Source organism: Adiantum capillus-veneris, chromosome 13 (assembly GCF_014529385.1).
Source record: "Adiantum capillus-veneris isolate H3 chromosome 13, ASM1452938v2, whole genome shotgun sequence".
NCBI classification, from domain to species: Eukaryota; Viridiplantae; Streptophyta; class Polypodiopsida; order Polypodiales; family Pteridaceae; genus Adiantum; species Adiantum capillus-veneris.
This window is the reverse complement of record NC_140943.1, coordinates 60,797,439-60,941,617: the sequence shown is the minus strand read 5'-3', so window position 1 is coordinate 60,941,617 and position 144,179 is coordinate 60,797,439. Positions and strand designations below refer to the sequence as shown.

At 42.1% G+C, this 144,179-nt stretch overlaps 1 protein-coding gene and 1 long non-coding RNA gene across 3 annotated transcripts; one reads left to right on the top strand and one right to left on the bottom strand.

The window, feature by feature from the left end:
• Positions 1 to 67,518: 67,518 nt before the first annotated feature.
• On the top strand, positions 67,519 to 110,039 carry LOC147444109 (uncharacterized). Its single transcript, XM_086526840.1, has 7 exons — positions 67,519 to 68,148; positions 107,303 to 108,168; positions 108,385 to 108,480; positions 109,100 to 109,200; positions 109,291 to 109,337; positions 109,409 to 109,485; positions 109,695 to 110,039. Exons 1-7 carry the CDS (start codon positions 67,644 to 67,646, stop codon positions 109,722 to 109,724), a joined length of 1,722 nt encoding a protein of 573 aa, XP_086382966.1. The 5' UTR covers positions 67,519 to 67,643; the 3' UTR covers positions 109,725 to 110,039.
• LOC147444108 (uncharacterized) lies at positions 73,894 to 135,143 on the bottom strand. 2 transcript variants are annotated; one of them, XR_015190024.1, is made up of 3 exons: positions 134,879 to 135,143; positions 134,646 to 134,751; positions 73,894 to 75,111 (listed from the first exon to the last, which is right to left on the bottom strand). It is a non-coding gene; the product is annotated as an uncharacterized LOC147444108 (long non-coding RNA). The 2 variants fall into 2 exon arrangements; XR_015190025.1 differs by lacking the exon at positions 73,894 to 75,111 and adding an exon at positions 110,350 to 110,726.
• Positions 135,144 to 144,179: the final 9,036 nt, after the last annotated feature.

Here is a 144,179-nt window from a genome sequence, read left to right as displayed (position 1 = left end):
AAGACCGAGTAGAACTGCTCCTTATATGTTGTTTTTGCTAGGCTAGAGTGTGCCCCAAGCTAACAGATGGTGCCTCCTTTCTTGCTAGAATTAGATCTTGGTTTTGGAAAAAGACTCTAGTCTTTTCTAAAAACAAGGATTTTGTTTTTAGAAGTCAACTCTGGCCACGCCCTTCAATTTTTGCTGCAAATTGATTGAAAAAATAGTATCTTGGAAAAACTAATGTGATTGTAAATAAAGTAAGCTGCACCGTGATACTCTTTGCATGATTATGAGATTTGTATACTACCCCGTTGTATTGACAGTGCCGCTTTTTTATGTTTTTTAATATTATTTTTAGGTTTAGGTTTTAGGAAATTTTTTATATTATTTTTAAGTTTTGACATTTTCAAATGTTAGTCGTAGGTTTAGGTTTTAGGAATTTCTAAATAACTATGACTAAAATATTAGGTTTTAGGTTTTGGCATTTTTATTTTTAGGTTTAGGTCATTTTGAAAAACACATTGCTTTTTGAAATGTCAAAAAGCACAAAAAGCTAAAAATAGCATAATAAGGAAAAAAAGAAAAAACTTTTAAAATTGAACCACGGCGAACCACGGCTTTTCCTCATCCATCCGAACAAGGGAACGGACTTGCTTTTCATTGAAAAGCAACAAAAAATATGAGAAGCTAAAAATAACATGAAAAGCACTCAAAAAGAAGATCTTTTTCAAAATTGAACCACAGCATCCTCATGACTCGTAGATTTAGAATCTGGCTCTATTTTTCACATATAGGGGTGAAACTTATACAATTGTTCTAGTGACTTATCTAAGTGACTTATATAAGCCTATTGGTGAAATTCTAGTGACTTATCTAAGCCTATTGGTGAAATTCAATGCAGATTTAGATCCAAAGAACATAAGTTAGCTCTTATATTTTTTGTATGACAATATCTTTGTACGCTTGGCTTTGGCTCCTATTGCTTTACAATGTATTTTCTATAAGTAAATTGGGGCATTTGTGATTCTTGACCTTGTTGACACGTAGTCTTCTTGGGTAGATGACTCTATGACATAGTCAATAGTTTGACTTTACTACAATTTTGACTTCATTTGCTAGTGCTTCTAGCTCTCTAACTTTTTCACCAACTTGAAATTTGTAAGAAGTCTATGTATCTTCAAAATCTCTTAAATGCACTCATAGACTTGAAGTTAGCCTTATTTTCCATTCATCTAGGTCCCATTCTCTTTGATGGAGCATTGTTATTAACTTTGCAGATGAGTGCTACTGTTATGTCCCCGCTCTAATTCTTTGGCCATTAAGCATCGATGGTAAGCTCCTTATTATTGATGTAATATGTAGAGGTAATATGTAAAATCTCTATGCAAGAGGATGGTGATGAGCATTTTTAGACTAGGGTTTAAAGCCTAGATGAGCAAAGGAAAAAAATGTGGTGGGACAAAAGTGCCTTTGGTATGCACTCTTATTTGAGTTGAGCAATTTTCATTTGAGTCTTGTTCATGCAAGATGGGTGCTTGAGAAAAACAAAGGAAGAGTGTCTAATGCAAGTACCAATTATGGGACACTCTAGATGCATGCAAGAATATTATCAAGAAAAGCATAAAGTGCAAGAATGAAGTTGATGGGTGCTTCAAAGAACAAATGTAGCACATGTGACATCAAAAGAAGTCTTGATAGCTTTCACTTTTTCAAGAGTTGTTTTTGATGCAGGAGTTTCTCCAATTATATCTCACTATGCTCAATGCGTGAGTGTCTTTTGTACTTTTTTCTGTTACTTCTCTAGACTTAAATTACATAAATTTTAAGTCTTACGCTCATCTACACTAGCATGCATGACACGACATAGATATGCCCAACTCTCTAGCTTCAATAGTACCTAGAACTCCTAAGATTGTTAGATCACAAAAAGTATTACTTGAAGATTTGGGACTGATGCCTTGCTCATTTATTGGCTTAGATGCCCTACTATGACTGTTATGCCATGTGTTTTTAATGGCAACTTGAACGTACCTGTTCAATTTCAAAAACCCATTTTCAGAGGTTCTTTAGATTTAGGCTTCTATCATTGTTTTAAGCTTTGGACCCACCATTTTTCTAGTTGGTTGACATAGGTTTTCTCCTCTTGATCCTTTCATTGTACATTGGTAACGCTTTGTGAAATAGGTTCTAAAGTTGCAGGAGTGGTTGATGAAGCCGTTTGAAACATGTTAAGGCCCTTAATGATTTCTCCTTATTGTACCTTTTCTTTATCTCTTTTGAGAAGAGGCTGTAGATGTGGGTTGGTTCTCTGTAGATGAGTTTCCATTAGTGGTTTGGGAACCCCATATTGCGTGGTTACAAGGGTTAGAGAGCTTTGGCTTGAGGAATTTGCAAATGCTTGCCTTTCATTGACAGATCCGTAAGAGTCATATTGTGGAATCTATTCCGCAAGATGCACTCACGGGTTGCTATTGACTAGAGGTGATAATTGTAGAGAAATTAGTTGTGTTTGATGGTGTTTTTCGTTGTTGTGGCGATGTTAATGGAGCTATTGGGCATGGATGTGAACACGCATACAAGGCACTAGCGGTAGGTGATGTAGGCAGTGATGAGCATAGCAAGACGGACCCAATGAAAGAAGTAAGATGCAATTGAACGGAGGCTTGAGATTTGCCAAGGAAGAGGCTTCAGGGCACACTAAAAAATAACATAGTGGTTGAGCACACAACCTTTCTCCACTTGACCCTCATAAAGTTCCTTGGACTACTGCACCATGCAGCTTTCCACATGAGCATAGATTGCATAAAGATAGATAAAAGTTACTTGTTAGAGTCAACCCAAGTACACATACAAACCTAACTTTAGCCGAGTTATTAGAGTGGCCTAATGAGGCTCTAATTTGGAGAGTAAGAGTTAAAAATGGATACCTTTTTTGATAGCTCAATACAGTAGCAAAATGATGTGCAATTTTAATGATTTAAATCTCTACAAAATGGTGTTTAGAAGACCTTTGCACCCACAAAAAATGCAGAAGGCAATGAGGCCTACAATGAGTACTATGACATGATGAAGTAGGCTGAAATGAACACGATAAAAAAATGGGAAATTGCACACACACTTACAATTATTGAACTTCACTAATCAAAATGTCACCAATCAAGAATGGTAGTGGCTCATTAGTATTTCCAAGAGTGTACCCAAACTTATTCAGTCATTGTAGTGATTAGGGAGTGGATTATTAGGCATACAAATAGTGATTAATTGGTAGAGAGGCCTAGGTATGGAACCATCGGCTCTAATACCACTTGTTAGAATTGGGGAGTGGAAGCATTCTCTACCCTAAGCATCATTAGTGAACTGGGCTATGGTGGATGAAGCCTTACGCTCATCATGATGCTATGGCTAGGGTTAGAACAATGAAAATTAGGATTAGGCTATAGCTTAGGGCAAAACCATAAAGGTAGAGTGTTTACACAATGATGATAGCTCAAAGTACAAAGACACAAGAACATGTTGCATCATGTAGGCCAACATTGGGTAATTATCCCCATTTAGTTTATCCTCAGCAATAAACATCTTGAAAACATATGTGTTGTTGTCAGCGATGGCGAGTGACTGCACCTGATGTGAAAACTACCCAAAAAAGAGGAAAAACAAAGTAGGATCAGCACATGTTGTATAGCACAACCCAAAAAATACTATAAAGGACCTGTTCTATAGAAAATTGCACTAAAAGAAATTTTGTTGAAAGAAAAAAATTGCCCGTGCAGTACTATCTGTAGTGGAAATGGAGGCCGAAATGAGCCCGACTCAAAATTTTGAGTAGACCAAAATTTACAAGCTAACTTGAAGTATTTTTCAACCTCTACAGATGCTCACCAAAAGCTCACCCAAATTGGAGAAAGTGAGCACGTAGGTGATGGAGACACTGGTGAATATGCCCGAGAGGATGCAACTTGCTCTCATACCAATTATTGGAAATAGGGTTTCACAGAAACACACACATCTTGGAGAATATGAAGAAGTTCAAGACACACAACAGAAAGTATAATTCTTAGTGCACAATGGAAAGATAAGTTAGCCCTAGAAATGATGGGCAATGCACGGGGGAAAAAACCTCCTAGTGAGGGAAAAAATACCCCGGTGGTCCTAAGTGTGTTCACACACAACACTACCACATATATATATGGTAATAGTCAAGATCCCTTGCCAAAAACTTGCCCTTATATGCTCAAATTTTTTAATAGGAGGCTTGTTCCTATTTGAATCTCCGTTGGTTCTTTCCATTTCTCCATTGGGAGTGGAGTGCTCTTCATTCTCTTACAAAGGTGGATTCAGTGGGATGTTGTCTTCTCTGTTGGATTCACTGCTATAACTCTTGTGTGATGCAAAAATAAGGATCAAATCCTTTGTAGGAACTGAAACAACCAAACTTGAATAGAGAGAGAAGAGTGGACACAAAGCACCATAGTTCCACTTCCATATGCACTGGCCCCAAAGACTAGTGCCCCTTTTGGTATTTCCTTCTTGTTGATAATCACAAAGGTACAACAGCGAGGTGTGCAATTCTGCAATCACTATCATAGTTGATCCACCATAAAAAGCCTCAAAGTCACACTTATATGTGTTACAAGGGCCCCTAATCTAGACATCCCTACTATTGCTCTTCATGCCCAAAAGCTACATGCAAAAAATTACCCAGTTGAGCCGTACAGCTGTGCCATGTCAGCAACAAGATTTGTAGCACCTTTTATGGTAGCCAAGTTAGCTCTCTTTGCTTAAGCCCTTTCAACATCAGTTTTGTTTGGCCTCCTCTTTACTTCAGTGGGGGGCCCATTAGCAATGTAGTTTTTTTTTGGCTATATATCGCTAATTTGGCTAAAAACACAATTTGAACCCTAGGGTTTTGGCTATAACTAGGAGTAAAATTTTACATTTTATCACCAAAATCATGAGCATTAGGTAAGATGTACAAACATTAATAGCCAAATTTGTAATTTTTTATCTAGAAAATATATTGTAAATTAGAAAAAATATGTTGAAATTTAGAAAATTACCTATTCTAAATGAAAATCATACTACAACTTATCAGTTATTTTGTCTTAAATAGTGTTTGAGAAGCTAATTTTGTTTCTAATACTACTATAGACCTTAACAATTTTTCTCAAATATTATAGTTTATCGCCAAAAAGTTGAGCAAAAAGCTAGGTTTTGTGTAAAAAAGAATACACTGCCCATTAGGTCATGCCATGCCGTCTCACTTGTGACATAAGCCCCCTTCCCACTCAATCTTGGAAAAAGAGAATAAGTATCATCATAAATAAATCTGAGACAACCTGGTGTAAAATTGCTTCCTTTGTAGCTGAGTAGCAAAGCTTGAGTCTCATAAAACTCAAGACCCATAGAGGATCACACCACTGGTAAAACTCAATCTTCTAAGAAATGAAAGAAAACAAAGTCATCACTTGAGGATCATGTTTGCCAAAGTTATCTCTCACTTGAGGATCATAGTCCCGCAAGATCTAGCTACTCAATCAAACTCCATGAGATCAAACCTAATGTCCACCACTCCTTGGCATCTATCAAGATCAAACCTATGGGGACAATCCAATACAATATATCAAACTCCATATAGACTTGAAAGAGCACATATACTCCCACTATCATAACTTGCTTCCATAGAATCTTCATCAAAATTTTGTGCTTTTGACTTGTGCTTCAGAGTATACCCACTCAACTATGCAATCAATATTGAATAAACAACATAATATGAGTGTTCAATCTGGAGCTCTCCAAAGGGATGTTTGGGAGGGACCTCCATACATTGCTGACTACGGAAATAAGAACTAGAGGTCCCCCATTAGGAAAATTTTGAACTCATTTTTGGGCCTTTTAAGAGTGCCACATCATCAAAGTTGTACAAAAGAAAGCAACCTTGTAGACCCCTCTAAATATTGCTTAGAACCCCATGATATGACCTATCATTCGAAAGTTCTTGAAAAATGGATTCTAAAGAGCCAAGGTCCGAAAAGTTTGGATGACTTCTATAAAAGTTATGCCATATTTTTTCAATCAGCCAGGTTTTGTTACTGTTACTGTAATCTAAAATCACCTTTTTCTAGATCTACATGAAGGCAATGTCCGATACATGCATGCTATATATCAATAGATAGCATTTGAAGAGTAGATTCTAAATATCCAACCTCCGACAAGTTTGGATCTTATTTGCAAAAAAATTACCGATCCCCACTTTTTGAAAGCTATGCCACATCAACAATTCTTACAAGACCCATTTTTGAGTCCAAACTTTTCCTAATGCACTCGCTATGGACATGCATGCAAACCTATCATCCAAAGGATCTCAACAAATATGTTGTCGATCATCCAAGAATTCTTCCATTAAAAAATTGCTAAACTTTCCTTCAATTGTTACTGACAAGCTCTCAAAAGGGCATAGAAGTGACCAAATTTGTAGGGCCGGTTAGGTGAAAAGAGAACACAAAAATAAGAGTAATCCGCACTCCAACAAAACCTCCTCAAATTGTTGTCATAGTCGGCAAAGTTACTAGCACCACATGCGCTACCTCTAGGCCTCATCCTCTGAAGTCGGATGATCTTATAAGAAGTGATACTAGAGATAGAATAATTTCCCTTTGCTTATCAAAGCCAACTCCAACATATGCATGTGAACATACACGTGGTCTATTGCATACAGGAGAAACAAGAGTCAACCTAAGCCAAAACTAAATCTTTCATCCTTAGATGGAAAAGAAAAAATCAAAGTACATCCCCTACCTCTAGGAAGAAAGCAATCCCCCTTTTGTTATCCAAAATCTACAACCTCGTACAAAGGTGCAGCTTAGTCATCAACCTGCTACCCCTCTTTGAAGACAAGTCAAAATTCTCCATCTCCTTGTGCAAAAAAAGGCTAGAACTCCATTTCAATTGACATTAGTTCCTTTGAGAAATAACTTTGTTGATAACTCCATGATAAAAGTGCAATTTCAGAAGACACAATTGATCAACCAATCCATCTCCTCAACGAAAATACAACCAATGATCGTAGGCTGCTTCAAAGGTGTTGAAGAAAATCTCACTATTGTCCAAACATCTCATCCTCAAGAAGAAAGCATAAAAAGTTATCCCCCGATCTGGAATCAAAAGCTATAACCTTGCTCCCCGTGTCGTGGAAGCTAAGGCAACAAAAAACCAAAGCAATCCATCACTGCTCCACATCCAGAATTCACCATTGTGCCATGCCCTTTTGCACGCATGGTGAGAAAAACAAACTTGGAGCAATAAACTTGCAATTTTGCAGTTTTGGTACAGTTCAGTGCTTGGTATCTCCTTGCAAGGCATTCCAATGTTGCGTATATCAGGTGTTGTGATGGTTGATGAAGATGCTCAAGAAAAATTGAGAAAGAAGAGATCTAAAAGGAAGAAAATCATTTTGCTATTCTAATTGAAGTGTGCGAGCAATAGCATGTGTGAGTGTGTGCAGCAATGGAGAAGAGAGGAGAAGAGGAGACTTTGTGTTTTCAGGGGCTAAAACTCACTCTCTACATGTGAGCCCCCTTATTCTATTATGTACATAATGAATAACTATAGTGGGTGGGCACCTAGCTTGACCGGCCACATTGGGCTTTACCCCAACAACCTCCCATGTAAAGGCCAATGTGGCCATGAGAGAGAAAAGAAAACCGTACAAAACTTGTACAAGGCCATCACAAGTATGACCTCAGCCAATGCCCACTGGCTCACTGAATCTATGTGCATCCAGCTCTAATCATAGAGAAAGTATAGAGAGATCGACACCATATTCCTCACCGCACACATTCTGCAGGTATCTCACCATATGCTGCAAAGTGCCCCTATGCTCAAGGCCAACGTCAGTCATAGCATGACTAACTGCTCACACTGCAAATGCACCTACTACAAATGCAATCTCAGGTCTCGAGATCAGTATCTCGTACATGAGACTCCCAAATGATGATGCAATCCTAGAAATATCTGCCAATCTGACCATCTCAGTCAAATCTGGCTCAGAACTCCACTCATGGAAATCACCCTGATACCCAAACTCCGATCTCTGGAATCCATCCTCGTGTCCATCGCATGTCACATGCACACCAAGAGCATCTGTCTATCTTGAACCCTATGTGGTAAAAGCAAAGCCTCGCTCTAACTCACACACATCAGTGTCTAGCCTAAGCATATCCGTGAATGGATGAATCACGGATGAATCCTTAGCACTCAAGTAATCCATATATGTCATCATATATCCACAAATGACATGCTCTGTTGCACAACTGGCTCAACTTGCTCACAAACTAGAGCATCATGCAACCTATCCACAAAGGAGACATGCCTCGTCTCTCTGCATGACTGCGTACTCACAAAGACTGTGACGTCTTGTATGGGATGTACTCGCATCGCATGAATCATGCCAATACTAGCACCTCTTGATATGACTAGCTGTCCATGATGCAATCTAAAAATGTGCTCATCCAGCACTACCTGGCATCCGCTATCTCGTAATTGGCTCACGGAGATCAAGCTCTGCGTCAAACCCGGCACATGGCCTACATCTTGCAACACGTACGATGCACCACTCGGCAACAATAGTCTGACATCTCCTGCACCAACTATGTCATGCACTGAACCATCAGCTAGACACACATGTCCAAGCATACCACTAACATATGTGCTAAACCACTCACGACTCGACGTGACATGAAATCTAGCACTTACAAGAGTATCCAATGCGAAGGTAATGTGTCGTCAAAAACCGACATAAGAAAGTCAAGAGTAAACATGGAAGCAAAGTCAACATCTTTGTCATGTGTAGCCATATACGGTACATCTACTCCCACATCATCCAAAGTGATAGCATCCCTCTTGTGTTGTCTCCTGCGCTGTCTCATTCGCCAAAAACAGCACCTATGTACATGCCCTATATGACCACAATGCCAACACACAACATCTCTATGTCTGCAAGATCGTCCTTTGACTGTAGGTATCTCTCTAGACTCATTTGTGCCAAAATCATTGCACAATCTTTGCCATAACTCTTTAGCTATACATGCATCCAAACCAATGCGATAGAGAGACTCACCAAGGTGTAACATGATCATTGAATGTGCAAGCTCATCCAAGTCCTCCCACTCATCGTCAGTCATAGACTCTGGCCTAGCATCCATGCCCTGTAGTGGCAACAATTGGCCCAACCGAGTCAATGCATCATGCATACCTACTTTCCAATGCTCAAAGTTTGAACCATCAAAATTTGTATGGAAAAGCACAAACCCTGACAATGATGTACATGCCAAATCCATGGCGATAACCTGTGACAACACCAAGCACAAATTGATCAAGTGACAATAGCCAAAGCCTGGCTAAGTCATACACCAAGTACTGTCAAAATACAACATAAGCTGGCATAAGTTGTCTAAGAGAAGTATCAACAAATATGGCGATCACTGTCACGAAACAAAATGAGCAAAACTTCTCAAATGATGCCAAAAAACGAGCAAAACCCCTCAAATGATGCCAAAAAACCTGCTCTAATCCAAGAGCACTATGCGATAATTGATGAAACTATCATCAACAATCTCCCTCCTGAAGAGATTACCACATATATATCAAATGACATAATCTGGTGAGCAAACACTCTCACAATGCGATACCAAAACTCTATGGCAAAGCAACCACTGAGTGCCAAATGCAATCAGAACACGATTGCAAACCATGCTCATAAACAAATAAACTCGCAAAAAAGTCCCGGCAAAGTTTCAGCAGTATTTGGCTATCTAACCATAGTAACCATACATACCATAAACATGCTCAAAACCATGAGCAAATCATGCGCAAAATCTGCACTTAAGCATACATGAGCTACCCCAAAGTCTCAACTGTCTAAACTTTGAAAACAATCCTATAATCCAAAACACAAAGTGCATGAACCACACTCTACAAGTGAGGCATATACTAGCATAAACTTGGATGCAAACCAACCGAAATATGGCACAAATTGATGCTCAACATAGCTGAAAATCATCCCACATATGCCATTGCAAGGCGAAGAGTATCATCCATCGAAAAGTGTACACCATGTGCATCCACATGGCAATGTAAACAAGCATCAAGCATGTACCAAATGTGTATGAAATGAGCATCCGAATCATTTGAAAATTCAGCTCTCAGTCATGCTAAAAATGCTTGCAAAACTCTCTATAAATTCATGCATCACACTCTTGAAATCTGCTTAATCGCACAACTCAATGTACATAACCTGGGACAAATCCACTCTTGAATCCTGAGAGTCCACAAGAATGCATACATCCACAAACTGTTCTCAACGTATGCGCATAAATTTGTTGAAAATCTCAACCCACACTCTCTTCACTGAGAGAAAAGAATCAATGCACAAAACAAGAGAATGACAAAGCTCAATCCGAGCTCTCCGAATGTAGCAAATCACTACAATAGGCATACATAATCTTCAACTTTCCGAATACCCTGTAGTCGATCAGCCCATATCTCCCAAACCGTTCAGAATTTGCAGAAACTTCCTTTTGCAAAGTTGTAGACCATGCACAAACGGTTGGGATTAGAGGGAATGAACCTGAAATGTGTTGTTTTTACAGGTCAAAACAGATTTTCAAAAATCTATAGCCGTGTACCCTAACGTGTAGGCAGTCTGAGTGATATATCTCAAAATTGGTGAAGATTTTGAGAAAACTTTCTTCTACAAAGTTGAAGAGGACAAAAAACTAGTCAAGAGTAGAGGGAATTGGCTTGAATGAAGATGTTTTGATGGATCAAAATAGATCTGCAAAAACGTGCTGCAGTTTTGTTGCTTCTTTGCATGTTTCCCAGTTGAGCTCCATGGTGCTCCCAATCCCTATGCTTTGATACCAGTTGAGGTGCACAAGCAAGAGCGTGTGTGAGTGTGTGCAGCAATGTAGAAGAGAGGAGACCTTGTGTTTGCAGGGGCTAAAATTCACTCTCTACATGTGAGCCCCTTTATTCTATTATGTACATAATGAATAAGTATAGTGGGTGGGCACCTGGCCTAACTGGCTACATGGGGCTTTACCCCAACACTAATGAAGGAGATTAACTCGAGTTCCAACAAAAGAAATAAGAAGAGTGGGTATCTTTTTTCATAAGAGCACAGGGATTTCTCATGCAAAAAATATGCTAATTAGGATCTTTTTTGTATATAGTGTTTATGGAAAAATTGTCCATGGTGAGGGAGGAAAATGGCATTTTTAATGCTTTATCCTCTCACGCACATAATGAGATTCTACATTGTTTAAGAGATATTTCAGTTTTTGGTTTTGATTTTTTTATACATCATTATAAAAAAAAGGCGGAGGAAGAAGAAGATTGGTGTACTCTCTTGGAGCTCTTCTTAGAGGATTAAAGAAAGAAAGAAGAAAAAAGGTAGCTTGATTTTGATAAGGTCTGCTAACACTAGGACACTTGAGAGAGAGAGAGAGAGAGAGAGAGAGAGAGAGAGAGAGAGAGAGAGAGAGAGAGAGAGAGAGAGAGAGAGAGGCTTTGCATCCTCATACAAAGCTGCATATACAAGTGACCAAGGGTACCAACTCTAACATGATCTGAGAGCATAAATCTGGTGCATCCTAGTAAGGGAATAGATTTCCAAGGAGAGATACATGACTCAAGGCCATCACAGAATGAGGCATCCCTCAAAAAGTCAAAGGATCTCTCCATTCCATGGTCAATACCTCAATTGAGAATCTCTGGCATAGCATGATTGCATAGCCTAGGAAAGGCTTCCCTGAGGAGTGAAATGCAAGCAAGCAAGCCCTACTACCCACCATCTCAAAGTGTATGCACCGTAGAGTGGATTGCCCCAACTTCCCTTGTTGCCCATTAAAAAATGCTAGCAAGATGACCAATAATGCAAGAGAGAGCTGTCCAAAAACACTAGGGTTTCCCTCATCATTTCTTGCCAACGAGACTCTTTAGACCCCTAAAGGCTGTTGTAACAGGACGGCACCATGTGCCAGCCAAAAAGAATAGACTGAACAAACTTTAGATGCTTCAAAACAACTGACCTTAGAGAGAGAAACCTCATACAAGACACGAAGTGGCATAATTCCGCCCTTAGAGAGCACTGGCCCCAAACTATGATACCTCTTTTGGTATTTCTTTATATTGCTTCAACATGGTATGACATTGGTGGCACTACTATGCATCTCTTACAGGAAGGATGGTAGAGAGTGAGCCTTGAGTACATATTTAAAGAACTTTGGCCATCCAAAATCATTTTACATGGAAAGCATCAACTCTAAAAACATATGATCCCAAAAGCATCCACCCCAAGGGCTATCCATACAATGTGCCATGTCAGCACCTATCAATGCAATTTGTAGAAGCATCCATATAGCCTGCCACATCAACATACATTGCAAAAATCCATATTTTAGGCCACGCCATTAGCTTTTATGTAGGTTATTATCGTGTGTGTGTGTGTGTGTGTGTGTGTGTGTGTGTGTGTGTGTGTGTGTGTGTGTGTGTGTGTGTGTGTGTGTGTGTGTGTGTGTGTGTGTGTGTGTGTGTGTGTGTGTGTGTGTGTGTGTGTGTGTGTGCGCGCGCTCTACTTTTAGGCCCCATCGGACAGGGTTCCCCTAAGTTTTTGGGAATTAGGATTTTAATCCTAGCCCATGGGCCACTCAATGAGGCTTTGTAAGTTGGTGAGAACTTCTTCTTCTGCTTTTGTTAGGTTTTAGGCTGCTTGACTGAGATCTGTAGGATAGATAGGGTCTTTAGTAGCTTGACACTTCAGGAGTTTGTGACATTTGAAGGTTCCGAGAGTAAATACTACTTACACATTCTTCTCATTACTCCCTTGACAAATAACCAAATAGGTCTAGGCCATGGATATAAACACCACTTTTCAATCATTGAATACCCCCACAAATAACCAACAAGGTCTGGGCCATGAGTATATTCAGACACTATCAAACATCAATTCTTCAGTACTCCTTTTGGGAAGCCCGAGCCATGAGTATGTAATAGTTGTCCAAGAATATTGAATCCAACATCAAAACTAGAATCAAGCAATTTCAAATCGGCACCAATACAAGTTCAAAATAGAGAAAATCCATTTCAAAAAATTCCAAATAGTATTTTCAAACAAAGCTAAAAAAGTATCTAATTACATAGTAACTAAAAATTCATTCAGGGTTTTCTTTGGCAAGAATATTGAATCCAACATCAAAACTAGAATCAAGCAATTTCAAATCGGCACCAATACAAGTTCAAAATAGAGAAAATCCATTTCAAAAAATTCCAAATAGTATTTTGAAACAAAGTTAAAAAAGTATCTAATTACATAGTAATTAAAAATTCATTCAGGGTTTTCTTTGCCGAGAATTTTAAGGATTATTGGCTTGCCTTTTTGCGTCAAAGTGATGGTACGATTGTGGATTTGGAGTGTCACATCATTCTTGTCGTGCAAAGGCATCCCCAAGAGAGCGTCACAATTGCCTAACTTCATGATGTGGAAGTCCGCCTTTCCATGGTATCCTTGGATAGTGATTGGCAGAGCACCAAGGAGAGGTGCCACTTTTTGATTTTGCCTAGTTGTGGATCGTAGTCAAAGTCCTCTACTTGAGGACGTCTAGATGGATGAAATTCTCGGTGGTAGTTGGGTCAAAGAAGATAAATGCTTCAAAGTAGTTGATGCCATAAATGTTAGGAATAAGTTCAATTGCAGGTCTAGCTTGCTTAGTTGGAGGTGGTCTTGAGGATCTATCCATTGCCAAAGCAAGGGCAGGCTATGTAGATCTATGTGAACATTGTGGGCAATTATAAAAATTATGCCCTAATCAAAAGCATCCAAAGCATCAGCCTTCTTGTAATAATGTGTCTCGTTGTTGTAGCACCAAGTGAGGCCTTTGTGGTTGACTTTCACGAGGTTCTTGGGAGATTGTAGGCCAAGGATTATAAGTAATTGTTGGGGGCTCTTCTATAGTAAACTCAAGCTCCTTTCATAAGCATGTATTTGACCACATCATGGACCATAAGTTGTTGCATTGCTGATACTTGTGTAAAGAGACATTTTTTTTAATGGTGATGTCAATCCAATTGTATATCACTTGCATTGGTCCTACAAGGGAATCAACTTGAAGAAAGACACAAGAAGGTAAACATTGAGGAACTGCTGATTGTAGTTGTCCATGGTTCCCGTGGCAAGCATTTTCAAGTTTCCCTGTTCAGACAAAATGTGGACTTTGAACAGAGAGGTCATGTAGCTAGGTGCAAAAATAATCTTGAAAGCCTACCTAGTCCTTGGAGCATGCGGTTGGGTGGAGATTAAACTTCACCACTGCATAGCATTATCCTTAAGAAATCCCATAGTTCAAGAGATCTTTGATTCTTCTTTGTAGCTCCCCAATGCATAGATGTTGTCAAATTGTTAAAGGAAGTGCAAGGCTTTGTTTTGATCTTTCACTCCAAAAAAGTGAGAAGTTTTATTGTGATTCCTCCATCCTTGAAATCTTTCAGCTGGTTTGGTGCAAAACTTGGATGTGGATAGTAGGGATATCCATATTGTCTCCAGCTGTTATGCCCAGGAGGTGGCAGTGGTGGGCGAGGTGGTGGCGATGATAGTGGCAGAGTTAGTTGCATTAGATCAAGGTTAGATGGTTGTACCAGGGCAATTTGAAACTCGAGAACTATTGAAAACTTTGTAGCTTCAAGAGATTTTGATGGGGATGCCACATAAGTATATTGCAGAGCTTGTCCGAGTAGAAATTATAGGTACTTTGTAGAGTCCAAAAGTGCTATCTTGCTTTGTTTGTTCTTGGAAGGACAAGTATGCTTTCAAAAAAGCACACGATTGGACTTTTGATACCACTATAACAGGGGAGCACCATGTGCCAACCAAAAAGAACAAATTAAAAAAACATAAGACGCTTTTAAACAATTAAATTGAGAGAGAGAGACACTTCACATGAGACACAAAGTGGCATAGTTCCACCCCCTAGAGAGCATTGTCCCTAAATTGTGGTGCTCCTTTTGAAATTTCTTTATATTGCTTCAATAGGGTACAACACTGGCAGCATTGCTCTCTATTTCCCATAGGAAGGATGCCAGAGGCTGAGCCTTGAGTACATATTTAAAGGCCCTTGGACATCCAAAAGTATTTTAAATGGAAAGCATCAACTCTAAAATCATATGGTCCCAAAAGCATGCACCCCATTGATTGTTTGTACAATGTTCCACACCAGCACCTATTAGCGCAATTCACAAAAACGTCCATATAGCCAGCCATGCTAGCACAACACAAAAATCCATATTGTGGGCCATGTCATCAAATTTTACGTAGGTTATTATTGAGGGTGTGTATGTGATTTACTTTGGCCCCACCATCGGTTAGGCCGCACCGGATGGGGGTCCCATAAGTTGTTGGGGATTAGGATTTTAATCCTAACCCATGGGCCACTTGGCAAGGCTTTGTAAGTTGGTGAGGATTTTTCTTCTTCTTATTCTTTTGCTTTTTCTAGGTTTAGGCCCCTCAACCAAGACCTGCAAATTGGTAGGGTCTTCAATGACGACCCGTCAGTAGTTTGTGACAACTACCCTATGAGGGCACCCCTCCATTGGGGCTATACAACACACACTGCATGGGTGACCCCCCTCCCCAATATATAATGCCTCATGTGGTTGCCTGATCCACACTCCCATCCGCACAACCTAGTAAAATATGGCAAGTAGAGGAAATGAAGGAAACACAGCCCTAGAGGCTCATGGGGTCCTAGCAAGGGGTCCAATGAAAAAAGTAGGTAAGGCTGAGAAAAAATACTATGAGCCTATAAGAGCCTATATGGTCATGGATAGAGCCAAAACCGCAATATATACATGGAAAAAATACATCCCAACATGAAAAAAACACCTCACTAGGGTAGCTACAAAATAGCCCTCACTCCTTATCACGTGTCCATGAGAGATGCCACGAACGACTAGCCAAATCCATAGAAATGTCAAACTATATCAAGAAGTGGCTTAGGGGATGGCATAGGTAGGGGTAGGGCAGCCTCCTCTCTATATGGCATGCCAAAAAATAGAGGGGATCAAGGGTGGAGGAGGGAAGAGAGAGTCAAATCAAGGCATGTGGGCCGTTGGTTTTTCCAAACGGCGATTAATAAATTTGAGAAAAATAGTAAATTTGGGGAAATTGGTAAATTCAAGTGAAAGGGGCCGGCGCTAATAAATGATGATGGAATAATATCAATTTTTGAACTAAAGAGCCTAAAAAGTGAGAAAATGTGGTCAGTAAATGCAAGAATATGCTTACAGCCTCACATTATGATCATTTTGGAGGTAGTGTAAAAAATCAAGAACAAGAAGAACTTACGTTCAAAAATGGTAAATTTGGGTTGCTTTGTAAATTCGGGTGGGATGCGGTGTGGTTTTTCCCTTCTCTCCTCCTACTTACACCTCAACTAAATACTTATTCCCTTTTTTCTTTCCCCCCTCCACTCTTCTCTATCATGGTCATGGAGTGGTATGTTGAAACGGATGATGCGGATGACAACTTTAGCATACAGGGAAGCTCCTATACTAGCTCAAGTGAAGAAGAAGGTGATGCACACAAACATACACAAAATTAATAGGACCTTGATAACTCCAATGTTGAGGATTCCATGTCAATGGTTGTGACTCAACTTATATCTTCCAGGTACTTCTCATTGGATAGAGATGCATATAGTTTAATGATCACATCACTCAAAGAGGATGTCTCCATGTCTTTGCATACACTCAAAATGATTGATCATAGAGGGATGCTTGATCTTAAGAAGTGGCACAAAATCAAAGAGACATTGTGCTAAGAGAAGAAGAAAATTGTTCACTTTGTATTTGTCTCAAACTCAACCCATCCATGAGAATCGCGTGTGTGGAGGATTGGCAAACCATTGTTGAGGGTGGGAATCACATAGATGGCTCATCTTTTCATAGAGATCTTGCCAACACACTTGATACATTGAAGTCCACATGGGGCATTGATGTGCATTGCTATGGGATTTCCATATCCTACGTCAAAGATTTTGTCAACTCTTGTGGATGTACCCATCAGAAGATGACTAACGTGGCATCTCAATGCAAGTTTGATCTTATCATGGCTCCATCATATGTATAAGTACATTCAAAACCAATTTTTATTTTCAACTAGAGAAACTAATGATTGAGCACAAAGTAAGACTAGTTATGGTGCGATTAGCAAGGAAGCATCATTCTACAACTTTTGTGATTCACTACAATTGTCATAGAGGTGGAAATCCAAAGCCTCACAGTTCAGAGAAGAAGAGAATTAGAACATTATAAAAATGGGGTTGTCCATTCAAAGTTCAAGTGCAAAGTAGTGATGATAAAGATGAGGTTACTATAGATATTTACCCTAATCATGATGGACATGTATCGTGTAGTAGAAGTGATCTCTATCATTTCCCAGTACACCCATCTATTGTGAAATATTGTGATGAGGATTTTTTTGACATCGGTAGCTCTCATCATGTTGCAAGAATGTCATTATCTAAGGAAAGGTATCAAAGGGAGAGAGCTACCATGCTTGATCAAATCATATTTTGGTTCTTTATGATTACGAAGGAGGTTCAAATGTTATCCTATCAAAAACATATTGAAGGTAGACTCAACCTTTTTTTTTTGCCATTATTGAGATGTATATCACTCTTTTTATTTATCAAGGTCGTGTGTACAGGTAGAATCCCTAATGATGATTGGGAAACCATGCATATTGAGGTTGCAGCCTTACAAAAACAAAAAAAGGTAGTTAATCTACCTCTTCTTCTCCATCAATATTGTGAGATCCCCAACCCACTAATACCAAGATCGGGATGGGATCCTTGATAGGTCTCTAGGCCTAATAAAAATCAGAGTCTCTGAACAAGAAAAATACAGGGAATAGACCTTTACCATTGACAATGGTTTGGATCTATAGCCCTAGACAAAGACGTAGTCCTGTCTCGCAGCGGAAACGGAACAACATATTAAAAGTTCAAAACTATTTTGGCCCTATAACTTCCGCAAGTTGGGCTAAGGTATCATCAACCAACGCTTTTTTCCCCCCAACAGATGTGAGGGCACAGCCACTTGTGGACTCCTCTTCCAAGTGAAGAAGTTTTCTAAACATTTTTAGTGCACAGGGATGGATAGTTAGCTTACTAATGAGATCCATCCGTCCATGATTGACAAACTTAGTCAATCCCCACTTACCACCCTGCACTCACACATGATTTCTTTGTTTTCTAATTACTATCACATTGTTTTCACATTTAAACTAACGTATTCCTTTCTAAACTTTCCGTCACAGTGATTCCTTTGATCAAGTATTAAGACAACATTGAAAAGAATTCTTTTAACAAACAGACATCTTTAAACTTAAAACAGGGTATTGTCAATCAAAACATTGTCCATAATAGCCATGATTAGTACTCTTTTTGTCTCAAGACCATGTAAGGGTGAAAAACGGCACCCATTCCTTGTTCACAATCCGGGGTGGATAAACCCTCACCCAAGGTTCGGGGTGCCCATACACCAAGCCAGTTGCCCATACAATCGGGCGGCTCCCCTAGGATAAAAATGGTATCATAACTTATGTAGAAACATCAAGACATGACATGGAGTAGAAACTCATTGTTCATGGAGCTAACCACCTTATTCATAGCTGAAAAGCCATCATTATCATCAATTTATACCAAGGAGTCGGAGGTGTCTTGAGACAATCTGTCTTAAGGATGATCAATCATATCTTTCCTAATTCAACCAAGCTAATCCAAATATTTCTTTCCTAATTTACAACCAATGCGCGTCGGTTTCTTGGAAGATGCCTTCCATTTTTAAGTCAGTTTTACCTTTCCTAATTCCTTACTCCTGTTTTTCGTATGCAATGTTAATACTTAAGAAAAACTTGAATTATTTAAACTTAATTATAGTGAAGACCCACTTGAGGTTGATCTGGCATTTGTGGTAGTACCGAGGCCTGTACACTCTCATTAGTAGGCCTACTACTAGGCCCGGCTTCGTCGTCGTGTGACGCTTTAGTTCTTTTTGGAGCTCCATCCTCATCATCAGATGTAGGATTTTCTCGGGTCCTTTTAGGTGCCATAACTTCTTATCCTTATAAAACAAGGACGCGTAATCATTAGGTAAATTATTCAAAAGCTAAACTTAACCTTTATATTCAATCTCACACAATCAAGGTTAAATTTGTAGTCATAATTGGTAGATTCTTGACTTAGTAATTTCTTATTTGCCTATATAGTATGATAACTTTTTCCAAAGCTTTCCTAAGGATTTTCTAATCTCTCCTAATTTTCTTATATTTTCTATATCTTTTCCCTAATTTCCCTATCGAATTTTAAGCTTGGAATCTGTTTATTTTGAGCTTAATATTTATTCTATTTATTTTCTCTTAAAGTTTTTATTTTTTTAACTTTATATGAATGGTTTACACTTATTGTAATTTTTTTAGAAACTTTTGATCACAAAGTCTATTTATTTTAATTAATCTTTAGCTAAAAATAGGACTTTTGATCAATATAATTTCTTAAACTGACTAATTAACTATGGTATAATTACCACAATTAGAAAATGATATTTCTAATCTCTCATCATTATCTTTTAATTTTTTGACTTAATTATCTAATTTTTTCCTTTCTTTTTCAGCTAGAATTATTCTAATTTGACTTAGATAAATAGCTATATTCTTTTCTTAATCTTAAGATAATTATCATGGCTTCATTATAATATAAAATAGCTTTCATAAATATCATTTAATTATCTAACATGATTTACTAATTCCCCCCTTTAATGTTTAGCTAGAATTAGTTTAATTTGACTTTGATAAATAGTTACATTAATTTTCTAATCTTAAGATAATTATCATGACTTTTGTATTCTGTAAACTAGCTCTAATAAATAGAACTAACATGATTTACTAATTTTGTTCTTTAATTTTTAGCTAAAATTAGTCTAATTTGACTTAAATAAATAGCTATTAATTTTCTAGCCTTAGGATAATTATCATGGCTTATTGATCATGTAAACTAACTCTCATAAATAACACCTAATTATCTAACATGATTTACTAATTTCTCTCTGTAATTTTAAGTTAAAAACATGTAATTTTAGCTTAATTAAATTCTTAGATTAGTTATCTATTAATGAGTAATTAATTTAAGAATTTTTGAGCTAATTAAGTAGGTTGCTCATCAGTTTTTTGATATAAAACAACTAATGTCTCTCTAAGTTATTACAAAAACTAATCAAAAAATTATAATAAAATTATGCTTGTTAAAAAGTTAATGCAGCTTTGATAATTTTTTTATACTAATTTAAGTTTAGTAGTATAATTACCCTTAATGAAGATCGAAAGGATTAATTTTAGTCTTAATATGGCTTAATAATTAATTAGATTAATATCCCTAATCTTAATCTAAGTAATCAACAAAATTTTAAGAGTTAAGAGAATAATTTAGATTGTAAATAAGTTTAATCTTCTTAATTAAATAAATTAATTAACAAAAAAGAGATAAATTATCATAATTTTACTAAATAAAAAGGGATTAGGCAAATTACCGTGGATAATCAGCTAGAGTTTTTTTTCTCTAGTGATTTTCGAGTAGAGTTCTCTCTAGGTGAGAGAGAAATGGCTAGGACTCCGAGTCTGAGTGAAATTGTGAAGCAAGGGGTCCTATTTATAGGTTTTTGGGTACTCACAGGCTGGAAATGACAGTAGCTTGCATCCCAAGGCATCCCTACAGCTCCCCTAGCATCCCCTACTGCTTTCCTATCCCTGGCACGTCAATGATGACCCCTCCCATGACTAGCCAGCTTGAAAATCAAATTCGCTAATTTTTTATCTATTTTTAGTTTAATTGGTAAATATTTGGTAAATATCCATAAGATATCTGAGAGGCCTTAGTAAAAGTCTATGCTTAAACGATTACTGCAACCATCCAATTTTTCTTATTAAAGTAATTGACATTGAATCTTCTGGAGGGACTAGCGGTGTCAGCTTTTGTCCGAACTTAATTCTGAAAATTTCTAGCCCTAGGTTTGTTGTGCTTAAGATTCTAAAAATACCATTTTTAACCGCTTTCAAGATAGTGTTTTACCTATTTGTATGACCCATGCTTTCTCCTGAAGCTTTGAGTTCATTTCTCTACAGCTGGAAAGATGGAGGCCTTACAATCACCCCAACTTAAGAATTTGAGATACCCTCATCTCACTCGAAATTGAGAAAATTTTTGAGAAAAGAGGTTTCATCTTCCCAAGTTTCATCTTCAGTGGGATAATCTTTTCGCTTCACCAAGTGTTCCTAATTACTTTATTCCTAAGAGTTCTCTCTCTAATTTCAAGGATACCATCTGGTTGGAGATTCAACAATTCCTTATTTTAGTATTACTAATTACTCATATTTTCCCAACAAACTCTCAGTGTCGAGCCTGTCTTAAAAACCTTTATGAACCATTGTATCATCTCAAAAACCAAGTTAAGTCCATTCCATAAAAGATCCATATATCCACCTTGTCAACATGAACGCCCTCGGTCTAACTGACCATTCAGAGCAATTAGCATTCGACAAGTATTGTGTATTCCAGCTTTGCCAATCTGAACGCGCTCAACGTGTTCTTGCCATTCTGAGCAATCTGCGTTCGGCACAAGCTTCCACCATTGCACCAGAGGTACCCCTCTATGCTCTAACATGGTTGACCAACCATAACTAAAGGGTTTAAAGAGGTATCATACCAAGAGTTCTTTTGGCTTCCTATTAGTCTCGTGCATTAATACTTTCATATCTAAGTCATTTTTCAAGGAAGGCTATCTTGTACTATTTCATTCGTAAGATTCGAATCTACCTTCCTATTGAGAACCTCTTTCCTAAATGCTAGATCTACCCTTTGATTTCTTGATTAAGTACTAACTTAACTTTGCATTACTTAAGTAAATTGGGAAAGAAAATAATGTATACCATTATAATATATAAGTAACTCAAAGTTTTACATTATTGATTTATTGTGGTTTATAAAACTACCTATTGTTGAGCTCTAGGATTACTAACTGTAGCCAAGCGAGTGGCTCTTTCATCTTCCTCGTTCATTAAGATTGGTTCTCCCATGATTGCATAGGCTTTGGCTCCTCTTGCTCTTCCTCTACCTCGTCCTCCATTTCTACATCCTCTTAGATTGTCTCCTTGATTTTGAGGAATGGCTCTAGGAATAATTTGAGGGTTTTACCCTTCTGGACAATTATTTCTATAGTGCCCCATTTGATTGCATCCATAGCACCTAACGTTTGGGAAGGTCTACTCCAAGTTCGCTGCTGCAGCTACTCCACGTTGTTGATATCCTTAGTTGAAAGCTCCCCTGGCTCTTTTTCTAAAGTTATTAAATTCATTATAGTTCCTTGTAGAGCTGGTTCCTTCAGCTGCAAGAGGCTTGGCCTTGAGAGGGGCATCCTGAACTGATGTAGGCCTCATGGCTTCAAGACGTGTACTCAAGGGTCTATTGAGGCCTTGACAGAAGCGAGCAATTTGCTACTCCATTGTCATCTAGGGAGCATAGCATCGTAAGGACACAAATTTTGTGTAGTACTCCTCCAGAGAGAGTCCTAGCTGGTGTAGACCAAAGAATTCGTTCATCTTGATAGCTTGATGTGCAGGAGGGAGATAGCGTTCTTTAATTTCCTGCTTCATTTTCTCCCAAGACGGACTACTCGTGGGATTATCTCTGCAGTGTTGCTTCCACCAAAGTTTGGCATCTACACTGAGACGGAACATACCCAACATTGTTTGGTCGTCCATAGCATCTAACCACGCTTCGGCATCTCGCTCTAAATTGGGTCCCTCTCCCTTGAAGGTAGGGAGTTGAACTTACTTTAATAGTGATTTTTTCTCTTGAGTAGCAGTGTAAAGGCTATTATGCCAGTATTTCCCTGATTTTGAATTAGTGGAATTTAGTACTAGATGAAATCTCTCTTACTTATACTTTTAACTTATCTCATACTCAAAACTTTTGCACACAGGATGAAGACAATTTCCAAACCATAAACAAAACTGCTTATAGCATACCCATGAGAACCATAGTATGCACAAGAGTTAATACAATCCATGAAGATCCTACTATGTACAAGGGTGACGACAATCCTGTACTAGAATCTTGTGGACTATGGGTGGATCAGATATAGGATCAAAATGCACAACATCTTTTGGTCCACTAAAACTAGGGCCTACACCTATGGGCCTAGTTCTACCTAGGTAGATTACTTTACACACTGATCAAACACCCACTGATTTTGTGATACTTGGACATCATCTATTACAAGGGTTTCCTCTCGATTCTCCATCCCAATGAAAAAGTATACTTCAATCACTTGAAGATCTTTGGCCCATTTGAGTCTCTTCATATTTAATTGTAAACCTTCTATCTCTCCCGCATCAATGAAGAAAATTCCACCAGATCCTGACCAGCTGATCCTCCAAGTGGAAGGAGAAAATCTCTTATCTAGCCATTTCATCACGCTTTTTTGCATTGAATAGTGTCGGGATAGGCAAGCCTTCATAAACCTAATGTTGAAATCCATGAATTTGTGGCAAGCCTAATGAAAATCTTCCTGCAAAGATGGAGATAATTCTCTCTCTTTCTTTCTCTCCCTCTTTTCAGTTAAATACCTCTTTAAATGAATTTGTCAAAGATCACTTATTTCAACCTAACACCTTAAAATTTTTCCTAGGTCCAAGACTTTAATTAACACATGCTCTGATACCACTTGTGAGATCCTCAACCCGGTAATACCAAGATCGGGATGGGATCCTTGATTGGTCTCCAGGCCTAATAAAAATCACAGTCTCTAAACAAGAAACATCCAAGGAATAGTCCTTTACCATTGACAATGGCTTGGGTCTATAGCCCTAGACGAAGACCTAGTCCTGTCTCGCAGCGGAAACAGAACAACATATTAAAAGTCCAAAAATAGTTTGTCCCTATTTACTTCCACAAGTTTGGGGAAGGTATCCTCAACCAACACTTTTTTCCCCTAACAGATGTGAAGGCACAGCTGCTGGTGAACTCCTCTTCCAAGTGAAGAAGTTTTCTAAACATTTTTAGTACGCAAGGATGGATTGTTACCTGACTAATCAGATCCACGCGTCGATGATTGACAACCTTAGTCAATCCCCACTTACCACTCCACACTCACACATGATTTCACTGTTTTCTAATTACTATCACATTGTTTTAACATTTAAATTATTGGATTCCTTTTTAAACTTTCCGTCACAGTGATTCCTTCGATCAAGTATTAAAGACAGCATTAAAAAGCATTCTTTTAGCAAACAGATATCTTTAAACTTAAGACAAGGTACTGTCAATCAAAACATTATCCATAACAACCATGACTAGTACTTTTTTTGTCACAATACCACCTAAGGGTGGAAAACAACACCCATTCCTTGTTCACAATCCGGGGTGGATAAACCCTCATCCAAGGTTTGGGGTGCCCATACACCAAACCAATTGCCCATACAACCAGGCGGCTCCCCTAGGATAAAAACGGTATCCTAACTTATGTAGAAACATCAAGACATGACGCGGAGTAGAAACTCATTGTTCATGGGGGTAACCGACTTGTCCATGGCTGGAAAGCCATCATTATCATCGATTTATACCAAGGAGTCGGAGGTGTCTTGAGACAAGCTCTCTTAAGGATGATCAATCATATCTTTCCTAATTCAATCATGCTAATCCAAACATTTCTTTCCTAATTTACATCAAATGCACGGCGGTTTCTTGGAAGATGCCTTCCATTTTTAAGCTAGTTTCACCTTTCTTAATTCCTTACTCCTCTTTTTTGTATGCAATGTTAATACTTAAAAAACACTTGAATTGTTTAAAGTTAATTATAATGAAGACCCACCCGGGACTAATTTGTCGTTTGTGTTAGTATCGGGGCCTATACACTCTCATCGATAGGCCTACTACTAGACCGGCTTCGTCATCGTGCGATGCTCTAGTTCTTTTTGGAGCTCCGTCCTCATCATCAGATGTAGGATTTTATCGGGTCCTTTTAAGTGCCATAACTTCTTATCCTTATAAAACACGACGTCTAATCATTAGGTAAATTATCCGAAAGCTAGACGTAACCTTTGTATTCAATACTAACCCAATCAAGGTTAAATTTGTAGTTTTAATTGGTAGATCCTTGACCTAGTAATTTCCCAACTACCTATATAGGTATGATAGCTTTTTCCAAAGCTTCCCTAAGGGTGTTCTAAGCTCTTTTAATTTTCTTATAATTTCCTATATCTTTTTTCTATTTTCCCTATTAAATTTTAAGCTTGGAATCTACTTATTATAAGCTTAATATTTATTCTATTTATTTTCTCTTAAGAATTTTCCTCAACTTTATATCACTGGTTTATATTTACTATAATTTTCTTAGAAACTTTTGATCGCAGTCTTTTTTTTAATTAATCTTTAGCTCAAAATAGGACTTTTGGTCAATTATAATTTCCTAAATTGACTAATTAACTATGGTATAATTATCACAAGTAGAAAATAATATTTCTAATCTCTGAACAAGGCCAGATTCTTCATCTACTATCCACGAGATCGATATGATTCAATTTTGTAAAAATATACTTTTTGGGTACTTTTTACACTTTTTAGTTTTTCATGATTTTTGGTGCTTTTTTGGTGAAGAGTGAGTTCGCTTTCTTGTTCGGGTGGAGAAGGGATACCGATGTTTCAATTTGAGATTTTATTTATTTTTTGCTTTGTATGCTAGTAACGTGCTTTATAGGACCTAATTATAAAGATAATATTTTTAGTCATCCTTGGATATAAAAACGACCATCCAATAAAGAGACGAAATTAAATGCAATTTTTATGAAAAAAAAATTACCACCATAAATATGATGTGAAAATATAGGAGAGTCATAATTATGGTTGGGCATCACGGTGCAACATAGTTTCGTCACGATCACCTTAGTTACCAGAATATTGTCCAATTAGTCAAGTTTTGCTATAAAAATTGAAGTAAAAGGGGTGAGAGTTAACCACCAAGAGTAGTGCCCTATTTTTAGAAAATTCTTCAAAAGCTCAAGAGCTATTTCAAGGAAAGAGGGGGCACTAGGAGCTGCTTGGGACACACTCTAAGCCGACAGAATTAGCATATAAGAAGCTCCTCTACTTAGTTTTCAGTGCCGACAGTTGGGTCTACTGTTGCACGGCTATATGTACGTATTATAAAGAGTGGTGCAAGCTCTCCATCACTATCTCTATAAGATATTCTCTCTCGTTCTTTGGGGGGGGGGGGGGGGGGGGGGGGGGAGAGAAACTCTCTCTGTCTACTTGCTTACTATTCTCTCTTTTCTTTCGCAATATACGCATTCTTCAACAACTTTATGGCGAAAACCTCTACATAGCTCTCATCACCTCTCTTAAAACAAATCAAGAAGCCTTTTGACAAGTGGAAATCACTTCTCAAGCATTGTAAGAAGCTCTAAACTCCATATCCATCATCTCTCTCTCACTACTTCATGTATAAGTAACTACCCTCTCAATGGTTTCTTTTTCATATAGGAGGGCATGTATTGGCTTGGTGGATGTGTACGAGCATGCTTCATGCTTGTTTCATCATGTTTAACATGCTGAATTATGCACACGGTGTGTTTTTGTTCACGAAGGTGCATAAAAAGTACTTTTTGTTTCATGTCATGTAGATGGTAGGGAAAATGTTTTGGTTGTATCTCTCAAACCGCTATGAATCAGGTAAACCCCTTTGTACCACAAATTAAACACATCATTTGGAACATTTTCTACTTTGTGTGTCACATGAAAATTCTGTACAAGTATAGAGTTATGGTCAAAATACAACTTACTGCCCATTGCCCTTAGTCAATATTTTGGAGCCAAGCTCCTTGGAGAACTAACACATAGACTCATTGGATGAACAAACCCACTTAACCAAATCAAAACCTTGATTAAACTTGTCAATAAATTTATTTAGATCATTGATATCACTTTGTGAGTGCGAGTTATTAATCGTTCCTTGTATGGGATTGCCTATGCGTGTAAAGGGGGAGTATCATATAGCGACATGAGTTTGATGAGTCGTTCGTGTATGATCTAAAATTTGTTTTGAAGAGTTGATTTCAACTATTTGATGTCCATATGGTCAATCAACCCGGGCTGTACATACATATATGAATAAGATGGATTTCTTATTGTGTTATGGTTGTTTGCATAAATCTCATATGGGCAAAGTGATGTGATAAGGTGTTTGTTCATGTTATGGGGCTAAGCTTGATGCATTGGTTTGAGGTCAAATACTTTTATTTGTATGTTATGCGTGTACTCAAAAATTAAAAAAAGAGTTGTTTTTCACATATATGTAATATTATGGCATATGTTTGGTCAACGGGGTTAGGTTGTTTTGTATCATCATTGAATTGATGGATTAATGTCGTATGGTGTATGGAACCTCATGGATGGATGTCGATGTCTCATGTGCACCCTTCTAGGTCAAAACTAGCTCTATATGATGGGGGGTGAGGTGCGGTCATAGTGTGTCACTTATGCGTGGTTAAATATTGTCAAAATGGTATTTTGAAGTAACATTTAGTCACTAGTTGGAGATATTTTATGCATAAAAAGTTCTTCGCTTGAGAGCCATGTGTGATGGCTCAATTTGATTATAGTGAATACGATCAAACTCCAAGTGTGGGAGTTGGTTCAATAAGAAATATGGTTTATGGTCAAGGGCTAAGATCCCTCATGGATTATGGTTATGATTTTGATTGTGGAAGCCAATATGACTCTTGGGTATTTATTTTGGGATATAATTGTGCTGCCAAAATACGTCAAATTTTTTGCAATCATGTTATGTGCTAAAGTGGTTTTGCAAGATTGGATGTACATCACCGGAGCTGGGTGGAGTGCTCACCCATGTATTGGGATTGGATTATGGTTTATGGTCTTGTATTGGATTCTAAAGTGGCTTTGATGACTTATAGAGCGTGTAAGGATAGAGTCCATGTACAATCTCACTGTTTGGAAAAGATTATTTGTGCATATCGGAGATGCTATTGTGATTAAACTCATGTTTTATGTTTCTCATAGAAATGTTACTACAAGATTAGGATCACTTACATCACTTAGCCTTAAATGAAAAATTCAATGACTTGGAGATTTGTTGTGTCGGGGGTGTTTCCTAGATCTTCTGTTTTATAGGCTCATCTACACAATTAGTGCATCAGGAGTTGAATGAACCACATGGCTAACACATTAGGAATATTGTTTTGGATTTGCCTAAACACTCGATGATGGACATCAAAGTGGTGTGGTGCCTGAACTGGTATGGTTGATTTTGATTTCGTACCACCTACTGAAATTTGGAATCCTTTCAAAGCTCAGGTTCATATAGGGAGGTGAAGCTGCCTCAGCTTATGTTTGGCTCAAGTAAGTTGGAGGTGTTTTAACTCGCTCCCTACAAAATAAAATCCTCTCTGTCCATAGTAGAGCAAAAGTAGATGGGTGGATCGGTTGATCCCTACACAAGGTTTGATGCTCTTTTAGTGATTTATATTTTGATGTTATGGTATACCCAGATTTTGTTAAAGCATTAATTCATGGTTGCTTGTTTCTTTTAAATGGGGCATTTAAAAATTCTATTATGCCATTGTCCTATGTCTTCGTGCACTCTATTTTACCCTCCACTCCTCCCTCCCTCTCTCTCTCTCTCTCTCTCTCTCTCTCTCTCTCTCTCTCTCTTACAATATGGTGTACACATATATACACCCTCCACTTGATCATTTCCTTGAGTACACTTTAATTCATACTACACATGCAGGGGTATCACTAGTCGCTAGGTGCATGTGGATGCAGTCCGGCTCATGGCTTAAACTCCATGCTAGGTCGGGCATTGAGAACTTGTCTCATATGCAAACGCTTCTACAACTCTCATATATATTGAGATTATATAAAAGTGTAAACTTATATAATTTTTTGCATAGACCCATACCCCTCACCTGGTTTCAGAGCTTAAGATTATGATACTACTCGGGTTAGTTATGTATCATGCACACATTCATGCATGCTATTTGAGAAAAAATAATGTATTCACAATGCATCTATGAGTGACATTGGTTGGTGACACATGCACAGCACGGTACAGATGATAAGGGAAAGACAAAGGTGTGACTGAGATTCCAACAAGTGATGAGCAACATTCATTACAACTTATCACGTTGAACAAGAGATTACGACATTAGCAGGCTCTTGTAACCAGGATGTTACTTGAATTGTTTTCTTGTGTGGATATATGTGGTATTGGGTTACAATAAGTTGGTTAATGTATCATACAAGTGTATCAAGGATTTCTTTGAATGTTTGTTTTGTAGTTAACAATGGCTCCTAAAAGATGACCTTTGAATGCTTTCGCAAGGGAAATAGGGTTTTGGTCATAGTGTTCCAATATGGCCACACCGTTACTGAGGGATGCAAGGAAACACTTTTATCTTGAGATAGGGACCAAAGTCTTTCCTTGACTTTTTGGAAGAGTGTTGCCTCACTCATAACCAAGAACCTTTTTGTCAATTCTTTATCTATATTAATTATAGCCCGAAGGATTGGTTTACCAACCTCAAGCTACTCCAACTTAGGATATGGCTAGGCCTAGGGAATATGTGTTATTACTTAGCAATGTGTTCACAAATGCTTAAAATTGCCAAACTATCCAAAAAATTTGAAACACATGGTGCCATTGTAGGGAAAGAAAGACTAGAAGATAACTATAGACCACACTGTCGTATGAGAAGTCTAAGATAATTCTTAGTAATGAGAGTTAAGAGGGTATTTAGAGAGTTATATCTACGACATGCATATTATTGTAGGAAATCATAAACATCAAATTTTAATGAATAAAGAGCATAGACTCATTTTTGATATCCATGTGTACTAAATCTCCTCTCTCTTTGTCTTATTTTTAGATGAATCTCCTTAACCGTCTAGATGAACTCCCAAGTGACTTTGCGAGAAATGTGTTTTTCAACTATATTGTTGGATTCAATGTTTGTTGGGACATTAAAGTGGTTTGAACTTCAAAGGGGACTAGAGATTATCTCATTCCAAACTCCTATGTAGCATGGGAATGGTATGTTGATGCTCAGCCTCAACATCGAACCTAAGGACCTGCTAGGTATATGACCCATAGCTTTGGGTCAACAAAAATCTTTTGAAGGGTGACGTCCAAGTGCAAGGATATGTTCTGTACCTTAACCTATGCTCACTTTTAAAAGTACCAAGCCGTGACATTATTCTTGGCAAGAAATCACTCATGCTTAATCAAAGATATGGCTTCTATAAAAAGGTCGTATTTAGGGTCTGGAAGAAGTCAAGTAAAAGGAATTGATTCTATTATGTACCTCCTAATTGGTTTAGTAAATCCTATGGTCCTATTCTTAAGTATAATCATCACCATGTCATTATCAACTTTGATGACTATGAGAAGCCAAGAAATGTTTGGGACTTTGCTCAAGTCTATCATATGGTGATGAACCAAAGCAAATATTTCTGTAGGGAGGATATCAATGAACGTCATGCTCATGTAAACTGCATTTGTGCCTTACCTCCAATTGATATCTCTCGTGAAGAAGAGTGGTATGGGGAAGATGATGTAAATTTAAGTGTCCAAGTAGAAGTTTTAAACTTTGAAACCCAAAGTATAAGTAAATACAAGGGTAGAACATCCATCATGAGAACCAGAATTGGTTTATTGGACATTTATGCACTCTCTCCAAAGTAGCATGTAATCTTCTATCATTTATAATTGGAAAGAATTCAATTTTGAGTTGATTTAAAATGTTTTAAGATATTATCTTTAAGTTCCAACTTATGTCTTGTCAATTCTTGAGTAATTTGAGTGATGGTGTGTGTGTGTGTGTGTAGATGACAGACATTTTACTTTGGGAAATACGGGTAAATATACTCCCGTGGTTGATAGTCGAAGAGAATCTTCAAATGGGAGTTAAGGTGCAATGGCTTGTTATGACCAAATGAGATGGGACGTAGAAGAAGCAACTACTATCCACAAATTGTGTTGCATCGTATACCTTTCAAGCATGGTATCACTACATTGCAAAGAAACCGGAGCTCAAGCCACTGGGACAAAAAGCTACACCTGTGGGAAGCATCTAGTGGATACAATCCAAGATAGGGAAGGAGATCATCATCACTAACCTCCTGCTATACATCGATGCCCATAAAAGCTTATCCTAGACCAATACAGCCAAGCGTTGGTATAGAGACTATTGTATTGAAAACAATGTTGATCCTAATATAGAAACTTGGGATTATCTTAATACTCAACTACACAAACCATTATACTGAAAACATTGTTGATCCTAATATAGAAACTTGGGATGGGGATGGGAATCGAGAGAGATTTTGAAGGGAGCTTTTGAGGAAGATTTTTCCTCTTGTTTTACTTGGGTAATGTTTTCAAGTTAAAAGCTCTCCACGTTGTGGCTGGAGAGAGATTTTTCGAGGGAGTTTTTTTTCATTATTTCTCAATCCCTTTGAACATTCAAACTACCATGGACTTCAAAATAATTTATGCTTCAAAGATAGTGGAAGGACAAGAAGGCACAATCCACCCTATTAGACCATGACATTTGCAATACAAAACAATAATTTTTACTCATGATTTAACATCCACTAACCAAAAAATATGTTGTGCACACAACAAACAAACTGTAAGACAGAAGACAACATCTCAAAGCATGAATTCTCACTAAAAGAATTACAATACCAAATCAACCAGCAATTACAATCCATGCTTCATACAAATTTGTATGTGCACAAGGGAACTTCATCAAAATAATTTAATAAAAATTATGTTTTATATCGTACGTCGACAATTGAATACACATAGCAGATCTTCATTTGTCAGCTTGCTCTGATGGACAAACATATTATGGTTCAAATCCAAGCCAAAATAGTGAAGGAATATGTTGTAAATATGCTTGCAAGCTATATTTGGTTTGCTTTACACCGCTCATTCTGCAAAGTCTCCACATGTACACATCGCACTACTGGAAACATGAACTTCATACCTCTCTCCTCCAACTTGAGAAGAAGATGTCTCCACCATGAATTTTTCATGCATGCATTCCTTCACGAGAGTGTGCTGAACAATTTGTGTGAAGGACAGGAGCCGGGAGCACAACGGAAGAGGAAGATGAATACGCACACACACTTACACACACACCACCATAGCCACACACACAGGTTGGAGGGGGTGAGCCGACACACACTGTGTGTCCCCTTTCTTTCTTCTCTATCTTCTGCACTTAGGCACAATACACAATCTTCCTTGTGTAAGTGGCTCACACAAGTGTATAGCTATACACTTAGGGTTAGTAGTAGTTAGTGATGGGTAGTCGGCCACATCGCCATTAAACCTAACATTCTCCCACTTGATGGCCAATGTGGGAGACCATAAGAATGTAAGAGAACCACGCTTTGCCCAATGCCCATCAACTCACGACAATGCTGAAACTGATGGCTGGAGAGACTTTTAGTGAGTGCATCCGTTGTGTTCTCTGACGTAAGAATATTTACTAAATCAAGGCTCTTGTTTGCCATGCATTCACGACTGAAGTGATAACGCAAATCAATGTGTTTTGTTCTAGAATGAAACACTGGATTGTTAGCCAAGGCAATAGCACTCTGACTGTCACTGTGAAGAACTGGTGTACACTACTTCAATCCAAGATCTTTCACTAGGCAAGCAAGCCAAATAGCTTCTTTGCATGCCTGACTCAATGCAACATACTCTGCCTCTATGCTAGAAATGGATGTACAATCTTGAAGAGCAGATCTCCAAGAAATAGCAGAACCAAGAAATGTGTAAATCCAACCTGTTGTTGATTTACGGCTGTCAACACAGCCTGCATAATCACTGCCTACAAATCCTTGAATGGATGACTCTCCACGACCATAGCATAACTGTCTATCTGCAGTGCCACTCAAGTATCTGAGAATCGACTTGACATCATCCTAATGCTTTTTACCAGGGTTAGACATAAATCTCCTAACAACTCCCACTGCATGTGCAATGTCAGGTCTTTTAGCCACCATGGCATACATGAGACTACCACAAGTTGAAGCATAAGGAACCTTAGCCATTGCAGCTTTTTCCTTAGTAGATTTGGGAAATTTGTTCTTGCTAAGTTTCAAATATGTAGACAATGGAGTACTCAAAGCCTTCCCCTTCTGCATTTTGAAACAATCAAGAACCTTGTGCACATACTCTTTTTGAAAAAGGTACGACAACCTCTTCTTACAGTCAAGAGTAATGTGCATACCCAAAATGTGATTGGCTTCACCCAAATCTTTCATGTCAAATTGAACTTTCGCTTGGTTTTCAAGTCAGCAATGTCCTTCTTCAAATGACCAGCAATAAGCATTTCATCTACATAAAGGATAATCATAAAAGATGTCCGTTGGGTTGCCTTTTCACGTAAAGAGATGGATCCTCATTACTGCGCTTATAGCCTAGGAAACGCATAACTGCATCAAACTTTTGATATAATTGTCTGGATGATTGCTTCAAGCCATAAAGACTTTTTAGAAGCTTATAGACCAAATGTTCCTTACCCTTTAGCACAAAGTTGCTGCATATAAATCTCTTCCTCGAGATTACCATGTAAGAAAGCTGTAATGACATTCATTTGATCAAGCTCCATATCTTCCATGGCAACCAAAGCAAGCAACATTCTCAGTGTGGTCATCTTGACCACTGGAGAAAATATTTTTTGGAAATGGACACCATATTCTTGCTTGAAACCTTTGGCCACTAAATGAGCTTTATAATTGTCAATCTTTTTCTTGTAAACCCATTTACAAAGCAATGTTTTCCTACCTTTTGGCAACGGAACAAGTTTTCATGTTTTGTTCTTCGCAATACAAGACAGCTCCCTCTTCATAGCATGTTCCCACTGAACCTTATCATTGGCTACCATAGCCTCTTTGTTGTAACAAGAAGGCTCACCACTATCTGTTAGCAAAACAAAATCCATGCCTGGAACAAAACGTTCTGGTGGATGTGAAACTCTTTGAGGTCTCCATGGCTGATCAAAACTCGTACTAGCATGTGTAGCAAATGGCTTGGGAGCTGTCTAGACAGGAGGTGATACATCGAAAAACGTCACTTTTCGAAATTCAACCTCTTTCATTGAGTGTCTATACATCTTAGTATCATTAAAGACAACATCACTGCTATGGATCACAAATCGACTTTTTGGATCCCATAGTTGATAGCCAAATTGACCATCTACACCATAGCCAATGAAGATGCATTTCTTGAACTTAGAATCTAGCTTAGCACGCAACTTCTTGGGTACATGTGCATAAGCTTCGCAGCCAAATGTGCAGAGTTTTTCATAAGACAATTTATGACTTGACCATAATTCCAAAGGTACACAAGCATGTGGTGATCTATCGATCAAGTACACAGCTATGTAAAATGCTTCAGCCCAAAACGCTTGCGGTAAATTAGCATGTGATAGCATAGACATAATCCACTCTTTGATGGTCCTATTCATTCGTTCCGCAACACCATTTTGTGCAGGGGTATAAGGAGCTGTAAACTCATGTTTAATTCCCCTACTTAAACAAAATTCTGTAAACTCTTTGGAGACATATTATCCACCATTGTATGAGCGCAAAGCTTTCAACTTATGTTCAGACTGAGTTTCAACACTAGATAAGAACTTCTTGAAGCAAGAAAAGGTCTGATCTTTAGAATTCATGACGTAGATCCAAACATGTCGTGTTGCACCGTTAATAAATGTAACATAATAGGACGCACCACCATGGGATTAAGAAGGCATAGGCCCACATAAATCACTCTGCACAAGCTCTAAGGGTTTTCTTTCTTTGTCAAAAGAATGTGTACGATGTGTCCGTGTTTGCTTTCCGTATTGACAGAAGAGAAAATCAAAAAATGACAAAGACGGTAAGTAGCCCAAACAAGAGAGTGTCTCCCTTCCCTTCTTTGACATACGTCCTGACCGACTATGGTCCTAACCGGCTATGCCACAAAGCAACAGTTAGCAGCTCGGTTACAGAAGGACACTATTTTTATCAAATACATAAAGAGGATAAAGTGAACCAACACCATGGGATATAATAAGATGACCCTTTGCAACATGCCAAGACTGCTGATGAAAAGTGACTTTGTAACCCAAGTCATCAAGATGTCCAATCAAAATCAGATTGCGTGTCAAGACTGGAACATGACGCAGATTATGGATGATAAAATTCACCCATTTTCCATAACCATGGTAATATCACCTACGCCAGCAATGTCACAAGAGTAATTGTCACCAAGTGTAACAGAGCCAATGGTTTTCTTGTATGTAGTAAACCAATGCCTATGAGGTGTGACATGCAACGAAGCACCCGAATCTGTATGGGATACTTCACCACTTACAAGGAGTTCAGCTGCCATAGAACTGTGCAAAGATAGAGTTTCATGTGCATCATAAAAGACGTCATTATTTTCAATCAACATAGTAATGTCTTGCGCATCACTGTAATCCTGAACTATGTTCAGTTCTTCAATCTTAATTGAACTCTTTTATTTCTCCTCTTTATCATCATGATCTTTGACTTTACCTTTGCCCTTCTCTTTGTCACGATTCCAAGCATAACAATCCTTTTTTATGTGACCAAACTTATCACAATAATGGCATTGAACATTGCGGTGACCACAAGACTTTGATCTACCCTTTGATGCATCTCTATTGCCCTCTTTCTTGGACTCACGTTGTGAAGAACGGCCCTTATGTTTCTTATCATCCCTTTACACATAATGAGCTTCGCCATAACGCGAGCTAGTCATGGTCTTTCGACGCATCTCCTCTGACAAAAGTGCTCTAGTAACATCATAAGAGAAGAGTTACTAACAACTGTGCAAAAGATATCCCAAGAGGGTAGCAACGAACAAATAAAAAATATTGCTTTCATCTCATCATCAATGGTCATGCGTTGTGCACAAATCTGGGCAAAAAGAGAATCAAAACCATTGATATGGCTAGCAACGCTAGCTGACTCTTTCATACAAAGGTTGAAAAGTTTTCGCATCATGAAAACCTTATTGCTAGCCGTATTCTTTTTGTAAGTGTCGCGTAATTTATGCCATAAAGCATGAGCAATCTCGCATCCTAACACTGAAAAGTACACCAACTCACCAAGGTGCAATCTAATCGTAGACCTACATAGCTCATCAAGCTCCTCCCACTGAAACTGAGTCATGTGCATATTTTCAATTCTAGCTGCATAGGCAATAGGAAACTTTTGCTTCTTCTGGACAAGCACATCATGCATTTGGTTCTTCCAAAGCTAAAAATTAGTGTCATTAAACTTCTTTATGTGATAAATGTCACGGTGGTTGGTAGTAGACATGGTGACAAAACTATCAAAAGATTCTGGGAAACTTTCGACGGAGTCTCCTTTATATTTGGGACTATGTCAACCAAAATACAAGACAAAATGACCAAGTATGTCGTCACACAAATCATGAAAGAGGGGAATGCCTCTCAAAAGCACATTGTATAGAGACCAACTAAGACGCATAAACTGTCAAAATAACCATATACCACTCTATATATGTCCTATGGTGAGGCCGCGTAATAAGGAATGCTCCAGCTATTTGTATCACTGAAGGTATCTCCACATTTGAGAATACCCCAGCTCAATGAAAACCTCACGCTATCAACGCTCAACAACGTAGGTTATGCAGCAAAACGTATAGCCAAGTCTCAAAAATGGCTATCATCTAGACCAAATCTCAAAAATGGTCGGGACTACCGTACTAGCCAAAAGATGGCTCCACAAAAGTGTACAATGGCAGTATCCACAAAGACGTACAAGTCTGTCACGATACTCAAACATGAGCCAAAAGATGATATGCATGCAAAGAAATATCCCTGTGTGGAGTCAAACTGCTCTCAAAAGAGCTCAAACACTGTCAAAAGTGCCAACATATGCATGTCTAGCATAAAAAACTACTCCCACTGGAACCACAATATTGCAAGCACTAAAACCTTTAGCCTATGAGTCGATGCCGATGCCATAACCAAAGCCGAAATCTTGGCCAAGAAGCACAGAGGAAGCTAACCAAGCCTCTCTATGTACTTGTATCTTTACCTGTAATCAAAGAAGACAATGCCGTCAAACTCCCACTCTATGTGTGTGTATGAGGCCACTCCGAAAGAGTCTACACACTCCCAAATGATCTGCGCTCTCGTAGATGGAAGAGACTGCAACAATGGTACCTGTAATGGCTATGAAAGCTTTATAGCACAAACTACCAAAAGAGAGCTGAAAAATGCACCTCCTAAACCGTAGCTAGAATAAGGTTTCTGATGGCACGAATGGCTCCGAAAGGGGCGTAAAACCCCAAGACGCCAAGACACTTGGTGAAAACGCTCTCACAATGCTGAATTTGTCGATGCTGAAGCCGGAACCCTGTTTGCACTCTTGAAAGTGCACGCGTGCGTGAAGCTATTTCAAGAATGAAATAGCTATGATACCAGATGAAGGAGAGGAGTCAAGAGCACAGCAAAAGAGGAAGATGAATACGCACACACACCACCACCATAGCCACACACATAGGTTGGAGGGGGAGAACCGACACACACTGTGTGCCCCCTTTCTTTCTTCTCTATCTTATGGACTTAGGCACAATACACACTCTACTTTGTGTTAATGGCTCACACAAGTGTATAGATGTACACTTAGGGTTAGTAGCAGTTAGTGATGGGTGATCGACCACATGGCCATTAAACCTAACACTATGCCTCCATGATTACGGTCGATTCAATTCTCTTTGAGGCTTGAATCGATACTCTTGGCTGGTAACATACATTGTTGGTTTCCTTTACTGCGATCTTATTTACCGTGAAGCCTCTTGTCTCCAATTCCAATAGCTTTGAGGCATTCATGTTTGCTCCCTTTTCCACTGGAGGACTCTTGTAGGACATTGAGTGATTGTGTTACAGATCCTTCATGTGTGATACACACTATCATTGCAAAACCACATGAATTGTGCCTCTGAAGTGTTACCTTGACCAATGTTATTCCCTCTTTACCATGTGCCAATACCCCAGAAGGATGGTGCAACTGCATCTATACCTGTGTTCTTTATGTTTTTCCTGCACTTACCAACTTTAGATCCCAACCACCCCTGACATTGAACCATGTTTCCCTTTGCAGGTAATATGACATATTTCCCACATTGTCTTATGAATATCCGTTTCCTCAACCACCATCCCACCCTCGTGTTCTTCGACTTCATGACTTGCCCCTGTGGAGTCCTCTACAATTTTGTGGAATGTTCTGTGTAATATATTCAGGTCGATGCAATGCATTCTCCTCCTCACAATTTACTATCTCAGCATGTTTTTGCTTTTTGGCTACGGTAATTTACAAGGCTCTTTTTGAGTGAATAATATATTTAATTCAATGCATTTACAAGATTCGTATATGTTACATACAGTGGATGTTTTGTCATACATTCCAACTGCAAACCTTACCAAGACAAAGCATGCAAGTTGGCTTGTTGGCGAGGAAAACAAAGAAATGTTGAGCTTGTACGATGCATATGTTTTCGATCTTTTGAATGCTTTGTTGCAAAGTGTGAAGATGCTAGCTTTTGTTGAGGGTAGATATCACAGAGTAGGACCTTTAGATGAAAAACTTGGTTGTCATGCGCAACAAGGCAGAGCATTGGTTCCAACACGTGTTGCTATAAAGAGATTGAAGATGGGTTGGACATACACCACTCTATCAAAGACCGGCACTCGAGAGTGCTTTTGCCAGTACCTGCCACCAATTGAGTCAACAATCCATTTGTAACAAATTAGTATCGAACACTTTTCTAGTAGCCCAACAAGCTTGAATAGTCATGTACAAACTTGTTGCCTCCTCCTCGCTCCTTGCACGTCTCCATAGTTCATACATACGCTTGTGCTCATCCTAGAAATTTTTATGCACGTATTGTATGGTGTGAATGTACAAGTTTGCTCCCAAAATGAAACAAACAAGAGAATTCTCTTCCTTTTATAATATTGTCAGGTCCTCCGTTGAATACAGTTCGAATAGCTTTCAAATTTTCCCTAGCCTCATCTTCCATGAATCCTCTAAAATAAGCTAGACGATACTCGCTTTCCAACATCACCGAATTCATCATTTTTGAAAACATGATCTACGCTTGTGTGTCTTCTTCACATCTTGCAGATGGCTATTGTTTGCATTTCTTGGATCCTACAAAGTGTAATGAGTAACCAATGTTATGAACGAATGAAAAAGAAGAGTGACGATATACCAGTAGGCCTTACGCATGGTCATAGACATGGGCTGACATTGTTGTCTACCCTACTACTCTACGAACGTGATCAAAGCAAACCCACCACTTTTGTCTTGTCGCATTCTATTCACAAGCTCAACATTAGATCCCGGGCCATTGACTGACATTTTGAACACATGACATCATTTGCTAGGATATGTGGATTGTCCTGGAAAAAGCACACCGTGGAAAAACAAAACCTTCTTGTTTCTCAACGGAGCTGTTAGACAACTCTACTATTGTCACATTTGATGTCGAGGACATTTCCACACTCTTGTGTGTGACCAACAAAAACTTTGAAGACAAGGTTGAATCCAATACAAATTGAAATTGCTGACCTAATTTCACACCATCTTTCATCTTAGTCTGAATACCGCTATCCAAAGTATAAATGATGGCAAACATCTTGTTGTTACCACAACCCCCACAGTCCCCAGGATTCACCATGGAAAATCTTGCTTGGCAATCAAGCAACAAAGGGACACACTCCTAACATTATTCAAGAACAAACTCACATTGCACAATGAAGATGAAGCCATGGCTCAACAAATCTAGTAGAGGCAACTGGATATCTATGTATGTTCTAGCTTTCACTTACCCTAGATGTATAGGCAATTGACTCACTCAAACACAAAATACAAAGCTCAATCTATGTTACTTTGTCACCAAACATATCCTGAATTAGGTATGGTAGTAGGAGGCCCAATTATTATTAATCCCTCCTACATACATATATGTCTATCTACCCCCACCTAATTTCTAACCTTTTCTCCCTCCCTCCCTCCCGCTCTCTTACCCTCCCTCTCCCAATTTCTATGTCACTCTCCAAGTCCATCTCTTCATTCATCCCCTTTTTCTCTCTGTCACCCCTTATATCCATTCTCTCTCTCCCTTTTCCCCTACCGCTAAATTTCTCTGTCTCTTTCTCGCTCTCAAGCCTTCTCTCTCTCTCTCTCTCTCTCTCTCTCTCTCTCTCTCTCTCTCTCTCTCTCTCTCTCTCTCTCTCTCTCTCTCTCTCTCTCTCTCTCTCTCTCTCTATGATATATGTCTCTATATCTAGCCTATCCCTTCATTGTTCTTTATCTCTCTTTCTATCACTTCACTTTCATTTCTCTCTCTGCCGCACTCATCCTTTACTCTCTCTATCTCTTACCCTCGTTTATCTCTCTCTTTCTCTTTGTATGTCAATCTCCCTCTTTCTCTCCCTCTGACCCTTCTTTTCCTTCTATCTCTTACCCTTATTCTCTCTATATATCTCTCCTTATCTCCCCCCCCCTCTCTCTCTCTCTCTCTCTCTCTCCCCTACCTTTTTTCTCTCCATCCCTCTCTCTCTTACCCTTTTTCTCTCTATCTCTCTCCCCCTCCACATATATTTTTTATTTTATCGCTCACCATTCTTCTCCCTGACTCTCTCTATCCTACACTTCTACTCCTCGTTCTCTCTCTATCTCTCTCTGACATATACTCTATCCTCTCTCTCTCTCTCTCTCTCTCTCTCTCTCTCTCTCTATATATATATATATATATATATATATATATATATTATATATATATATATATATATATATATATATATATATATCCTTCCCTATCTCTATATATATTGTCAGGACAAGGGTCCTGTACCCTAAGAACTAGGATAGTCATGGACTATGGCCAAGGGTCGGGCTAGGCAGTGTGGACACGGGATCCGTCTAGGGCAAGGGGCTAGGAGCCCACCTATATAGAGGGAGGTTGGGAGGAGGATCTCAAGGCCTAGCTCCCTAGTTCTTACACTTGTATCAGAGCTTAGGAGTCTCTCTTCCACTCTCTCTCTAGGCGTGGTCTCTTTAGGTCCCTAAAAGCAAGCTCTTTGGGTGAGAACCGTGGCTTTTTGGGGGGCTTTTCCAAAAATAGACAATTTTCTTGCCAAATCGGGTGGCCCTTCCGGTTTTGGAACTGTGTGTGCGGTGGGTGATTTCGCGAGGAGTTTGGCTTGGAAGGGGCGCCATGGGGAGGTAGGGAAGTTGCCAAGAGCCTGTGGCCATAGCCGGCCACACCTAGCCACACCATTCTCTCTTCGTACTCGCGCTGTGCAAAGCTCATTGCCTGCATTTTTTTTCCCTTCAAAAATTTGCTATTTTTACATTTGTGAGGCCTTTTGGCCATTAGCCTTAGGCCTTGGCCACTACTAGTGGCCCTTCCCACAGGCAAGGCAGCACCTTCGTGTGCCGGCAAGCCTCCCCAATGTTCGGGTGATCTGGTGGAAGGCAAACGACCACAAATACTTGTTGAGCAAGAATAACTTATCATTCCGAACCGGCTGCAAACCAGATTTGGCAGTTTCGCACACCACGAATTCCAACCGATTTGCCGTTTGCATAAGATGAAAATCCAGTTATCGGCTTCTACGCATTGATCCGTGTTTTCAAGTACATCCTCGGTTGCAAATCAATTGCTGATTTCACGGTTGCTTGGGATTTACAATCCGACTTCGAATTCGGCGTTCGGTTCAGTTGAAGACATAATTACCCACTTAATTATCGCAACCTGCTATGAGCCATTGCTAAAGTTCCTCGGTGATTTCACCTCTTCGCCAATTCTATCGGGACTTGAAATTCACCTTCTTTACGACCACCGGCGAGGTTAGCATGGCTAACTACCTCTGTGTTCGATACGGCTACGAGTTTTTGTTGCACTCCAAGGTACTGTTTTCTCTTTTTTTCGCACAACACAGATTCGCCATGAGTGCGGAAATTGATGATCAACACATGTTTGATTTTGAATACCTGGAATTGGCTACACCTGTGGATGTCATGGGGCCAGATACTCTCACGGAGAGTACCATCGTGGCAACAGGGACGGACGGTGCAAACCCAGGTGATCTATCTCTGTCTCCTCATTTATCAAACCCTCCTCCTCAGAGCGTGTTGGATATTCTAGAGGATGACAGTCAATTGCCAGATGCCAGGGAGTTTGTCACTCGACAGGACTGGCAAACTTTTGATGCACGATTTCGCAAGCTCGCTGTCAGGGTTCAAATCTTGGTTAAACAAGTAGAAAATCTTACCCAACTAATTTACAGAATGCTACCAGAATTAGCTCTCCACTTGCCAGCAACCCAAGGGGTTGCCAATTTACCAGTTATGACCAAAGAGGTCCAACATGTCCAATCTAATTCGGTTGTCGAAACAAATCGGGGCACGACCAACGTGGTCAAGAAGCGCCTATCACCATCCGACTTTCAACGTGCAAAAAGTCAAAAATTATTCTTTATTTGCTTAGGAACGCATCAAAAAAAAGCAGTGTCCACATGTCCGACAACTTAAGCATGATGCATGAGTTCGTGATTTGACATAAACTCCAGTTTTGGTGCACGGCACAGTAGTTATATGGCTTTTGAACATGTTATGCTCAGCCAGTTTCTCATACTTGAATATGGATTTTCAGCGTATTGTAAGTTTATTGAATTGGGTACTGTTACGCCCCAATTGCTTTTCTACCATAGTCATTTTTGGTACGACCAGTCACATCATCCCAGCTTATACGATCTGCCGAAAACATTATGAGATGCATGCAAGATCACTGAATTAGGTTGTATATGATACACGTGTCCTACAATGCTACGTTTCGCATTTACTTTGGACAGTATTGTTTGTTGTGAAAAGCCAAATGCTTGGCCCATTTCACATGAAACAAGGCTTCTAATTCGTACTCCGATTAACCCGGCGACAAGAGCAGTAGGCAACCAAGTTTGTGTCACCTACATTAATCAGGATCTCATCTCATCAAATCCCTACCAGTCTAGCGAGTGCAAGGCACTTATGGTGTTGTCTTTTACGGTTGTCACGGTAGCCATGGGCTTCCGTTTTTGTATGCAAGGCATGCTACCCAGGTGGTATAGAGTACGCTATCACACAATCACTCTGTCAAGGACAATATTAGTTAGGCATTGTTTCCCATAATTTTTAGTTGCTATCAAGGCACACACCACTAAAAAGAACCTAAAACTTCTACTGGATTCACAACCCATACACGATAGACAGTCAAGATCTGACTTGTGTTCCCTCTCGCGATGTGAGCATCATACAGTCAAATGGTTGTATGCTTATAGGATACGCTGCCAGTCAGGCATAAGATGTCTAAGAGCACACATTCTGGGCACACACACACTAGAAATTTAAGGAAAGTTCCTCAGCCCAGCATGCTCTTCTTTTCGTTCTTCATCTCTTTCTCCAACGAACAAAATGAAAATTTTCTACGAAGTTTTGTTTCATGTTTCACTACTGAGTTCTCCTGAGCCAAGATGCTCTAAAACTCTCAGAGCTAGAAATTGGGCAGGGTGCCATCCACATTAATCTTCATCGGTTCGATGATTGAACACTAATTGCCATGATGGTTAGGAACCACGCACGCTGGCTAAGAGCCATTGCTAAACCTAGGACAAGATCCACTTGTTGGTATTCGTTGGACAATTGTTCTCAAGATCGAACAGCTCTAACCAGTGGAATACACATTGACATTAATTGACAAGCAAGCGTCATTACGGATGTTTAGGGTGTCATTTTTGCACTACATGTTTTCAGTGCAATGCTCAACTGTGTTTTTGATAATCTTAAACTCACACCGGCTGATCTCTACTACGGAGTATAGAAGCAGCAATCAGTTGTGACAACATGATTGTAAGGGATCGGTAGTTCACTCGTGTGGGTCTCCTGCTCTCTCTATAGCACTACGAAGTGTCTATGGACATACAGTTTTGGGGTAAGACCCGGCGAGTGATTGCTACATCACCCATAGGCATTAATGATCACAGTTTGGTATGCATTAAGGATCACAGTTGATCTCTCCCAGTTCTACTTTCAAGGAAAGAATTCCGCAATCTACCATGGTGACAGACGAACACACTTTTCAAGTTTCTTCCACTCAACCTGTACGGTTAACTATGTTGGTTACCATTCTCTACTCATTGAGCAGTTTCTACAAAGAGTCTTATCAAGGGGTTTGAATACGTAGATTATCATCCAAGGGCTGGGGTTGCAACGGCAAAAACCAACGTTCCCAGTGCAATACTGTTTGTTTTTCAGGTAAGGGACGTGCTCCTCTCCACTTGCATACAGGTAAGTGTACATTATGTTATTGCATTTGCATACAGGTAAGAGTACTGATTTGGTGTCAATTCCATGTTTAGTATGCTTTGCTTGGTTTTTTCAAGACGTCTAAGTACGCTTGAATGTTACAAAGCCATGCCCAGGGTATGTCGGCACAAAGTATTTTGGGCCAAGTGTCCAATCTATCTTTCTGTCTTATGCTGTTAAGATTCAATTTGGCACATGTTGTCACATGGGATACACCATGGTCTAGGAACTCAAGAGTTCGGTTTAGCCAGTGGAGCAAGACTAATGAGGGTCCCTCTCACTCCCATTGTAGAGTGTTTGCAGTTACCTCCACACACAAGTACATCTTGTACTTGAAGGATGTTCCTTTTTACACATCCTTACATGAGACATATTCCACATGTGGAGAATATGAGTCTCGGGACTGACACTGGCTCCATTATTTCAATTATGTGTCACGACAAAGTCCCTAGGTGCTGGTCACATCTGTTTTCTAGACCATTTTTTAGCACGACGTATCAGGAGCAATTTCGTGGCCAAAAATTGTCGGATACTCAGAATGACTCGTTAAGGTACAAGTACTGCTAAACAACATTACAGATGGTTGTTTATACATATAGCAAGGCTATAAGTTTTTAATGAAAAAGTTTCATTGTCTGTACCTAGAAGTGATCAATGTTTCACCTTCTATTGTGATTCAAACGTTTCAGCAAGGCTTGCAAAAGATTGCAACTAAAAGTATTTAGTTTCTTTTTAAAACTATTTACATTCCTTTTAATGTGTGCTAGGCGCATCACATTTGCCATTAGTATTAGCAAGGACCATTATGGATATACAGGTTCGGGTTAGTTTTTGCTAAATGCATGCACACTAGGTGTTACGGGCCCTAGTGTTTAGCAAAGGCTGATTTGGAACGGCATGCATATTCCTCAGGTTTTTGCTTACGAAGCATTTTGCACTCTATGTGCACTATCTCTAAGAGATAACTTTTCGGTCTACTAATCAGCAATAGAGGTCATGGCTCGGTTTGGGCGTTTGTAGATTTTTTCAAGTTAACCACGATGGTTATACACTACTGTGATTTCCTGTTTACCAGTCATCTGGGACGACTGTCTGTAAACCGTGAGGAAAACACACCTCAGTATTGTCAGTCATCCAAGGGGATAGGAAGATTAGAAAGAGTAATCTTGTGCTAAAGGAGTCTGCTAAGAGCATACGTTAACACAACGCATTTCTGAATAGATGATTTTCTCCCTATTCTAGAATTTGCTTAAGTACGATTTTCGACTTTGAACACCTCTTGTGGTGGGGTTGGAGATTGTGTCAATATTTTCATACATCAAGGACTTACCAGGTGTTCTGACAAAGTATGATGGAAAGTAACCTTCATTAGGGATGAACCTGTAGTTCTATGTGTTCCAATATGTTCAAAAGTCTGCCATAAGGACACACCCTACTATACTTCTTCGTAGCTATGAAGCTTTTTAAGATACTCACGCGAGTTGGAAATATGGCTCTCAACTTCAGGGACAGTTGCGCCACGGTTTCCTTGAATTATTCTAGGACCTTCAGAAGATCTGAACACTGGTTATGCCTTTGGGCAACTCTTCGTTATGGTTTCTCCTTTACAGTACTCAAGTGAGTTATAGATGGAGTTACCATTTAGATCCAAGTGCTTGCAAACGGATAACAATGTTGAAAATCAAGAGGTTGCTCTTGGTTTCATTGAACCTCCTCATTGCATCACGTATCAGTGGGCTCGCGTATAGGATAACAAAACAGAAAACATCAGTCTTCTTACAAAGATATCACCACTTTTGTTTTCGAGGACGAAAACTCTTCTTTAAGGGGGGAGTAATGTCAGGACAAGGGTCCTATACCCTAAGAACTAGGATAGTCATGGACTACGGCCAAGGGTCGGGCTAGGCAGTGTGGACAGGGGATCCGTCTAGGCCAAGGGGCTAGGAGCCCGCCTATATAAAGGGAGGTTGGGAGGAGGATCTCAAGGCCTAGTTACCTAGTTCTTACATATGTCTTACCCGTCTCTCTTCTCCTTATGGACAAATTTTTCAACAAAGCAGCTTTTCTCTCTCTCTCTCTCTCTCTCTCTCTCTCTCTCTCTCTCTCTCTCTCTCTCTCTCTCTCTCTCTCTCTCTCTCTCTCTCTTCCTTCTCATCCACACTCCATCACCCTCTCTCCCTCTCTCATGAGTTCTCTGGGAGTAAGCGCTCACTCTCAGAGAACGCATGAGAGAGGGAGAAAGGGTGATGAGAGACAGAGAGAGGGTCGTGGAATATGGATGAGAAGGAAGAAAAGAGATAGATAGATAGATTGAATTATCGTACGCGGAGGTCAAATATGACCCATGGGATCAAAAATAGAACATAGAAATCGCTCCAAATATGTGAAGACGTTTGATACATATCAGTTAAGGACTGAGGGTCCATCAAAAGGATAGAAGAAAAGAACAAAAACCTATGGGGGCTCAGGTGAGGAGATAGACGGCTTGGGAGTTTGAAAATTCTTGAATAATGTCTTTATCGCCTTAATAGACTCCCATTTACCTTGCTTGCGGGCTTCATGCACCCTCTTGAGTTCATTTGTTTTCATCTTGAGTTGCATCGTGGTTAATTCTTTAGCGATCCACATCTTTGTTTCTTCAAGAGTCGGGATTGGCGTAGCAAATTGATCCGCTCCTCTTTGTCCTTGAAAGTGAGAATACGTTGCTTGGGTAGCACATGCCTATGTGTGTTGTTGATCCAAGAAACAATTTTGGGCTCGATATGAACTGGTTGAAGAATGTCATTAAGTTTGGTGATTACTTCTTCAAGGGTATCCTCGTTAGAGCACCATGCAAGATGGAGCCCTCCAATCTTGACCTTGAGGCCAACAGATTCTTGTAGTCAACACTCTTGTAGGGCTGCTTGTATCTTGGTCTCGATCTTTTTATGTGCTACCTCATGAGCTTTCTTTTGTACCTCCATGACACTCTCGACGAAGGAGGATATGACTTCCTTTGCTTTTGCAAGAAAAGCTTGACTCTCTACTTCTTTCCCAACCTCTAGTTTACGGAAGCTTCCAGTTCTCCTCAATGAGTTCTTGTACCTTAGCCTCCAGATCTGTAATTCTTTCTTCGAGTCCTTCCTTGGTGCACTTGATGCTGAAGGGAGCAAAGCGAACCCTGAACCCCGACGGCCTCTAAAACACTGGGGACCGAATGGCGCGCCTCGAGCCTGTCATGGTAAAGCAAACAGGGGGAACCACCTAGCTTCAGCGGCTAGGACGCAAACAACACACCACCATAACAAAGTTTTCATCCAAGAGAGATGGATTCTTGGGAGTAATGATGAAGAGGAAGGGAAATGAGATCCAGTGAGAGAGAGAGAGAGAGAGAGAGAGAGAGAGAGTGAGGGAGGGGGTATTGCGGCTTAGTACTTAGGCACCACAGAAGGATGGCGAATCCGCACACCCTTCACACATACACAAGCTCACTCAAAACACAAGACTAGGTGGCGATTCCGCACACCTCACATGGGCAAAACATTGCAGGAAAACATACTCACAAAACCTCAAGCTTTATTTAGAGAATAAGGCGACGAAATGGGGAGCATAGGGTAGGGGAATGAGAAGGAAGAGAGTGGTAGAGCACATGGCGGATAGGTGGGAGTTGATGGCGAAGACTCGCACGAGGGTTATGGCCATCATCCTTCATTTAGCTGCCCTTCATCTTCCATAACCCAAGGGTGTAGAGGTCATGCTCAAGACGAGCATGGTGATTGCGGTGATGGTGATGGTGTGGGTGTGGGTGTGTGTGTGTGTGTGTACTAGGCACACAATGCATAGTGTATTCTTTGGTGATGTTGTGTGTGTTTTTTTTGTTCCCCTAGTGAGCTCTCATGGCCTCCTTATATAGGGAAGGAGGAGAGGATTTAACAATATTTCTAATTGAAGTGAGTGTCCCACTCTGGTGACTAGGAAAATGGGGTGCATGTGACTGTGGCTCCCATCTTGTCTCCTCATTATTTAAAATACCAGAGTCAATAGAGAGAGAAGAAGAGAGAATGTGGGTAGGATGTAGAGGATAGGAAATATTTACAATATTCTAACTTTGGCTAGACATAAGCTTATTAGGGAGAGAAGAGAGAGGTAAGAAAATTATAAGAGAGGTTGCCGAAGGTGGATATTTGTTGATGAGAATGGATCCTCCAAAAATGGTGATAGAATCACTCTAGACTTGCCAAGACCTCATTAAAAGAGCCTTGTCTCTTGTAATCATGCTAGAACCATAGCCATTCTAGAGGAAGAAAATTGGGGATGGCCTGTGTCACCATTACACGAGAAAACTGGGGTCCACTACAAAAATCATATCTCCGTGTTCATAACTCCAAAAATTTTGAAAAAAAATTAAGCTAAAAGTTGAGATCACGAGCTACATCTTTCATGTTGAACGCTCCTTCAGATTCGGGGTTCTTATCTACTTAAAAAATTCAGCCAAATAATGTATTACTTGTGGCTACAAAGGTAATCGATTTGCAATGGGAGAGTCAACCAACACGCCAAACCCAGTGGATATACATAGGCCAAGTGCTAAGAAGAAGAAGGAGAAGGTCGAAACCATGTCCGCAACCTACAACCAACCCACAACAACAAAATGGAAGGAGCTCTACAAAATAGAGAATCAACACTATTCTACTTTGAGAATCGGGTAATTCAAGTCACCGAGGTAATTATCACAGTCAGTTTTCAACTCGCACCTGATGCTGCAGCACAGATAACGGAATCATTGGCTCACACTCTCACTAGAGAAACTAGGGATCTACTGAGTTTGTTTCAGGAAAGAACACCACCCTCTCCCACAAGCTTGGACACTGACTAAGCACCTCTAAGCTTCACATGAATCAGTACAACCTACCTCAAGACAAATCACACATACCAACACGTGTATGCTCAATCAAGGTAATACTAGATTTGAAGGCTCACTACTAGCAGGTCATTGACACCATGCCGGGTGGGGAGCGGAGTTCGTCTAGTTGTGCTTGGAGCTCTTCTTCTTCTGTCATCCAATTAGCAAATCCTGCTAGCCATTCATCCATTCACAATAGTTTAGGGGTTTCAGTCTTGTAAACTGAAGGGTTTCATGAAAAGATCCTCCGTGGGGGCACCAAATGAAGGAAGCAAAGCGAACCCCGAACCTCGATGGCCTCTAAAACACCGGGGACCGAATGGCGCGCCTCGAGCCTGTCATGGTAAAGCAAACAGGGGGCACCACCTAGCTTCAGCGGCTAGGACGCAAACAACACACCACCATAACAAAGTTTTCATCCAAGAGAGATGGATGCTTGGGAGTAATGATGAAGAGGAAGGGAAATGAGATCCAGTGAGAGAGAAAGAGAGAGAGAGAGAGAGAGAGAGAGTGAGGGAGGGGGTATTGCGGCTTAGTACTTAGGCACCACAGAAGGATGGCGAATCCGCACACCCTTCACACATACACAAGCTCACTCCAAACACAAGACTAGGTGGCGATTCCGCACACCTCACATGGGCAAAACATTGCAGGAAAACATACTCACAAAACCTCAAGCTTTATTTAGAGAATAAGGCGACGAAATGGGGAGCATAGGGTAGGGGAATGAGAAGGAAGAGAGTGGTAGAGCACATGGCGGATAGGTGGGAGTTGATGGCGAAGACTCGCACGAGGGTTATGGCCATCATCCTTCATTTAGCTGCCCTTCATCTTCCATAACCCAAGGGTGTAGAGGTCATGCTCAAGACGAGCATGGTGATTGCGGTGATGGTGATGGTGTGGGTGTGTGTGTGTGTGTGCACTAGGCACACAATGCATAGTGTATTCTTTGGTGATATTGTGTGTGTTTTTTTTGTTCCCCTGGTGAGCTCTCATGGCCTCCTTATATAGAGAAGGAGGAGAGGATTTAGCAATATTTCTAATTGAAGTGAGTGTCCCACTCTGGTGACTAGGAAAATGGGGTGCATGTGACTGTGGCTCCCATCTTGTCTCCTCATTATTTAAAATACCAGAGTCAATAGAGAGAGAAGAAGAGAGAATGTGGGTAGGATGTAGAGGATAGGAAATATTTACAATATTCTAACTTTGGCTAGACATAAGCTTATTAGGGAGAGAAGAGAGAGGTAAGAAAATTATAAGAGAGGTTGCCGAAGGTGGATATTTGTTGATGAGAATGGATCCTCCAAAAATGGTGATAGAATCACTCTAGACTTGCCAAGACCTCATTAAAAGAGCCTTGTCTCTTGTAATCATGCTTGAAGACTTGTAGAACCATAGCCATTCTAGAGGGAAGAAAATTGGGGATGGCCTGTGTCACCATTACACGAGAAAACTGGGGTCCACTACAAAAATCATATCTCCGCGTTCATAACTCCAAAAATTCTGAAAATAATAGAGCTAAAAGTTGAGATCACGAGCTACATCTTTCATGTTGAACGCTCCTTCAGATTCGGGGTTCTTATCTACTTAAAAAATTCAGCCAAATAATGTATTATTTGTGGCTGCAAAGGTCTTTTGGTGGTCCCCTTTGAGTGGACTTCTCTCTTGCCTTCAAGTGTAAGCTCCTTCATGTGTATGAAAACATGACCTAGAGTTTTGAAAAGATTGGCAATCATCTAGATGGAGGTATTATTGAAATTTGAAAGTGGGGTTGAGGTTTGAAAATGAAAACTAGTGAATAAAATATTTGGTAGGGTGGAATAATATATATACATGAAAAATATATTATAAAATACTAAACTATATAATGTAATTTAGAATATATATATTTAATATTTAAGGTCAAAAGAGATATCAACAAAGAAAGCTTACTTATTTATGCTACATCGTGATTGATTAGCATAAGTCTTATTTATTTAATAAAAGCTAAAACTTTTGTGAAAAAGGGAAGAAAAATCAAAAGTAACTTATATAATAGGAAACATTTTGGTAAAAGGGCAAAGATATATGGGGGGGTTCCCATGCATGGAAAAGATTTCCTCAATGCCATCGCAAGAAACCACCTGCTTTTGCGAGAGATTGGAGTACCATTCGACATCCCAACTGTGTGAACAAACTCTAAGAACCCCTTAAAATGGACCTACCCTTGCCATTAACGTAGATTTATGTAAAGAATATGATGCGATAGAGTCGTTGATGAATGGACTACCTTTGTATTGGCCACCAACTGAGAGCAATCGAAACTTGGCCTCTCCACCAACGCGGTCCTAAATGGTGCCAATAGAGTGTATTGTGGAGTTGTAGAGGGAACTGTTGCAGGGTGCCTACGTATTGAGCCGTGTTTGAGCATGAACAGACCTATTGTGAGCATTGGCTGAGCGCGAACTGCCCTATTGAGAGCACTGGTAAGCGCCAACTGTTGAGTTGTAAGCCGTCGGATGTGAGCACGAGTTGCTAAGTGCTCGAGTATGAAATGCACTTAAGCTGCACGGCATATCTTAGATTCTAACGCCTCCCCAGAGGCTTCCCATCGCCCGGGGGAGACCCACATATCTAGGGTTTACATGTCGTACGCGCGCGCGCACACACACACACACACACAAAGAGAGGTGAAAAAAGAAATTGTCTGTTGTTTTTTATCATTAAAAGCAAAATTTCTTTTTGAGAGATCCAATAAAAAAGAAATAAGAAGATAAATTTTCTCAAGTCCATGAGATCTAGGTTGTTTTGAAGATCAAACAAGTCCACGTATCACTTATGTCTATCGCTCAACCTCTTTATCTCTCTTTTGGAATCATTCAACTTTCTCTCTCTCTCTCTCTCTCTCTCTCTCTCTCTCTCTCTCTCTCTCTCTCTCTCTCTCTCTCTCTCTCTCTCTCTCTCTCTCTCTCTCTCAAAACGATAATGGGCACTAGCGCCTAGGATAGGGTTGAACGATGGGGACAGAGAGAGAAAAAGGGTGAGCGACAGAGATTGACAGATTTGAAGATTAGAAGCGTACGCAAAGGGGGGGGGGGAGAGAGAGAGAGAGAGAGAGAGAGAGAGAGAGAGAGAGAGAGAGAGAGAGAGAGTAATAGAGGAAGAGGTAGAAAGAGAGGTATGTAAACATGGATAGAATGCATCAGCTATATAAATAGGTAACGCATTGAAGATTGTTGAGATATCAAAATAATTTTTGAAGGTTTGACGAACAGGTATCTTTCAACATAGTTTTCAAGGTATTTTTCCCTCCCTCTATCACCTTCTCCTCTTCTATATATATATATATATATATATATATATATATATATATATATATATATATATATCTCCATCATGCTCGATGCTCAGCCTTCATGACGAGCGTGATAGGAGATATATATATATATATATATATATATATAGAAGAGGAGAGGGTGATAGAGGGAGGGAGAAAGATGGAGAGTATGAGAGATAGATCAAAGAGGGAGTCCTATATAAAGGTAAAGCATTATAGATTTTTGAGATATCAAAGTCATTTTTGAAAGTTTTAAGAACCGGTACCTTTCCACATCATTTTCAAGGTATTTCTCCCTCACTCTATCACTCTCTCCTCTTCTATATACCTCTCTCTCCCATCACGCTCATCATGAAGGTTGAGCGCTAGCGCTCAGCCTTCATGATGAGCGTGAGGGATATATATTTATTTATTTATTTATAGAAGAGGAGAGGGTGATAGAGAGAGGGAGAAAAAGGCAGTCCTATATAAAGGGTTGTGGTGTTAAAGTTTTTTTATTTATCAAAGTAAGTTTCAAAGGATTGACCAAAAGGTAACTATCACCATCACTTTTATTATTAGTGACCCTTCCTCTATCACCTTCTCTTCCTCCATCTCTCTCTCTCTCTCTCTCTCTCTCTCTCTCTCTCTCTCTCTCTCTCTCTCTCTCCCCCCTTCACGCTCATCATGGAGAGTGAGCGCTAGATATATGGAGGAAGAGAGGGTGATAGAGGGAGGGATATAGAGAGATAGGTAGTGGGAGAGTTTGAGAGATAGTTAAGAGAGAGAAAGATAATGAGAGAGGTAGAGGGAGAGTGAGAGGAATAGATATAATAACGACTTGAATAAGAGAACAATAGGGAAATAGGGAGGGAGACAGAAAGAGACAGAGAAAAGGAAAGCGAGAGAGAGAGAGAGAGAGAGAGATAGAGAGAGAGAGAGAGAGGGAGGGAGCTTGGGAAATAGAAAGATAGATAGAGGGAGCTAAGGAAAGGGATGGCGAGAGAAAGAGAGAGCTAGGGGGAGGGAGATATACACAGAGGGAGAGGGGGGGGGGGGGGGGGGGGAGAGAGAGAGAGAGAGAGAGAGAGAGAGAGAGAGAGAGAAAGAGAGAGAGATGAGCCAATGAGATGATGGTAAAAGAGCAAAGGGAGAGAGGGTTTATAGGTAGATTGTGGTTACAAATAAAGAGGGGTATGCAGTTGTTTTTGCAAAGTATGTGCTTTGACATAATTTGGATAATGCAGATAGAACATGAAACTTCTTTGCCTTGGGTTCCTCTATGTCGGTTGCCGAAATTGGAGAAAGCAAGACAAGTAAGCTAGGATCTGAAGCACCTATAGCCATTGGTCGATACCTTTTTGTTGGAGGGATATTATGCCAGCCCAAGGGATTCTTCATATGCTCTATCCATGCAGTGGGCCATCCTAGCATCGATGTTGACGACGCTATCATGCAAACATGGGATCCATTGTGGCAGATGGTTAATGAAGAGTTCGAGGCAAAAATCAAAGATACATGTTGAGGCGACCTTTGCAGCAAAATGTTATATAAATGGGATGGAAACCATAGGCTAGCCACTTCGATGGATGCTCTTATACAGAGTAAGTTTTGTTTTCAGTGTTGTTAACTTAAATGTGCATTTTGGAGTTAATAAATATGTGACCTTTCCTATGGTTTTAGGTGTTGCCTACAAAAAAGATGTCGATCTGCATCCAAGGCTTCGTGTCAAACTGGTGGCAGTAGTCTCTTCAAATGAGGCTGACATGTTGAACATTTTGATGCGTACAAACAAGTAAGTACTTTTAGACATGTTTGATTCTGCAGCTAGCTTTAGAATCAAATAATCTAATCATTCTTTGCCTCTACATCTGGTGTAGATTGAATGAGACGGGATACGTTGCAACCTCCTGCACGGATATGTTATGGATGGTGCGGGCAATGGGGCTTGCTTCAAAGGAGGCAGTCATGAAGAAATTGCCATGTGTGGACTACAACTGAATGCAAGCAGACATTGATAAGAGGATAGGGAGAAAAGCATAGTATAATGTGCATGTAGCTCTGTTGTCAAAGCTTCTTCATCCAGTGGGTGGAACTGTAGTTTTTGAATAGTAATTAGCATTTATTTTTAAATCTCACAAAAGATATTTATCAATAGTTCGATGCATGCAAGAAAAATAAACCTAGCATTGAAAAAGATCATCGTCAAGAAGGATAGAATGCTTCCTTCGAAGTTTCGAACCTAGTATAAAAAAGCATTCTTTGAAACAGATGCACCATATAAAAAACTAACAAAACATGCATTGGCCATTGTTGATCTAGTCTTGGGAGATGATTGGTGGAGGTATATCATTTCAACCTCCCATGTGATATAGAATATGGAATTGATCCTTGTGTGTTTCAATTCAGAAAATTGCGCACAATCGAGTGGACCAGCCGACCAAAATGGTTGACTGAGGAAAGATTGTATGGTTTGGCATGTGCATATCTCCCCCTATGAAGAAAACATTCATTCCTTGTGCAATGGCTTCTACTGATCAGGAAGATGTTAAGAGTTTCGACATCCCACAGACAAGTGAGTACATTTACTCCGAGCATTAACATTCTCTCTAGATTGACGGGGGATTTAATTGGCATAACAAATGTTTTCACGACATAGGAGAATGAACTGTCTTTCAAAAGTGGTTGTGAGTTGAGGTTTTTTGGTGGTCGGTTGCAAAAGAGGCGGCGAAGGTGCACAGCAGCATCCGGAATATACATTTGACATCGATGCCTGGTCTTGACCTTATTCGTTCTTCGAGAATGACAAGCTTACTCATAGAGGAAAGAGATTCACTTATGAGCTGGCTCTAATGAAAAAGGGATCACAATCAGAGGTGGCCAAAGTATTGGTAGACGCAGGCAAAAGATGTCTTTGCAGGTTTAATCACCATATATTTTTATCACAGAAAAACAAATTGAGTTTGTACGCTTACAATGATATAACTTGTGTTAGATGGTTGAGAAAGCGTAAGTTCAACATCAAAGGTGTTGCAAGCATGCAAAATGCTCAAAATTGGTAAACTAGAGCAAGTGTTTAACCCTTTGCAAATAGCCCGCAACTTCAAGGGGAGAATTTACAAGGATTTACCTTGGTTCTTAGAGTATGATGAGGGGTGCTTCCTTCCGAGCGAGGAAAAAGCACACAACTACACAGTGAGGGATAGAGGAGAGAAAGCACGTGGAGGTACACAAATGTTCACGGCAACAGAGTCTAGTGTACAAATGCCTTAAGGAGAGGGATTTGATACGACTTCATAGGTACCAAAGAAAGTGGTTTCAAAGAGGTCTTTTGCGAACATCGTTATGCCGGTTAATTTTCACTAAGAAGTTCAATTTAGTTATGTAGATGGAGAATTCTGATGAAGCTTCCAGCTCACAACGAGCGGCTCGAATGAAAGAAAAACGTGAGTTCTATCGATATTCATAAGAATAAGAAGCTTAATTGTCTCTCTTATTAATATGGTCTTGCTATTCAAAAAAAAAGAAGTGAGATGTTTGCAGAGGATGTGATTGACTTTGCCACAAGTCTGGAAACAAAAATATTGCATGTCTCAGACCTGCCATTGGTTTATAATATCGTCGACTGGTAAGTTCTTGAACCGATTGAATGGTTGTTCAAGTGTGTTTCAAGAACTTGTTTGATTAGTTCAAGGTTTTGTTGTTGCAGCTAGCAATGGCGAGCATATCCAGATTGTGCATCTTGGCTGGTACAAGACAAAAGATGACTTGAAGAATGCTTTGTTGAGCAATGTCAGACCACACGTTGTGGTGAAGTCTCTGCAGCCATTGCGAGACGGGTCGGCAGTAATTCCTCACTAAACACTTCTATTCTTAACCTACCATCCAATGTGTCTGTATATGGGATGTCTCATTTAGAAGTCCCTGATTAGAACAAGATGGAAGCATGTCATTTTGGACAGCTCGCTCGACTTGCACTGGCAACAACCGATGACAAAGGTGTGTTCATGGTTGTTTGTCCATCAGATAATTATGAAATGGTGCATGATATGGCAGCAGTTGTTGCTGGGTGGCAAGAAGACCACTTGAATGTGGTTATCTGTAAGATACCAGTGTGCAAGACAAAAAGTAGAGTTGTGCGCACATTGTTGGAGTCCGCAATGAGAAAAGAGCACACTTGAACATCAAAGACCATTGACACACCACCAAACCACGCCTGGTTCAATTCGCTGCAAGAGGATGATTGGACATGAGAGGAGGATTGGACACCAATGCAAGGTACAATTCGTCCTTCATTATCTCTCTGTAGAGTTTTTTTGTAACCTGTTTCTTAGTCCTTTGATATATACTTGTTGTGTAGGGAGTATGGAATGTGGGCATTGGTTCCTTTGGTAGTTGCTTGCACGGTACACTAATGAGAACGACCTTGTCATTCAGTACAGGGCTGATTGCGGAGCGTTGGCTTTGTTGGGTAGCCAGATGGGCCATATGATGACAATATTTGAGAGCAACAAGGACGTCTCCACCAAACCATGCAGTGTTTCAGCTCCCTCCATTCCCCTACTCACTTGGGATTATCTTCAGACTCAGCATAAGAAGAACTTTTAAAACAAGGTATATCATTTCGATAGCATGAATGAGTTTCTTGATTGTACTCAATGCACCACGTATTTAGAGTCATATTATCAATACTTCTTGACCCTTGTCAAGTATGCTCCAACGGGAATGACTCAAGAAGTCAAAGTGGTGTGATTTGTATCATGGTCACACAATCCTTTGAAAACTAGGCTTCGAAGTCTTTGACTAACAAATTTTGTCGATATTCTTGATGCAAGTAAACCCACTAAACTTAAATTATCTAGTAGTGTAAAGCCAAAGCAAGAGCCTACTCTTGTTTGTGGAATCAAAAGGCTTGTTCTGATGATGAGAATAGATCTAGAAACTCACAACAAAGAAGAGAGAACTTATTGTGTATGAAGTCTAAGCGAGATCATCTATGCTATACTTGCCTTGATCCTGACCATCAGTCTAAAGATTTCCTATTCAATAACTCAAGCTTTACAAGGTTCATAGATAGTTATGAACCCAAAAGTCAGAACCCAAACCAAAATTTTAGGAATCTTAGACCTAGACCACCCATAGCTCGACAAAATCTCACTCAGCAAAACTTCGATTAGTATCAAAGACCTCCTCCAATTCAAGAAAAATTCACACGAGGAAACCCGGCTTTTGTAGAAATGGGCCACCCAACAATAACAACAACAACAATGGGAATAATTTCAACCGACAACCTCATCCACGAAGAGGAGGAAATCAACAATCTCAAGGGAGAGCTTAAGGTGTTAGAGGCAAAGGGAATCAAACAAATGCATATGTTCATAGTGCGATCGAACATCAAGGAGTGAATGAACAATTTTCACTAATTCATATCCTAGCAAAGTATCAAGGTAAGCATTTGACCTTATTGGTTGATTCTAGAAATACATATTCTTTCATCTCTCCAAGATGCATTAGAAACCACATTCTTCCTGAACACCCTGATATAGACCTCACAGTGGAATTAGCTACGGGTAGAAAAGTTAAATCTTCTACTTTAGTGGGATAACTTGAATTTTGTTTTGGATGGCCATAACACTTCAGCTCATTTTAGAGTTTTCTCCATAGGAGTCAATGACAAAATTTTAGGGATGGATTGGCTTAAGGCTAATGACGCTCACTTACATTGTACTTCATTAACTTTTGTAAATGAGCATAACTCCAAGATTATCACTATAAGGAAGCAGGGGCAACCTAAGCTTCACTTGTAAACTTCACTAAACTAATGAAGAGCTTTAGAAAGAATGAGATGATTTATGCGGTAAAGCTTAACCCAACAGACAAGAAGTTAGAAACGCGTGTACCTTAATGGCTAACATAATTTGATAATGTGTTTTCTAAAGAACTTTCACAGTTACCACCCAAGCGTGAAGTTGATTATGCAATAGAGCTTATCCCAGGATCTTAACCAATTGCTCATAGTCCATACAAAATGTCGGTGTGTGACTCTTCGGAACTCAAAGAGCAACTTACTCAACTCCTTGACCAAGGCTTTATTCGACCTAGTGTTTCTCCATGGAGTACTCCCCTTCTTTTTAATCAAAAGAAGAATTATACTCTATGTCTTTGTATTGATTATCGTGCATTATATTAAAACTAACAATCAAGAACAAGTATGCAATACCAAGGATTGATGAGTTGCTTGATCGATTACATGGAGTTTCTATTTTCATAAAATTGATCTTAAGTCAGGATATTATCAAATCCGAATCAAAGAGGAAGATATACCAAAGACATGCTTCAACACTCAATTTAGACATTATGAGTTTGTAGTCATGTCTTTTGGACTTACAAATGATCTAGCAACTTTCAACTGCCTTATGACCGTCGAAGTGTTTATAGAGCACCTTGATGGTTTTGTTCTTATCTTCTTTGATGATACTTTGATTTACTCAAAGTATAAAGAAGAACATGAACAACATGTGCAACGAGGACTTCAACTTCTACATCAGAATCAACTTTATGCTAAGCATGGAAAATGCATCTTCTTCACTGATAAAGTGAAATACTTTGGATTTATAGTATCCAAGGATGACGTCCCTATACTGACCCAAGTAAGATTGAGGCCGTTGTAGCTTGGCCTACACCTAATGGTCAAAGTGGTGGGGTTGTTTTGCACCATTGTTGAATTAATGGGCTGATATCGTATGATGTATGGAACCTCATGGATGGGTGTGGATGTCTCATTTGCATGTGTATACTGCCTTCCATCCTTCTAAGTCAGAAGTAGCTCTATATATTGGGGGGTGAGGTGCAGTCATAGTGCATCACTTATGCATGGTTAAACATTGTCAAAATGGGATTTTGAAGTTATGTTTTGTCACTCGTCGGGCGTCTTTATGCATAATATTTTCCCTTGAGGACCATGTGTGATGGCTGAGTTTGATTGCAGTGAATACGGTCCAGTAAGGAATATTGTTTATGGTCAAGAACTGAGATCCCTCATGGATTATGGTTATGGAATATTGTTTATGGTCAAGAACTGAGACATGATTTTGATTATGGGAGCCGGTGTGGCTATTGGATGTTTTTTCGGGATATGATTGTGTTGTTAAAATGCTACCAAAATTTTTACAGCCATATTCTGTGCTAAAGTGCTTTTGTAGGATTGGATATGTATCACCTAAGTTGGATGGAGTACTCACCCATATGATGGAATTAGATTATGGTTAAAGATCTTGGAGTAGATTATAAAGTGGTTTTGATGGTTTATGGTGGACGTGTTAGAGTAGAGAACCCGTACAATCTAACTGCTTTAGAAAAGATTGTTTATGCATATAGGAAATGCTATTCTGATTAGACTCATGTGTTATATTTCTCATGGCAGTGTTGCTACAAGATTAGGATCACCTACAAGCTTAGCCTTAGATGAAAAGGTCCATAGCCTGGGGATTTGTGGGATCGGAGGTGTTTCCTAGATCTTCTTTTTTGTAGGCTCATCTATACAGGTAGTGCCCCGGAAATTGAATGAACTATACGACTAATGCATTGGAGATCTTGTATAAACACCCAATGTTGGGTATCGAAGAGGTGTGACACCTAACCGGTATAGTTGGTGTTGATTTCCTACCATCTGTTGGTATTTGAAATCCTTTCAAAGCTCGAGTTCATGGAGGGAGGCGAAGCGGCCTCGGCTTATATTTAGCGAAGGTAAGTTGGAGGTATTCTGGCTCAGTTACTACGAAGTGAAATTCTCTCTATCCGTAGTAAAGCGGAAGTGGATGGGTGGACCAGTCGATCTCTACACAAGATCCGGTGCTCTACTACTCATTTATATTTTGATGTTATGGTTTACACAAATTTTGTTATTGCATTAATTAAAGTAGAGGTATGGAGAGAGCTTTTTAGGGAGCTTTTTTCTTGATTTTTACTTGGAGAAGCAGAAATTAAAAAAAAGCTCCCTTTTGAAGAGAGCTCTCTCTCTCTCTCTCTCTCTCTCTCTCTCTCTCTCTCTCTACCCCTCATATATATATATATATATATATATATATATCACATATGTATTTATGTATGCATAGATAAGGGGAGGGATGTACACACACACACACACACATATTTATGTAACACACATATGTATTTATGTATGTATGTATACATAGATAAGGAGAGGGATGTAGACAATATACACATATATATACATACATACATATATATATATATATATATATATATATATATATATATATATATATATATATATATATATATATATATAATATTTCCCTCCCCCTCTCTCTGCCCTCTCTCTCTCTCCACCGTGTTCACAAGTGAGCACTCACTTGTGAGCATGGTGGGGAGAGAGAGAGAGAGAGAGAGAGAGAGAGAGAGAGAGGGGGGGGGGGCGAGGAAAATATATTATATAAATAAAATATATATATATATTCACTCACACACACACACACTGTCTATCTATCTCCCCCTCTATATATATATGTGAGAGAGGGGGAGATAGATAGACCGCGGGGAGAGAGAGAGAGAGAGAGGGAGAGAGAGAGAGAGGAGAAATCTCCCTCCTAAAGCTCTCGCCACAAGGGAGCTTTTTTTTATTTTGGCTACTACAAGTAAAAACAGAAAAAAAACTCCCTAAAAAACTTCCTCAAAAAGCTCTCTCGATTCCCATCCCCCATTAATTTATGGTTGCCTGTTTCATTTTCGATGGTTCTCTTTTGTCATTCTCATGTGTCTTTGTGCACTTTAATTCACCCTCTAATCTTTTCTCTCTCTCTCTCTCTCTCTCTCTCTCTCTCTCTCCCCCCCCCCCCTCCCCCCCCCCCGTGTACACATATATTTACCCTCCACTCGGTCATTTTCTTGAGTATGATTTCATTCATACTACACATTCAAGGGTAGCACTAGTCGTTAGGTACCTCTATATGCAATCTGACTCATGGTTTAAACTCCATGCTAGGTCGGGTGTTGAGAAATCCTCCCCTATGCAAACGTTTTCGCAACTCCGGTGTATATTGAAATTGTATAAAAGTATAAATTGTATAATTTTTTACATAGACCCATGTAGGAAGGGGTATCTCTCATAATGGGTAGAGTTTTTCTAATTTTTTAGTTTGGGCATCCATTGGACGGTCAATCAAGGCAATAAAGCCTCACTTTTTGGCTTAAGGTGTAAAAAGGATGGTCGACATCATGCAAAGATAGGAGGACAACAGCACGAGGAAGAAAACGTTGATGACATCTTGCAGAGACTTCCTCGGTCCGCGAGCAAGAAGAAATAACTACTCTCGATGCTGGTGCGACCAAGTTGATGTCGGTTCTGCACATTTTATTGAGGTCGATTGCAAGCAAAATTCCTGTGGAAGCTCGGTTTTCCACAATTGTTGCACGATTTTACTCAATTGCTTTGGGTTCAGTGCTCTTCGTTCGATCTTTAAATTAGAAATTCTTGATGCAAGCCAAGATTCTTTCAGTGCAATCGATTGTCATAGGCTTCACCTTTGAGCCTAAGAAGTCCAATTTCTATTCTAAGAAAGCATCGAATGCTCTCGAAAGTGGTCCTTTGACTTATCCCTTCTTTATGTCTCTACCCAATTTGAGATCCGTTTTCATAAATTCCTTCAAAATCTTGCTTCTTCTTGTTTTTCTTATCCCAGCCGAATTCGGCCCTTCAAAATCTCCTTCAGCACTCCGATGTCGGATTCTTATTTACCACTTCTTCAATATCTTCTAGATCTCTTGCTTTTTCTCTTTCTCGCACTTTCGCCTTCACAATCCAAAATGTTTAGACATTGTTTTGAATTAAATGTTTGAGATACCAAATTTTGATGATCAAAAAGCGTAATTGATTGATCAATTTGTCGATTAATCGCTTTGATTTGCAAACCCAATGCTGCAAGCTTGAAAAATCCTCTTTAAAATTTGCAAATCAGACTGTTGATTTTCACGAACCTTCGCTCTGATACCATTGGTGAAAATTATGTGAGAACAGAAGCTAAAACCCTTCGATCTCTCCTCGCACACATTAACATCAACCTTTCACCATCTCTCCCAAAACCCAAGTACATACAATCTAAACCAAGACACGATACACACACAATAAACACATGGAATAGATTAGATATTAAAAGCATGTAAGAGAGGCCATGTAGACATGATTTCTAAAAATACACTTAGCATGAGAGAGAGAGAGAGAGAGAGAGAGAGAGAGAGAGAGAGAGAAGAATCTTCCATAAGAATAGTTTAAGAACTTAGCCCTCAAACTCCGCGGCACCTCTTTGTGGAGTTGAGTATTTAATACTATTATAAAACATATTTTAGGTGCCAAGTATTTGAAGCCCCTCTTTACACTTTAGTCCATGAGTGGTGGCTGTCATATTTTGCAGGACCCTTTATAAGGTGAGTTCTCAATAGATATATACAATGAAACCTTATTGGCAAAATAATCAAACATTGTGTAAATAAAAATAGTCAAGAGATATTATTTGGTGCCTTCTTCTCAATTCCCAGAATTTCAATCCACACAACATAAATCTCACTGTTGGTAAAATAAAAAGATAGCATCGTAATTAACATTACATGTCAACTATGCCAATTGTAATGCTAACCACATACAACAGGGTGTTCAAACTTGTAACATCTTAATCTATTTGAAAAAAAACCAAGTAAAAGAGTGGTCAACTTATTCACGCCAATATTTTAAATGAGATGTTTTCTAAGTACCTTATAAACACACATTTTATAGGGGGGTTTCTTATAAGTAGATCCCCTTCCCCCCCCCCCGCCCCTCCGAGCAACAAGTTTTGCTTACACAATGTGTATGCTTTCATACCCTTTGGTGAACTAAAGCAATTATCAACTTCCTGTTGAGTGTTGTTCTACGTTCGTGATCTTTAGTAAAGCAAACTAATAATTATTTTACTTATATATGCTTGTGAATTTATGATGTGTACGCTTTAAAACTATGTGTGTGTGTGTGTATGTGTGTGTGTGTGTGCGTACACGCATCGTCGTACCATGACACGTGTGTAATGAGGAGCTAGAAATATCCACCTCGATTGTAATGCTTTTGATGTGTGGGATGAAATGCTACAGTGTACATAGTGTGATATATGCGAAAGGGGATGCCACGATTGCAGGCGTATACATACGTTGTCGGGCAAGCGAGGCCCGAGACGTGGCACTGATGTGTGTTTTACCACATTAAAGCACGGTATATTTGCTTTAGAAATGTACAAATGTCAAGTGTTTTGAAGTGGCACGCTCGTTTTGCCTAGAAAGTTTAATGCGGACGATATTGGCTAAAAATAGCAGGTTGCGTAAATGATGTGTCCAAAATGCTTACCAAGTGGAAAAATGGGATTCAACATGAAATTTGAGCTCAATGGGACTTTTCTCAACTCGTTTGGGCTTTTTACGAGCAAAAAAGGACATTTTTGGACTAAAAGTGGCAAAAAAAAAGGCCATAAATTTGTCCAAAAGGAAAAAATATGGGTCAAATGCCACATCAATGACTGTGAGCACTATTGTTAGTTTGTGGGGAGCTTTCTAAAGAAGAAAAGTAGCACTTTTAGCCAAGGAGAGAAGAGATACAGAGCCTGCTTCTATGTTGTGCTAGTACAATCCCGCACTGTTTTAACCATGTAATCGTGCATGTGGGTAATCCAATTAGGGATTCCCCTCTTTAAATAACTACTTGGAATTGTCTCATGAAGCTCTAAAGCTTCCATGAAATGGCTACAACGAAGAATTGAGACATCTGTTTAGGGTTTTTATCAAGGTAAAAGAGCACTGCATCGTGTAATTGGGATTGAGGCTACACCAAATCGTCACACACAAAAGTTTTGAGTTGATCTTGGTTCGTTTTCAAAGTGAAGCTTTCATGGATGGAGTTTTGTTCTTTTTAAGTGTGTTTTTAGCTTTAAATCTTCTACAACTTGCTTGATTTTGCTACGAATCCTCACAACGAGAGGCCTGGTGCTTTCCTAGACACACTGCGCACTTCTTGACAGCATGTGGGTGCACGTGTGTGTGTGTGTGTGTGTGTGTGGGGGGGGGGGAGGGAGGGAGGGAGGGAGGGATGCAACCCCATAAAAGGTTTGCATTTAACCTATGGTGCATCCAAACAACAAAGTAAGGGCCAACTCACCACATGATTTGGATAGGTATTAGGCCAAGTATCCCACGTGAAAGCTTTTCTTCTCATCTTACATTTACTTGGAGTGCTTAGCATTAAAATCATAGTTTGTATTGCATAGCGCTAAATCAAGTTACATATTTTGTTAGAGTATATAGTAAGCAAACTATGTTGTTCGTGTGTGTGTGTGTGTGTGTGTGTGTGTGTTTTCCTCCTAAGCAAGCCATGTAAGATTTGGGCTTTAGTTCAGTCCGATTGGTGGACAGTTCGGGTGGGGTGGCAGCCTTCCCATGTTGGTGGCAACCCCGATCAGCTCCTACTATCCTCCTCGGATGGATGGCTCCCTTTTCAATCGTCTGCTCATGTTAGGGTGGCTCCCTTGTCAACCGTGCATGGTCTCATTGTCGGGTGGCTCCCGTATCAGTTGAGTATAGAAAGTTTGTTCGTCGGGTGGCTCCCATGTTAGCCGAGTTCGATATTTGTATGTCGGGTGGCTCCCATGTTCATCGTATCTGGTTTTCGCTCCTTTGTCACCTTGGCTCAGATTGAGCAGGGTTTATATTGTATTTATTTTTGGTGATTAATACTATAACCACTCACAGGTTGTGAGTTTTGCAAAAAATAAATAAAAAAAGATTTGGGCTACTTAAACATAACCACGACAACCTTTATTGCGCTCAAAAAACATTTTATCGACATGGGGGGTGTTGAAAAAATAAAAATCTTTTGGAAAATTATAATTACACTTAAACAAACTTTACAATTTTTTCAATTAGAAACTTCACAAGTTAAATCCAAAACCTAACAAACATGTGCAATATATGTATCCATCGTTTTTAGGTTGTTGTCCCGCTCCTATCTGCTTTTAAAGGTTTGTGTTCAACACTTAAAGTTTTGTCCCTCTAGGTGGGTAAAGGGATCACGGTTACAAGTACCCCAAGTTGTGATTACATTGGATTGCTATGGCACATATGGGGGCTGCATTATGCACTATAGCTCTTTTAAAGCTTCCATTTTTCTCCAAATTTTGCAAGAGTTTTAATTTGTCGCCTTCTCATCTGCATACCTCGCTCTATGTCTTGCTCGTATCTGCATTTTATTAGGTCCAAACTCAATAGACGTTGTCACCGAGCCTCCTCTCCTAGCACTACTCAAAGGCAAATCCTCACGTAGTATTGAGTCGAACCTCGACACCATTAAATGAGGTTTTTAAAGCTACTACGCTAGGCATCTAAGCCAATTGCATTCATTGCCCCCCATGTGAAGCCCTTAATAAAACAAAAATACATTGCGGGCTTGTACCCAAGACCATTCCGTTTGCCTTTAGACCTAGCGTGTGTGCTTGCAACTCAAGTGTCTCCCAACTATCATCTACCAACTTCGTAGTTACAAGCAGCTCCTCGTGCGTAGCTAAGCCAAGCCAAATTGTTCCCCCGCCTCTACTAGCACCTGCACTGCGTTGCTATCTTGCCCCGCCACAAGTCGCCCAGTCACCCGACATGCCATCCTATTTTCCTTCCGTTTTTTATCCCAATCTGGTTAGATACCACTTAATGAACCCATTCCAAAATCATAGGAACATACTCGCCGTCACCTTATTTAAATTAAAAATTTATAAAATTTGACTTGTAATTTTTTTTATATGTTTTATTAGCAGGGCAAAATGAGGGTACTAATTTCGAGATCCCGAGATTAGTTTTTAAAGATCGATAGTCGAGATTTGACAGCGGTTCCGATTTGAATATGGACCATTGATCCCATGGTTTGCACCAAGTGGCCACTGGCACATCCACGGCACTAAGTGACATAGGAGTGCACGTGGGGGCGGATAAGGGGATCGACAGCGAGGAGGATTGACGGGCATCTCGAGGTGGACAGGCCTACCCAAAAAATGGGGGCGCTGTTGAGGAGCTCGGATTGAAACCCACGACCTCGCGTCCCAATGTTTTTTGGGGCATGGGCTAACCACATCACCCGTCCACGCATGTTTGAAAGAATTTCCATTTTACCAAATGTTATAAACTATAAACCTGGATTGACCTAGAACTAAAATCGGATGGGGCCCCTAGCTGGATTTAGTTCTTGGTCAGGTTTAATTTTAACAAGCCATCTACGACGTAGATCACCTTAACGACCGCACGTGGAGTTCCCATTCATTGATCCCCCCCTAAATGCGTTGTGTCACTTAGTCACGAGGGTGGCGCATAAAACTTAAGAGGGTACTTACTACTACTTCAAAGATCCTGTCGTTTGAAAGAATAGAATATAGGGCCCTTCGAATCCTAACAAATTGACAATGGCAATGACAGAATCAGCATCAATTATTAACAGACTTTCAAGCAGTCTGATTGTGCGTGGGGTGGGGCCGAGGGAAGAGACAGGAGAGGAGAGGGCTGGCGGCAGAGGGGAACCTTTGAGAAGGGAATCTAGTATGAGTGGGGGGTGCTCTACGCTTTTGTATTCCCCTTTTAAACTGCTGAAGTCAAATCATTGGGTACACGTGGATACATTAATACAATGGCTCTAGTGCTGCCGCGTGTAAACAAAAGGCACGACATCTGTGTGGTTGCATGCTCCAAAGTTCCAAAACGTGCTCTCTCACTTTCACATACGCTCTCTCTCTCTCTCTCTCTCTCTCTCTCTCTCTCTCTCTCTCACACAGAGACACAACGCTTGCTCTCAGTGGTGAATGATCTCACTCCGGAGTGCAATGCAATGTTGGAAGAGGCAGCCAATGGCTCTTCCGACTTGCACGAAGTTTTTTTTTCTGATGACCACCATATCGATGCTACGCTGCCAGATCTTGTTGAAGAAAACAGCTCTTTCTTGTGGTCCATTGGGCATGTTGAAGCAGACAGCAGCAGTGCAGATGCATACACCTCATGCACGAAAGACATATCGGATATCAAAATTGTGAAGGAGTTTCAATTCTTGCACCGATATGAAGAGAATTGCTATCAACTCTCCATTGAGGACACCCAAACAATCAGGCTCCAAGTTTCGAAGCTCCCAAAGGCTATTTCCGAGGATACATTTTTGCCTAGATGCCACAAATTTGAAGAGCACGAGTCCGCTCACAACCAACTACAAGCTGTGGAGGAGCCAAATCCTCATGTTTTGCAAGAGGGAGGTCAACCAGTCGAGAGAGAGAATTGTCAGCCGATCATTGAAGAGCCTGTGGAAGGGGATGATCCGACTTTCGAAGATTGTATGGCTCTAGGTAAGTGCATTGATGATTGACCATTTGCAATTGTATTGACGTTGTTGATATAATTTATAAGCGATTGTATACTGTATGCATGAAATGTTGCGGTAGCTTCTGAATTTGTATTTTAGTATTGCACTACATATTATGTTATGGAATGCTCTCTGTCTCTGTCTAGACTTGTGTGAGCTTCAACTCCATCTCCTCTGCCACTGCAACTGGACCCACTCCGTATTTATCTAGGCATGATACATCAAGAAACACCATACAACTAATTGTATGTTGCACTGGGCTGACTGGGATGCTTACAGGGATTTCCATGTGGAGATACTCCACATCTCCCCCCTAAAATGAAACCGCTTTAATTGGGGTTGTTGATAGTACCACCTCATGTAGACCACATGAGCCAATGTAGTGGTGCCATTTGAGAGAATGTTTGGGGAAAGTGTGTCTCAGCGTACACTCCTAGCTGAGGGGTGGTAGCGAGCATAGTTGCTGATGGTTCTCACATTACAGCGAGATGGGGCTCAGATGCATTGGGATAGGAAGTCGCATCTCATGGATTAGCTGGGAGATACGAAGAATCTTGCGAGAAGCAAGAGATGCCACCACATACTCCGCTCTGTAGAAGAGAGTGCAATAGTGAGTTGGTGTGAGTTGGCGCTTGGTGGTCCAAGTGATAGCTCCTACAGTGGTAGTGAAGACATAACCGGAGGTGAAGTGCCAAAGAGGGTCTTGAGCAGCCCAATTTGCATCAACATAACTCGTAAAGATGAGAGGTCCACCTTATCAATGAAAAGTTAGGGAGTAATGCATAGTATGCTTGAGGTAGTGATCGTAGTGAAGGGTAGCTGGACAGTGAATGCGGCGACCGAGCTACAGTGCTCGAGAGAGAATGGGTCCCCCATAGCGAAGATCAAGGCGGGTGCAGATGAGGTAGCGAAGCTGGCCAAGAAGCTTGTTGTATTTCAAATCTTGAAGAGCAGTGGCATCAGACAGTCCCTCTCAAGCCAGCCGGCTCGTAGCAGACACACTACCAAGAGATCTCCGAGCTCTTAAGGAGGCTCTTGTCCCCTGAGCCGGTGGTAGAATGTGAGAAGGGCTTGGAGAGGAGGCTCGCAGGGGGGACACCTCGCGGGTATCCTCCTACAAAGGGTCAAAACGGTTCCTTGTCGGAACCCAACGTTGCTGGCGGTCGTGGGTCGGCCACAAGAGGGGAAGTGTGGCTAGCTCGTCCTTGAAGACAGCAGCCATGTACCTACTGCCAGCCATCAGTTGATCCGCCATCCATCTCGATTGGCCATCCATCTCTGAAGAAGGGTTGTCGGGGTGTGTGACACATCTGCACCACCACCTAGTGGAAAGTCCCTCTAGTTTGGAAGCCTACACTTTGACATCATCGCTTATATCATCACATACTCTCTCCCTACTCTATAAAAGAAGCCTAAGCTACACAGTTTGTATCCAAGCATTACCCATCACTTTGAGCTTACTTTGCATCCACCATTTACATCTGGTTTATCATTAATCAAATCTATGTTTTGTTACTTTTATTAGTGTCAATCTCTCAATCTAATCGCTTATAATTAACACACTAATTACACCATGAACAGCTCACTCTTGTTTCGTCCATAATCCAGTTCTCTTTGAATCTCTTAGTTTAATCTCTTGTAATTAACACACTAATTACACCATGAACGGCTCAACTCTCGTTTCCGCCATAACCCCATTCTCTTCCAAGGGCAATCGTGTGCACCCTAGGTCTCTGTCTGCTGTGTTTGTTCAACCTTGGGGGGCTGAGAATGTGTTGCAAGTCGAGGTTTCCTGCGAGGACAGGCCTTCGCAAGATGGGTCGTATGTCTGTATATGAAGCATTGATTCGGTAGCCCCGAATACTACGTGCTCTAGCAGAGCTAGCCGCCACTCACCCTAGGCAGAAGGACTACCTTCGGGAATGTCATGAACCAAATGCCTCCGGTAGATATACCTACCGCCTTGGCAACGACTAAAGCTGCCGTGCACAGGTCTCCAAGATAGTCCCAATCTCGCAACCAATCTTGGATAGAAGCGGAAGGTACTCTCTCCTCCGGTTGGGGAAACAAATGGAAATGGGTAAGTCTGCTTCCTCAACAAGAACATCAGAAGCTGGGTCAAAACCATGGTTGGGTCAGCAGCACAGGGAGAAGGGGTGGAGGGGGCGGCTGCACAATGGGCAGCAAGCTAAAAAAATTTATTTCAATGTACATCTTTTTATAAAGTCATTCTACAAAATACTTTTAGCATATCATATCTCTAAAATCTCATGGAGAAATTAGTGACTTTATTCGATCTAGGTAATCTAGATTGTAATTTGTCATGGATGACGATCAACCGACAAACACCCAAATCCTCGACAACAACGTATAAATTCTCGGGATTCTCACGATAATTTGACTCAACCCGCAAGACCACGTTTGACACTTCCAACGAGAAATTTTATAGCAAGAAGGTTGCCGCTTTGACTATTTCCACACGGAACACATCTCCTTTGTATGTCCTAAAAAGGGGTTAAGACTCCAGAGCAACCTCCTTTCAAGAAAGTCAGTGCAAGAGGACTTGTTCCCGATATACGATATCTGTGTACACAATGCTTCCAAAGGATTGTGTAGAGCATATGGAAAGAGCAGTGGCCACACGACGCTTATCTTCTTTGATCCATGAGCCACCGAGAATTTCATCCGCCAAGAGTTCCTCAAGCGGATGGACTTTGAATATGATCAATCTGGTGAACTAGAGGCTAAGCTAGCCACATGTCAAACCAGTAAAGTTGTACCACTTATTGGTGCTATTGCAGTCACCATCCAAGGGTACCATGGCAAGGTAGATTTCCACATCATCAAGTTAGGGCCTTGTGACGCTCTTCTGGGCATGCCTTAGCACGACATGAACGATGCTAACTATTTGATTCAGAACCGAACCATTACTTTGGTGCAAAATGGAATGTCAGTCGTCCTTCGAGTTCGGTTGACGGAGACCAATTCAAAACGATTTAATTTTTCTTTGTATTTAGATACTTTTGAACTCTATTTGAGATAGAATTTATCTACTTCAAACCTGTCTTGGTGCCGATTGAGTTTGTTTGGTTTTGGGTTTGATGTTGCTTTCAATATTGTTTGGAAAACCTCTGAATGATGCAGACTGCGGTTTGGGGAGTTGTATATGGCCTCTAAATGATGCAGGTTGTGGTTTGGGGAGTGTTTAGATGTAAATGGAAACCTCCGAGCGATGCAGGTTGCTATCAAGGGAGCGTTTGGTTGTATATTTGGCCTCTGAATATCTCATGGCCCGAACTTCGGTTTTAGGGAGGAGCAGGGGGAATTTATGTCCTTATGTCTTGTGGTTGCATCTTTAATCATCCATGTTGCATCTTGATTTGTGATCTTAGTGCAACGAGGATACATCCCTTTAAAGATCAACATGGTATCGAAGTGATGGCTAACTTTGCTACGATCAAGAGCTTCGATGCGGGATGAGATGATTGGATGACCCTCGGATTGTGGAACTGTTTAATGTAATGCATGGTCGAGAATGTGTTGTCTGGTAATAATGGGCATTGACATGTATGCATAAAGGCAATGTTTATTAAAGAATCGGATTGAGTTTTGCAGATTTAATCACGGATGATTACTCTTCTTTCAAGAGGGGGTATGTCACAAATTAGTGACGTATATCATTCACTAAAGACAAAGGGGTTTAGGACTAATAAAAACATAACCTTGAACAACTTACAGAATATGGCCTAGGGCCTAAACCCTAAAAGAAGAATCAAACCCAACTTACGTATTGATTGTTGACATGGAAATCCATACGGAAAACCCTAAAAATGGGGACGACTGTTGACGTGGCAGGATGTACAGATTTATGTGTTTCGCGTTGCCAGTTTTTGGCTTCAAGATTTTGGGCCATTGTGCTTTTGGTGGGCAAGTAGCTTTCCAAGAGGATGCTTTTGAGAGGCCAAGGGTCTTTAAGTATGTGCCAAGGGGCCTCCTGATATTCCGGCCCCCTGATATTCCAGAATATGGGGAAGCAAAGAAGCCCCAACACTTGTAACCTTTTGAAGCAATATAAAGATGTGTGTGTGTGTGTGTGTGTGTGTGTGTGTGTGTGTGTGTGTGTGTGTGTGTGTTTTCAAGTTGGTTTGGAAGTACAAAAAGTCTATTCCAGTCTTTTCTTTCAATTGGCACATGGTGCTCTCCCATTACACACTTTCTGAACTGTCGGAGGAGGAACAGGTTTCTTCCTTTAAGCTGCTAGATTACTTTCTACGTTCTACGTATACTTCGTCTTGGATTCTACACTTTCTGAACTGTCGGAGGAGGAACAGGTTTCTTCCTTTAAGCTGCTAGATTACTTTGTACGTTTTCTTCTATACTTCTTGGATTTTATTTTTCTTCAACTTGCTTTTCTTGTCCTTTCTTCGCTTCTTCCACTTGTTCTCATCCTCACTAGAACTCAAGGAGAAAGAACTGTCAAATTGGTCTGAAGACAAAGAAGAACTCGGATTGTTCTCGAAGCGAACACGCTTTTTTTGATCCACTCGCAGACTCAAAAGTTGATTTCTGACCTAGATAGTTGGCATAATCCTTGGACTTGCTGCCCTCCGGAGAGTGCTTTTTTGCTTTTATCAATTGGTTGATTTTCTGATCCAGAGCTTCATACTCCTCTTGCAAGTACAATCTCTACTATGTTACACCCTCGCCGCTGACTGATTGGAGTGTGGATGGCCTTCTGCCATCTTGTGCACCTCGTCAAGCAGATGATTCTTCAAATACTTAGTTTGGATTCTTGGAGTACTTGATCATATGCTTGAACGAGTATTAGATACTTGGTTTCAATCCTTGGAGTACTTGTAAGTATCAATCCCTGGAGTACTTGTAAGTATCAATCCCTGGAGTACTTGATCATATGCTTTGCACAAGTATCAACCTAGAGTAGGCGCGAGTACTTCTAAGTATCAATCCTTGGAGTACTTGATCATATGCTTTGCACAAGTATCAACCTGAAGTTGGCGCTCGTACTCCGCTCTGTCGAGATCCTTTGTTTGAAATTTACTGTTGACCTCACCCAGTTTCTCGAAAGGAGGCTTGCTCCTCTTGGACTCTTTCCATTTCTCCACTAGGAGTCAAGTGCTCTTCTGTCCTCCCCAATAGGTAGTCGGTGGGATGTTGTCCTCTCTGTTGGATCACTGCTAGAACCCATGTGTGCTGCAGAAAACGGATCGGATCCTTCGTAGGAGAAGAATCATTTGAGCTTATATAGATAATAGCATTGAAACAAGGCTTGGACACCCAAGCTAGAAATTTTTGCAACACATGAACAGAAACTGCAACAAGTGAACTTGAACAGAGAGAGAGAGAGAGAGGAGTCGACACGAAGCAGCTGAGTTTCGCTTTCAGAAGCACTCGCGCCAAAGACTAGTGCCTCTTTAAGTATTCCTTTCTTATTGATGATCATAAAGGTACAACAGCCCGATCTATCAAAGAGGCCCCCACGACACTTATAAAGAGTACAGGGGCCCCCTAAAATTACACGCCCCAGTTGCTTTTCAGGTAGCCCAGAAGCTGCCATGTGAAAAACTGCCCAGAAGAGCTGTACAGCAATGCCATGCCAACAGCGCAAATTGCAATGCAGCTACAATAGGCTGTTGCCACATCGTCTTCACACACTCAAAAATTAAGCGACCTTGCTTTGGTTTTTGTTCAATTCTTGACTTTTATGGCCTTAAAAGGTCATGCCACTTTATCACACTTGCGACAAATTCCATAGATTCCTTATCCACTGATGGAAAAGCAAATGCAAGCATGTCATGCACAACATCAACAATTGTAGAATGGATAGCAACCATAAGAATATCATACCTAATAGGGGAAAACCAAATGCACGATGAAGAACGCAGATGTTGGGATAAGTAAAAAGATGGTTCCAATTATTTTGGCGGAGATGATTATGCATGCAGGTATACCATTGCCAACTACTTTGCTTCAAACCATAGATGGAACGAAGCAGAGGACATACGTAATGGGGGTAATTTTCATCAATGAAATAATCTCTCCTCAATTCTACACAAGTCGTGGAAAGGCGAAATTCTAGATGATGCTTGAAATGGAAGTGGAGGTCGCGACGAGGGAAGTGAGAGAGGAGAGACATGTGCCGCAAGGACTTGAGTGGGAGCAGGGCGGCGTGGAGTCTCTCTCTCTCTCTCTCTCTCTCTCTCTCTCTCTCTCTGTGTGTGTGTGTGTGTGTGTGTGTGCCGACTTGTATCACAGACTTGGGCACCCCAAGTCTAGAACTTGTCGCGACACGAGAGAGAATCACTTAAAACACTTCACAACTTTAATATCATAGTTCACTTTTGTCGACACGGCCCGGCGTAGTTTCGTGCCAAGAGAGATTGGTCCCAAAGATTGGCGCCCCTTTCAGTATTTCTTTTATATTAATCTTTGAGCAAAGTACAATTCCTGAAGGGTCCTCTACTTTCAGCATCTGCGTCCAGATGCTCTGAAGAGTGAGGCCCTTTGGGTCGATTTATTCTTACAAGGGATGTCAAAAGCAGAGCCCCAAAAGCTTCCAAACTCAAAAGCAATTGGTCCAAAAGCAATAAGCTTAAAAGCAAATAGATCCAAAAGCAACCGGTGCCAAAAGTTGGCAGAAAAGCCACCAACGCAATTTATGGAAATCTGTACAGTCCCACCACGTCAGCAGCTAGCGTGAAAAGCGAAAATCCGTACAATCTACCACGTCAGCTTGTCGACGCAAAATCAGGGATGTTCGTACAGTGTGTGTCTGGCAGTACGGCCACGTCATCAATTTGTGACAACTTCTACCAAGGCGGTGGACGGTTGTACTTCTCCCTCTCTTTGCGCATGCACTCGAGGTCGCTTTGTTGAGGCTGCAGCAGCAGAGAAAGAACTCAAGGGCGACCTCTCTCCCTCGAAGAGCCTGCAACACAGTAGAGAGAGAACTCAAGGGTGACCTCTCTCTCTCTCTCTCTCTCTCTCTCTCTCTCTCTCTCTCTCTCTCTCTCAGCGAGCTCAATAGGCAGAGGGAGCCTACACGCCCTCTCTCTCTCTCTCTCAGCTTTGGAAGCGGCTCCAATGTGTGTGCAGCGCGGGTAGGGGCTGGGGGCGGAAGGAGGCGAGGCAATGGTAGGTCTCCACGCAGAAAGGCGGTTTTTATGTCAAAGTGATGCAAAGGAAAATCGATTGCCTCCGCAATAGCAACAAGGAGGTGAAATGAAGACATACTTAGTACACGCAAATAGGTGCCGATGTAAATAACACCAAGAAGCCACGAGCGACAAGCCATGCTTTGTAGCATTCCACTGAACCATCCAGACGTAGTTTGCGCTTTAAGAGCCACTTGCAGCCGATAATATTATGATGAGGAGGTCGAGGAACTAATGTCCAGGTGTGACATTGGCAGCGAGCTCAGCATGAATTGCTTCAATCCAAGCACAGGCCTCATCAGAATCCAAGGCATCTGCAATAGAAGGGCCGATATTATCTTCGACAAAAGGTGGAAGCTTCTGTGAGATGCCTTCCTTGGATAGGGTAGTATTGTCACAAAATGATGGCGTGGCATATCCACCCTGAAAAATGACAAGATTTAGTTGTTCCAACTTATTGGGTCCCATCCGATGGGCCCTTGGGGGACACAAGGAAATATAAAAAGGGAATTACGAGAAGGCTGGTGACGTGTCAAGCCTACTGAAAGCCCTCACGTTTTACGCTGACTGTTGGCGTGGCAGACTGTACGGATTTTTCGTAAATTGCGTTGGTGTGCTGCAGGCTCTATGGATTCCTAGAAATTATGCTGGCTGCTTTAGGGAGTCTCAACACTAGCAAATGCTTTTGGGTTTAGTGCTTTTGAACTGAATGCTTTTGGGGCTCTACTTTTGAGCACCCCTTGTAAGTTTACAAGAGTCCCTGGGGCGTCACTCTGCAGAGCATGTGGACTCATAGCCTATGAGCAAAGGTCTCTCGGGAGTTGTACTTGGCAATGATTAATGATAAAGAAATATCGAAAGGGGCACCAAACCTTGGGGCCAATACCTCTCGGAACAAAACTCCGACGGGCTCTCTCTCTCTCTCTCTCTCTCTCTCTCTCTCTCTCTCTCTCTCTCAAAGATCAATAATTTTGAAGTTTCTATTCGTGTGTTACTATTGATTTCTCGCTTGGAGTGTCCAAGTTAGTTACAATGGTATCAGAGCTATGAAAGATTCTTCTTCTACGGAGAATCCGATTCCTTCTGCAGCGCACACAGATTCTTGAGGAGAACAGGACGGAACAGTTGAGATTATTAGCCACTCCCACCCTTATATATACCTTCATAAGTTTAGAATAGTCTGAACTCACGAATTATAAGAGGGAATAAAGCACTCATAAAACTGTAAAAGCAAGGGACCAAGAAAAGAAAAGAAAAATAAAAACAAACAAACTAAATCACTTTGTTTGCTACGAAACAAAACTAGATAAAACAAAACATTATTAACTTAAAAATGTTTTTAGAAAAGGTATGTGTAAAATAAGTTGACGCAACTTACTTGGCTTAAAACAAATACTCAACTTTAAGCAAAAAAGGATAAGACATCTTAAAAACTTAATCCTAAAAATCAAACTTCACACAACAACTTCTAACGGAACACATTCTTAAGTCCTCAAGTAAGCTAAATACGAAATCGAAAAATGAATACTACTACAAACCTACGAAGAGCAAAGAACCAAACTTGACAATATGTGATCTCAACTTCGCTGCTTATCCAAACAGGAAGAATAAGATTATCACCTTACTTCATCGTGCATCCGGTACGCTCCCGTCTTCATCGCTCTGTCTTACAGGACATAAGCCATGAAGAACCCTAGATTACATATGGATTCTCGTGGAGAATCTGACAAAGATAACCCCTCTGGTGGGTAGGCAAAGAAAAGTTGAAATCCGGCGCGAGAACTGAAGAAAAGAACGAAGATTGGACAAATTCTTGGTGGAAAACTTTGTCAGAACGGAGTACAAACGTCAACTATAGAACGTCAATTGTAGGTTGATACATGTGATCAAGTACTCCAAAGACCCAAGATTTGCGAAACACAAGAAGAATTACCCGATTGATAAGATCTATTCAAGATAGTGAGAGGCCATTGATTCTCCTCTCAAGGTCGGGAGGATAGCTGAAAGGACAAACGAATGCAGAAAAGCGGAACCCGTATTCACAGAAAGAGTTGAACAGAATTCTTGAAAAGAAGAATTAGAGGACCACCAGAAGACAAGCTTGGGAATTCTAGAGCAGCCGAAGAGCGCGGAAGAAAAGGAAAGCCGAATGCAGGACTGATATCAGACTTTGTGAGGACCGACCCTCATCAAATAGACGAAAAGTACCAAACTTTGCAAAGCATGGGGCAAAGTGCGGGACCAAGAAACCCTTATCTTCTTTGATGGAAAAGCAAGGACGACCTCAACCAAACTGGCGGCTCGATTTGAAATTACGCCGAAGGAAATGGGGCCACAAGCCGAGGCTGTTCTAGAGGCACCCATACGGGATGTTGCCATTACATCTATCATTGGCAAACTACATTTGCATTGTCAGGGGTATTTAGTGTCACAAGACGGGCACCACGTGCCAATAGAAAAGAACAGACTTGATCAGACTTTTAGCACTTCAATAACAACTGAACTGAGAGAGAGAGAGAGAGAGAGAGACGATACACGACATGGAGTGGCGGAATCCCACCCCAGAGAGTATTGGCCCCAAACCTTGGCGTCCCTTTCGGTATTTCTTTATATTGCACCAACACAGTACAAGCCGGTACTCCAAACTCTGCACCTTCTCCAAGAAGCATGCCAGAGAATGAGCCCTAACCTCATATTTAAAGGCCCTTGGCCTAAAAAGCAGTTTACAGTAAAAAGCCTTCAAACTTAAAAGCATCTGCTCCAAAAGCAAAGCCAAAAAGCTGTCAGCGTAAATCACAGAAATCCGTACAGCCTGCCACGTCATCAGCCAGTGCAAAACGCGAAAATCCGTACACCCTACCACGTCATCATGTCAGCGCAAAACGCGGAAATCCGTACAGCCTGCCATGTCATCATGTTAGCGCAATTTTCGAAAACTGCCACGTCATCAGTTTTACATGTGCGGGTACTTCTTTATTTTAATCCTTTATGTCACTTGGGGCCCCATCGGACGGGGTCCCCATTAGTTGGGAGGACTTCTTCTGTTACTTGATCTTCTTAGGGTTTAGGCCCCTCGGCCGGCATTTGTAAGTTGGCTCCATTCTTTAAGCTTTGACACGTCAGCAGTTTGTTACATCTCCCCTTCTTGAAAGAGAGTAATCGTCCGCGATTACAGCATATCTACAAAACAACTCAAGTTAGCTCAAAAATTTCCGAGGGTCATTCCGAGGGACATTCCGAGGGACAATCAGTTTGCTCTTTTTATTAAGGAGTTAGCTTCTCCTTTCTCCTCTTTTGATCAAGGAGTTAGCTTCTCCTTTCGACTGTTTTGATCAAGGAGTTAGCTTCTCCTTTCTGCTCTTTTGATCAAGGAGTTAGCTTCTCCTTTCGTCCATATCGGAACTCTTGATATTCCGGCGTAATAAAATTAGCCATCACACCCAGACCGTACTGATCTTCCACGGGTGTCTTGATGCACTAAAAAATTACATACCCAGGCAATCTCATCCAATTAGGAATATTCAGTGGTTGGCACATCACAATGCAACACAAATGCTCACATATGCATGTTACAAGATATAGAAACATAAAGCAGTTGATGAACACTCCTCCCGCATAACCTAACAAGGTCCGGGCCGGGAGATATTCAACGACTCCCTCATCACTCTTCCCGCATAACCTAAAAAGATCCAAGCCGGGAGATATAGAGTCCTTTACAACCAAACGCCCCCCAAACCGCAGCGTGCGTCGTTTGGAGGTGCTGAGAGTAACCACTGCTTAGACTTCTTAATACTCCTCCCACATAACCATCCAGGTCCGGGCCGAGAGTCACAACAACAATTATATTACAAGCATACAACCAAACGCTCCCCAGACATCCCATCTGCGTCGTTCGGAGGTTCAAACAATAGCAAAACAACATTTCTCACTACTCCACCCGCAAGTAAAATCACCAATCATTGAAACCAATATTAAAACCAGAGTCAAACAATTCAAATCGGCACCAAGATAGATTCAAAACAGATACCATCCATTTCAAACAAATTCCAAACAGATAACCAAACAAGTTCTCAAACAGATTACAAACTTAAAAAGCAATCTCGACATCAGTCGAGCTCGAAAAGTCGACTAACTTTTCGAGCTTGACTAACTTTCCATCCTGGAACCTGCACCAAAAATTAGGGTTAGGTTCATTCCGTAAGGTCGTAGCCGAGCAGCATGGTCCATCAACTCTTGGACAAACAATGTTTCTTTGACGGCGATGGTAGTCCCAAGATAGCAATCGCACTCGACCTCCAAGGTCATCTGCTCGTGAAGAGACATCTACTGAGAGATGTCGAAAAATTTCAAGTTATAATCTGCTAGGGTTTTCATGGCAAGCATTTCAAGATACCCCACTCTGCCAGAAGTTGCACTCCGAAGGACGATGTCAGAAACCATATAACTTCGGGCAAATTTATTTTTTTTTCTTGAAAGCTTGCCAAGTACTCAGAGTATACTGCTTGCTAGCTGTAGACATCAACATCTGCATGGCACTGCTTCTGAGAAAAACAGTGACTTGAAAAAAATCTGGATCCTTCTCTTGCAAGTGATCATAATTGGCTTATGCCTTGTAAGACATGAGCCGTGAAGACGGGAGCACGCCTGATGCGCGATGAAGTAAGGGTGGAGTGGCTAATAAGTCCAGGTCGCAAGGTGAAGATGTCCGGGTTGCAGGGCGAAGATGTCCGGGTTTCAAATTTTCAATAGCTCTGTCTCCTCTTTTATAGGACCGGTATGCTTTCAGAAAAGCACACGCCTAATGCTCTGATACCACTGTCACAAGACGGGCACCATGTGCCAATAGACAAGAACAGACTTGAACAGACTTTTACACTTCAATAACAACTGAACTGAGAGAGAGAGAGAGAGAGAGAGAGAGAGAGAGACGACACGCGACATGGAGTGGCGGAATTCCACTCCAGAGAGTATTGGCCCCAAACCTTGGCGCCCCTTTCGGTATTTCTTTATATTGCACCAACACAGTACAAGCCGGTACTCCAAACTCTGCACCTTCTCCAAGAAGCATGCCAGACAATGAGCCCTAACCTCATATTTAAAGGCCCTTGGCCTAAAAAGCAGTTTATAGTAAAAAGCCTTCAAACTTAAAAGCATCTGGTCCAAAAGCAAAGCCAAAAAGCTGCCAGCGTAAATCACGGAAATCCGTACAACCTGCCTTGTCATCAGCTAACGCAAAACGCAAAAATCCGTACAGCCTGCCACGTCATCACGCCAGCGCAATTTTCAAAAATTGCCACGTCATCAGTTTTTGCATGTGTGCGGGTCTTGCTTTATTTTAATCCTTTATGTCACTTGGGGCCCCATCGGACGGGGTCCCCATAAGTTGGGAGGACTTCTTCTGTTACTTGTTCTTCTTAGGGTTTTGGCCCCTCGGCCGGCATTTGTAAGTTGGCTCCATTCTTTAGGCTTTGACATGTCAGCAGTTTGTTACATTTAGGGCACAAGGACTTTTACATCATGCCTTTGGAAGGGTGTGACGTCCTCCGAGGAATCCCTTGGTTCCTCAAGAACACTGTCGTGGTCAATTAAAGGGCAAGGAAAGCCATCTTGAAGAATGAGAAAATAGATTGTAATGAAGGACGAGTCTGTGTCACTCGTATCGGTTTCAGTTGTTTCAAAATTAGTGGAATCCTGTCACAATTGTGACTATGTTAACAGCAATACATCTACTCCTAGTTGCAGATACGCAAAGTGCCATGCCAAGGAGGACCCATGCGCTTGGATGGTCACACCCCTTCGCCCAAGAGACGTGCCTCTTAGCCAAAACCCACACTCCTTCGACAACTCCCCTTCGCTCTACTGGTGCAACTCTTCGCCCAATGGTTGCAGCTTTTCGCCGAAAGGATGTGTCTTTACGTCTAAAGTCATGTCTCTTCACCAGGAGAGGTGTCTTTTCATTTGTGTCTCTTCGTCTCCTATATAAGGAGCCTATTGTACTCATTTTCAAGCAATCATCAATGAATCAACACAGAGTCTTCTGAGTCTTGTTTCTGAGTATAGTTCAAGTTTCTTAAGTCTTAATCATGAGTTTAAGTACTTAATTAAGGATTAGTACCTAGAATCCTTACAGTGGTATCTGAGCAAAAAAATTTCCCGAGACCCGAAGGTTGTGAGCCTCTCACCCTTGCCGCTACCTTCTCCCCCCCTTCCTGGAGTTGCACGGAAGCAGAAGAAAGATGGATTGCAGATTGTGACGCCGGTGTTTAACCCCCTGATGTAACCCTCTCCCGCAACCTCTACCAGACACGCACGCACCCTTTGGTGGCTGATTTGAGAGCAATTGCTTACCCGGGCTGAGATGGAGTGGTGGCCGCAGATTCCCCCTTGCATGCTCCCGTGCCCTTTGGTGTCGACCCAGGCTGGCTGAATCGTTGGGTTGCATTTCGCTAGCTGCCTTTGCGACTTTTGCTGTGAATATACCCTCATCAAGAAAACCCGTCGCTTGTGCCCCTTGGAGGTACCTCTTCCGTGATACCCTCTAGCCATGCCTTTTCGCTCACGCGTGCCCCTTCGATGAGTAGCCACAGTTGTACGTAATTCGGCAGCGCTCCAGATTTTGCACGCGAATTTGGCCAGCATAAGTCACGTACGATATAACTAAAAAAATCAGCCCAATGAGTTTCATTTAAGTGGCCAGCCAACCCCCATAATTTTTACCCCATGTGAAAGCACCCTTTCAATTTAACTTGCGTAAAAACAAGAATGAGAGCAGCCAACGTTCTCTCCTTACGCACGCTACTCCCACCCTTTCCTCCAGCGCTGGCCCCTCAGCAAGCACCGTACTCCGCACGCGATGGCGGACGAATTCCAGGATGTGCCGATTCCGTAAATCTCGCATCTAGATGAAGTTCCCGAAGAAGCGGTACCGGCGAATTCCCTCTGAGGATTCGCAGGTGCTCCCATGTGCATGTACCCGTCCCAAAACCTATTCCCAAACCTGCTCCTGCACCTGTTCGTTATTCCCTTTGAGGCATAACCATGCCGAATTCTCAGGACGGAGGTCGTCAATCTAACGACGCCCTTACTCTAATCAAGGAGCAGATGGCCACACTTTCCATAAGCCTCGCATCACTTCACACTTGCTTGGATGAGATGCAGACGCAAAACACTTCTCGAAGTCGTCCTGCTATTTCTCGGACTACTAATGCAGCATCTTCCACACCTTCTTCCGAAGCTTCAGTGGACGAACCAAACGAACCAGATCCAATTGAAGAGGTAGACAATCGCGAACGTCAATTACTTTACAAAATTTTTAATGCATAGAAGAAGAAGCTTGATGTTAAACTACCGGAACCATACACTAGTCGCCGCGACAAGCGCGTGCTGGACCAATGGCTATTCAAAATGGAGGTCTACTTGTCCAACACGGACTTGGTCGAGAGTAAAAAAGTTGCACTTGCTAGTTCTCTGTTCAAGGACACAACATTTCTTTGGTGGCAACGACGGGTTGTTGATGGTAAACACACACCTTCTTGGGATAAATTCCGTCATGCTATTCACAAGGCGTTCGAACCTGCCAATGCGGATTTTCATGCCCGGTCCTCTCTTTGCCGCCTGAGCCAGACAGGTTCCTTGGCCATGTACATCACAGAGTTCCAAAGGCTAACTCTGGAGATAGAGACCCTTAGTCCCTCTAATAAACTTCACAGCTTTATCGACGGACTCGAACCCAACCTGAAGGACGATGTGCACAAATACAACCCTACCACCTTGGATGCTGCAATTGCCTATGTGGAGTGTCTTGGCGATAATCAGCGCCCTACATGGAAATTTCTTCCTGGTGACAGATCTTCAAATAGCGCTCCCTTTTCACAGCGCGATCGCAGAGACAGCTATAGCCAAAGTCAGCAACATCAATCTCAGTTCAGACAACAAGCCATAGCACCTTATTTAGCTTCAAGATTCTATTCTCAAGATCGACAATCTCAAAGCAGATCTTCTTCACATGTTCCTCCACTTGATCGTGGTAAAGGACGTGATTTTTCTCAAGATCGGCATTCCAATACTCAACAAGGCTCTTCGTCAAATGGATCTTTGACTTCAAAGAAGGTAGGATTATGTACAATTTGCGGTGGTTTCTTTGGACATTGTTACCAAACAAAGATAAGGAGATAGTTGCAGATTCTAAGTCTGAAGACGACTATGCTTTCTTTGATGCTTTGCTGATGATGATATGCCAATTGCAAGTCATTAAGTGACAGTTCCTGAAGATGATTCTGAAGAATTTTGGGATTCATTACTGGAAGATGATTACAGCCTCAAGCCAAAATCCTCTCCAGTGATTACTAAAGTTGAAGTTACCCCATCTAAAGAGTACCTTGAGAAGATGCCGCCTTTTGTATCTTGGAGGCTTCAAAGAAGTTGCCCCTAGGGAAAGCGGTGCCAAACCATTGAATATAATAGAGGGCTCAATGAGAATCCTTGTAGCCCAAAAAAAATCTCAAACCTTACCGCTTGACCTCATCCTTCAACTCTTTTGGTCTTTTTTTTCCTTCTTTCTAAGGTTTTTGTGCTAAGTGGGTCTTTTGAGGTGGTTCTGCTTCTTACTATAGATGGTACCAAAAATGTAGGAATCATTGACATAATTGTTGGAAGAGAACGAGGTGTCCTCCTCTGAGCTACTAGATTGCTTTTTGTGCTTTCTAGACCTCTTCTTGGACCTTTTCTCGTTCTTTCTCTGCTTCATTCACCTCTTTTCATCCTTGTTGGAACTACAAAAAGAGCAGCCGTCTAAGCTGTTTGAAGATGAAAAAAAACAAGAATCTAGCGAACATGCTTCCTACTATTAGCAGCCTCAAAAGTCGATTTTCGGCCCGAGTAATAGAAAAAATCCTCTTAAGTTGCATCTCTTCCGATTGTGCTTGTTGGCTTTCATCATTTGATTGATCTTTACTCAAGAGCTTCGTCAAACTGTTATTGCGAGTACAGTTCCTGCTTTTCTGTAGCCGGCTTTGCTTTGGTCTTTTTCTTCCAGAAGCACTAGCCTCAAAGATTGGCGCTCCTTCCAGTATTTGTTCCTTGATTGATGATCACAAAAGTACCAACGCCCAGAGGTCTACAGTGCTCCCAAGCTAATCTGCCAGAGGAGGCCCTGGGCATACTTATAAAGGTTACACAAGGGCCCAAAATAGGGGGACACACATATCCTTTTTGTGACCTAAAGCATGGCCCCAAAAGCTTGCACAGGTCCTACCGAACAACTCTATGATTTGTGGCGAAAATTCCTTTGGTTGCCACGTCGGCAGATGCTTACGCAATTTTTAGGCCCAACTCGATTTCTAATGGCCAACCAAGTTTGTGGACCTTTTAGGGCATTGAGTTATGCTATGCCATCACACTTGTGATGAAACCGGCCCGTGGGGCGGTAGGTGTTGGCTTTCACCCGAAATTCTTTACTTTAGACACACACAGAGAACGTGCAAGGAAACCTGTGACGGGAATTAACACTTAAGCACATAAACGACTCAAAAGCTAGAATGCTCCGACTAGACGCCGACAACCTGTAGGCCCCAAAATTGGCGGCCCTTTCGGTCTTTGAGAGGGTAAATGCAACCGGCCCATCGGGCGGTAAGCGTTGGCTTTCACCCGAAATTCTTTACTTTAGACACACACACACAGAGCACTTGCAAAGGAGACCTATAACGGGAATTAACACTTAATCACACACACGGCTCGGAAGCTAGAATGCTCCGAGCAAACACCGACAACCTGTAAGCCCCAAAATTGGCGCCCCTTTCGGTATTTCTTTATTCTTTATCAAAGGGAATAAAACTTGTGATCTCCCACAAGCTGCCCCGCACAATCTAGGCTAAGAAACACCTATTCTGGCCCGATTTCGGCAACATAACTGTACTAGGACGCTTCACAGTCAGTATTCCCACGCAATAGGGGACTTTCCCGACGCATACGGACACTTTGCAAAACCTGGCGAGAATCTGCAGCACAATGAATTCTTTGTTTTCTGCCCCGAAAATGCGCCAGTTCACCTGTACAGCAGTCCCCTTGCGTCCCCAAACCTCCTGGGGGTATTAGGGTCCGTTTAGGGCCGAAACCCTAAACCTGCAAAAATACACAGCAGGCTGTAATTCCCTGTTTTGGGCTCCGTTTCGCGTGCCCGTCACATCCGTAGCAAGACCTCGAGCTCCCGCACCTGTAGGGCTACTTGCCCTTTGAATCGGACGAGATTTCTGGCGTGAAACCTCTCCGAATTCACCTGTACCTCTGGGGGATTAGCCGCTAGCTAATCCCGTACCTGTGCAAGAGGCTCTTGCCTCGGCAATCGCGCATGAACCCACATAACTGTACATTGGTCAAATGAAAAGCCCACTAGTGGGGCATAACATATTGCTCGTAGGGGAGAGAGAGAGCAACGTGTAGCGTGCAGGGCATCACTCCTAGCACCACACTGTACATGAGAGGGAAAGGAAGCACTCCATAGCTCTTAACCTGTGACAGAAGCTGAAATGAGGCCTCTCCCAGCTTAAAATTCAGCGCCACTTCTTCTGTAGGAGGAAAGTCCATGAAAAATTGACACTTGGCGCATTTTCAAGCATTTTCCCGTTTCCGGTTTGTCGCTTAAAAATATCCTGACCGGTTGCCCGGTTGACTTCGCGGCAGAGTTATAAAATGTTCCCCTAGTCATACCGGAGGTAATGACGCGAACACATTTCACGGCCCAAAATAGCAGTTCCCTAAATTTTAGGAGATGCTTCCGTTGGGCTCCCACTGGTCTTCTAACCACCTATCCTCATTGGGACCGCATCCAAAAGTGCAATGTGGCCCAACTGTCGGATACTTTTTGTTGGTAGTCCCACCTTGACTTTACGCCTTAATTGAGTTCACCTCCTAGTATCCACCAACTTGCTAAGTGCAACGGGGGGGACCTATATGATCTTGCTCTGAACCTAGACATCCTCTTACCATACGAATTCCAGTGCCGACCACTTCCCGTCTGCGGGTGAATCTACCGTTCACATTGGCCATACAATGTCCGACCGTTTGCTACTTCAAAAAGAGGGTCTCAAAACAAATAAAATAAACCCCATTGGAAAGAAACCAACAACCAAGGTTAGCAGTTGCCACATCTCTGTGACATGGTTAATAACTGCCACATCCTCGTGACAGTAAATTACAAAGTAGAGCCCTCGGAATCCTTTACCTGTATCCCTCTAGATACTACCTGATTTGGCCAAATTTCGGCAGCATAACAGGCCCAAAACTTGCACGAAACCAATTCCCCTGCTAGAACTCACTTCCACTGGCGTATACCCTCTGATTCCAAACCAAAAACAGTAAATTCAGCTCGCTGTATTTACTGGTTTTTGCCCTGTTTTCAGCCCCAAACAGTCCCCTAGCTGTCCTTTGCTTGTGGGGCACGATTCCCAAGGGTTCTGGCATCCGTATGGCTGAAAAACAGTCAATTTTCTGCGCATACACAGTGCTGAATTTGCACCTGTACGGTGAGGTTATGACCCTCACCGGTGCCTGCTTTGGAGTAGCAGCTAGCTACCCCCGTTCCTGCTCATGGAGGCTCTTGCCTTACCACAAAAGCATGAAACCACACAGCTGTACATCAGTCAAATGAAGAGCCCTCTTGTGGGGCATCACATAACTGCACGTAGGGGAGAGAGAGAGCAGTGTGTAGCGTGCCGGGCATCACTGGCAGCACCACACTGTACATGAGAGGGAAAGAAAGCACTTTATAGCTCTTAACCTGTGACAGTGCCGACCACTTCCCGTCTGTGGGTGAATCTACCGTTCACATTGGCCATACAATGTCCGACCGTTTGCTACTTCAAACAGAGGGTCTCAAAACAAATAAAATAAACCCCATTGAAAAGAAACCAACAACCAAGGTTAGCAGTTGCCACATCTCTGTGACATGGTTAATAACTGCCACATCCTCGTGACATACCCCCCTCTTGAAATCGCAAACGTCCTCGATTGCATACCATAAATACACGCCACTCATGATCTTGTGCTATTAACACTCTTTTATCATCGCATGTATCCGCAAGAAAGGTCGTAACATACATAGATACAAATGACTTAATGAGGCCTTCATACTTTTGCCATTTCCATCTATGGCACTGAATTCATATGTACATTTGATGTACTAGCTCTATCATTACCCCTCCTTTGCACACGTTGGGTTGAGGCATAAGTAGGCTGTAACCCAAAGGCTTCAAGGTAAAGCTACAATACATTTGGTGACTCTGACAGTTCATGCTCTTCCATCCACTTTGCATCCATAGGCAGATAGTTCTTGAACTTCACCAAATAGCGTCTTGCAAATTGTCCTTTAACTTTTCTGTCCTTATGTGCCAAAACTTCCTCAGGTACGAGAATCTCATCAAGTTCCTCAACTTCTGGCTGATCCTCAACTGGCATATCTTCTGGCACATCACCCACGAAGGGTCTTAGAAGACCCACGTGAAACGCATTATGAATCTTCCACGCATCAGGCAATTTCAGCCTGTAAGCCACATCGCTGATCTTGTCAAGCACTTGAAAAGGCCCATAGTAACGCATGCTGAGCTTAGGAAACAGCCGTTCCTTGCCCTTCATCTTCTTTAACCTTACCTTTTCGAACCTTAGCAGAACTCAATCACCAGGTGATAACAGCAATTCACGACGGTGACGATCAGCAGCCTTTTTCTGCTTTGCCTGAGTCTTCTCCAAGGCAACTTTAATCTTCTTATACATCTCATCCATGTTCTCAACATATCGATCTGCTTCAAAGATCTTGTCCTTTGTATGCAAAATGGGAGGAACCTTTTTGCCGCCTTCAACAATCTCAAAAGGTGCCTTGCCAGTAGACGAATGCACCGTATTATTGTACGCATACTCAAGCATAGGCAAATACTGTTCCCACTTGCCCTTATTATCTGACACATAGCATTTCAGCAGATCTAAGACAATAGAATTAGCCTCTTCTGACTGTCCATCAGTTTGTGGATGAAACGAAGACGAAAACTTAAGCGTAGTGCCCATGTTCTCAAACAATCCTCTCCAGAACAAACTGGTCATGCGAGGATCACGATCACTGATAATCGATTGTGGCATACCATGGTACTTAAACACATTGTACATGAACAAGCGTGCCATTTGATCAGATTTTATCTTCTTCCTGACAGGGATAAAATGGGCTTGCTTGCTGAACCTGCAGATAATGGTCCATATACCATCATTCCCTGATGGCGTCCTTGGAAGATCAAAGATAAAGTCCATAGCAATGCTTTCCCATGGCTTATCCGGAATCGGCAGTGGTTGTAACAACCCTGGTGCCTTTTGCCTGTCAAACTTGACCTTTTGGCAAACTATGCATGCTCGCACAAAGGCATCCACATCTCTCCTCAAGGTAGGCCAATAGAAGAATGTCTCTACCGCTTTAATTGTTGCATCAATGCCACGATGCCCTGCATACGGTGGGACATGACTCTCTTCCATGACCTTATTGACCTTATGTCGCAATGGCCTAGTGACACAAAGTCTGCCATGCATCATCATAAAACCATCTCTGAGGAGGTAGTGCTCGTGATGTTGCCCCTCTTGTAACTGTTCAAAGATCCCTGCAAAATCTTCATCAACAATATATTGTTCCTTCATGTCATCTAACTCATGATGATAAGGAATTGACACAGCTAAAATTTGTGGCTTTCTTGATAACGCATCAACCACAACATTCTTCTTGCCTTCCACATGCATAATCTGGAAGTGGAACATGGAAAGAATGTTTGCCCATCGCATATGCTTTTCGGATAACTTTGACTGTGTCAAGAAGTATCGCAAGGTCTGATGATCTGTTTGGACAACAAAATAAGCGCCTAAGAGGTAGTGCTTCCAGCTAGAAAGCGCATGAATCACGGCCAAGAGCTCTTTCTCATAGACTTGCATAGTCCTCTCTGGCCCTTGCAAAATTCGGCTTTCATAAGCTACTACCCGTCCATCTTGTATTAGCACTGCTCCGATGCTACTGCCACACGCGTCACACTGGACCACAAATGACTTCCTGAGATCTGGCAAAACAATAACTAAATCTGAAGTCAACTTTTCCTTTAAGAGACTAAAAGCTGAAATCTCTTTTTGGGTCCACCTGAAAGTGACTTCTTTCTTTTGCAATGCGTGAAGAGGCAATGCTATCTCTGCAAAATTTCTAATAAACCTTCTATAGTATGAACACAATCCCAAGAAGCTTCTGACATCGTGCACAGTCTTCAAGTTTGGCCATGTCTTGATAGCTTCGACCTCTGCGGGATCCATTCTAACACCATCCTTTGAGACTATGTGGCCCAGAAAGTTGATCTCTTCGAGGAAGAATTCACTTTTCTTAGGATTGACAAGTAACCTGTGACTGCGCAGCTCTTCGAACACAATGGTCAAGTGACGCCTATGCTCCTCTTCATTCTTCGAATACACTATCATATCATCGAAGAACGTTCCAACAAACTGTTGATGCGAGCGGAAAATCCGGTCCATCATTCTGTTGAACGTGGCAGGAGCATTTGTTAGCCCAAATGGCATCACTAGAAACTCATTAAGACCAAATGTCGTTCTAAACGCAGTCTTTTGCACATCCTCTGGCCTTATACGAATCTGATGGTACCCACTCTTAAGGTCTATCCTGCTGAAAATTGCAGCACCCTCTAAACGATCGAGAATATCATCAATGCAAGGAATAGGAAACCTATTCTTGATGGTATTCTTATTCAACGCACGGTAATCAATACACATGCGCCATGAGCCATCCTTCTTCTGCACTAGGAGCACTGGGGAGCAAAAGGGTGAAGAAATAGGCTGAATCAGCCCCTTCTCTAATAACTCCTCAACCTGGCCCATAATCTCTTTCTGCTGCGCCGCACTAACCCTGTAGGGAGGTCTATTTGGTGGGCTACACCCTGGCACCAAATCTATCCGATGGTCCTCAGGTCTCTCTGGCGGCAATTGCGACGGTAATGAATCAGAAAAACAGTCACTAAACTTTTGCAAAAATGCTGACCTTTCTTTATCTAACACAGATAAATTTGACTGATCACTATCTGAGACATCACGTGCAAAAATCAAGTACACAGAAAGATGATTCTTTATTACAGAAGTGATAGCAGAAGCAGATACAATAGGGACTAACTCTCCTTTAAGCTTAACATCCAAGATGTGAGTTTTACCCCTATGCTGTACAGTGATCTTTTTGTTGTAGGCATCCAAGACTCCATGCACTCGGAACATCCACGGGATCACCAACAAGGCGTCACAACCTTCCAGCGGCATGATGTAAAACTCTTCAGTGTCCACATACGACTGAATATGCAGACGCAGTTTTCCAATGATGGGAGTAACACACTCTGAGTGGCCAGGACATGCCAACCCTGCCTCTACTGTGTACCCCATCTCTTCAACTCTGATGCCCAACTTCATAGCTAACTCTGGTGAGATAAAGTTGGCTTTGGCACCTGGATCAAAAAAGATGAGTGCCGTCTGATCCCTAACTTTACACCATGCCCTGCATAACTCACTCGCATCTGTGCTGGGCCTGTCACCCACCATGTCTGGCACTAAACCAGCCGTGGGTTTTGGCTTCTTGCCTTTATGGTCTTCTTTATCCTCTGAGTCAGCTGGCCTTTTCCTTTGTGGAGAATTGATAGAAAAGTGACCAGGCTGCTCACATATAAAGCATTTGTTCTCAGCCATTAGGACCTTCTTTTCCTCGAGCGACTTGCGCACAAAAGGCTTCCTTTTCTGTTTCTTTGCCTGCGCTCCAGAAGTCCCGGCTGAATCCTTGTCTTTGGTGGCCTTTTCTGATCCCTGTGACGCATCAGGAGCCATTTTCACAAAGGGCTTCTTCGCTGAATTTTTCTTTTGCTGCCCTCCTTTGTCACTGCTCGGAAATCCACTGTCCTCTCCTTTCAACAAGGCAAGACCAGTGTTCGCAACTTCCATAAGCTGAGTAAGGGTAGCCACTCTGTTCTTTGTACAGTAATCGCGAAGCCCTTTAGGCAGCCCACAACAATACTTCTCTATCTGCTCTGTCAATGGCACAAATCTGTAGGGGGTCACTGAGAGTAATGCTTTACAAAACCTCCTATTGTACTCCAGCAAGCTCTTGCACGAAGCTGCCGTAAGCTAGTGCCAATCTGTCAGGACATCGGCTTCAAATTCATTTGACAGCCAAGCAGATGCAAACATTTGCTTGAAGTAAACCCAAGTGGCGGGTGCCTGTCCTTGCATTAACAATGTCGTCCACCTTGTAAGCGCATTGTCCTTTAAGAAAGTGGCAGCTTTCCTGACCTTCGAGGCCTCTGTAAAATTCCCTCCCGCATAAGCTGTATCAAACTGCCGGAGGAAAGTGAGTGCCTTTGTCTTGTCCTCGAAACCACTGAAGGTACTGAACTTTACCGCTGCACCACCTTCTTTGTAAGCCTTCGGCTTCTCTAGTGCCCCCAAGTTGTCATAGGGAATGGTCTGCAACATGGGCACTGTACTAGGCATGATCGGCACGTGTTGGCCATTCACATTTTGCGTCAGAGGTGCGATATCTGGCTGCTGTCCAGAAAAACCAGCCATGCCAAAATGACCCTGTGGCACCCCAAATTGGCCGTGGTTGCTCTGAAAACCTTGCTGCATGCCGATACTACCATACATAGGGTTTGGCATGATGCCTTGCATACCCCCGAACACTGTTCCTGGCATGTACGGCTGACTTCCAGGCGCATAACCAGCCATACTTTGGAACACTGATCCACCCCTGAAATACCCAGGATGTACCGTGGGTGGTGGAAAAACTGAATGCATAGCCTGGTATCCAGCTCCCTGTCCATTCAAGACAGTATGCTGGCTCTGAAAGGTGGCGGGCTGAACTGGCATAACCTGTGGAATAGGCGTTCTAGCCACCTGTTCAAGCACGGGAGGAACCTGCTTTGGAGCCCCCGACTCCGCAACATGCGAGTGTTCCCTTTCCTCCTGCGTCACATGAAGTACCTGAGCTTGAGCATCAACAAGCTCCGTACGCGGCGTAGGTTGCCTATTTTGCTGTTGCACTGGTGGCACTTGCAAGAATTTCATAAACCTTGGATTCTGCACCAGCTGCGAAAAGACATTCACCGTGGCAACTAACTGAGTCTTGAACGCATCATCCTCAAGTTGCCCTGTCATAAAGCCCTGTACTACTGGAGGGACATTCACGTTGACAGGAGATACAGACTGACGTGGCTGTGAGCTCTCGCCAATCTCAAAAACCATAGGAATCTCCTGCCTGTCCTTTGAAGAGGAACCCTCTTCCATAATTCCCTTCCCCTTGTCGGCCATAGTGTAATCCCCGTGTTCCTGCACTCTGTGTCTTTATCCCAAAACATTCCAGGCTCACTCTTTAAAGAAAACGTGATTGATATCCCGACGACGGAACCATGCAACCCGCCCGTAGGGCGGTAGGCGTTGGCTGTCACCCGAAATTCTTTACTTTAGACACACACACACATAGCACTTGCAAAGGAGACCTGTAACGGGAATTAACACTTAATCACACACACGGCTCGGAAGCTAGAATGCTCCGAGCAGACACCGACAACCTGTAGGCCCCAAAATTGGCGCCCCTTTCGGTATTTCTTTATTCTTTATCAAAGGGAATAAAACCTGTGATCTCCCACAAGCTGCCCCGCACAATCTAGGCTAAGAAACACCTGTTCTGGCCCGATTTCGACAGCATAACTGTGCGAGGACGCTTCATAGTCAGTATTCCCACGCAATAGGTGACTTTCCCGACGCATACGGACACTTTGCAAAACCTGGCGAGAATCTGCAGCACGCTGAATTCTCTGTTTTCTGCCCCGAAAATGCGCCAGTTCACCTGTACAGCGGTCCCCTTGCGTCCCCGAACCTCCTGAGGGTATTAGGGTCCGTTTAGGGCCGAAACCCTAAACCTGCAAAAATACACAGCAGGCTGTAATTCCCTGTTTTGGGCTCCGTTTCGCGTGCCGGTCGCATCCGTAGCAAGACCTCGAGCTCCCGCACCTGTAGGGCTACTTGCCCTTTGAATCGGACGAGATTTCTGGCGTGAAACCTCTCCGAATTCACCTGTACCTCTGGGGGATTAGCCGCTAGCTAATCCCGTACCTGTGCAAGAGGCTCTTGCCTCGGCAATCGCGCATGAACCCACATAACTGTACATTGGTCAAATGAAAAGCCCACTAGTGGGGCATAACATACTGCTCGTAGGGGAGAGAGAGAGCAACGTGTAGCGTGCAGGGCATCACTCCTAGCACCACACTGTACATGAGAGGGAAAGGAAGCACTCCATAGCTCTTAACCTGTGACAGAAGCTGAAATGAGGCCTCTCCCAGCTTAAAATTCAGCGCCACTTCTTCTGTAGGAGGAAAGTCCATGAAAAATTGACACTTGGCGCATTTTTAAGCATTTTCCCGTTTCCGGTTTGCCGCTTAAAAATATCCTGACCGGTTGCCCGGTTGACTTCGCGGCAGAGTTATAAAATGTTCCCCTAGTCATACCGGAGGTAATGACGCGAACACATTTCACGGCCCAAAATAGCAGTTCCCTAAATTTTAGGAGATGCTTCCGTTGGGCTCCCACTGGTCTTCTAACCACCTATCCTCATTGGGACCGCATCCAAACGTGCAATGTGGCCCAACTGTCGGATACTTTTTGTTGGTAGTCCCACCTTGACTTTACGCCTTAATTGAGTTCACCTCCTAGTATCCACCAACTTGTCAAGTGCAACGGGGGGGACCTATATGATCTTGCTCTGAACCTAGACATCCTCTTACCATACGAATTCCAGTGCCGACCACTTCCCATCTGCGGGTGAATCTACCGTTCACATTGGCCATACAATGTCCGACCGTTTGCTACTTCAAAAAGAGGGTCTCAAAACAAATAAAATAAACCCCATTGGAAAGAAACCAACAACCAAGGTTAGCAGTTGCCACATCTCTATGACATGGTTAATAACTGCCACATCCTCGTGACAGTAAATTACAAAGTAGAGCCCTCGGAATCCTTTACCTGTATCCCTCTAGATACTACCTGATTTGGCCAAATTTCGGCAGCATAACAAGCCCAAAACTTGCACGAAACCAATTCCCCTGCTAGAACTCACTTCCACTGGCGTATACCCTCTGATTCCAAACCAAAAACAGTAAATTCAGCTCGCTGTATTTACTGGTTTTTGCCCTGTTTTCAGCCCCAAACAGTCCCCTAGCTGTCCTTTGCTTGTGGGGCACGATTCCCAAGGGTTCTGGCATCCGTATGGCTGAAAAACAGTCAATTTTCTGCGCATACACAGTGCTGAATTTGCACCTGTACGGTGAGGTTATGACCCTCACCGGTGCCTGCTTTGGAGTAGCAGCTAGCTACCCCCGTTCCTGCTCATGCAGGCTCTTGCCTTACCACAAAAGCATGAAACCACACAGCTGTACATCAGTCAAATGAAGAGCCCTCTTGTGGGGCATCACATAACTGCACGTAGGGGAGAGAGAGAGAGCAGTGTGTAGCGAGCCGAGCATCACTGCCAGCACCACACTGTACATGAGAGGGAAAGAAAGCACTTTATAGCTCTTAACCTGTGACAGTTCTTAAAAAATGAGGCCTCCCAGCTTATAATTCAGCGCTACCTCTTCCTTTGTGAGGCAAGTTCACATAAATGTGCCACTTGGCGCATTTACAAGCATTTTCCCGTTTCGGGTTTGCCGCCTAAAAATCTCCCAACTGGTTGCTCAATTGACTTCGCGCCAGAGTTGTAAAATGTTCCCCTAGTCATACCGGAGGTAATGACGCGAACACATTTCACGGCCCAAAATAGTAGTTTCCTAAATTTTAGGAGATGCTTCCGTTGGGCTCCCACTAGTCATCTGACCATCTATCCTCATTGGGACCGCATCCAAAAGTGCAATGTGGCCCAACTGTCGGATACTTTCTGATGGTGATCCCACCTTGACTTTATGCCTTTATTGAGTTCACTTCCTAGTATCCACCAACTTGCTAAGTGCAACAGGGAGACCTGCATGATCAAGCTCTGAGCCTAGACATCCTCTTACTATACGAATTTCAGTGCCGACCAACTTCTCGTCTGCGAGTGAAACTACCGTTCACATTGGCCTTACAATGTCCGACCATTTGCAACTTCAGAAAGAGGGTCTCAAAAATAAAACAAAAATCATTGGAAAGAAACCAACAACTAAGGTTAGCAATTGCCACGTCCTCGTGACATAGTTAACAGTTGCCACGTCCTCGTGACATACCCCCCTCTTGAAATCGCAAACGTCCTCGATTGCATACCATAAATACACGCCACTGATGATCTTGTGCTATCAACACTCTTTTATCATCGCATGTATCCACAAGAAAGATCGTAACACATAGATACAAATGACTTAATGAGACCTTCATACTTTTGTCATTTCCATCTATTACAATGAATTCATATGTACATTTGATTTACTAGCTCTATCATTACCCCTCCTTTGCACACGTTGGGTTGGGGCATAGGTAGGTTGTAACCCAAAGGCTTAAAGGTAAAGCTGCAATATATTTGGTGACTCTGACAGTTCATGCTCTTCCATCCACTTTGCATCCATAGGCGGATGGTTCTTGAACTTCACCAAATAATGTCTTGTAACTTGTCCTTCAACTTTTTTGTCCTTATGTGCCAAAACTTGCTCAGGTACCAGGATCTCATCAAGTTCCTCAACTTCTGGCTGATCCTCATCTGGCATATCTTCTGGCACATCACCCACGAAGGGTCTTAGAAGACTCACATGAAACGCATTATGAATCTTGCAATTTCAGCCTGAAAGCCACATCGCTGATCTTGTCAAGCACTTGAAAAGGCCCATAGTAACACATGTTGAGCTTAGGAAACAACCATTCTTTGCCCTTCATCTTCTTTAACCTTGCCTTTTCGAACCTTAACAATACCCAGTCACTTCCTATCCTAGACTGACTTCACTAAACTGAACCCTGGTCATGCTGTAGCTTGTCCACGGACACATACGGTTGGATGTGTCACGTGACATCCCCTCCTTTTCAAAGTGAGGTACTGGTACCGAACTATATGGCGTCAAGGGAGATCGCCAACAAGGTCTGGAATCCTGGAAAGGACTCTTCGCTGGCCCACTCTGATGCGTGGGTCGTGCGATACTTGAATTTCATAAAGGTCTGCCACGCTTGTCTTTGGGCCGCGCCGAAAGCGACAAAGTCTTTTGTGGCTCCTTCAATGCTTCAACTTCGTCTAGAGTCATGCTTCTTCCTTCTTCAAGAATCTCCATGGCTGAAAATTCCTGAAACCACTGCCAACACAAAAACATAAACATACCTATTCCATGTAAAGTGACTGGAAAAAATCTTGTCTTCCTCAAAAACTGTGCATGCAATGTAAATGAACAAAGAGACGGTGTGCCAAATCGTTCACCACACACACGCAAACAATGAGATGGAATCTTGTCTTTTTGTTGATCTAAAGCAATCAACTGTGGCAATTCGCAACGAAAATGCCCATGCTTCGTGCTCATACTTTCATGTGCTCTTTCTACAACTGTGTCGTGCCAAGGAAGAGACATGAAATGTGACTTCCTTGAATGCTTACTTTTCAGCTTTTCATGAAAAATCCGTATACATCCGTGCTCACTCATGAGTGAATCATGTTCAACGTACAATATGTCATGCCTAGGAAAAGGGATCACAAAAGGACGGTGACTAAAATACAAGAAAGCATCACGAATGAAACACTCGAACAATGCGTGCTGACTAATCATTTGAACACAATATACTTCCTGAGAGGGTTCTTTGGACCTTGACTCGAGAGCCAAGATCCGTTCTTCTTGATCGATCGAATCTGCAATGAGGTTAGCCTCGCTAGAGAACGCATCAATTAAACCATCATCCTTGTGAACAATCACATCATCTTGATGCAAATCATCATGCTCGTAACAAATCACATCTTGATCATCATGCAAATCATCATACTTGAGAGAAATCACATCTTGATCATCATGCAAATCATAATGCTCATCATTATCATGCAATTCATCATGCTTATCATCGTGCAAATCCTGTGTGTCTTGCTTTGGAGTCGAAGAGACTAAGAGAGTCTCCTTTTCCCGAATCTCTTGCATCTGTGCCCGCACTTGAAAAAAGAGTCGCAGCATCTCTTTCATGTGTCGGTCGTTCATGGCTTTTCTTGCTTTGTTCTCGCAATCCATTTCTGCTTTTCTTTCTACTCATTCACGATCAAATTCTGCAATTCTTTCTGCTCTTCTTGCTTCATGTTCTAACTTCCTGTCCATCATCATCATGTCGAAAGCCTCCATAGGAGTTAGTGCAATCCTTTGCGTAGATGGGGAAGGGAGGAAGTCGGGAAAACCTCTTGGTGGGGAAAATTCTTCTTCGCCTCTCTCATGCTCATCACTTCCAAGCGAAGTATCCATTCCGCTTCGAGTGATGACCATCCACTGAAGTCTTTGGTTCTTGTGGGTTCTTGTGGTCTTGGGTTCTTAAGTTCACGAGGAACTTGGGTTCTTGTGGGTTCTTGTGGTCTTGGGTTCTTAAGTTCACGAGGAACTTAGGTTCTTGTGCGTCTTGGGTCTTGGGTTCTTGGGGGTCTTGAGGTTCTTGAGGTTCTTGAGGTTCTTCTTTCGCTTGCAATCTGTGTTAGAGAAGGATCTTCTCTTCACCCGAGTTCTGCTCTTTTCCGGGGGCATACCCCTTGGCGGCCTTGCGCTCACACCAAGGTTGCTTTTTCCCACCTCACGTCGATTGGCCGGCTGCTAAGTGCACGGTTCGCTCTCAATGAGTGAAAAGAGGCACAAGGGGAGACTGGACAAGCCCTTCTTTCGTGGGTTTCCTATCACTCTTCAAAAACACGATTGGGAATCGACACGCCCAAGCGAACTTGGGTTCGTGTGACCGCAACAGGCAAAAAAAAAATCTTGTGGTTCTTTCCTTGAGCGATACAGAACACTCCCAAAGCTCTGATACCAATGTAAGCTGCAACGGAAGTGAATGTTCAACTTTGCTCAAGATGAGTGCTCCGAACTGTGCTGAAGGGTTCCTTTTTCTTATCCAAGGGAGAGCCTTCCGTTCCTTTAGTGAGAGAGTGCAATGGATACAAACAAAGTGAATGGATACTGTGAATGAAGGTGTTGAGACTGAGAGATAGAGAGAGAAGAGAATACGACACCCGAATGTTGTCGAACCCTCCTCCGAAGGCCCCACTCTCTATGGCGAGAGTGGTCTACTTATGATTGCACAAATCTCTACAATGCTTGGACTTGCCGAAGATGTCGACGACGATGAGGACGACAACGAGACGGGCTGAAATCTGAAAACGCTAATGGCTGAAATCTGCAAATCTTTATCTGCTGAATTCTGACTCTATGTCGATGACGATGTCGATGGCGACGGTACGACAACGACGCGTTGAAACTGTAGATGCTGAAATCTACGTTTTCCGGGCCGAAACTACAAACTTCGATTGATCCCATCGTGCGGCGAGGAACTGACGCGGGAAAGTGAGATCTGCGAGGTTCAGGACTTGTTCTACGGGTTTTAACTGCTGAAAACTGAAAACGCTGAGTCTAGGGCTGATTCCGTTGCGAAGATCTGCAAAAACGCTGAGGGGTCAGGCTGATGCAAAGATGCTAGGGCTGATTTGTCTTGATCTACAAAAACCATGTTGATCTGCTGGTGCAAACTGCTAACGCTAGGGCTGATCTGTCTTCTGCTGTCGCCAGGCTGCTGCAGATGCAAAAACGTTGGCTGATCTGGGTGCAAAACGCTAGACCTTCTTGCAGATGCAAAAACGCTAGGCTTGCTGGGTCCTGCTGAGAAGGTGCCTGTTGAACTGAGTTCCTGCTGCCTCTTCTGCCAGAAAGTGCTAACTTTGGTTTGCTTATATATTATCTTAGCAAAATTGCTCTACCTAGTTCCCAACAAAAGTCACTTAATAAATAAGTGAAAAATGTCAAAAATAGGGGAAATAGGTTTAACGCCATGGAAAATTCCCTTGATGGATTCTAATGAATTCTGATGGGAATGCTGATGATCATGTTGTGCGCAACCGGAGGATATGCATCTACTCTAAGTGACTGGTCATGCACGGTTTGCGAACAGACTCACAGAAGTGCCAGATCACTTCCTATCCTAGACTGACTTGACTGAACTAAACACCTGGTCATGTTGTAGCTTGTCCACGGACACATAGGGTTGGATGTGTCACGTGACGTGAGCGTAGTGCCCATGTTCTCAAACAATCCTCTCCAATACAAACTGGTCATGTGAGGATCACAATCACTGATAATTGATTGTGGCATACCATGGTACTTAAAACACATTGTACATGAACAAGCGTGCCATCTGGTCAGATTTTATCTTCTTCCTGACAGGGATAAAATGGGCCTGCTTGCTGAAACTGCAGATAATGCTCCATATACCATCATTCCTTGTTGGCGTTTTTGGAAGATCAAAGATAAAGTCCATAGCAATGCTTTCCCATGGCTTATCCGGAATCAGTAGTGGTTGTAACAACCCTGGTGCCTTTTGCCTGTCAAACTTGATCTTTTGGCAAATTATGCATGCTCGCACAAAGGCATCTCCTCAAGGTAGGCCAATAGAAGAATGTCTCTACCGCTTTAATTGTCGAATCAATACCACAATGCCCTGCATAGGTGGGACATGACTCTCTTCCATGACCTTATGTCGCAATGGCCTAGTGACACAAAGTCTGCCATGCATCATCATAAAACCATCTCTGAGGAGGTAGTGCTCATGATGTTGCCCCTCTTGCAACTGTTCAAAGATCCTTTCAAAATCTTCATCAGTAGCATATTGTTCTTTCATGTCATCTAACTCATGATCATAAGGAATTGACACAACTGAAATTTGTGGCTTCCTTGATAATGCATCAACCACAACATTCTTCTTGCCTTCCACATAAATAATCTGGAAGTGGAACATGGAAAGAATGTTTGCCCATCGCATATGCTTTTTGGATAACTTTGACTGTGTCAAGAAGTATTGCAAGGTCTGATGGTCTGTTTGGACAACAAAATCAGCACCTAAGAGGTAGTGCTTCCAGCTAGAAAGCGCGTGAATCATGGCCAAGAGCTCTTTCTCATAGACATGCATAGTCCTCTCTGGCCCTTGCAAAATTCGGCTTTCATAAGCTACTACCCGTCCATCTTGCATTAGCACTGCTCCGATGCTACTGCCACACGCGTCACAGACGACAAATGACTTCCTGAGATCTGGCAAAACAATAACTGGATCTGAAGTCAACTTTTCCTTTAAGAGACTAAAAGCTGAAATCTCTTTTTGGGTCCATCTGAAAGTGACCTCTTTCTTTTGCAAAGCGTGAAGAGGCGATGCTATCTCTGCAAAATTCCTGATAAACCCATGAAGCTTCTGACATCGTGCACAGTCTTCAAGTCTGGCCATGTCTTAATAGCTTCGACCTTTGTGGGATCCATTCTAAGTTCTAACACCATCCTTTGAGACTATATGGCCAAGAAAGTGGATCTCTTCGAGGAAGAATTCACTTTTCTTCGGATTGACAAGTAGCCTTGACTGCGCAATTCTTCGAACACAATGGTCAAGTGACACCTATGCTCCTCTTCATTCTTCGAATACACTATCATGTCATCGAAGAACGTCCCAACAAACTGTTGATGCGAGCGGAAAATGCGGTCCATCATTCTGTTGAACGTGGCAGGAGCATTTGTTAGCCCAAACGGCATCACTAGAAACTCATAAAGACCAAATGTCGTTTTGAACGCAGTCTTGTGCACATCCTCTAGCCTTATACGAATCTGATGGTGGCCACCCTTAAGGTTTATCCTGCTGAAAATTGCAACACCCTCTAAACGATCGAGAATATCATCAATTCGAGGAATAGAAAACCTATTTTTGATGGTATTCTTATTTAACGCACGGTAATCAATACACATGCGCCATGAGCCATCCTTCTTCTGCACTAGGAGCACTGGGGAGCAAAAGGGTGAAGAAATAGGCTGAATCAGCCCCTTCTCTAATAACTCCTCAACCTGGCCCATAATCTCTTTCTGTTGCGCCGCACTAACCCTGTAGGGAGGTCTATTTGGTGGGCTACACCCTGGCACCAAATCTATCCGATGATCCTCAGGTCTCTCTGGTGGCAATTGCGACGGTAATGAATCAGAAAAACAATCACTAAACTTCGGCAAAAATGCTGACCTTTCTTTATCTAACACAGATAAATTTGACTGATCACTATCTGGGACATCACGTGCAAAATCAAGTACACAGGAAGATGATTCTTTATTACAAAAGTGATAGTAGAAGCCGATACAATAGGGACTGACTCTCCTTTAAGCTTTACATCCAAGATGTGAGTTTTGCCCCTATGTTGTAAAGTGATCTTTTTGTTGTAGGCATCAAGACTCCATGCACTCGGAACATTCACGGGATCCCCAACAAGGCGTCACATCCTTCCAGCGGCATCATGTAGAACTCTTTTGTGTCCACATACGACCGAATATGCAGACGCAACTTTCCAATGATGGGAGTAACACACTCTCAGGACATGCCAACCCTGCCTGTGCTGTATACCCCATCTCTTCAGCCCTGATGCCTAGCTTCATAGATAACTCTGGTGAGATAAAGTTGGCTTTGGCACCTGGTTCAAAGAAGATGAGTGCCTGATCCCTAACTTTGTCTTGCATAACTTACTGGCATCTGTACTGGGCCTGTCACCCACCATGTCTGGCACCAAACCTGCCGTGGGTTTAGGCTTCTTGCCTTTCTGGTCTTCTTTATCATCTGAGTCAGTTGGTCTTTTCCTTTGTGGACGATTGGTGGCAAAGTGACCAGGCTGCTCACATATAAAGCATTTATTTTCAGCCTTTAGGACCTTCCTTTCCTCAAGCGACTTGCACACAAAAGGCTTCCTTTTCTGTTTCTTTGCCTGCGCTCCAGAAGTCCCAGATGAATCCTTGTCCTTGGTGACCTTTTCTCACCCCTGTGACGCTTCAGGAGCCCTTTTCACAAAGGGTCTCTTCGCTGAATTTTTCTTTTGCTGCCCGCTTTTCTCGTTGCTCGGAAACCCACTGTCCTCTCCTTTCAGCAAGGCAAGACCAGTGTTAGCACCTTCCATAAGTTGAGTGAGGGTAGCCACTCTGTTCTTGGTAAAGTAATCACGAACCCCTTTAGGCAGCCCACAATAGTACTTCTCTATCTGCTCTGTCAGTGGCACAAATCTGTAGGGGGTCACTGAGAGTAACGCTTTACAAAACCTCCGATTGTACTGCAGCAAGCTCTTCCATGTAGCCAAAGTAAGCTGGTGCCAATTTGTCATGACGTCAACTTCAAATTCATTTGACAGCCAAGCAAATGCAAACATTTTCTTGAAGTAGACCCAAGTGGCGGGTGCCTGCCCTTGCATTAACAATGTCGTCCACCATGTAAGCGCATTGTCCTTTAAGAAAGTGGCAGCTTTCCTGACTTTCGAGGCCTCTGTAAAATTCCCTCATGCATAAGCTGTATCAATCTGCTGGAGGAAAGTGAGAGCCTTTGCTTTATCCTCAAAGCCACTGAAAGTACTGAACTTTAAAGCTGCGCCACCTTCTTTGTGAGCTTTCGGCTTCTCCAGTGCCACCAAATTGTCATAGGGAATAGTCTGCAACATGGGCACTGTAGTAGGCATGATCGGCACATCTTGGCCATTCACATTTTGCGTCAGAGGTGCGACATCTGGCTGCTGTCCAAAAAAATCAGCCGTGCGAAAATGGCCCTATGGCACCCCAAACTGGCCCTCGTTGCACTGAAAACCTTGTTGCATGCCGATACTACCATACATGGGGTTTGGCATGATGCCTTGCATACCCCCAAACACTGTTCCTGGCATGTACGGCAGACTTCCAGGCGCATAACCAGCCATAGTTTGGAACATTGATCCACCCCCGAAATACCAAGGATGTACCTGGGTGGTGGAAAAACTGGGTGCATAGCCTGGTATCCAGTTCCCTGTCCATTCAAGACCACATGCGGGCTCTGAAAGGTGGCGGGCTGAACTGGCATAACCTGTGGAATAGGCGCCCTAGCCACCTGTTCAAGCACAGGAGAACCTGTTTTGGAGCCCCTGACTCCGCAACATGCAAGTGTTCCCTTTCCTGCTGAGTCACATGAAGTACTTGGGCTTGAGCCTCAACAAGCTCCGTACGCGGTGTAGGTTGCCTATTTTGTTGTTGCACTGGTTGCGCTTGCAAGAACTCCATAAACCTTGGATTCTGCACCAGCTGCGAAAAGACATTCACCGCGATGACTAATTGAGTCCTGAATGCATCATCCTCAAGTTGCCCAGTCATAAAGCCCTCTACTACTAGAGGGACATTCACATTAACAGTCTGACGTGGCCGTGAACTCTCGCCAATCTCGAAGACCATAGGAATTTCCTGCCTCTCCTTTGAAGAGGAACCCTCTTCCATAATGCCCTTCCCTTTGTCGGCCATAGTGTAATCCCGCGTTCTTGCACTCTGTCTTTACCCAAAACAACTGAGGCTCACTCTTTGAGGAAAAAGTGATTGATGTCCCGGCAACGCAACCTTGAAACCGGCCCGTGGGGCGGTAGGCGTTGGCTTTCACTCGAAATTCTTTACTTTAGACACACACAGAGAGAACGTGCAAAGGAAACCTGTGACGGGAATTAACACTTAAGCACACACACAGCTCGGAAGCTAGAATGCTCCGAGCAGACGCCGACAACCTCTAGGCTCCAAAATTGGCGCCCCTTTCAGTATTTATTTATTCTTTGAGAGGGTAAATTACAAAGTAGAGTCCTGGGAATCCTTTATCTGTATCCCTCTAGATACTACCTGATTTGGCCAAATTTTGGCAACATAACAGCCCCAAAACTTGCGCGAAACCAATTCTCGCTGTATTTACTGGTTTTTGCCATGTTTTCAGCCCCAAACAGTCCCCTAGCTGTCCTCTGCCAGTGGTGCACAATTCCCAAGGGTTCTGGCGTCCGTATGGCTGAAAAACAGTTAATTTTCTGCGCATACACGGCGCTGAATTTGCACCTATATGGTGAGGTTATGACCCTCACCAGTGCCTGCTTTGGTGTAGCAGCTAGCTACCCCCGTTCCTGCTCAAGGAGGCTCTTGCCTCAGCACGAAAGCATGAAACCACACAGCTGTACATCAATCAAATGAAGAGCCCTCTTGTGAGGCATCACATAACTGCACGTAGGGGAGAGAGAGAGAGCAGTGTGTAGCGTGCAAGGCATCACTTCTAGCACCACACTGTACATGAGAGGGAAAGAAAGCACTCCATAGCTCTTAACCTGTGACAGTTCTTCAAAAATGAGGCCTCCCAGCTTATAATCAAGCGCTACCTCTTCCTTTGTGAGGCAAGTTCACAGAAATGTGACACTTGGCGCATTTACAAGCATTTTTCCGTTTCGGGTTTGCCGCGTAAAAATCTCTCGACTAGTTGCTCAGTTGACTTCGCGGCAGAGTTGTAAAATGTTCCCCTAGTCATACCGACGTGAACACATTTCATGGTCCAAAGTAGCAGTTCCCTAAATTTTAGGAGATGCTTCTGTTGGGCTCCCTCATTGGGACCGCATCCAAAAGTGCAATGTGGCCCAACTGTCGGATACTTTCTGTTGGTTATCCCACCTTGACTTTATGCCTTTATTGAATTCACTTCCAAGTATCCACCAACTTGCTAAGCCTAGACATCCTCTTACTATACGAATTCCAATGCCGACCAACTTCCCGTCTGCGGGTGAAACTACCGTTCACATTGGCCACAGTGTCCGATTATTTGCAACTTCAAAAAGAGGGTCTCAAAAATAAAACAAAAATCATTGGAAAGAAACCAACAACTAAGGTTAGCAATTGCCACGTCCTCATGACATAGTTAACAGTTGCCACGTCCTCGTGACATGTGACATACCACCTGTGCAAGCTTTAAGCGTAGCTCGATTTTTAATGTCCGGCCAAGTTTGTGGATCTTTAAAGCCACTGAGTAGTGCCACGTTATCACACTAGTGGCAAAGATTCTTGAGCCATTCTAGGTGATAAGTCAAATGATGGGTGGCGCCAGTATCGAGAAACTATCCCTCAACATAAGCAGAGGGGGGCACCCATAAAAGTAGCTTATAGCTGCATTGGCAAATGGGGCAGCATGAGAAGAGGTTAGTTGATGCCATCATAATGTGATAGCTCAACATAGTGAGCTTGGATCTGAGCATGGGACCGAAGCTGCCTGCATTGAACCTTTGATGAACAGAGCTTGGAAGAAGACATTTACTTGCTTGATTCTTCTTTTTCTGATTAGATTCTTTCTCTAGATGCCTATATTTGTGGCAGAAGTTGCATTGAATGTGAGCATGGGGATTGCCCTTATTGGCATGATGTTGTCTGTGACCACCACCATGATTCAATCCGAAATGGTGGCGAGAAGGGTGCTTGCTGATGTTGAAGGACTCTTGATGGTTGGAGTTACTCCACGAGGCTTTGCTGGCTTTATGGTCATGGCAAGTGCCATTGGTTGAGCTCCTGTAGTTTGACCATGGAGAGCCTCTTCTTGATGGATTTTAGCCACCAAGGGTTGCAGCTGCAAGTCCACATGAGGCTTGTGTAGTAATAAATATCAGCCAAGAGGATGGAAGGGTTGATCATGGACTATAAGGTTTCAAGAATGGCCAAACCCAAGATACTGACTTCATCGAGAAGAGTCTGCCAAGCATCCACCAACTTGGTAGTGCTTTGACCTTCTTGCATGTTCGTGTTCACCAGTCTCTTGATCAAGGAGAGTTAGTCAATTAAGTCGGTGTGCGCATATGTCTTCTAGCAGAACGACCATATGGCTTGAGCTGATTTCAGAGACCGCACCATTTGCACTTATCCATCGCCGCAATGAAGGATAATGTTCAAATGGGCGTTGTTATCCTTCGTGGTCCACTCCACTCGTGCAGGACCTTGAGCTAGAGTAGAGATGATATCCCATAGTTGAAGCTCCTTGAGGTAGAGCACCATATTCAACTTCTAGACCGTTATCTATAGTGTGATATCTAGCTTTGAGAGGTTTGTGGAGGAGCTCTCAAACATCTTGCAAGGTGCCGGGTGCCTTGGGGGAGAGAGATGAGTAGCAAGGTCAATTTTTTTTGAAAGGGATTAAGAACCTAATCGTTCACAAGTGCAAGTTGAGTTATTAAATTAATGCTCTCTCTCTTATCATGAAAGAAAACTAAATACTTTAACCTATGATTAGACAAAAGATAAATAAACACTAATGTACACATCGAACAAGACAAAAGACTCTTCTAAATATGAAGAAGCTTGATTGTACAATTTGAAAGACTAATACAAGACCTCTTTATATACAAGACTGAAAGTTGATTGTGGGTATAACTATAGGAGAAAATGTAGGAAAGGTGCCACTAATCTAGGAGAGATTTTAGGGTAGCTGAGGTAGGGAAGATAGTTGAGGTGATGTAGGGTGTAGCTCCTAGTGTGTGTGCGTCTGTGCTTCTACTCATAGTTCTAGCAATATGTAATGCACTTTTGTATACTTTTTATTGAAATGTAGCTTATCTGGTGGTATATGAGTTTGTAATGCATATTATATAGATAATGCAAGTTATGGAATTGCTTTACGAAATCTACAATAATTTAATAGTGTTGAAATGATGTTTGTATCGATGTTATGAAATCGCTTATAAGCTTCATTTATTTACCTTTTTATAAAGTAGAAAAGTGAATAGATATCATTCACCACAAATATATAGTTCTCAACTTAAAAAAGACTCGTTAATTTAAGTTTGATGCTTGAAATTAATTAAAATTTGGAGCTCCAAATCTTTCTTTTTTTTTTTGCTTCATATTTAAGTTTTTTAATTTCAATCTCTTATTACTTTTGCAGATAGATTTAACTACGAATGTCCGAGTCTTGACATCCAAGATATAGCACCAATAGACAGCTTCGAAGATTTACATTGTGTCGCAGTCCAAGAGTCGATCGGCATTCCTGAAGAAGCGAGCCCTCAAAAAACCTATATGGCTGCCCTAAGCATGAATGATGAATTGCTTCTTTCTACTTCGCTCTCATCGCTCTCAACAACTGACGGTCAGGTATCCCCTTCATTTACTTCTTTTGAGAGCATGCAAACAAAAGATGAGGAGATTCACACTCATTTAAATCCGCCTCTCTACATCAACCAGCACGCAGAAGTAGCACCAGAGATGATTGCAATAACCATGACTGATGTCCCTACTGATCCATATATGTGTATTGAAGAGCTGCCTATGCTAAACAATGGTGGTTGGGATTTCTCCATGCTCAATTCCATGGGGGTAAACTCCCATAGTAATATGGTAAGCTTCTATGATCCGTCGACATTTCCCACCGAACAGGGACCTTTAATCTCATCATGTATCTTCAACCCCTCCATCATTAGCTCCAACGATAATCTCGTGTACCCTACCCAAAAATCCCTCAAGACTGCCTCTTATTTTTCTAGCATAATTAATCAGCATCATGATCAGGGATGTCTCACAGAAATTTTGCCTTTTTCTAACAATAACAATTTGAGTTGGCAATCTCCTGCCGCAAAAACACGAGCCGCTCGCAAAAGAAGAATGGCTCGAAAGCTTCTTCATGTTGTACCATATCAGTCTCGTGCGTCTTCATCAACATGGTCAACACCCACCTTGCTAACCAACACCAAAGAGAGACCATGCCACGTGCAAGGAAAAGGCTCAGCACATGAAAAGCATGTTGAGGCAGAGGTATATACTTATATCCAAGAATTCTTGAGATATTATTTCAAAATGTACTTTTTTTGAGATTCTATGCATACATAGGCTTAAAATAAAGAACTTCACACAATGTTATATATAATGAAATCAGACATATATATATACATACATACATATGTATGTATGTATTTATATATATGTCTGATTTTATCATAGCTTTCTGACTCATATGTATATATATGACAGGTCTCTTGTATTGACGAGACAAAGTTGCGATTTCTCCTTCAAAAGGAGTTGAAACCTAGCGATGTTGGAAGTCTAGGACGGATAATTCTACCAAAGGTAATTTTATCATTTCGCAATTTCATCGCCTTGCTCAACTTTGGTAAAACTTTTCAAAAGTAGAAATAGTCAATTCACATTTCAGAATTATGCCATAGGTAATGAAGCTCTTGAAGAGAAAAAAGTACATCCTAAAATATTTTATAAAAGTTTAAATTGTTAAGACACTAAAGAAGTTCTAGTTAATCTTTTTAAACTATTTCATGTTACAAGATGTCTACAATAAAATTTGTTGTGAATACTTAAAACTCTAAATATAAAGTAAATTCTGGGAAAAACTTTCATGAAATTACTAGTCTGTATTCAATAAGTTTTTATCTTATGTGTTGAGAATTGGTCTCAATTCTTGAGAATAAAGTAGCTTCAAAAAATTACAATCTTTATTCAATATCTTTCGTAAGTTAAATTTTCATGAGAAGAGAAAAAGTTGGTTTCTTATACATTGCATGTTTATTGTTTAGCTATAAACTTATTTATTTATTTATATAAATAGCAGAAATATCACTATGCACTACTTCGATGACTAAGCGAAAAACTCATTCAATTATAAGTTTGCCTAAACTTTCTTACTATAAAGCCATTATAATTTGAACCATCGTAAGCTTCTTCCCTTGTGCAGAAGGATGCAGAGATAAGTTTACCCAAATTGAATGAAAAGGAAGGTATGGCTATTCCTATGATAGATATATCCGAATCTCGAGTTTGGACTTTAAGATTTCGGTAAGTTTGCAAGAACTTTTATTCAGGTTAATTGTATGTGTTTGTAGTTATTAATCTTTCTAGACATGCTAAACGGATTTTCTTCTGTAGATATTGGCCTAACAATAAGAGTCGAATGTATTTGCTCGAAAATACAAGTGAGTTTCTTTTAAGTGTCTGATAGTATTTGTTTGCATATAATTTGACGACTTACATGTGCGCACTATAGGAGACTTTGTACGATATCACCATCTACGTGAAGGAGACTATATCATGCTTTTCAAAGATGACTATAATGAAAAATATGTAAGCCCATTTTTTCGAGGAGTTCAATTCTCTTTTCTATGATTATACTGAGAAATATGCAAGCCTTTTCTTTTTCGCTATTCCAATTTTCTTTTCCACAGGAAATGCTTAATGACATGGTGAAAGACATGCCAAACTTAATGAGATCTTAATAATATCGCAGGCGATATCTAGCTTAACTATGTTTCATCTATCTGTTTTTGTGTCAGGTGATTCGAACAAGGAAATTTGCCAAATGACCAACCTGCTTTGCTAGCTTGTACTCGTGATTATGGTGATCTAGTTGGTGTGCACAGCAATCAAGGGAGGCAATTAATTAGATAGTTTTCACACTTCAAATTAGAGTTTAATTCCAATAGTATGTGCATAGATGTCGAGTGTATGTAGAGCCAGTCAATAGATGATAGCACAATTTTCGATTTTCGAGTGATGCATCACACGGGTTCAGATTAAGAGTAATAATCAATCCAATATGAGAATGTCATGGATCACATTCTTAAGCTTCTATAGCTCTATGTTCAAATGTTTTAAATGTCATGCTTCATCTTCCATTATCTTGTTGTCGATATATGTCATAAGGACCCTCAACATTTTCAAATCTCATTTCTCAATGGATATATGCTATATCAAGTTTTTCCCTACACATACATTCAATAAGATTAACATTATCAAAATGTTCCATTTTTCTATTACCAAGTTTCATGCTAATTGTTGTTAATGGTGTGTAAAATATATGACACGTTTCAATGCAAAGTTTCATACTTATTACTATCGATGCTATATTGAACCTTACATCTTAAAATTCATTTTTCGTTGTGCTTCATACATTGGAAATGTACATATCTTGCATCCCACGTAAGTATAGCAGAGATAATGTTACAAAAAATCCACATGCAGTTCGGAACTACGTATGCGTGAGCTTTTAGCATAATTTTCATTTGCGATCATGTTGACTCGTTTAGCATTCAACCCTTCAATCCTCATTCAAATTTTACATACCATAAGCTCCAAAACTATCTTGCCAGAGTATACCTTCTTATAGACCTTTAGTTTTCAAGCTTGCTTCTCTCAATAGACGAAGTCTTTTTCTGAGTGACGAATAGAAGAATACCTCAATAGCAATTGCAATGGGGAGTTGGGAAAGCAATGAGTAATGGACGACGACGACGACCGCGACCATGTAGCATTCTTTTAGCTCCTCTCAGCAGAGTTCAGAGTTCTTTAGTGAGAGCTAGACACAACTAGAATTACCACGAAGACATTTTAAAATGGTATTTTGTGTAGACATCATTTATAAACAAATTGTATCCTTGATGTAATATGTGCAAGCTCTTAAAGATGCAGGATGGCAATTCAAAATTATCACCAAACTTAGCTAAATTCAAGTCCTTTAAGTCCTTATAATATCTGTCACAAGATTGCTCCTCTTACTCTAAGCCTCTCCTCCGTTTTCCCTATGTTTGAAACTCTACTACTACCCCACTCCTACTGGCAGGCTGTTAATTCAATTTAACCGAATCTCCACAGATACCTTCACCGAAGGCTTCATATGAGATCTCTCTCACCCTCTAAAAGGAGTATGTAGGATTCGAACACGCACCAGCAGTTTGTTCTAACTACATTGAAACTCGCCTAGCCGACCCAACTTCCACACGATGTTGCCTGCCAACCCAACTTCCACGTGATGTTGCTACACCAGGCAACACACAGGTCAAAAAATACGAGCCTTCTGTGCACTCACCTCCCCTGCCAGTCACCTCTGACACTTCCCTTGCCAGACACCGGTTTTACCTCACGCCCCTCCTCTGGCCGCAAGATGGTACAAAGGGCTGAGAGCAGCAGGAGAAAGGGTTGCCGTGAGCTAGGGTGGCATGGGAGCAGAGCCAGATATCACATAAGGGAGTTATTGCCAGTTGCAAAGAAGATAGGAGGCTGCCAAGAGGCACCAAGCACTGCAAGGAGGCTTGGAGGGTTGTAACTCTCGGGTACATGAGAGCAAGGCCACAGGCTGCCATAACTGGAGGGCGTTTTGCATCAGTCCCCCCTGGCTCCCCCACCCCCTTGTTTGCAGGATGTCGCTCAGACACCTTCTCTCTGCCCCCAAAAAATAGAGAGAATCTACTTGCCTATTGTTTGATTTTATGAATTTGTCGCAGCTAGTAGGGTTTTTTTGTTAGGCACCTACTCAAGTTAACAATGAGAGTGTACTCCCTGTGAAGTGGTGATGACCATCTCCTCGACTTAATTTGATCCAAACAGAAATAGCTTTTTTGTCAAAGCATTGCACCAGCTTAACTCTGTTGTCCGTCCACAAGCCCACCAAATATCTTCTATTGCATAATACTGCAAGCCTCAAGACTTTGACCCTACAATTACCTTGGCGGCTTGCAATGATTTTACGTGGTTCTCTGCATCACAAGCCCACAATGGGCTATATCGCAAGTGCACAATGGGCTTGCACAAGGCATGGGACTAAGAGGTCAGCTAAATCTAGATATTAAGTTGGGCTCCTTCTAAGCTGTTTCTCATAAATCCCTCGCTTCCGTCACGTTTTATTAACGCAATTCAAATGCAGAAGCTCATAACGATTTGTTAAAAGTGGCATATAATAGGTGAATCGGGTGAGGTGATAACAAATCCAAGAGTTAGCTTTGTGGTCCCTCACAAGGCTGCTGTCTTCTTCAAAATGCAAAGGTTGGATTCAAACCGGGTGGAGGAAAAGAAAGAGGAAGACGTTGGCGTCGCTTCTCCATGTTCACAAGACCTGAAACTAGACGCACCTTTTATGCTCATCATGTGGTTATGAGAGGCAATGCGCTGATTCTACTTATTTTTGCCTCGCATTAAGCTTTCTATAAAACTTAAGCTTTGTGTAAAATGGTTCTATAACAATGTGTCCTCGCATTAGGCTTACTTAACATGCATGGTACAGTCAGATTTTTCAAATTTGGTCTCCTGTTGCTAATATACTTAGATATTGGAGCAGAATGAGGAACAAATATACAATAATGTCGGTCCTTGAGCCTCGAATAACTTCAAGAGAGTAAAAACTACCCACCCTAAACATCTCTCCTAACAACCCTTACTACACTACACTACTTGTCCTTGACACATAGCACGCATATGTCTTACACCTATTGATCCCTCTGATGGTGTTCAATGGGAGGATACTGTGCTCAATAGTGTTTGGACATCTGCGGGATATTAAAATGATAGATAGGATTCAGGGAATCCTATTCCTTAAGGATTGCGAAGGGGCACTTGAACAGGTGAAGCCACAGAATATGACGGATTAAGCATGGGTTAGCATGAACAGGAAGGCCGTTACATACATTAAAATGGCCATGACTGATGAGACCGTCATTGATGTGAAAGGTCTCACGACTGCTTTTGATGTATGGGAGAAGTTAAAGGGAATGTATGAAAATACAACGTCTGTCAACCACGTGCACTTGATGCGAAAACTTGTTGGCATGCAACTAGATGAGTCCAAGAGCGCAGCAGAGCACTTGTCATTGTTCGCAGGTACTTTGTCGCAGTTACAGGATTCTGGCTTGCCCCCTTTTGATGATAAGCTGAAAGCTATCTTCTTGCTTATGACCTTACCTGAGTCATGGGAAACTTTGGTGGTTTCGTTGTTCAATAACCCCAATTTGACCTTTGATGGTGTTAGGGGTTCTATCTTGAATAAACAAATCAGGAGGAAAGCAAGTGGAGAGGGAGGCAGCTCTGCCAACATGGTTAGAGACAGGACAGAAAAGAAGAATGCTTATGCACAAAGGAGTAAGAGTAAGAGTAAAGAAAGGGGAAATGCAAGCAAAGGCAAGGGTGATGTGACTTGCTATCAGTGTGGCAGGAAAGGTCACAAGAAACCCAATTGCAGGTACTATAAAGCTGAGTTAGAAAGGAAAAAGAATGGCGGAGACAAAAAGAAAGAGAAGAAGGAAGTCAAGGCACATGCACAGGATAGCTCAAAGGACAAAGAGAAGGCCAATGTGGCTTCTAGTGTCGTGATTGAGGAGCTGTCAAATGTAGAGGACATCTTGTGTGCCACTTTGTCAGATGATGATGCTTATGACTATGATGCCTCTCTTAATGTTCATTCACAGGACATGCAGATCACCAAGAGTGATCTTATTGATGCTTTGTTGACTGTCAATGATGCATTGTCCCAGACTTGGATTGTTGATTCCGGTGCTTCATTTCATGTGACTCCTATCAAGGAGTGTTTCTCTACTTTTGATGCAGGCAAGCGTGGCCATGTATACCTTTGGAAACAATCATGCATGTTCCATTGAGGGTATTGGCACTGTGCATCTCTCCATAGATGGCACAAATGAGCTTGTCTTGCATGATGTTAGATATATGCCGGGAATCAAGAAGAGTCTGCTTTCTGTTGGTCAGATGGATATGCATGGTTACAGCATCTTGTTTGAGAGAGGGTCATGGAAAATGACCAAAGGCTCAAGGCTGATTGTAAAGGACACAAAGAAAGGGACACTTTATTGCATGCATGGAAAGACCGTGTTGGGCAAGTTTATTGCATTGGTTGAAATTAACTCTCACATGGAGTTGTGGCACAAGAGGCTTGGCTATATGAGCCCAAAGGGTCTTTTTAAGCTTTGTACTTTGAACAAGCTTGATGCTAAAGGCACAAAGCTTGACTTTTGTAATGAATGTCAATATGAAAAGCAAGTAAAGCATTCTTATTACTCTGGTGTCTCTAGTAAACCTTATGTGCTTGATCTTGTACATTCTGATGTATGTAGCATGCCTACTAAGTCTATGGGTGGTGCATGTTATTTTGTCTCCATTGTTGATGATCATTCTAGGAAAATTTGGGTTTATTTGCTCAAGTCTAAGGATGAAGCCTTTGCTGCGTTTAAGAGATTTCATGCATTTGTGACCACCCAAACAGGTAGAAAGCTAAAATGCTTGCGTACAAACAATGGGGGGGAGTACACAAGTGCTGAATTTAACAAGTTTTGTGAAAAATTGGACATTAAGAGGGAGCTTACTGTGCCATACACTCCCTCTTCTAATGGTGTGGCTGAAAGATTCAATAGGACGCTTTGTGAGAGGGTGAGATGCATGCTGTCCACAGCTAATCTCTCTCATGGATTTTGGGAAGAAGCTTTGAAAACTGCAGTGCATATATGCAATCGATGCCCTCACATGTCTTTGAAAGGTGACATCCCTGAAGAGGTTTGGTCTGGCAAGCCTGCTTCATATGATCACTTACGCATTTTTGGTTGCGAAGCTTTTGTGCATGTTAGACCTGAGTTGAGGAGTAAACTAGATGCGAAGTCCATTAAAGGCCTCTTCATGGGATATGGTGAAGAAGGCGAAATGGGTTACAGGATTTGGTTACCTCATCTCAAAAGGGTTGTACGCAGCTGGGATGTTGTTTTTAATGAGGCAAGGCTGCTTCAAAACAATTGTGCCTCAAAGCATGACCATAAAAGGGTGAAATTTCAGCATGACCAGCCACCTGTTAGGCCTATTTTTGACCCTCAGGATGCACCACAAATGGCTGAAAATGTAGATGATCCAGTGGTATTTGAGCCAGATGATGTTGGACAGCAAATTGAGGCTCCTGAAGGGCATTTGCAGCCAAGAAACAATGCTGAAAATGGTGCTGAAAATGATGTACAGCAACCCATTGTTGATGATTTTGTAGTGCCACCTGATGTAAACCCATTGCCGGATAATGTGGATCATTGGGTGAGGCGGTCTACTCGTCAAAGACGCCCTGTGAGTCGATATGACCCCTCTTTGCATTAAATTATGTTGACAGATGAGGGAGAGCCTCTTGCGTATAAAGAGGCAAAGACATGTGAGCACAGCAACAAGTGGGACCTTGCTATGCAGGAAGAGATTAAAGCTTTGCATGCTAATCATACTTGGGATTTGGTTGAATTGCCCAAAGGAAGGAAGGCTATTCCTAACAAATGGGTGTATAAATTCAAAACTGTTGATGCAAAACCCAAGTATAAGGCAAGGCTTGTGGCAAAGGGATATGTTCAAACCAAGGGCATAGACTTTCAGGAAGTGTTCTCTCCTATTGTGAAGATGACCACTTTGCGTATATTGTTTACCATTGTGGCTGCTCTTGATTTGGAAATGGACCAAATGGATTTACATACCGCTTTCTTGCATGGTGATGTGGAAGAAGAGCTTTACATGAAGCAACCCGAGGGTTTTGTCATCCCTGGCAAGGAACATTTGGTATGTATGCTCAATAGAAGCTTGTATGGGCTGAAACAATCATGTAGACAGTGGTACAAGAAGTTTGATCGCTTCATGCTTAAACATGGTTACAAAAGAAGCCATGCTGACCATTGTTTGTATACCAAACGTGATGAGGATGGCAGCCCGATCATTCTTGTGCTCTATGTAGATGATATGTTGATAGCTGCAAAGAAAAGAAGCACTGTAGATGCTCTTAAAGGGCAGCTGAAATCTGCGTTTTCAATGAAAGACCTTGGGACAGCTGAACATATACTTGGAGTGCGTGTTACACGGCAAAGAGACAAGCGCCTATTGTATTTGTCGCAAGAAAAGTACATTGAAAAGGTGCTGGACAAATTTAACATGGCTGAAGCAAAGCCTCTTGGTGTGCCATTACAGCCATATGTTAAAATCTGCAAGGATGATTGTCCTAAGTCAAAGGAAGAAGCCAATGACATGCAAAGTGTGCCTTATGCTTCAGATTGTGGTTCACTTATGTATGCTATGGTTGCTACTAGGCCTGACATAGCCAATGCAGTGGGAGTTGTGAGCTGGTTTATGGCTAATCCAGGTAGGTTGCATTGGGATGCAGTGAAGTCCATTATGAGGTACTTGAAAGGGACTAAAAACAAATGCCTCTGCTATGGTAAAGGACCAATTGAGTTGAAGGGATTTTGTGACTCTGACATGGCTGGTGATGTGGATACACGGAAATCCACAAGTGGCTATGTATTTACTCTTGCGGGAGGTGCTGTTTCATGGTGTTCTAGATTGCAAAAGATTGTTGCATTGTCTACTACAGAGGCTGAATATATTTCAGCCACTGAGGCTTCCAAAGAAGTTGTTTGGTTAGCACGCCTATGCAGTGAGTTTGACTTGCCTGCCAAGGCACCTATGCTTGGTTGTGATAGCCAGAGTGCTATATGTCTGGCAAAGAACGCCATGTTTCATGCACGCACAAAGCATATTGATGCGCGGTATCACTTCATACGAGAAGTGCTTGAGGATGGCCTTATTACATTGGTTAAGGTCCATACATCACAAAATCCAGCCGATGCTCTCACTAAGTGCTTACCCAAAGCACAACATCATCTATGCATAGAGATCATCTATGCATAGAGATGGTGGGAGTCACGTAGCTTAAAGGCGCCATTTATGCCTTTAAGTGAGAGGTTGTTGGGTTAAAGGCCTAAATAACCCCTTTTTGTACATTTTTATACTTTGTCCAGGTTGAACACATTTTTTAAAGGTCACTTATAATAAAAGTGGAAAAACCCAAAACTCACTTATTGAGTTTTCCCCAAAAACGTGAGCCCTCTCTCTTCTGCTAGCGCTTCCTCTCCTGCTAGCCTTCGCCTCCCCTCTCTGCACACACGCTGCACTTCCTCGCGTGCTCTTTCACTTGCACACACCGCCGCGCGCTCATCATCCTTAGTGCACGTCACATCAGCTCTTCTCATTATGTCAGATGTTCAGCCTGTGATGAGACTGTCAGTCACCTGCTTTGGGATTGTAGCTTCACCAGGGCTTACCTTGACCGCATATCGGCCTATATGTGCCTTCGCTTTCCCTCAGTAGTTTTCCACAAATGGTTCTAGGTTTTTGGCATTCTCCCAACTTTCCTTCAATGATTTGCAATCTTCTTCACATGGGTCACATTTGGTCTGTATGATCTTTGTGGTGCCAACGCAATTTTTGAATGTTCTATCAGCATGATGCGGATCCCTTTCCTTTGTTCAAGATTTCACTTAGGCAATCCTTACATTTTTCCCTTGATGTTGGGGACATATCCCCGGATATCCTTTAGCTCTCGTAATGTAAATGATTTTACAGCATTGTCAGGTGCAATGGAATTGAAATGGTGAATATCTAGGTTTTACACTTCCACAATCCTTTTCTTTCTTTCCTTGCATTAGTGATTACTTTGAGCTTGAATGGTGGTTCCTTTTACTTTCCTTGAAGAGAGGGAATGAGAGAGCGGTAGAGATGTGGAGAGAGAGAGAGAGAGAGAGAGAGAGAGAGAGAGAGGAGAATGACACCCGATGGGGTCCCAACCAACCCTCTCAAGGGCCTCCCACACCCTTGCTGATGTGGTATTTGCTTTCTGTTGCGTAAATGGATTGTACACACATGCAATACCTCAAGTACAGACTCTACTGACTTGAATGAAGAATGTCGCTGCAGTAACTCCTCAAGACGAGGCACCTCCGGGACTAATTTGATGCATCTTTGGATCCTTCTCGATGATGGCCACCAAGGGGTAGATTTGGGGCTGATTTGCACTCCCGATGTGAGAGCAATGAAGGGCTGAAAACTGGTGACAAAAACGCTGATCTGAAGCGTAAAACACAATAAATCTCTCGCGTAAAGCAGGGCTGAAAATGCAGATCTTGATGATGCCGATGACGGACAGCAATGGAGCACTCGATGCCAGCGAGGGAATGGCCGAGGGGAGGCTCGATGGGCTGCCAAAGTATTGGACCACAACGGGAAGACATAGCTAGGCCGATACGACGAGGGAAGAACTGAACTGAAAACGCTGGCTGATCTGCAATGGCTGAGAGTGACACTGGGCTAAAATCTGAAAACGCTAGTGGATCTCTACCCAAAAAAGCCAGGCCGATCTGGGACTTGAAAATGCCAGTGCTGCTCTACTAGCGCTACCCACATGTGTTGAAAACGCTAGGCTCTAGGGCTCTATATAGGCAAGAATTTTGACTCATAAATCTTCTTAGGCTTAGGTAGAGAAAATTGTCCACCAAACCCAACAATGAAAACTATTTATTTATAAGTTTTGACCACAGCTAATTTTCAGATGAAAGGGTCGCACATTTGCCCACCTGGGAATCTGAGGGACGCGGAGAATGGCTCTAACCTAGAACTACATGCACGTCATGCCAGATAGCCACCATAAATGTAACATCTGTCAAAACGCGTATACAAACCATTTATGCAAGAGGGTTTCAAAACTAGAATATTGGCTCTAGAAGTCGATGAAGCATGCCAAATGCCCACCCTAGTGTAACAACATCTGCCAAAATGCGTATACAAACCATTTATGCAAGAGGGTTCAAAAACTCGAAAATTGGCTCTAGAAGTCAATGAAGCATGTCCACCGTGACACATAGAGCCATGTGCATGTGACATCCCCTCCTACTTGAGGTGAGGTACTAGTACCAAAATCCATGCACACCATAAGATGGTCTCAAATGAAGTTCCTTCTAGATGATGTACTCCACGACGACTTTTGAGAGAGAGGCTCTCCCTAGGTGATGTGGAAATGTCCAAAACACAAGGATGGTGATGATGCCAAAACTTTAACAGTATCTACTCGCAAGCAATAGACTACCTCTTGGATCAACAATGCCCTTGTTGGTTACCGGCAAACAATAACCTTTGTTGCCCCAACTCGGATGGTGTGAACCAAACTGCGATGCTCGTTGAGCGAATGGCTGGATATACAAACATCGATATCCACGAAGGTTACGGCCAGCCTATGCTGCCCCTACGCGGGAAGATTGGCGAGAGCAACGCCGAATGGGAGATGAAGATGGATATGTCTTTTGGAATGCCCACGAACCATGGCAAGTCCTCTGCATGATGTCTCATGAAACCACCAAGTAACTCCTCAAAGATAGAGACTCCTCTGGGGCTTGCCGTATGATGGAAGCTCTAAATGAATCCTCATCTCTGCAACAAATGTGGCTGTGAATGTAGACTCACGATGCCGGTGAACTCCCGCGGTGGTTATCTCGGATTGAAAATCTTTGGCTCTGGATTGACGGCTACCGATTGCTAAGAAGATGCAAATGGTGTGGACCCGATGTGTTGCAAAGATGTGTACAGATCAATGATGATGCAATGCCTCTTCTGGAATGATGGAATTCTCCGAGCAGATGGGAGAGATGGTCCCGAGATGGTTCTTCAAACAAAGACTCCAAAGCTAATAGGTTGATATGGATGGTGCCTTCCTTTGTCATTATAGGCAGCTAACAAACCTTGATACTCGCAATCACCATCTTCGTGTTTCCAATGCCTATCTTCAATATGTGATCTGTCATGTCGAAGAAGTTATGACTGCAAATATCCATGATAGGATTTCTTTATGTCAAGGTGGTCAAGCGCACACACCAAGTCAACTACCCTCTCGTAGGCGAATGTCACAAAGTGATGACGTGGCATGACCTAAAGAACAGACTCGGACAGAAAGAGGTTAGAGACCCGCTGAAAGATGCAGAAGAAGTTGTAATAACTTGTTGGAATCAATCCGAGAGGCCAAAAATAAAGGGCACCAATTTTTATAAGTTGTATCAACTTATGGGGTCTTGTCCGCGATGAGGTCCAAAGGGACTAAAGGCTAAAAAGAAAGGCGTAAAGGGCTGATAACGTGGCAGCTGTACAGACCCACAAATTGCGTTGTTGAGGTGGCTGACTGTACGGACCTCCGCGAATTGCATTGCTGATGTGGCGCCTGTACGGATTTCCGCAAATCGCGCTGATAGCCCTAACGGTAGCTTTTGAGACCGAGATGCTTTAAGACTTCAAGCTTTTCATGTACACTGCTTTAAGAAGGCCGAGGGCCTAGAAATAAAGTACCAAGGCCTCAGTCTCAGACAGATACGCTTGGGAGCACTGCTCAGACAAGGACCCCCGGACATTGTACTTTGTGAAGCATTAATAATAAAGAAATATCAAAAGGGGCGCCAGTCTTTGGGGCCAATCTCTCTGGACGTGGAACTACGCCGTGCCGTGTCGTCTCTCTCTCAGTTTTGTTCAGTTCTTTTAAGTTTGCTCGCGTGTGTTGTGATAGATTCTTGACTTGGTGTGTCCAAGTCTGTTTCAGTGATATAAGAGCTCAGTCAATTCTTCTCCTACGAAGGATCCGATCCCTTACTCACAGCACATATGGATTCAGTTGACAAATCCCGCCAGGAGGAAATTGTGGCACCCAACCATTCCAGCTCGAGCAAGAACAATGAAGACTCCAACAAACATCGTCCATCTTCTGAAGATTCGGAATAGTATGGGCCATCTCCACCCAAGCAGCCGCTTGACGAGATGCATCCCAGATGGCCATCAGATCACCTCTGAAGTTGGCATTGAAAAAGCCGGCCACACCTAGGACTCTTGATCAGAAGATGTATTCAGAGGATGAGTTTGAAGAAGCAGAAGAACGAAGAGTCGGTAGACTCATGAAGATCAAGAAGTTGCCCAGAAAGCACAGTCGAGCAGCAGACTATCCACACTACTTGGGTCGGGGAAATCTACTTTTGAAAACGCCAAGAAGCAAAGAAACGAGTGAGATTCAAGGATGTTTCCATTTCGTCCTCATCTTCTTGTGAGAGCTCTGACAGTTCTGAGACCTCCAAGTCTAGTGACGAGGGAGAAGAAAGAACAAGAAAGATCCAAAGACACAGCAGAGGCAAGAAGAGAAGAAAGATCCAGAGACACATCAGAGGTAAGAAGAAGGCAAAGAAGAGTCGATCCCATAGAAGATCTTGGAAGTATTTTGACAGTTCAGACGAGGATTCCTCTTCCTCAAACAGTCTAGAGAGTCTGATGAGCCGATGTTCACAAAGAGGAAGCACTTTTACACAGCCAATCAATATGATTTTCTTGAGGATAGGAAAAAGAAACCCAAAGATTTGAAGGAGGGTGGGCAAGCAATAAAGTTTGATAATTTTTCTAGCTTTAAAGATACTCATAAGGCCCTCTCTTTCATTCAACAATTCAGAACGCTATTCAAAGTATTCCAAAGTCTGGAGGGCGGCATTTTACCGCAAGGGGAACGCACAGACTTGGCGGTCTACACTGCTCTTACGCAGGGACGCACCAACAAAGTGGCTTCAGTTCAAAAGAGTATTTACTTCCTCATGGCTCACTCAAGAATACGAACGAGATGTGATTACACCTTGGAATCATCTGAGGATGACCGAGGAAGATACACTGGATACTTACTGTCAGAGATTTTGGAACACTTTCTTACAGCCTCTTCTTTCAAGAAAATTACGTTCAAGCAGCAGATAGAGTGATTTTGTTGTGGTCCACCTAAAGAGATACGAGATTATTGTCTGTTGTAGAAGTCCGAGTCCATCCAACAACTGATGGGACATGCAAAGCAAGGGTTTGCAATGCATGGGGGCACTCTTACATACTCCACAGATAGATCGGTCAAAGTTCGGACTGGACAAGATATGAACAACAGTAACAAAAGGAAGGGAAAGCAACAGAAGAAGAGACCTTCAGGCCCTCGACTGTCGGCAGAGCAACGAGTCGAATACTTTAAGGAGAATAAATGTTACAATTGTGAGGAACACAGACATGTGTTAGCCAGGTGCCCTAACAAAGCACCAAAAGAACAGCCAGAGGACAAGCCTAAGAGCTCTAGAGCAACGGAGGAGCGAGCAAAGAAGAGAAAGACAAGAGCTGGACTGGTAGCAGATTTTGTGGGGAGTGACCTTGAACAAATGGATGAAAGTAGATGAAAGTAGGGAGCTCTGCATGGCGTGGAGCAAAGTACCAGATCAAGAAGCCCTCATCTTCTTCAACAAAGGAGCCAAGGCCAACTACATTTCAACTGAATTGGCGGCTCGACTTGGAATTACGCCAGATGAAAGGGGACCACCGACTGAGGCGGTTCTAGCAGCACCCAGACGGGATGCTGCCATTACAATTGTCATAAGCAAACTTCAGTTGCATTGCCAATGCATTTAGTTCTAAAGAAAGATGGATTTTGGAGAATGTGCATTGACTACAAGGCTCTCAATAACATCACTATCAAGAAGAGGTTTCCAATACCTAGGTCCAATGATATACTAGACAAGTTACAGGGTTCTACTTGTACATTTTTATACTTTGTCTTTGAACCTGGACACATTTTTTAAAGTCACTTATAATAAAAGTGGGAAAGCCACGAATCGAGATTTGGATAAAGAAGTTTATATGGAGCAACCTCCTGGGTTGCGTATACCAAGCAAGGAGGATTGGGGTCTATCAGTTGTGGAAAGCATTGTATGGACTGAAGCAGGCTGGACCACAGTGGTACCTCACACTTGACCAGTTTCTCGTGAAGCTGGGGTTACGGTGTACCTCACCAAATTCCAATTGTTATGTTGTAACTAATGGCTCTTTGGTTGCGATAGTGATTTGTCTATGTGGACGATCTCATTTTCACAGGCTCTTGGACCAGCAGGATCAAGTCAATCATGAAAGCTATGGAGACGCGTTTCGAGATGACTGATCTTGGGCTTCTTCACTATTTTCTTGGATTCCAGAATTTTCAGACATCAGACGGCATCTTCTTTTCTCAGCGGAAGTATGTTAATGCTATCCAGGAGAGGCTGCAGACCGATTGGCACTCCTCTTGAGCCCGGAGAGAACGTATCGCTTCACGATCCTTCCCCACGGATGGACTTGGAGCAGTACAAGAATGTTGTTGGCTGCCTTGTATGGCTGACTTATTCCCGACCAGACATTTGTTACACAGTCTCTGTCCTCAGTTCCTTCAACACCCGACCTTGTCAGCGACATTGGCAGTGTGCCCAGCATACTTTGCGGTATCAACGGCACCTTGGACCATGGTGTGTTCTATGGTCACTCCAAGGGTTGCACCTTACTTGGTTGGTGCGATTCAGATTGGACAGGCAATCCAGATGCTCGGCGCTCTACTACAGGAGTAGTTTTCACACTCGGCTTGGGACCCATTTCATGGAGCAGTAAGCGGCAACCCACCATTGCGCTATCTTCTACATAGGCGGAGTACAAAGCAGCTTGCTATGCTGCTTGTGAGGCCATATGGCTACGGAGATTACTGGGAGAGTTGTGTTTTCCCTAGACTGCTACGACTTGTCTTTTGTGCGACAATCAGAGTTGCATTGCTAATTTGCTATTGCCAAGAACCTTCCACTGAGAAAAGAAGATGTCGTCTGGTGACTGAAGAATATGGAATCCAAGAAAATAGTGAAGAAGCCCAAGATCAGTCATCTCGAAACGCGTCTCCATAGCTTTCATGATCAACTTGATCCTGTTGGTCCAAGAGCCTGTGAAAATGAGATCGTCCACATAGACAATCACTATCGCAACCAAAGAGCCATCAGAGACAACATAACAATTGGAATTTGATGAGGTACGCCGTAACCCCAGCTTCACGAGAAACTGGTCAAGTGTGAGGTACCACTGTCGTCTAGCCTGCTTCAATCCATACAATGCTTTCCACAACTGATAGACCCATTCCTCCTTGCTTGGTATACGAAACCCAGGAGGTTGCTCCACATAAACTTCTTTATCCAAATCTCCATTCAGAAATGCACTTTTGACATCCATCTGGAAGATAGACCAACCAAAGTTGGCTGCAAGAGCAAACACTGTGCGTATGGTAGTCATGCGAGCGGTGGGAGCAAAGGTGTCGTCAAAGTCCACGCCTGGTCGCTATGTGAAACCCCGAGCAACAAGTCTCGCCTTGTGTTTGTCGAGGGAACCATTGGCCTTGTACTTTGTCTTGAAAATCCATTTCGTAGAAACCACCTTCCGCTTATTGGGCCTGGGAACCAAAGTGCAGGTTTTATTCTGCTCGATAGCGTCCATCTCTATCTGCATGGCATGCTTCCAACAATCATACTAGAGTGCTTCGTCCACCGAGAAAGGCTGAAGCCTGAATCTGACACATGAGTGCAAAGTTCACGAACTTTGTGTTATCATAAACTTGCCTGTCCTTGAGGAGTGCAGAACGTCGAGGCTATCCAGGGTCTGGCGGGTCTGGTAACTTCGTGACTCCAGAAGAAGAAACCGTAGAGTAAATCCAACTAGGAACTAACTTCTACTTGCGAGGTGGGACCGCCTCCACCCAAGGAGAACCGTCATCCACATCAGAATCGGAATCTGACATGGCATGATCGGGTGAAGTAACTCGCTGTGGTGTAGAGGGAACAGGAACAGGAACAGGAACAGGGATAGGATTAGGTGTAGGAGGTGGACGAGGAGGAGGTAGGGAAGGTATAGGCTTGGATGTTGCCCCCTCTGCAGGTGTGCTGAAGAGCTCCATTAAAGTCACATCATGGCTAACTGTGGTGCCGGTATCCGCCAGACTCTTGTGAATAGCCCAGGAAGATGAGCTTCTTCGCCTTGAAATCTAACTTCTATCGCTTCTCCTTTGGCACATGGACAAAGGCCGGACACCCAAAAACGCGAAAGTGTAAGACCGAGGGCTTGCGCCCGTAGTAAGCTTGATAAGGAGTCATATCCTGCAAAGCATGGGTAGAAAAACGGTTCTGGATGTAAACCGTCGTGTTGCACGCCTCTGCCCAGTAAACCCGGGGCAAAGAAGCATGCGCAAGCATCGCACGAGCCATCTCCATGATAGTCCGATTTTTCCGCTCAACAACTCCGTTATGGGAAGGAGTGTAAGGAGTAGTCAGTTGGCGTTGGATGCCCTCTGACTTGCACCACTGTGCAAAGTCCTTCGAGGTGAACTCACTCCCTCTGTCTGAGCGAATATATTTGACGTGCAAGTCCTTCTCCTTTTCAACCATCATCTTCCAATTTCCAACGAAATTGAAAGCCTCCGACTTGAGCTTTAGGAACCAAGTCCCAAGTGTACCTGCTGAAATAATCCACAAGCACAAGCAAAAACTGTAAGCCAGAAAACGAAGGAGTACTCATCGGGCCACATAAATCAATGTGAACCAGTGCAAGTGGTGCCGAAGCTTTGTTGGATGCCTGCTTCGAAAAGGCAACCCTGTGTTGCTTACCCATTTGGCAAGCCTCGCATACGCCTGATCTCTCAGTCTCATACACTTGCACGCACAGTGTCCATTCACGTTGTTGTGATCATAGCACTCACTCATTAAGGACGGAAGGCTCTCCCTTCCATAAGAACAAAAAGGAGCCTTGAGCATATTATGGAGCACTCATCTTGAGCAAGGTTCATACATTCATTCCGTTGCACCTTACATTGGTTTCAGAGCTTTGGCAGTGTTCTGTATCACTCAAGGAAAGAACCACAAGAATCACAAGAATTTTTTTTGCTTGTTGTAGTCGCACGTAACCCAAGTCCTCTTGGGCGTGTCGATTCCTAATCGTGTTTTTGAAGAGTGACAGGAAACCCAAGAAAGAAGGGCTTGTCCAGCCTCCCCTTTTGCCTCTTTTCACTCATTGATAGCGGACCGTGCACTTAGCGGCCGGCAAATCGACGTGAGGTGGGAAAAAGCAACCTTGGTGTGAGCGTAAGGCCACCAAGGGATGCACCTATGGAAAAGAGCAGAACTTGGGTGAAGAGAAGATCCTTCTCGAACACAGATTGCAAGCAAAAGAAGACCCTCAAGAACATCAAGACCTCAAGACCTCAAGAACCCAAGAACCCAAGAACCACAAGAACTCAAGTTCCTCGTGAACTTAAGAACCCAAGAACACAGTGCATGGTCATCACCCAAAGCGGAATGGATACTTCGCATACAGGTGATGAGCATGAGAGAGGCGAAGAAGAAATTTCCCTACCAGGAGGTTTTTCCAACCCTCCCCCTTCCCCATCTACGTCAAGGATTGCACTAACTCCTATGGAGGAGTTGGAGCAGATGTTTATGGAAAGGAAGTTAGAACGCAAAGCAAGAAATGCAGAAAGAATGGCGGAAATGGAACGCAGACACGCAAGAAGAAAAGCAGAAAGAGACGCAGAAAGAAAGGCAGTCAAAGCAAGACAAGAACAGAGCGACCGACACAGGAAAGAGTTCTGGCGACTCTTTTCTCAAGTTCAGGCACAGATGCAAGAGATTTGTGGAAAGGAGACTCTCTCAGTCTCTTCTTCTCCCAAGCATGACACATAGGATTTGCATGATTATGAGAAGCATGATGAATTGAATGATAATGATGAGCATGATGATTTGCATGATCAAGATGTGATTTCTCACAAGCATGATGAGTTGCATGAAGATGACGTGATTGTTCACAAGGATGATGAGTTAGTTGATGTTGTTTCTAGCGAAGCTAACCTCATTGCAGATTCGATCACTCATGAAGGATCGATCTTGGCTCTCAAGTCTAGGTCCCAAGAACCTCTTCAAGAAGAACCGATCTTGGTTCTCGAGCCTAGGTCCAAAGAACCCTTACAGGAAGTACTATGTGTTCGAATGATTTGTCAACATGCATTGTACGAGTGTTTCATTCATGATCGTTTCCTGTATTTTAGTTAGCGTCGTTATGTGATCCCTTTTCCTAGGCATGACACATTGTACGTTGAGCATGTTTCACTCATGAATGAGCACGAATGTATGCGGATTGTTTATGAAAAGCTGAAAAGTATGTATGTAAGGAAGTCACATTCCATGTCTCTTCCTTGGCACAACACAGTTGTAGAAAGAGCACAGGAAAGTATGAGCACCAAGCATTGGTATTTCCGTTGTGAATTGCCACAGTTGATTGCTTCAGATCAGAAGAGAAACATTCGATCTCATTGTTTGTGTGTGTGTGGTGAACAGTTTAGCACTCCGTCTCTTTGTTCATCTACATTGCATGCACAGTCTTTGAGGAAGACGAGATATTTTCCACTCACTTTACATGGAATAGGTATGTTCATGGTTTTGTGTTGGAAGTGGTTTCAGGAATTTTCAACCTTGGCGATTCTTGAAGAAGGTAGACGCATGACTATAGAGAAGTTGAAGCATTGAAGGAGCCACAGAAGACTTTGTGTCGTTTTCGGCGCGGCCCAAAGAAGCAAGCGTTGCAGACCTTTATGACGTTCAAGTATCGCACGACCCACACATCCGAGTGGGCCGGCGAAGAGTCCCTTCCAGGATTCCAAACCCTGTTGGCGATCTCCCTCGACGCCATACAGTTCGGTACCAGTACCTCACTTTGAAAAGGAGGGGATGTCATGTGACATATCCAACCCTATGTGTCCGTCGACAAGCTAAGCACGACAAGGGTTCAATAAGTCCAGTCAGTCTAGATTTAGAAGTGACCTGGCACTTTTGTGAGTCTGTTCGCAGACCGTGCATGACCAGTCACTTAGATTAGATGCATATCCTCTAGTTGCGCACAGCATGATCATAAGCATTTCCATCAGAATCCTTCAAGGGCATTTTCCAGTGCATTTAGCCTATTTTACCTATTTTTGACATTTTTCACTTATTATTTTTAAGTGACTTTTGTTGGAAAGTAGGTAGGGCAAATTGAGTAAGTTTGTATATAAGCAAACCTAGACTAGCACTAATTGGCAGAAAAGGCAGCAGGAGCTCCATCGCTCAACAGGCAACTTCTCTCAGCAAGAATCCTTGGTGGTTTTCCCTCCAAGCAAGAAGATCCACAGCCTAGCGTTTTCCCTTCCCAACACCATCGCCACACATTTTCTCCCTTTGGCTAGAGTTTCCTCAGCAGGTACTCGTCGCCAAGCAGATCTCATCTCTAGCGTTTTCAGTTTTCAGCCACAGTATCCATAGACCGACAATCCCAGCCCTAGCGTTTTTGATCCAAGTATTTGCTGCCACAGATCTCAGCCCTTGACACTTTCAGCAGGCCATTGTCGTCCCCTTGCATAGCGGATTTCAGCAAATAAGAACCCGCAGATTTTCAGCCATAAAGACCAGCAAATTCAGCGTTTTTTTCCTAGCGTTTTCAGCAGTAGCAGAATTTAGACAACAGCGTTTTTGGACAGCAGTAAAAGAACGACAGAATTCAGCCCTTAGATCGGTCTCGCCATCTCCGTCGTCGACATCGACCTAGTCTAGACTTGCATCAGTCACATGCATCCCCATTTGTACCAGTTTGTGCAATCAATAGTAGACCACTCTCACCGACGAGAGTGGGGCCTTCGGAGGAGGGTTTTACAATGTCTCTGGTGTCGTATTTCTCTTCTCTCTCTATCTCTCAGTCTCATACACTTGCACGCACAGTGTCCATTCACGTTGTTGTGATCATAGCACTCACTCATTAAGGATGAAAGGCTCTCCCTTCCATAAGAACAAAAAGGAAACTTGAGCATATTATGGAGCACTCATCTTGAGCAAAGTTCAAACATTCATTCCGTTGCACCTTACATGAGGAGATTGCTTCTCCTTTGCATGCTTTGGCATAGAAAGGGGTTCCTTTCACATGGGGACCATCTGAGATTGCAACCTTCCAAACTCTCAAGGAGAAGTTGACGACTAGCCTACTGTTGGTTTTGCCAAACTTGCAAAAGCCATTTGAGGTATACCGTGATGCCTGTGGCCGAAGTTTGGGAGCGGTCTTGATGCAAGAAGGCCATGTTGTAGCCTATGAGAGCAGAATGTTTTCTAGACCAAAACGAGTTACACAGATTTACGAAAAGGACTGTTGGGAGTTATCCATGCTCTTACTTAGTGGCCACAATTTCTACTCGGAGCCAATTTTACAGTGTTCACCGATCATCAGAGTTTACGCTATTTCTTGTCGAACAAAGCGCTTTCGAACAAGCAGATGCGGTAGGCAAACATTTTGTTACAATGTCACTTTCGGATCGTCCATGTTAGGGACAGAAGAATGCGGTGGCGGATGCACTGTCTCGTAAGTCTTTGGTTTTGGCTATTTCGGCAGTGCATCACCACAGCTTCGAGGATATGGTAGATCACTACGTCACGGATCCGGAATTTGCAGACATCTTTGACCAATTGCAGAGTGGGGAAGTAGTTGTGAGCTATTCGCTCAAGGAAGGCTATTTGATACGGAAGAACTTGTTGTGTGTTACACAAGCACTAAGAAATAAGGTTTTGACATAGTGCCACTATGCACATTTTTCGGGCCACGACGGGATAGCGACCACCTTAAAAGGTATGGAACGGTTTTTCTATTGGCTGAGGCTCAAAAAGGATGTGGATAAGCTTGTTCGCACTTGTTTGATGTGCCAGAAGGTCAAGTTCGACAGGCATAAGAGACCAGGTCTTTTGCAGCCTTTACCGATACTTAGCCGAACTTGGGAAAGTATAGCAATGGATTTTATTTTTTATCTTCCCAAGACTCAGAATGGGCACGATGGCATTTGGAAAATCATCAACAGATTTAGCAAGCACGCTCACTTTATTCCGATCAAGAAGACGAGTACGCCAGATCATTTGGCTAAACTATTTGTCTCGTAGATATTTCGACTTCATGGCATGCCTCAGTCTATAATTTCAAATAGAGATCCCCGTTTTACTAGTTTGTTTTGGAAGGCAATCTAAGAGAATATTGATACTCTGTTACAATTTTCGTACTTTTCCCACCCGCAGACAGATCAACAATCAGAGATTGCAAATTCAATGGTTCTCGACTTGTTGAAGTCTTATATCTCTGATCAGAAAGCTCAGTGGGAGAAGTATTTGCCCTAGGTGGAGTTTGCCTACAACAACAAAGTGCATACGTCTACGGGGAAGGCGCCATTCGAGATCATTGAGGGTGCTAAGAAGGTTCCATCTATTCTAAGCACCAAGGATAAGATTTTTGGAGCAAATCAATATGTTCAAGATCTGGAGACTACTTTTTCAAAAGTGCGCGAGGCTCTTGAGAAGTCTCAAGCAAGGCATAAGAAGGCAACGGACAAGCATTGATGTGACTTGCAGTAGAAGGAAGATGATTGGGTGCTTCTACTGTTTGAGAAGGCACGCCTATGAAAACGAAAGGGTAAGGAGCGACTTTTTCCAAAGTTGAGTATGAGATACTATGGTCTTTCCAGATTCAGAAAAAGATAGATGATGTATCCTTCAGACTAAAGTTACCAGATACTTGGAAGATTCACAATGCTTTTCATGTGAGTCTGTTTAAACCTTTCAAAGGTGAGGTGCCAGTGGACAGGGAGCCTGAGGAGCAACCTTAAGTGAAAGAGACAGGAGATTCTCGTTCTAGAACAGATACTTTCTCACAAGGAAAGGAAAGTGAAAGGTAAGCTGATACATCGGTAGTAGTCAAGTTCAAACTATTCGGCATTGGATGCGAAATGGATGGAGGAGGAGCAGATACTCCTCAGATTTTAGAGCTTTACCTTGAGGCTTTTGGTCTAGCTTTGACCATTCCAAGAGTTACCGATGATCAACGGGTTGAAACTAGTATAGTGCGAAATGCACGAGGAGAGTTACTCTGCTCCTTTGTCAAGGATTACCTAGATGGATTAAAGTCACTACTTTCTTTTGAAATTTCAGGGGTAGTGATGGGCTAACAATATTTTGTTGTATGACTTTATGAAAAGAAGTACTTTGAAATAAGAATTCCTTAAATGAATTTGATAAATGTGCTCTCTCATGTATGTGATGTTTGAGTGCATGTTTGAAAGACAAAATGACTAAAGCATTTCGGTCTCATTCATCTGAGGAGTGATGTGGATATGATAATAACAAGATTTAGTCAATCCCTACATCTGCTAGAGATCGGTGAGATCTGAACGTGATTTCTAAATACATAACAATAATCATGATTCTCATCAAAGATCTCAACAGGGATAGTGGTTTGAATGTCATGTGAATGTTCAGTGATTGTCGTCTTCGTACAAGTATTGGATATTGTTCGTCGGTACTTAAGAGTCAGTGTCTACTGAACTGGTTGCTTGCTTATGTCGGTTTTGCAAGCATAATCGAGGGCGATTACGTTCTTTCAAGAGGGGGGTATGTCACAAAGTGATGACGTGGCATGACCAAAAGGACAAACTCAAGACCGCTAAAAGATGCAGAAGAGTTGTAACAACTTGCAAAACCAATCCGAGAGGCCAAAATGACCAATTTTTATAAGTTGTACCAACTTAATGGGTCATGTCCAATGGGGCCCAAATGGACTAAAGGCTAAAAAGAAAGGCATAAAGGGCTGATGACGTGACAGTTATACGGACCCGCAAATTGCATTGCTAACATGATTGACCGTACGGACCTCCACGAATTGCATTGCTAACATGGCACGTGTACAGATTTTGGCAAATATATATACCTTCATAAGTTCAGAATAGTCTAAACTCACGAATTCTAAGAGGGAATAACGCACTCATAAAACTATAAAAGCAAGGGACACAAGAAAAGAAAAGAAAAAACAAAAACAGACAAACTAAATCACTTTGTTTGCTACGAAACAAAACTAGATAAAACAAAACATTATTAACTTAAAAATGTTTTAAAAAAGACATGCTTAAAATAAGATGACACAACTTACTTGGCTTAAAACAAGTACTCAACTTTAAGCAAAAAAGGATAAGACATCTTAAAAACTTAATCCTAGAAATCAAACTTCACACGACTTCTAAAGGAACGCATTCTTAAGTCCTTAGGTAAGCTAAATACGAAATCGAAAAATGAATACTACTACAAACCTACGAAGAGCAAAGATCCAAACTTGGCAATATGTGACCTCAACTTCGCTGCTTGTCCAAACAGGAAGAATAAGATTATCACCTTTATCATGCATAGCTTGGACAACAGCTATGACATTCCTACTCACGTCATCAATGCCCAAGAGTAGGTGCAAGTTTATATTGAGGTCATTCATGCTTTGAACGTACTTTACAAAACCAACGAGCTGAGTTTCTATCACCCTCCGGAGGTGATGGGCATACTCAGCCATGATAAAGGCTAACATTTGTCAAGCTATAGTAATAATACTAGAAGCGCTAGAGATCAAAACAACGACATAAGGTGTTATTAAGTCAAACAATAAATGAGCTTTTTAGCTCCTCGCTTCTATTGAATTTACTACTGATTATCTTGAACATTCTAAGGGAAGAAACATTAAAAATAAACTTACTACGATGCAAACATGCTGAAAGCCCTAGCGCTAGCTTTTGGAACCCGGATTCTTTTAGACTTGAAGCTTTTCATGTACATTGTTTTTGGAAGGCCCGGGGCTTATAAACAAAGTGTCAGGGCCTCAATCTCATGCAAATAAGCTTGGGAGCACTGCTAAGACGAGGACTCTCGGACATTGTACTTTGTAATACCGAAAGCGGTGTCAGTCTTTGGGGCCAATCTCTTTGGACGCGGTGGACGCGGAACTACGCCGTGCCATGTCGTGTCTTCTCTCTCTCAATTTTGTTCAGTTCTTTCAGTTTGCTCACGTGTGTTGTGGTAGATTCCCAACTTGGAGTATCGAAGTCTATTATAGCGCCACAATTGTAACCCCCGCTATACAATGTTTGCATTTCCTATGCTCAAGGCGCATGGTCCTACGTGTAATGGCACGTCCTGCAGTTCCCTAAGTGAGAGAAGCGTCCTTGGGTGAGACGCTACAACACACTCAAAACACTCGAGAGAAAAAAAATTCAAAAGATTAGCAAACTAGTGCAAAATCACAAAGCTCTAATACCAATGTCAGGTGCAGCACGATTGAAATGGTGAAGATCTAAGCTTTGCACTTCCACAAATCCTTTTCATTCTTTCCTTGCATTAGTAATTCCTTTTAGCTTGAATGGTGGTTTCTTTTACTTTCCCTGAAGAGAGGGAATGAGAGAGAGCAGTAAAGATGTGTAGAGAGAGAGAGAGAGAGGAGAAGAATGACACCCGATGGAGTCCCAACCGACTCTCTCAAAGGTCCCCCACACCGTGCCGATGTAATATTTGCTTTCAATTGCGTAAATGGACTGTACACACATGCAATACCTCAGGTACAGACTCGAATGATGAATGTCGCCGCGGTAACTCCTCAAGACAAGGCACCTCTGGGGCTGATTTGATGCACCTTTGGATCCTTCTTGATGTGGGATTACGGATGGCCACCAAGGGGTAGATCTGGGACTGATTTGCACTCCCAATGTGAGAGGAATGAAGGGCTCAAAGCTGGCATCTGAAGTGCAAAACGCGGCAGATCTCTTGTGTAAAGCAGGGCTGAAAACACAGATCTCGACGATGCCGATGAAGGATAGCAATGGAGCACTCTCGATACCGGCGAGGGAATAGCCCAGGGGAGGCTTGATGGGTTGCCGAAGTACCATACCGCAATGGGAAGACCTAGCAAGTGCAGATCCAAGCCAATCCGACGAGGGAAGGGTTGAAAACTGAAAACCCTAGCTGATCTGCAATGTCTGAGAGTGGCGTTAGGCTAAAATCTGAAAACCCTGGTGGATCTCTGTTCAAAAACGCCACGCTCATCAAGGACTTGAAAACGTTAATGCTGCTTTGCTTCTTCTGCTAGTGCTACCCACATCTCTTGAAAACACTAGGCTAGGGCTCCTTTCTTTATAGGCAAGAGATTTGACTTATAAATCTTCTTAGACTTAGGTAGGGCAAATTGTCCACCAGACCCAGCAAATAAATCATTTTCATGATTTATTAATAAGTTTTGACCAAGGCTAAGTCCGGGTGAAATTGTCGCACATCTGCAGACCGGAGAATCTGACCGACGTCTCGTTAGATTCCTCTAATCTAGAAATACTTGGACGTCATGCCAGATGCCCACCATGTAACATCTATCAAAACGCGTATACAAACCATTTATGCAAGAGGGTTCCAAAACTGGAAAATTGGCTCTAGAAATCGATGAAGCATGTCCGCGTGGAGCAATGTGCACGTGACAAGCATTCACATTACGGAACAATTCTGTGTTCATTCTTTTGTATCAAATCTTTTTTATGGGTTTTCCTTACTTTGAGGTTTCTCACTTGTAAATTAATCAAAAAAAAGAGTGTGTGTGTGTGTGTGTATGTGTGCGCACGCGTGTGCACCTTGCCTAGTGATTTGTCAAGGTCTTGTACTGAAGTTCTAATGCACTTCTCTCTTGAAATGGTTGCTTCCACAGCCGTGCAGGAAGAGCTTATAGTAGAAGACTGGAGCCGATTTTGAGGCTTCAGTGGATTAAGTTTAATCTTTCTAGATCAGCGACGAGCCAAAGATTATTTCTTATTTGGGTTTGATAATTAAGCTTCTAGTATCGACAAACAATTAAGGCTTCACATTGCAACTATACAATTAACCTTCAACCTTTACATTGCAAATAGAACATGAAACCAATATTATGTGTAAATCGGAACACATGCTCACATAGAAAGTTGAGGTTTGGTCGCTTGTTTTTAAAAGAGCACAGAGCTTAAAAGGGCACAAGGCATCAGCAGCAATGGTAGTTGAGCGGATAAGCCTGCAAGTTGTTCTAAAACAAAAGAACCCACAGTAAAAAATTTGATTTTGCATTTTTCATTGAGCTAGTGCATGCATTGTGCAATGGAAGCAAATACACACAAACGTGACATAAGAAGTATGTGATAGAGAAGGAAGACCTTGTAGCTGTTTGGCAGGGTAATACATGTCCAGAGCTTTCGGGAAGACGGAGCTCCAGCTCCACTTATTGGAGGCGCTGATGCAAAAAACGCAGAAAAGGTGACGTGGGCAACTTTGAACCAGAGGTAAGAGGGTGGGTAATGCCTTGATACGCTGGGCTGCTCAGCTGCTGCACTGCCATTGGAACATCGCCCACATTAGGCGATCTTGTTGCATTGACCGCAGTTCTTTACTTGGTTAGTTGGTTCCTTTGTTAGGCACCAATAATTATTAGCTCAGCTTGGGACTTCATGAGCATTGAGAAGAAGCAAGTTGTGTCGCATAGCGCTCCGTATACAACAAAGGGTTACTAAAGAGGGTAAATTGAATTGAGCAGAAGGGTTGCAAATTAACTTACTTTTGTAGTTGTTTCAGATTGTCATTCAGCCTCATAATATCGACCATTTAGTCTCTAGACCGTGGACCCAGACCGTGGACCCACCTTTAAGACACGCATCTTATTCTCAATCAAGCATAGTCTTTTTTTTTTTATTTCTCATAGGACATGAGAGAGAGAGAGAGAGAGAGTATTCCGTGTTGTCGTAGTCAGAGGGAGCAAGGAGTCTCGACTATCAATCACACAACCTAGTGCAAAACATATATGAGGAGAAAAACGTTAGGACAAAGGGTTTTCCTCATGCTACAGAATGGTTAAGCAAAAGAGAACGTTGGGTTGTAATATATAAGATGCATTGCCAAACAAGGACGTGTGTAGATTCACATCAACCACCTAGGAATAAAGTAAACATGTGCAGAGTGCATTGAGTACTGTGATACATAACTTGAATTGCCAAAGTATGAGAAAAGAAGTGCGTGTCTATTTGATATATAAGTTCAATGATCGAGATTGAGCATGCATTAGTCAGGAAAACATGTGGCTAAACTAAACTTAAAGAAGCATTGACAAAGTCAAAAAATACAAAAAGCATCAATAAACTAAAAATTGAAATGCACTACAGACCTAGTAATCGTGCACGAGTATCGTCCAATTGTGCAAGCTAGAGGACAATGTTTGAATCAAGCTACATAAAAGCAATGTGAATAGTTAAACATTTCATTTTGCAGTTAGGCACAAAGTGAAAATGCTAAATATAAAATGCACGGCATGCATTGCATGTGTATATGCAATGCTAAATATATAATGTACGTCATGTAGAATTGCCTTACAAAAGTATGGTGGAGAGTTGGCATTGTGGTCTCTCAAAAAATTATAAGAAATGAAAGCTATGTCCTGCCCCGTAACATTTATGTGTTGCATCAAGCAAACGTATAGGCATAGAGAATTGGATACAGATATCGAACCTCGCAATGTTGTCAAGCTAGAGTTGTGCTTGTGTAGTCAAAACTTCCATTGTTGTGAATATATCCTCACTGTCAGACACAAAATCGGAGTCAAGACAAATACAAAAGATACAAGATATTGATTAAGCTTGAAGAGAAGCAGAGGTAACTTTATATTGTATGTCATAGATAGTGTAGTGATGAGTTTTCAGTTCGTAAGCCCCAGGAACCTAGTGAAGCATGTTGTTGCCATGAGGCATCTTGAAAATTACAAAGTTTACATATCTTGATCATTAGCAACTGTCTTTTTTTGAAAATGTTGCTACTGGCAAAGACGTAACGCATGTCGGGCCTATAAACTCGTGTTGAGATGCGAACCTGCAGCAAATTTGGAGAGGAGTATGCCGGTTTGTAAATGAGAGTGATGATGAGGGCTTGGACATGGGTCATCTACATATTGGGGGAGAAGCTCTTTGGAGCCCTCTAGTTGTTCTTGCTGTGGAGCCACTGCTCTAGATGCATTGCCACAATCCTACTACTTGCACGTCCGCACTAATAATAGTAGATGCCCCGTGCTTGAAGGCGATGCAGGTGGTGTTCCGACCAATGTCCATGAATGTATTGCCTTCAAAGAGGACAAGCGAACGCTCGGTTTTGAAATGGAGTTCTACGATGGGAATGAGTCGGTAGTCAAGGTCAAAGGGCACATGGTAGCAAGTGTGGTAGTGGGTAGTCATGTTGGCGTGGGATGCAAGTGTGTAATTCTTGGCAAGGATGGCGTTGAGGGTGTGGTTCGCAGTGGAGAAGATGTCAGCCTCGAACTTGGAAACGGGCGCTCCATCACAAAGGATGGTGATGTCCTAATTGCCATCGGTAGTGAGATCCTTTGGACATCCAGTTGTGGCCCAAGGAAGGCCCTACAGCGATATCTACTCTTGTTGTAAGTGTCTCTCGTTTTAAGATAGAAAGACAGGTTTACCTCGATTTGCGTCGTTCTTCTAGGTACGAAGTTTTGTGCAGCTCTACATTGATGGGTATTATGAGCCAATCGAGTTCATGGCCTTCAAGTTCTCTTTGAGGCTAGTTACTCGCGAGCATTGATTTTTGCTGCACAAAGCAACCATGGTTAGCAATCTCTTGTCATCCTCGACGCTGAGTCTAGTCAGAGGTAGGTGGTAGAAAGAAGCAAGAGTGGCGTTGACCTCAAACGAGGTGGTGATGACGGCGCAATTGGCACTTGAGATGTAGTAGGTGCTGGTGAGTTGCCTAGTAGCCAGTGAGTCTAAGGTCGTGCCCAATTCCAGCATTGTGTCACGTTCCTGGGCAAGGTTGTACAGGTCCATGAAAACGCAATAGTAGGGGTTGTGGCAGCAGTAGCGTAATTTTAGGCTAGGACAATGCTGTTTGCGGTTGTTGAAGTAGCGAAAACGGATGTTGCTAGTAGTCGAGACATGTGGGGCACACTTGAACGGCCAGACCCAGCCCTACATCCAAGCATGACTCTTGTCTTGGTGTTGTGCCATCCTCAAGCTACTCCTCTTAAGTTGGTTCATGGCGGAGGCCTCTATGATATCTTTCCAATCCTACCACATAGAATGTGCCTTCCCTTGAAGAGAACGTAGAATCATGGGGAATATGCAAAGGGCAAGCTCTTCAGCTTGGCATGTCGACAAGGGGTGCAACCTTTCCTACAAATTATGCATTTTGTTGTTGCTGGCCATAGGTAATCAAGCACGCATGCATGACTTGGGGAACATGCTGGTCAGTATGTATGTCAAGTGTGGTGCACCTATCAAAAGGTCACAATAAGTCTTTTGACAATCTTCCTATGCGAGATGTCGTCTCTTGGAATGCACTGACTATAGGAGGCCAGGAAGCTCTGGTCTATTTTCACCAGATGCGAAACGAGAGCCTTTCTCCTAATGCTATCACCTACGCATGCATCTTGAAGGCATGTGGCTCTACACAAGATGTTGTTGAAAAGAGATTTTGTGCTTGGCACTACCTCGGTCAATATGTTTGCCAAATGTGGTGCGCTTCAAAAAGCACAAAAAGTGCTTGAGGAGCTTACTATTTGGAACGGCATGCATTGATTGTAGGATATGCACAAAAAGAGCAGGGCTAGAAAGCTATAGATTATTTTTAGCGGATGAAAAGTGAGGGCCTCTATTCGGATGCAATCACGTAGGCATGCATCTTGAAGGCGTGTGGCTCTACGCAAGATGTTGGTATGGGCTTAAAAATTCTATTAAATATTGTTGGAGCTATTGCAAAAAAATGGTGTGCTAGCAATGCCTTGGTCGATATGTATACTAAATGTGGTGCTCATGCGTGGGGTGTCATTTCTTGGAATGCACTAGGGAAGGAAGCTCTGGGTTGTTTTCAGGAGATGTGAAGTGAGGGCATTTCTCTAGAAGCTATCACCTACGCATGCATCTTGAAGGCATGTGGCTCTACGCAAGATGATGTTGAAAAGAGATATCGTGCTTGGCATTGCCTTGGTCCATATGTATGCCAAATGTGGTGCACTACAGAAAGCACAATAAGTGCTTGAGGAGATTTTTGTTTGGATTGGCATGCACTGATTGTGGGATACGCACAATAGAAGGAGGGACAAAGCTATAGGCTATTTTCAATGGATGCAGAGTCAGGGTCTCTGTCTAGATGCAATCACCTACGTGTGCATAATGGAGGCATGTGGCTATACGCAAAATGTTGGTATGGGCTTAAAAATTCACTATGATATTGTTAGTCGGGGGTTGCTGCAAAAAATTGGTGTACTTAGCAATGCCTTGGTCGATATGTATGCCAAATGTGGTACTCTTGTGCATTATGTCGTTTCTTGGAACACACTGATTGCAGGATATACCCAAAATGGGTAGGGCTAAAAAGCTATAGGCTGTTTTCAGTGGGTACAAAGGAAAAACCTCTCTCTAGACGCTATCACCTATGTGTGCATCTTCAAGCCATGTGGCTCTATGCAAGATGCAAAAATTCACGTTGATATTCTATGCCAAGGCTCTTGATAAAAGATGTGCTTGGCAATGCCTTGGTTGCAATGTTTGTTAAATTTGGTGCTTTTTAGAGACCTTAAAAAGTGCTCAAGAGAGGCTCTTTTTGCTTTGCATCTTGTCAAAATAGTTCAAAGCTTCCTTGCCATGCCAATGTTGGGCTAGATACACTCAAGTCAATAGAGCATCTGGTTTGGACATTGATGGGTTACAGGCTTGCCAACTCTACTACACATTATAGAGTAAAGACCACCATCCTTTGAGTGCTTCTTGCTCCAAATACATACAAGGCACTCATGGAGCCTACAAGAATACTTTAAGAGTCTGGGAGACAATTACAACTAAAGGATTGAAAGTCCTAAGAATACACTACAGTGGGCACCAGTTTGAGGGCCAGTTGGGGATGCAAAATAGGGACTAAGCTGAGGCCAGGGGCAATAGGGATTTCAAGGGCTATATTGCTATATTGGTCACTAGAGCGCCGCCAGCACAGGCCTACATAAACCTTGAACGCATGGTAGTTATCTGCAGTTTTTTGGCTTGACGTGGTTTGCGTTGAGTTTTGACTCATTTTGCAAAGGAAATTCTATTTGTTTTTCCACGTCTTCTCGCTATAGAAGTTTGCAGTGTTATGTCATCTTGTACAGTGGTTGATATATTCCCACTTTGACAGTGATCGAGTGTTTACTCTCATTTTGATAGGTTTTGTCAGCTTGGACACAGCTTGGTGTTCTTGTACCCACTCGCAGGAGTGAGGATTACGTATGCTTGTGTGGCTACGACTTTGCTAGTCACATGTTTCACATGTTTTTGTAAATTTTTACAAGCAATTCATCTTGTGGGATCCATTTTGATCTAGTTTGCTCTCTACTTGCGTATATGGTTATGCGCTTTACGCTCAGTTGAGTAATTTGTCCCAGTTTATGCTTGCAGATAGCAGATTGTGGAGTTGATTTATGCACATGTGAGCATCGGTTTTGATGCAATTGGTCATGGTTTTCATGATTGCATAATGATCGATTTACCTCCCACTTTTGTTGCCATTTTTTACATTCACTTATGGCAATAGACATGTGTGACAGTGAGAGACAATGATCTCGTTCTTGCCACTACGTACGATGTTGGCATTGTGGTCGCACATGGCACATTAGAAGCCGTTGTTTCAGACATATGAGACAGCAGAGGAGATGTGTGCAATATGTAGATACGACTTTGACACGTGCTAGAGCAGTGGCTTCATATGCCAGTGACGGTGATGTCACATTTGCCTTTAGTGTTTCTCCACGTTGGTTGCTAGACGAGGATGCAGTTTTCCATGTCACACCACACCGTGGTTGGTTTAGCACCTTCTCTAGTGGGAGTTTTGGTTGTCTACACTTGGCCGATGGTTTGGCATTTGACATAGAGGGTGCATGAGATGCTTGTTTGTCTTTGCCCAGTGCATCATACACGCTATGACATGTGCGCTACGTTCCTCAGTTGAGACAAAGCTTAATCTTAGTGAGACAGTTAGCAGACTTTGGTTGACAGATGCTGCGTAGAGAGCAGTCTTTCTAGATGCATTGCGGTTCATTAGTCATTGTTAGAGGAGCCCGCAGCGGCCTGGTATATCCTATGCATGTGTCTGAGGTTCGAGACGGTGGTCTCGGTTTTGTTGCTTGTATGCTTTGAGCAAGAGACGAGACGTGTAACTTTCACAGGTGAGCTCCACCATGCTCACGAGACAGAGCATTTAGTTGTGCAGGACGTGCCAATAGACATTGTAAAGACAGAGATAGAGCGGCAATGCTTTAGTGAGACACAACATGTGTTGTTAAAGTTTGTGTAGGCAAAGGTAGAGAAGGTCTTCTTCTAGAGACACAGACAGAGATGATAGACATGAAGTTCTTTGGTATGCTCATGTTACAGGCTGATGAGTTGGCGCCAGGACGCAAAGTTTTATCTATGGGTGGCAAGGACATAGGTTTTCTAGTGTCGATGTTGGCACATCCATACACGATGGTAGTCCTGATGATACAGTGATTGCAGATACCGCAAGGAAGGCGAGTACATCTAGGTTTGTGCAGATTTTGTCAGCGTTCGGGCGTCTCGTGTTTGACTCGTTAGTGTTGAGGCCTGATCTAGCATCTACATTGGGAGCATCAAGGGTTGTTATTCGTGTGATGGTTGACACTAGCATGATGTATAGAGGAGTTTTACAAACCATGCAGAGTAGTCTACGGGATTTACATGCAAACTCTAGCGTGGGTACACACACTCACCTACCACCAGAACCAATACGATTGCGTGTAGATAGACAGAGTGTGCCAGTGGTCATAGGTTGAGAGAGTCTCTCACCTAATTTCTTGTACATACTAGTAGTTTAGCTAGTAGGCCTCACTTATTGATGCATCGCTTTTAAGTGAGAGTTTGTTGGGGTAAAGGCATTGCACCTTTGCCCGAGATGTCCGGTCACCCGCTCACTTGTGTACATACCCTTATTCTTCATATAAAAAGAATAAGGAGCTCCTCACTCACTAGTTCTTGAGGTTGCTCCACCACATTCTCATGCGTCTCCCCTTCCCTGCATGCACCGCACCGCGCACACGTGCACTCACAAAGCTTTGATATCAGTTGGTTGTTGTCAGGGAGAGATAGCCCTTGAATCTCCCCTTTTGCAGCACTATCCTCGAGTAAGGTCACTAGAGGATGATATCCAATGGTAAATAAAAGAGGGGCACGAGGGCACCCTTGTTTGATGGATCTCTTGACATCAAACGCTCCCACAACTCTTTCATTGAATAGTAACTCCGATCAACTTCTAGCACCAAAGGTGCTCACCAGCTTGCACATCCGAGGCCCAAAGCCTAGAGATTTCGTGACATCTTCAATAATTGACCATGTGATCCTATCATAGGCTTTGTCTAAATCCAGCCGGAGCAAGATACACTCTTGCTTAGCAAAAGAGGCATACTCTATGCCCACCATTGTAGCCAGAATGTTATCATATATTGATCTTCTCTTGATAAATCCATGCTGGTGTGGGATGACAACTTTGTCCAAAAGGGGAGAAAGACTGAGGGCAACTGTTTTGGCAACAATATTGTAGGTTTCCAAAATCATGGTGATGGGCCTCTAGTGTTTCAACTCGGAGCAACACACTTGTTTTGGGATTAGTTTTTGATAAGGCCCCTTTTAATACTTGAGTCCAAGATGCCATCAATCAGTGCTTGGTTGGCCATAATCGTGCTAGGGGACTTCAGCTCCTCCCAAAATTCTTTGAAAAATTCAGTTGTCATGACGTCCCACCCATGGAATCTCTATTTGCCTAGAGATTGGAGCGCAAGAGAGCACTCCCCCTCGGTAAACTCCTTCTCCAGGAGGTTGGAGTCTAAAGTGGAGATAGTTTTTTGGACACTTCCCAAAAGAATAGCTTTGGCTTCATCCACTTTTGGGGAACGGGGGCCTCAGGCTATCCTATGATTTGTCGTAAATGATCCAACATCAGATGAGCCATTTTGTCCGGGTCTTTAACCTCATTATCTTCTCCATCAATGAGTGAGTGGACTATTCCCTAATTTCTCTTGACTTTGAGGACTCTAAAAAAGTGAGTTTGATTAGCCTCCTCTAGTTGTGGAGAAAGGTTTGTTTGGACAATATTCTAGTCTTCCTCACCTCTTCCAATTGGTAGTCGATCAATTCTTCCTTGGCTTCCAACCACCTTCTATGCTCAGCTTCTGAGGTAGACCCTTCTTCTTTTTTAGAATTTAGTAGCTTATCTTCGTCCCCGAGTTGCTTCAGGCAGCCCTCATGGTATTTCTTTCTTCTAGGCCCTGCAATTTTGATTCCTTTTTTAATATAATTGGCAAAGATTTCCAAATCCCTAGGGCTTGCCACATGCACATCTTTGCGAAGCTTGCTCATCGCTTTCAAAGCTAGGCTTCTAAACAAGGTGTCTTTGAACATGTAGGCCCCTGTTTGAAAGCAACCTCTTAGAACCTTGTGGACAATGAGCTTCTCCTTTGGTTTTTTAAAATTTCACGCTTAATGGTAGGTTATTTGACAGCCACTCTGAGGTTACCATCTTCATCTCGAGCAATGATGGCATCCAATCAGCTTGATGAGAGCAGCATCAATGATCCAATCAAGATGTTGTGCCGACATACTGCAGAATGGTGTACGTGAACCCGGGCATTTCATTCCAAGGCCCCACCTCCCACATGTTTACTAGAGCCCACTTCTCACATAGACTTAGCCATTTGGATCTTTCAGATCCAGCTAGCATGGACGATGGGCTTGTTCTATCCTTTCTCTTCTCCACCATATTGAAGTCTCCCACTAGAAACCATTCCCCTTCAACATGGAACTCTTCTAGCTGCTTGCACAGCTTTGCTCTTTCCTTCACCGAGCAGGGTCCATAAATATTGACAATGCTAATAATTTGATCTGCCTATTTGATCTGAACTCCTAGATCTCTCCTAGAGGGATGATTGAACACAAACTTAGGCTCTAAATCCCTGTCAAAAACGAGGATTTAGATCCCTGTCAAAAACAGTGAGAATGCCATTGTACCCATCAATACCTTCTTCATAGAAGATAAGTTTCTTCAGTAACGCTTGCTTTCTTTTGCTTGTGGCATTAAGGTGATGCTCTTGAATAGCCTAACAGTTAATATCTTTGCCCTTCCTCACTTCCTTCCAGATAGGGTGCTCTTCTTTTGGGTCTTGAGCCCTTTCACATTCCAAGAATGAAGAGCAAACTCTTCCATTACTATTCACTCTCGGCCATCTTGAGAGTGCATCGGCTACTTGATTATGCTTGCCAACAATGTGAGCAATATGAAAATGAAATTGCAAAAGGAAATTTGCCAACCTCATTTGTTTGTCGGAGAGCTTGGTGTGCGTCATGAAGTACTTAAGGCTTTGGTGATCCATCCGCAGAATAAAAGGAGTCCCCAATAAATAGTGCTTCCACGAGTCTAAGGCATGTA

What these genes read in the sequence shown, in the direction of transcription:
- LOC147444109 (XM_086526840.1), top strand. Translation starts at nt 67,644, where the DNA reads ATGTTGGAAGAGGCAGCCAATGGCTCTTCCGACTTGCACGAAGTTTTT. An exon ending in CGAAGATTGTATGGCTCTAG is followed by an intron (nt 68,149 to 107,302) that starts GTAAGTGCATTG and finishes TTACTTTTGCAG; the next exon opens with ATAGATTTAACTACGAATGT. An exon ending in GTTTGGACTTTAAGATTTCG is followed by an intron (nt 109,201 to 109,290) that starts GTAAGTTTGCAA and finishes TTTCTTCTGTAG; the next exon opens with ATATTGGCCTAACAATAAGA.